At 41.2% G+C, this 140379-nt stretch overlaps 1 protein-coding gene across 1 annotated transcript; it reads right to left on the reverse strand.

The window, feature by feature from the left end:
* Positions 1-14813: 14813 nt before the first annotated feature.
* Positions 14814-118027, reverse strand: HS3ST3A1 (heparan sulfate-glucosamine 3-sulfotransferase 3A1). The gene is made up of 2 exons (XM_025362379.1): positions 117120-118027; positions 14814-15735 (listed from the first exon to the last, which is right to left on the reverse strand). The coding sequence occupies exons 1-2, from the start codon at positions 117716-117718 to the stop codon at positions 15114-15116; spliced, it is 1221 nt and encodes a 406-aa protein (XP_025218164.1). The 5' UTR covers positions 117719-118027; the 3' UTR covers positions 14814-15113.
* Between the last annotated feature and the right edge of the window lie 22352 nt (positions 118028-140379).

Here is a 140379-nt window from a genome sequence, read left to right on the forward strand (position 1 = left end):
GGGTTGGACACAGAGTCTCCAATGGGGCACTTCCTAGCAGAACTGTAAGAAGTGGGTCACCATCCTCCAGACCCCGAAATAGTAGATACACTGACAGCTTGCACCATGTGCTTAGAAAAGCCGTAGGCACTCAACATCAGCCCATGAGCACAGCCTTGGAGGCTGAATGCTGCATAGCCATAAGGGGAGAGCTGCTCAAGGCCTTGGGAGCCCACCTCTTGCATCAGTGTGCCCTGGATGTGGAGACATTGAGTCAAAGAGGATTGTTTTGAAGCTTTAAGATTTAACGACTGCCCTACTGGGTTTTGGAATGGATGGGGCCTGTAGCCCCCTTTTAGGCCAATTTCCCCCTTTTGGAAAGGGAGTACTTACCAAATGCCTATACCCTCATTGTGTCTTGGAAGTAATTAACTTGTTTTTTTATTTTACAAGTTCATAGGCAGAAGGACTAGCTTTGTCTCAGATGAGACTTTGGGCTTTGTACTTTTAAGTTAATGCCAGAATGAGTTAAGACTTTGGGGGACTGTTGGGAAGACATGATTGTATTTTGCAATTTGAGAACAACATGACATTTGGGAGAGGACGGGGCAGAATAATATGGTTTGGGTCTATGTCTTCACCCAAATCTCATGTCAAATTGGAATCCTCAGTGTTGGAGGTGGGGCCTGGTGGGAAGTGATTGGATCATGGGGTCAGATTTCCCTCTTGGTGCTGCTTTCATGATAGTGAGTGAGTGATCATGAGATCTTGTTTAAAAATGTGTAACCTCTCCCATCTCTCTCTCTTTCCTCCCCTGGCCATGTGAAGTGTTGGTTTCCCCTTTACCTTCCACCACGATTATAAGTTTTCTAAGACCTCCCTGGCTATACCTTCTGAACAGCCTGCAGAACTGTGAGCCAGTTAAACCTCTTCTCTTTATAAATTGCCCAGTCTCAAGTATTTCTTTATAGCAGTGCAAGAACAAACTAATACAGTTTTCAGAAAATAAAGAAATACAAGTAAGTCTAAAATTTTGATATTTTTCATTTTAAATAACATAATACTAACTTTAATATTAAAATCAATGTTCACCCCATCAGTAATATTAGCATCTTCAAGTATGATGTTCTGTACATAGATATAAAGAAATGAAAGCAACCATTCCTGTATTGTAAGAAATGGGTGTGTTTAATTAAAAGAAATATAAAACATAAGCAAAATTATTTTTTAAACAGAAATAACACTGAAGGGAAGATGTTCAACGTAAAATATGATGTGAAAAAATGGTGTTATAAGCTCTTTAAATCTTTACCATAAAAATATACATATTTTGTTACATAAAAAGACACAGAAAACCTGGTGTAGTGACACAATTTAATAGATACATTTTAAATAAGATTTTCTCATTTTAAGCTTAAATTTTTAATTTATTGTTATTGCCTATGATTTTTCTGGTAGCTTTATTATAGTAAATGTACACTTAATACATTAAACAGTTTCCAACTTAAATTATTAGAGTGAAAAAGTTACAGAATTGAGAAAGTGCTTAAAGAAATATTTTGAATGAAAGGCCACTTGACAGGTTTTGTAAGAAATAATTAAGAATGATGGACATAAAATGAAAAGCAAATTATATTTTCTATGAGAAAAAACGGATAAATTATTTCAAGTGGGAAAAATTTGGGATGCTAAAAATATTTCAAAGAGTTAAAGCACATAAAAGCTACCATTTTGATGACTGAGGCTTAGAAAGTTATTTTAGAGGAGCTTTGAAAGGCTTTTTTTAAAATATTAATGATCATCAATTTGGGCCAAAAAACTTGGAACTTCAAATAGAGTGCCTCCTTAATGTAGCACACATATAATTTCTACCTCAGTAAATATGAGAAAACAAATTGCATCAAATTAACCACCACTACCAACACCAAACAGTCTTCTTTTAGTTCCTTTTCTACTACAGTGGGAAGAAAATAAACAAAAATGTACAATTGGATTAACTGAACCAAACCATCACAGGAAACTATTAATTTTCTTGTTTATGAAGAATCTTAATATATTTGCAAAAAGCCCTAGGATGCCCAGATTTACCTTTGAAAATTACAACTTTTAATTTAAGGAAAGGCAGGGAAGCTAAAACTGGTTAACCAATTTGATTGACATATAAAACACAAGTAGTCCTAGTCTATAAAGTTGGGAGCCCTGTAAAGTTTTACTTTATAACATGTAAGTTCACTTCATAGTAAATATCTTCATCTTGGCACTGCTGCTAAAGATTATTTTCATTATGCTGACATTTTGCTACTGTGATCATGAATTAACTCCATGACCTCAAAATATTCTGATAACCAAGCATCTCAGCTTGATTAACCTAGTTTTTATAGCTATTAAGGTGAACGACATCCTTGGTAGCATATAGATTATCTTGCATTAGGCTTTTTTTCTCTAAAGGCTATCAATTGAAAAATCAATATATTTTCAACTTCCATATTACCACCCTTTTTCCTCTTCCAATGAAATTATAAAATGTGAACATAAATGGTTTCTGCACTAGAATTTTGCAGAAATGGGATGTGACATAAATTCTAAATGTATCAGGTCAACTGTGCTCACGATAGTAATTTTTTAAGTAAAGAAAATACTTTGCCATGTTCTTACAAAGGTATTACTGAGGAAATAATATTGAACTTAGGTGAAATTGGTAGTGATCAAAATGGAAATAACCTCCTTTAAAAACACTGGGTGCTAAAGAAAAAAACAAATACTAGTTCGTGCCAACAAAAGAACTGTGCAAACCCTCAAGTGTTCTACAATTGAAATGTGTCACCACTAGGATTCACCAGTTTGCTGAACTGCTTTTACTTATATGTACATTTATACTTGTTTAGAGCTAGTGGAAACCTCTGAAATCATTTAATCTACTCCATAATGAGCAAACTGAGACTCTGAGAACCTCCAAGGGTTTACGTAAAGTCATAAGATAGTGTCATTCATTAGCAAAACCCCAGATCTTGAGGCTGTTAAGGGCTGCTCCTTCTAGAGTTTCACAGCCCTGCAATGAAGAGATCTATGAGTAGTTCTCTACCAAGTAACCCTAAGCTTTGCTTTCCGTTAGATGACTTATGATGGGGACACCTCTGTGGTCTCCCTCCTGCCCATGACTTATGTCTGCAAAATGGAGAGACATAACTATGAAATGATGAAACTAGACTCCATCAATCAGTGCTATAGACTGAATGCTTATGTCTTCCCAAAGGTTCATATATCGAACCCTAATCCTCAATGTGATTAGATTTGGAGGTGAGGACTTTGTCAGGTGATTAAGTCATGAGGGTGGGGATCTTTTGAACAGGATTAGCGCCCTCATAGAAGAGAGCCCAGAGAGTGCCCTTGCCCATTCCACCATGTGAAGATACAATGAGAAGACAGGTGCCTATGAAATAGGAAGCAGGCCCACATTTGACACAGAACCTACTAGCATTTTGATGTTGGACTTCCCAGCCTCCAGAACTCTGAAAAACTAAATTTCTAATACTTGTAAACCAACCAGTTTATCTCATGCTGTTATGGAAGGCCAAATGGTCTAAGACAATGGCTTCAAATTTTTCCTTTCTACTTCTAATTTCTACTTAGCTGTTAAGAGAGTTTTAGGATTTGGAAACTTCCACTGCATATTTTAGCAGTTCTCTAATTTCAAGGTAAAATAATCACACGATGCAATGCAATTATCTCAAATTATATAATCTCTGTGCAAAGAGGCCTGGAATATAAGAATGCCTAAGTACACAAACATATTCATGCATACCACAGTCTTTTTTGAACCAAGAAAGTGAGTGAATATAAAGCTCCCAAACAACAGCTAATATAAAAGCTGAAACACATCCTATTTACTGTGTGCCAGGCATTGATATAAGCATTTTACATAATAATTTAATCCTCATAACAATCCTTTGTTGTGAATGCCATTATTAACATCCCCTCTTTACAGAAGAGAAAACTGAGGCACAGAGAGATTAAGTCCTGTTACCAAAGTCGCCAAGCTAGAAATGAGCAAATCTAGAATTCAAATTGAAAGGCCATGGTCTTAACTAATAATTTACAGTACGCTGATTCTTTGTAATAAATATGTATGTTAGAATATAGGCTAAGAAGGGCCTAAAAAGGGTGCCAGGTGATTTGTAAGTTATAATTCCTTAGTCATCGTTGGTTTTGGCGTGTTGACCAGTTTCACCTGGTACTACCAGCTAAAATTAAACTGCGTCATCACCAGTCCTTTCAAATGGAGCAGACGGAATGATCACCCATTGCAGTGCCTTGTCATTCGTTTCTTACACAGACCCATGAGCCACCCTTTGTCAAACGAATGCCATCAGCCAGATGCGAATGACGAGAATAAGGAAGAGGAACTGGAGAATCTAACTGAGGAACTAGGCGAGTGTGGGATTTGAGATGTACTAATCAAGAAGGAGGTGAGTCCAGGCATGGTGGCTCATGCCTATAATCCCAGCACTTTGGGAGGCCAAGGTGAGCACATTGCTTGAGCCCAGGGGTTCAAGATCAGCCTAAGCAACATGGTAAAACCCATGTCTACAAAAAGTACAAAAAATTAGCCCAGTGTGGTGGCACATGCCTGTATTCCCAGCTACTTGGTTGGCTGAAGTGGAAGGATAACCTGAGCCTGGGAATTCAAGGCTACAGTGAGCCGTGATCACGCTACTGTACTTCAGCCTGGACATTGGAGTAAGACCCTTTATCAACAAAAAAAAAAAAAAGAAAAAGAAAAAAGAAAAAGAAAAAGAAAAAGAAAAAAGAAGGTGGTTAAAAGGGAAGAAGTTTCATTCTGCTGGTATGGCAAATTTGTCTTCAAGAATCAAGCAAGCAGGCCGGGCGCAGTGGCTCACGCCAGTAATCCCAGCACTTTGGGAGGCCAAGATGGGTGGATCAGCTGAGGTCAGGAGTTCGAGACCAACCCAGCCAACATGGTGAAACCCTGTCTCTACTAAAAATACAAAAAATCACCCAGATGTGGTGGCGGGTTCCTGTAATCCCAGCTACTCCGGAGGCTGAGGCAGGAGAATCGTTCAAATCCAGGAGATGGAGGTTGCAGTGAGCCAAGGTAATGCCACTGCACTCCAGCCTGGGCAACAAGAGTGAAACTCTGTCAAAAACAAACAAACAAACAAACAAACAAACAAATCAAGCAAGCAAAAGTGGATATAGGTCTAATAGCACCTGACACCCTGACACTCAAATAATTTTAGGGGTCCCTTTAAGAAGAAAAATACAAAAGTAGAAATGTAGGGGTAAAGGACCTTGGAAAGTACTCAGCACCATTGAAGAGTCTGAAGCTTGAGCTTCACTTATTTTGTAGCGAGTAGTGAATTCACCTGCATATGGCAGAGGCAGGAGAAGGCAGAAGGAACTTTTGCTATCTCTGTGCCCCATGTAAATCAGAGATTTCTTCACGGGAAACCTTCAGGAGAGACAACAGCTACCCGGGGACTATGAATTAAATCGAGAGGAACCAAAGATGCATAAGCTACCTTTCAAATTCCTGTGAGAAATCTGGTCAAGTTAAAAGATAACATGCAGAAAATGTATTTAAAAATGTGTAAAGAAAAAATTGGGCCACAGCCATTGGAAGAATTTCATCATAACTGGTTTCCCTTGGCTTTAGAATAGACCAGGGAGGAGATCACTAAGGCAGTAAAATCAATAAAGAGGGCTACAGAGACTTTTCCAGTGCTTGAGTGGATTGAAATAGAAGACTACTGTCCAATCTCCTAATCTGCCTTGGTAGATAAAAGCAAGGGAGGTCTAGCAAGACGTATCAGGCATATAGTCAAACAGATGGGTTTGGGCAGACCTCCTGATCTGGAGTAACTGAGGGAAGGGCTGGAAAGTCTAAAACCTGGCTATAGAGGTAGCAGACAATATTCAGCTGCTGGGCAGGACTGAACAATTGGGAGCTTGCTTGCAGAAAAACAAAATGAGCTGAATAATCAAAATTTGAGTATGCCTTCAAGGTAGGAGGGACCTCTGGTACATAGAATAGAGACAGAAAGTAGGATGGTGGTTGCCAGGGACTGAGGGAGGAGGGAATGAAGAGTTACTGTTTAGTGGATCTAGAGCTTCAGTTTAGGATAACATATTCTGGAAGTGAATATTGATGATGGTTCTAGAACAACATTGTGAATGTACTTAATGTACTGAATTATATACTTAATGGTTAAGATAATACATTTTATGTTACGTATTTTTTAACAAAATAAAAAAATTCCTTTTATAAAAGTGAATTCAAAAGGCATCCCAGAACCTAAGTAAAAATTCCACAAATCAAAGCCACGGGTTTAGTTGTAAGGACGATAGAGGCTGGGAAATAAAGCAACAGATACTGCCTTTTCTGGCCACCTAATAACCTTTGTGTAAACTGTAGACTCAGAAGGCATTTATATGACCTATCAAGAGGTGAGAAGCCTGGTCCCCATTTCCAAATGGTTATAAATGGTGCACTCTCTGTAGAAAGAATTCAAAAGGTAAGGTGCCTACCTCCTTATGCAAAAGCAGGGAATGGTGCAGGAGGCAGGAGAAACCAGGTCATAAAAATTCACAGAAAATAGCCTAAGTCAAAGGAAAACCAGTCTGGGCCAGATCAAAGCAATGATAGAAGTAATGATTGAGTTTCTTTATAGCTACATTTTACTGTTCAAGGTAGGGGATTGTCTGTAAATTAAAGAGCCAAAAATGAATGGATTAAGATACCCTCAATTTAGAAACTGTTATTAAGCACTTTTTTTTTTTTTAACAGAACTATTTCAGAAACCTTAGAGTTCAGGAAGGGTGATAATGTTAGGACTTCAGGGGAAGTAGCAAGAAAAACACAATTCAAGGGCAGTGACCACTTCTCTAACATTGACAAATGTGATCAATTTCTATTGAAAGGAAAGGCTCAGTGGCCAGCTAGCACTGATTGTTATTTCTAAAAACAAACTTTGGTCACAGTTTCAGCAGCCTATGAGAAGTTAGTAAAGTTAGTGACTTAAAGATTACCATTTTAAAAGGCAGAAGAAAAATAATTATTAGTAACAGCTTCAACCATAGAATGCTTGCAGACTTGTCACAGTTGGAATGAGACGGACAGAACTGTTAATCCTCTTCTTTTTTTAATAAATGAAAAAATTAAGGTTCAGAGGGATTGAATGATTCATGCAAATTTTCATTATTTGTGGCCAAATCAAAAATTACTCACAAGATTATATACAAGCCATGGGGTTTCATTATTAGGGCACAGAAAGAGCTGGTGAGTCTAAAGAACATCATAAAAAAAGACAGGATCAAGAAAATGATGGATTAGATAAGCCATTGCTTTCTCTTTCATGGTATGAAGTGCCATGTAAGGGTAAAATATATATATAATTGGCCTGGTGCGGTGGCTCATGCCCATAATCCCAGCACTTTGGGAGGCCAAGGCAGGATCACCTGAGGTCAGGAGTTCAAGACCAGCCCGGCCAACATAGCGAAAACCCATCTCCACTAAAAACTACAAAAGTTAGCCGGGCATGGTGGTGGGCACCTGTAATCCCAGCTACTCAGGAGGCTGAGGCAGGGAGAATTGCTTGAACCTGGGAAGTGGAGGTTGCAGTGAGCTGAGATCGTGCCACTGCACTCCAGGTGGGTGACAGAGCAAGACTCCATTTCAAATATATATATATATATGTATATATTTCAGTCATATATATATTTCATTCATATATATATATATTTTTCATTCATCAGGTAAGTGGAATGAAATGAAGGAAGTTTGCTTATGCAAATGACAGAGTGTCAGGGAAAAAGCCTACTCAGCACAGGTTGAGAGATCTGGAAAACATCAAACAGGCAACCACATAAATAAGGGACACAATAGTAAAAATGATGAACTGGAACAAAAGTCTATTAAATAATGAAAGCATCACAGAAATAAACGGTAATGAGCAGGCACAGACCAGACTGGTAAGCAACCTAGGAGCAGACATGCAGGAATGATGAGGGAAACAGACTATGGGCATTGTTACACGTGGGAGATTTGCAACTTCAGTTAGAAGACAGGATGAGGCTGGTAAAAACAGATCTGCTTCCAATTTTTTCTGTGTGTTCATTATATATAGCTTGGGCTAGTAGAATGCATCATCTTGTTGATAAAGAACTTTTTATTAATGGCCTCAGCAAATAGCAGGGGCCAAAGAGTCTGAAAAAGAGCTCATTGTTTATGGCTAGATAGAAGAAGAAGAGCTAGGTGTGTTCGATATGGAATTACTTTCCAGTTGGAAGTCAACCAGTTGGAATTTTTGCATTTCAGTGGGTCGGAAGGAATAAGAAAGCTACAGCCACAAGAAAGTTTCAAATGCCATATGCTTCAGTGATAGTAGGGAGGGGATTTTTCTCTAAAGAGAACTTTCCCTAACGTGGAAAGGCACAATTTGAGAAAGGGCAAAGAACATCAAAGAGGGTAGGACGAAAGCCAAGCACTTTGAAATGAAAAGTAAGGTATAATTTTGAGGCCAGATTGTTACAAAAGGGGGAAATAGCAATTAGGGGTCTTGTTGAAAAGAAAGGAGGAGGCCAGGCACGGTGGCTCATGCCTGTAATCCCAGTACTTTGGGAGGCCAAGGAGGGCGGATCACTAGGTCAGGAGATCGAGACCATCCTGGCTAACAGGGTGAAACTCCGTCTCTACTAAAAATACAAAAAATTAGCCGGGCATGGTGGCGGACGCCTGTAGTCCCAGCTACTTGGGAGGCTGAGGCAGGAGAATGGCCTGAACCCAGGATGTGGAGCTTGCAGTGAGCCGAGATCACATGACTGCACTCCAGCCTGGGCAACAGAGCAAGACTCTGTCTCAAAAAAAAAAAAAAAAAAAAGAAGAAGAAAAAAGAAAAGAGTAATAAAAAATATGTAAAATAGTTTTTGACATAAGGTACAGGAAAAAATTGAAGAGTAAAAGTTTATTCAGATGAGGAAAAAAGTAAAATCAAGAAGGGTAGAAAGAAAGATGCTGAAAAGACTTTTGTAAGTAATTCAGCTCAGGGGAAATGTGGGGTTTGCCCAAGATGGGAATGAGTTGCAATAGACCATATAAACTTTTTTTTTAATCTAGAAAGGAAAAAGAAAAAAAAAAAACTATTCAAGTCTAAAGTCGATACCCTCTTTGATATAAACATGCTTTGAACCATTCTGTATAAAGGTAAGGTATTACTATTATAGGATATTTAGTTGGACTTTGTATAATGAAGAACAACTGACCTGGAATTTAGGAGTAAGATCAAGTCGTCTGAAATAAAAATTAGGTTTGGCTATAAAGGTATCAGTTGATAGCACTTAATCAAAAACTCTTGTTGCCTCTGAAAAATGGCAGTGAAATGACTATAAAGCTTCTTTGCTTCCTACAGTTTGCTGGTTGACCAGCTGTTGCAGGCCTGAAATAAAGAAATCTGAGCTTAGATAAGGCTTTCTGGAAAAACAGGTGGGAGAAAAATGCCACTGCCCAGACCAGAGGCAGATAACCTTTCAGGAGTGGAAGGCCACACATTACTGCCCTTGGTTCTTCAGGTCCGTAGTGAGGGGTTGGGGTACTGGAAGCTAGGTAAGCATCCTTTCAACAACATGCACATCTCCTATGTCAAACATGCCTCCATCCTTTCAGATTCAGTTCCATCCATCCTCCTTTGGGGTTTTTTAATTTTCCTAATGTAAATCCTCTTGGGGAAAGTGAAGCCTATTTCACGTTCATCTCTCTAGGTGTCTATATCAGATATTCAGACTGTTTTTCCTAGAGTTGAAGCTGAAAGCAAGTGCCCTAGGTGGGCTGCAGTTTTTTTCCCGGGAATCTGAAGTAGGAAATGGACATCCTCAGATATGGTACATCTTAAGAGAGGGAAGAATCAGATGCCAAAGATCACTAGTCACAGGCAGGATGTGGCAGAAGTCACCGGAAAGTGAGAGAAGCATGGAGGTAGAAGATGGGAGGGGGAAAGACCTTTATTTCTATTTGCAATGAAACCAAACTCCCCTTGGGGTGTGGGGGAACACTCTAGGTTTATTATAAAATGACTTTGGGAGAGACCTAATGGTCAACGTAGAGACTAGACAGTTACACAAAAGCCCTCTTAGGAATAATCCAAGTTAGCACCAAGTTCAAAATCTAGCATAGTCGTGGATCTTCCAGGCAGAGCTAATGAAGGACACCAGATCTCATCCTATCTGATCCCTCAAAAGTAACTAAAATGTCATACCCAGACATTTTAGAGCAAAAAGGACTCACACCAGAATGTGTGCTGCCCTTTCAGTGTTCCCTTTTATTTTCACAGGAAAACCAGAGGACAGTAAGTTGTTGAGCATATTGTTATTAAAAGAATACAACCAACATTTGGAAATTAAACTAAAAAAATTGGGCTGTAGCCTGAAACATACTAACATTTTCTGATATCCCACAATGGAACCATATATTAGAAACAATTTCTATTTTCAGTTTTATTTCCTCCTGGCGTAACTAAAATTTATTATTTTATGACTTCGTATGTGATGTCGCACTGCCTCATAATTTCCCCAAATTCACCCTTTTTCAAGCTTTTAAAGAAACGCCTGCCATTTCAGCATTCCAATATGTAGCAAACAGATTTATAATTTTCCTATCCATGTTCTTCTTCCGTATATTAGAGACTCAATGCAAATCTGTTTGCATGTTGATGAAGATATTTGAAGGACCACAAATTCTACAATAACACCAGTGCCTCACCAACAGGGCTTGGGGTTGGGTTTTTAAAATTTCACTCTCCTTCAGTGATTATAGGATACAATAGGAGAATAAACAGGGACCCCTTTTTTTTTTTCTGCACCAAGACTTATATTGGAATGAATCCCAGCAACACTTTTCTTGTGTTTGAGAACCATACATTTTTCTTTTCTCTGATTCTATCGAAATGATGCACAAAGTTCTGGGGTTTCTAGGATATGAGGCAATAGGAATTTGCTTTCCTTTGCTATTATTCAGCAACTCGAGGCTATTTGCAACCGTAGCACATCCATCTGAATTTAGCTGTTTAACAGACATGGAGATATTTACTTCTCTCTCTAGGCACTTTGGTTTTGTCAGGTGACAAGAAATACAGTCATGGCCGTGTTGTGGAGGCAAATAGAAACTGCAAGGCTTGAACTTGAAAGAGCCTTTAGAAATTTTTATGGGAATGTTATTCTCCACCTGAAGCTGACTGATTCCATTTCTCACAATTGCAATTATCCATTTGTTGCAAGTTGCTTCTGTATCTTCATTATAATAATACAGTTTGGTTCCCTTTAGCATTTTTCCCAGCAAAGCACAACAGTAAACATTGTCCTGCTTATTAGAAGAAAGAAAAAGAGACAGAGAGAGAGAGAGAGAGAAAGAGAGAGAGAGAAAGAAAGAAAGAAAGAAAGAAAGAAAGAAAGAAAGAAAGAAAGAAAGAAAGAAAGAGAAAGANAGAAAGAAAGAAAGAAAGAAAGAAAGAAAGAAAGAAAGAAAGAAAGAGAAAGAAAGAAAAAGAGAAAGGAAAGGAAAGAAGGAAGGAAGCAAGGAGGAAAAGAAAAAGAAAGAGAAAGAAAGAAAGAGAGAAAGAAAGAAAGAAAGAGGGAGGGAGGGAGGAAGGGAGGGAGGGAAGAAAATAACAGAAAAGAAAGATTTTCAAGAGAAAATCTAGAGTGGTGACTGAAAGAATTATCAGTCCAACGTTAATTAGAATGTGGCTTTTAGACCTGAGGCACACACTAGCTGTGACTGATCCTCATCTCAACCCAGGAACTGCAGCATGACTGATGTTTTGGTTGAGATCATTTTTGGTGATGGAGACTCTCCTGCACGTTACAGAATGTTTAGCAGCATCCCTGGCCTCTACCCAGGATGCTATTAGCACCCTACACTCCTCAACCCTTGAGACAACCAAAAATATCTCCAGACATTGCCCTGGGATGCAAATTCACCTTTTGTTGGGCACCAGTGTCTTAAGCCCTAGTGAAACCTAGTGAAACATCTGTAAAGTGAAACTAATGAGAGTAGAGAGCTGCTGTTGTTGGTATACGGTGAAATAATGCATTTGAAAGGTCAGTCTGCAATATAAATATAAGGCATTATTATTTTGTAGACACATTTCTTTATTCACATATTGAACTTAAGATATCTTCATGGGGAGCTGGGGACTCAGCAGGTCTCAGCTGGCAGAATACGATGAGACTGTTTAGGAGAAATGTATCCCCTTTTCAACTGTAATATCAAGAGTTAAGAATTTACAGACATGTCAATGTTTTAAACCCCTGCATAACAAGTTAACGAAAGGATTCAGGTGCTGAACAGGAATTTGATCCAAATGACCATTGAAGTTCATTTCAACTTTGAAGATCCTTTGAAAATAAGAAAATTAGAGTGGGATTAATATTTCTAGAATAATCAATATCCATTTTCTAGAAGCATATTAATATCCATTTATTGAAATGAAATTCATTTCCCTAGAAGTGGTTAAGTTCTCTGGAGAATGGATACACTGTAGATGTGACCTTGGAAGCAAACTGCTCAAAATGAAACTGTATTTTCTAGGTGTTCTTCTTGAAAGACAATACTCTATACCTCTAAGAAATGGGAAGGGGATTGGGAGGCATGGCTTTGGAGCAGACAGCTCAGAGAATGGATGCTAAGGTGTTCCAATCGAGGTCAGGGCCTATGATTTGGTGTAGTTAAATGGACAAAATAAATGTGAGGTCAAGTTCATGCACAGCAGGGATGAGTACAGTATAGAGGCAGAAATGAATGGATATTCCTGTTAGGGAATATTGACTCTAAATCTTTATACATTTTGCTGGTACTTATCACTTCTAACACTCTAAGAAACTCATAGAAGCTAGAAGATTTTCCTGGCATTTTCTGTAGTCATTCATTTTGAAAATAATATGAACAAAAATATCTACGTTCAAAAAGAGATCCTTTGCATTCAATTCTGTTCTTTTATTATTTCTTTCACATTAAAAAAATGAAGGTTGCAGAATGCAATTGTTTGTTTGCGCAAGCTACTTTTGCATAACGCCAAGCAAACACTTACAAAAGAATCAGTTGTACAAACAAAATGAGCTAAGAGAAATGATGATAAGAATTATCTTGTTGTAGCTAGTGATTCAAGTAGAATAAAAACAGTCTGTGGCACTGGGAAATTGAGGGCATAGCCATGAAGGAAATCAGCTGAAAAAAGGTGACCTGGATTTGGGGTTTACTTAACTCCTGTAAATGGGATATTAACAGATAAATCGACGATTTGGAGCAATGACACAATATCTAACACTTAAAAGATTTTTTTCCTTCATTTTGATCCTATGTTAAGCTTCTCAAGAAATATTTACATCACCTGCTGCAGCATCTATGGTAAATGTACAATTGTATTGCATATTTTAAAACAACTTTAGTTTCTTTTGATTGACAACATTAGAGAAGAAAAAGAATATTATTTCAGAGTGTCTGGTCCTTTAAATTTTGGCAGATAAAGAAAACTTCCATGAAATAGAAGACATTTTTCCTCTTGGGTTTAAACCTCTAGTAAAATGTTGCTGACAGGCTAATTATAAATGTTTTATATATTTCGTGCATATGTGTTCCTCCCTAAACCAATTTAATTCCCATTAACGCTAATCTTGTTAATACCCACTCAGAGAGGAAAGGAATACTCTTAATAAACTATTGATTTATTTGAGTGATTTAAATGGAGGATGGGCAGAAACAGACGAGAGAAGAGGAAGAGCCACCATTTTCCCACAAATGAATTTCCTAGAATATTTCTCCAAATATTACCGAACATTAGGTTATAAATGGTATAAATAGGAAGGGGGGGGGGGATAAAGTGACAAAGTGATCATCTTCCATCCATGAAAAACAAAAACATTGAAAACGAATTGCTAATTAATTCTTTTAGAGTACTAGCTCCAAAGTTAGAAGCGAGATACTACAAAGAAAGGTAGGTTTTCTCTCTTTAAAAAGAGGTAAACCAAAAACACACACGAGACTCATACTTGTAAGCGCTAATTGAAATCTGTTTTTCTTTTTTTTAAAAGTCAGTTAAACCAACAAATGGGTAAGTTATGTTCCTAACACATCTTGTGCTACCCCTAGCGTGGCTGGCCACCTTGTCCTCCGTGCAAGAATCCAATAATTCCTCTCCAATTCAATCAAGCATCCGTCAGTCAAGATTTCCATATCTCAGGCTATTTTTAGTAGCCAAGAGGCAAGACTGCTCTTAAGAGAGATTGTGTCCAGGTCTGAGTAGTTTTCTTGGACAGAACTATGTAATGAGACTGGGTGCCATGGAACTTAGAAAACAAGAAAACACTCTTTCTGTCCCTTTTCAGATCATCTGAAAACTAGCTAACCACTTCTAAAGGCGCAGATATCTTCCTTCCCATTCTCCCTGGAAAAAGTGGCATAAAATATGGAACAAGTGGAAGATGCAATTTTGTCCAGGGTCCACCATTTAGCCTTTAGATACATCATTTCGCCTCCCAGAGACTCAGTGTTCCTTTCTGTAAAATAACCTTTTATTTTTATTCTCTTTCTGTATAATAATCTTTACTTACTGTGCTCTTATACGACAGAGCAAGATTTTTTTAAGTATGATCAAAAACGTGTATTTGAAAGCACTATGAAAACTGTGAAGTGGGGTACAAACATGATAATACTAACTGGGAAATAATTTAAGAAAAAGTGACACAGGAAAAAGGGAGAAAAATATAAGAATAGATATCAATTTTATCAGGGTCTTGTATTAAAAAGAGAGAGAGGTTTATCCTTAAGATTTTCTGAAAACTTTTAATGACAACTGATGCTTATACTTTATGACTGGGTACATAGAACATAAAATAAAAACTGAACATTGAAAGCGTTTAGATGAGTGAACTTTTCCTTTCCTGTTGATCCACGTGTTTGGCGTTGGTTATCCATTAAGATGGGGCTGGAGTGAGAACAATCTCTTAACATTCATTGAAAAAAATACTGAAACATATTTTCAGCACAAATATTAAACTGCCTCTTCTCTATCGATTGGTAAAAAAATATATTATATTTTGATTTTTTTTTTTCTTTTTAAATTATATGGTTATCCATCCCAGCCAAAGTCGTGCCCGGTCATCTGGTAGAACTTGAGGTTGAAAGGCCGGTAGAACTCGCGCAGCCTGCGCACCACCTCGCGGTCGATCTCAGGGTGGGTCCTGCCCTTGGTCTTGCCCAGGCAGTGGGGCCGGCTGCTGCCCTCCGCCTTCTTCAGGCAGGGGAAGCCCTTGGTCTTGTTGAAGTAGAAGTGCTTGTCCGTGATGATCCGCTTGAGGCCCAGGAAGTCCTGCACGCGGCCCAGCTCGCCGGCCGGGTCGCTGATGAGCCGCTCGCCGCTCACGAAGAGCATCTGGCGGATGGGGAAGTGGCGCAGCCAGTGCTCCAGGTGCTTGGCGTAGATGCCGATCTGGATGGCGCTCCACGACGTGTCGATGAGGCCCGTCGTCCTGTTTTTGAACGTCAAGCTCTCGAAGGTGGGGATGTCGGGCCGCTTGGACAGCGTCTGTGTGTAGTCCGAGATGGCCCTGGTCACCGGGTCCCGCACCACCACGATGAGCTTGGTGTCCTTGGACATGGCCGAGATGCGCGCGGGCGCCTCCCGCGTGACGAAGTAACTGGGCGTCTTCTCCATGGTGATCTGCCCGTCCAGGGTTCTGGGCATCAGGTCCCTGAGAAAAGCAAAAAGGCACGTCAGAGATGTGCATAGAGAGCTCAGTCCCAGGACAGACGGTCAAGTACACGCTGGAGCCAGGCAGCAATTCCAGCTCCCCATCCCCCGCCCACTTGCTAGATGTCTGATGATGGCATAACGAGTTCCGCACCTCAGATTCCTCGTGTATTGAGCAGAGAATAATAGTATTACCCATCGCGTACAGTTTTGTGATGATTAAACGAGTTAATATACCTCAACAGCTTAGAAAAGTGCCTGGCACCGAATAAATGCCATGTTAAGTTTCTGTGTTTTATTATTGTTTATCCACAGTGCTGTAAGAAAATAACCTTGGTCAAAATCTTCAGGTGAATTAGAATATTGTCATCAACACAATTATACTGTTATGAGATAGTATTAAAATATCCTGAGTCCTTCCTGTAGTTTTCTTATAAACAAAGCAATTATATTCAACATCACGTAGCATATTACACAAAATACTTATGCTTGTAATTCCTGAGTTTTGCAGGCACAAACAAGACTTATTAAAGAATCCATCTTTTGCCTAATGATTTGAAATGCCATCATTATCATATTCTAAATATGTTGATTCCTTTCTACATTGGCCCAATTATAAGTGATTATCGTGTGATAGTATATTTTCATGTACACCAGAGTACATTCTGACTTTCTATTGTTCAACTTGCCCTTGATGATTCTTGTCTGTTTATTCCTCCTGACAAATGAGATATCACTTTGTCACATTAAAAACAAAAACCCAGTTGGAGTCTTGATAAAGCAGATAGTGCTTCTCTATTCAAGGAGGCTTTCTACCGGCTTTGCCAGTCAAAACATATGAACAGGAGAGATTACATCTATTTGTTCTTCCAACTTAAGTATACTGCAATTAAATGCACTATTTGTTGAGATAGATACAGACAGATGGGTAGTCAGAGATCTTTAGTTATTTCATTTTGTAGTTTTGATTTCTCTTTTAATGTAGGCATTATCTAGGATTGTATTATATCTTTAATTCTGATGATAGATTTGTTACTTTTGTTCATGGAATTTGTGGTTCGTTTTTATTTTGCATCTGCAAGGAAAGGATACACTTTGTGTCATGGGAGCTTGCAGTTATTAATTCCCCGTGATTTTTGTCCCAGCTACACCATCTGGGCTAACTACATTTTGTGAGACACGTCAAACATACACAAAAGCAGAGAAAATTGTCAAATCCATCTCATACACCTCACATCCAGTTTGAAAACTTCAGGATGGCCAATTTTATTTCTAAATCCCTTCATTTCTGCTTCTCCACCAGGCCAGCTGGATTATTTTAAAGTCATTCACAAACATCCTATCAATGGATTAATAAGTATTCCTGCTCCCCTCTGCATTATTTCTGGCACAAATTCCTCAATCTCTCAGGCAATCTGATGGCCCTGATACTCCCTTAGTTTTAATGATGCAGGTACTGGGACTCAGAAAACAACACTCCAAAATGAAGGCCTCAAAAGCAGCCTCAGAAGCAGAAGTTTTTCTCTGAACTTCTCCTGCCCCTCTGTCTTTCAGTCCTACTCTTACCCAAGACTCACCATAGAAACTAAAATCCCTCTCCCCCAAGACAGGTCATAGAAACCGGAACTCCTTTTCCCCAAAGCCAGCCATAAAACCTAAAAACATTACTCTAACTTTCCACTTTTCTGTATAAAAATTGGCCATAAAGAAATTATCTGACCTATCCTGTTTGACTGTAGGTTGTAAGATCTTCATTCCTGAGAGGGTCCTGCCCCACGCCTAAAAGGAAGGAAGGAAGGCATGCTCAGAGAGGCCAAGAAGAATCTAGACAGAGAGGCCTTGCGGGCTTCCCCCACTGGGTCTATTTGGGTTAGATCATACCCTTTTTGTCCAATCATATTTCTATACAACTGTTCATATTTAGCTAAGCCCAAGCATAAAAATGGACAATTTCCTCTGTATCTTTAGGTCTTCCCTCTGAAGGCTCTTGCATATGCAGTAATAAGCGTGTATGCCTTTTCTCCTATGAATCTGCCTCTCATCAGTGATTTTCAGCAACCCTTCAGGAGTTGAAGGGGAAGTTTTCCCTTAGCCCATACTCAGGTTTCCTCCCATTTTTTTGGCGGGGTGGGGCGGTTATTTTTGTCACTTCAGTCGGGTTAGCTTTACTTTTTATAGGCATTTGCTTTCTGTTTCTGAGCTTTTAATTTTTGAAATAAATGTGAGCTTCCTTTTTCAAAATAACTCTTAAGGTACCTCATTACCCACCTCCTAGACAGACCTTAAGGTCTGGGTAAGAGTAAGCGAAGACCAGATAGTTTGGTGTTGACACAAAGGAGACACACATTGGCATAACCATCTATGCAGATTCCGTGGTGTGAATGCATATAACTCATTGCTCTGTGACTCCTTTTATGGAACTGAAAAGTTGGCTAGGCCAACCTAATATAAAAGCTTACGTTACTCTTGTCTAAGGTGAGCCAGGAGATTTATCCAGAGATGGTTGGAATTTGTCAGTGAAGGAAATTTAATCAAATGTGTGAAAAAGTTTTGGGCTTGAAAAGCAACCATCAACTACACAGAAATGATAAGAAAGAGTATTTATAGATTTTTTTTTTAAAAAGCCAGCATTCCTGTCTCTTTTTTTCCTACATATCTTTGACGTTTAACTACTTTATTTCAAATTTTGACCAGTAAAATAGAGAGAGCATAATACTTCACTTGGGAGCTCCTGGTTGGCCTACTGGGGAAGGGGTTGGGTGTATGGGTGTGGTTGGGGTGGGCAAGAGCTGCAGGAGACTTTGCAGAGATTGAGGCTATAGATTGCGCTGGGCCAGAGGAAACACTGCTAAAACCACTAAAAAAAGGAACCATAGTTTAAATAATCTCAATAGAGTAGGGAAAAGGGCTATCCAACATACGAGGAGTTTGAAGAGGAAACAGCTAAAATCGGATTGCAAAAGAAAAACACATTCATTACTGTCATTGGCAGGGTGAGGAAAACTGACTGATTTAGCATGGGGTGGGTGTGGAGAGTCGGGCTTAACTATAAGCTACCTGCAAGCTTCTTTCTGCAAAAATAAAGAAACTATAGTCTAAATAAATCCTAATCAAGCTTACATTGTAGAAAATGGTTGCTTTGTGACAGGACTCACAACAGAATTCTTTAAATTGCAATCTTTAAATCTTTTTTTCAAAAAAGTCAATAAAAGGGATAGACATTTCTTTTCAAAAAAGTCAATGAAGGGGATACATTTTTTTCATACATTTTCTTATTGCAAATCTTACTGCATTTTAATGTTCAACAAAGCATCACACTAGCATATAAAACAAAAGGCATATGTATGTTGGAATACTGCATTTCAAAGTGTCTAAAACTTGGAAATCATTCTTCTTTACCACAGTAAGGTACATATTAGGTTGGTGCAAAAGTAACTGTGGCTTTTGCAATGATTGCCAAAACCACAATTACTTTTGCACCAACCTAATACTTTTAATGGCAACACCTACAATTACTTTTGCACCAACCTAATACTATGACGGTGCTTTGTGTAAAAGCTGGGGCCCAGGATGGGTAGTGAAAGATCTATTATAGTATTACAAAAGGTCTATAGAAATACCAGGCAGGCTATGGGAGCACGAAGGTGTGTGCACTGAGAAATCACGTGAGGCTTGCCTGAAGACAGAACAGGTGAGGAAGGATAGGAGAAATTCAACTGGATGATGGGAGGCATAGGTCCTAGGAGAACTTATTTCCCAAGCTAAGTAGTGTAGACCATTCCAACCTCCCCTCTAAATAGTGAGTAGAATTTGGAGACATTTACAGTAGGTATAAGGATGAGGAAATGGGTTGAGATCAACATTGTAAGGAAAAAAAATATAGAAGTGTATTTGTTTTGTCCTGAGGGAGGCAAAGATAAGCAGAAATTTCACAAGCAAATTAAGAATTATTGCAAGGTAGATTACACACAGTTGCTCTTCTTCCCATAGAACTCAAAGAGAATTCACAATAGCCAAAGGGCGGAAGCAACCCGAGTGTCTATTGACAGATGAGTTAATAAACAAAATGTGGTTTATGCATACAATGGAATATTATTCAGAAATTCTGACACACACTCCAACCTGGATGAACCTTGGGGACATTACGCCAAGTGAAATAATCCAGTCACAAAAAGACAAATGCTGTATGAGTTCACTTATATGATATATCTGGGGTACTCAAATTCATTGAGACAGCAAGTAGAATGGTGGTTTCCAGAGGCTGTAGGGAAGAGGAACAGAGAGTTATTGTTCAGTAGGTATGAAGTTTCTGTGTTATAAGATTAAAAGAGTTCTGAAGGTTGATCACATAACAACGTGTATGTACTTAACACTACTGAACCTAGCAATGGTTAAAATGGTAAATTTTATGTTATGTGTATTTCACTACAATTTTTTAAAAAAGAACTTAAGGGAGAACAAACATTTCAGTGGCATTGATAGAAATTAGTTAGACAAAAGAGTCTTTTTGCTTTATGGTTAATTAAACATTAGAACAAGGTACCGCTGAAGGAGATTGTGGTTTTGCTAAAAGGGAAATATAATTTATGAGATTTTTGTGCAGCTGATCTCGAATCAAAAAATGAGGTTTGTGGTCCATGCCCACTGCCTGCTGCATGATCACGAGATAGTAATTTAGCATCTCCATGTTCAGTTTATTCACCTTACCAGAAAAATCAAATCAAAGGTTCAAAATTCCTGGACTGTAATGAAGTGTCAACATGGCCACTATTACTGTAGGGAATAGAGGGAAGCATTCTTTTTAAGAATGTGTCACCCAGTGTTCTGAATTCCCAACTTCCGGGAGAACTCCACTTAGTCCAGCTAACAAAGGGTTCAGAGAGTTAGAGCTCTTTGCCATGTTCCTGACACACCTGCCCATTTGTCATTCAGACAGTGAGGATGCCTGGTCTGAAGGCCGTGAGCTGGCTACATTATTTGGAAGGGCAGAGCCTGGCTTATTATCTTATAATGGTGTGAGAGAGATGAGCTCCGTTTTTAAGGGGATTTCATTTCCTTCCATGGCATGGGTGCAGTTGTGCCAGGACGGAAACTGCTGGGCAATGTTAAATCTGGCTCAGACATCATGCCACTCCACTGTGCTGGGGAATTCCATTCTGGATCTGATCTGTCACCCTGGGTAAGGCTCTCGGGGCCTAGGGTTGTTAGAGCTGCTGTGCGTCTGTGGTGCAGGAAGTGTTATGGTCAAGCAGGAACCATGATAGACACGCTAAGTTGTCTTCTGTTTTCTACCCCAGCCTTCAACCAGCAGTTAATGGTGGGAGTACTAAAATGACCCAGAGGACTTTCCCACTGCCACACTACTGAGGGGACAGACCTGCCTCCATGGCTGTGCCTTAACGATGGTCCAAGAGGCAAGTGTAGAACTCTAGCACTGGCTGCATCACTGCCACCTCTATGATCCGGGAACCACCTGAGACAGCCTTCCATGACACTCAACAACACATATGCATGGTGCATCCAATATGTGCAAGAAAAAATAAAAAGAACTTCCCTCATGTGCCTCACTCTTCTTATCCATTTGGGCCATTTGCCCTGAATTCTCATTGCCCTCATGTTGTCTTTTGTTCCTTCACCCTCCCTCTGGAAGTGCTATTGGTCGTCTCTGAAAGTACTTCTTCCAAAAAACGATTACCCTATTACCCTTCCCCATTTTATTTTTAATCAATGACGTTTGGTCAATTTTCTATTTATATGGAAAAATAAATCTTGGCATTTGCCTCTAGCTATCTAGGAAAAATTAACTCCAGGTCGTCTGCTGATACAAATATAAGTGGTGAAACAATCAACTTTTGGAAGGAAACCTAGAACATCTTGATGATTTTGAAGGAGGTAAAGTTTTGTTAATTTCTTAAAGGAGCAACTATAATGCAAAACAAATAAATAAATAAATAAATAGGGCTGGGGGCGGTGGCTCACGTCTGTAATCCCAGCACTTTGGGAGGTGGAGGCAGGCTGATTATGAGGTCAAGAGAGCAAGACCATCCTGGCCAACACGGTGAAATCACGTCTCTACAAAAAATACAAAATTAGCTGGGCGTGGTGGCGTGTGCCTGTAGTCCCAGCTACTCGAGAGGCTGAGGCAGGAGAATCGCTTGAACCTGGGGGGTAGAGGTTGCAGTGAGTTGAGATCAGGCCACTGCACTCCAGCCTGGCAACACAGCAAGATCCACCGCAAAAAACAAACAAAAAAAAAACTCCTATAAATCAATAAGTAAAAATAACTACACAGCATAGAAGAAAAACAGGCAAAAAGCTGGAATAAGCACTTTTGAAGGAAGCAAAGTTTTGTTAACAGAATACCATATCCACAAAATTACAGCTAGATAGGAGGAATAAGTTCTAGTGTTCTGAAGCACTGTAGGGTGAATATGGTTAACAACAATTTCGTGTATATTTTCAACAAGCTGGAAGGGAAGATTTTTGAATGTTCACAACACTAAAAAGTAATAAATGTTTGAGGTGATGGATATGCTAACTACCCTGATTTGATTATTACATTGTATACATGTATTGAAATATCACTCTGTGTCCCGTAAGTATGTACAATTATTAGGTGCCAACTAACAAAGAAATGGAAAATAAATAAATAAAAAGTAAATAATCAATAAACGCACGAGAAGGCACTGAACTTCATCGATCATCAGGAAAATGTAAAGTAAAACACAATAGCATACTATGACACACCCACTGGTCATCTAGAATAAAAGCCCACAGAGAATTCTGAGTTTGGGCGAGAATGTGGAACTGGCACTTTAGTGGTTAAAGAGTAAACTGGCACAGTGACTTTAGAAAACTCTTTGGCACTATCTACCAAACATGTGCATTCACTGTGACCCAGCCATTTCATGGCCAGGGCTATACTCAATGGAAATGATACATATGTTCACCAAAAGACATGTTCACAAATGTTCACAGACCATCCTAATAGTCCCCATTTCAAGCTATCCAAATGTCCACCCAAAATAGACGCACGTAGATCTTAAACAGTGAGATGTTAAACAGCACACAGAATGAATGACTTAAAACCTGTGGGTGGGTTGGGTATGGTGGCTCACACCTGTAATCCCAACCCTTTGGGAGGTCAAGGTGGGTGGATCATGAGGTCAGGAGTTTGAAACCAGCCTGACCAACTGGTGAAACCCCGTCTCTACTAAAAATACAAAAATTAGCCGGGTGTGGTGGCAGGCACCTGTTACAAGTCCCAGCTACTCGGGAGACTGAGGCAGGAGAGTGACTTGAACGCAGGAGAATGACTTGAACCCAGGAGGCGGAGGTTGCAGTAAGCTGAGATTACACCACTGCACTCCAGCCTGGGTGACAGAGCGAGACTCCATCTCAAACAAACAAACAAAACCTGTGGGTGAACATCACAGTGTTAACAAACAGAGCCAGTCACAACAAAGGAAACACTGTATGATTTCCTTTATAAAAAATGTTCTTAAACAGGCCAAACTCATCTATCCCCTTCAATGTCAAAATGGAGGTTACCCTTAGCAGGGATCGGTGTCTAGAAGAGGGCATGAGAGGGACTTCCAGGCCAAAGGAAAAGTACCAATTCACGACCTGGTGCTGGTCACAGAAGCATGTCCATTTTGTGAAAATTTATTGAGCTCTATCCCATGATTTGTGTCTTTTTTTATGTTTATGTTGTACTTGAATAAAGATTTTACTATGCTTATAAAAAATAAATGGACCGATATCCCATAATGCTCCAAGAAAAGCATGTTTTTTTTTTTTTAAAGGGTATTTACGAAGCCCACTGTGTCTCCAATTTGTGTAAATTCAGATCACAAAGGAGAAGGAGTGGAGATCATATACCTAGGAGTCAGGCGTCCTCTCCAAGACCACTTCTCCCTCACCCCAGGTAAATGATAAGGACAGCAGCTGCCCCTCACATGGACCACTATGAGCACAGTGGTGTGCAGTGTAACCTGGAGGATGTGTTTCAAGAGTGTGAACTCAGAAAAGAGAGAAGTGAAGAACAAGTTACTCTTGCTAAACATTTGGGCGACGACTTTCTCAGTTAATCCTTATATAGCCAAAAAAGAGGTAAGGTAGGTAATTACATTCCCTAGTTTTTCTGACGAGGAAGCTGAGGTCCAGAGAGGCTGAGCAGTATGCTGACGTCTTCATAGTCACTGTATGGAAGGTGATGGGTGGTCCTCCCAATGCCTAGTGCAAGAGTATTTCTATTGCAGCGGGTAAGAGAAAGTCAGCAGCCAAAGGGGATTACAAAAATCATATACAGACAATGGCACCAATGGAGCAAATTCAACAGATGGAAAACATGGGAACCTGAGAGAGTTATCCAGAAGGTAGATGTGAAGATCCTGAAAGAACTAAATCCTGAATTGAATACAGATGAGATGAAGAAATTTGTCTGCTTGAACTGGGGAGCTGTACGAAATTAGACCAAAAAAGATGATGGTTTGCTTAATGTCAGTGATATATTAAATCTGAAGCAGTGTGCAGGTTTGGAGCAGGAAAGGACTGCAGGTGGTTAAATACTTTAGGGGGCTCTTCCAACAGAATCCAAGCTCGAGGAGTTAAAGACCTGGATTAGGGTGCTGACAGTGGGAAAGACAGGGTGGGTGAGGACAAAAGAAATATTTAGAGTATAATCGGTGAGGCTAGATAGCTGATTTATGACTGAAACAACGTAGACATTTTCAAAAAAGAAAGGTGGAAAATAATACAAATTTTATTAAAGTGAACAATTATTTTGAAGAAGAAAGTGGTCCCCTCTCCCCGTCAAAAAAGAAAATTTGGGCCGGGTGTGGTGGTTTACACCTATAATTCCAGCACTTTGGGAGGCAGCGGTGGACAGATCACCAGGTCAGGAGTTCGAGACCAGCGTGACTACCATGGTGAAACCCCGTCTCTACTAAAAATACAAAAATTAGCCAGGTATGGTGGCATGTGCCTGTAATCCCAGCACTCAGGAGGCTGAAACAGGAGAATTGCTTGAACCCGGGAGGCGGAGGTTGCAGCGAGCCGAGATCTCGCCACTGCACTCCAGCCTGGGCAACAGAGTGAGACTTCACCTCAATAAATAAATAAATAAATAAATAAATAAATAAATAAATAAATTGGATTTCTGTTTCAGTAGAGTCAGTTACTTTTTTTTTTTTTAAAGTTAGGATTTCTGCATGAGGATTCTAGTGGAGACAAAATAGTATTAGTTTTATTTTAAACTATGACACAGATGGATCATGTATCTCCATGAAGACAACATAGTTTTATAGGAAACTCAAAAGCAGGAATAGTAATAAGGATTTCAGCCTTGATTTTGCTATTAATAAGCTGTGTGATCTTGGGCAAATCACTTTCATTCTCCTGGCCTCGATTTCTTCACGAACAAAAAAAGTGTATTGTCCTCAATGTCGGTAGGACTTCCCATTTCTAAGATTTCATGTAGGGAGTGAGACTTTAATTCCTTTTTAACTTGTATTTAAAGCTCTGTGCAGCATTATGCTGCTGTGTTCTGAAGTATGGCTCCACCAATCACATCAAGCGATTTGTATAAATAATTACACAGGGCAATTCTGCATCAACAGAATTGATTTCAAAATCAATGAGATCTGAAAGAATGCAGTTCAAATAACTGATGCCAAGAGAAAGTGCTGAGGTTAGTTAAAATGAAAGTGAACTTGATATATCCCTAGGGCTTGGGAGCAGCAGAAAGACCAGGAAATCTATGAGCAGAGAGGTCTCACTATATTCCACAAGGCAAGTGATGAAGGAGACCCACGTCTATCCTGTGCTTCTTCTGTGCCTGACACGTTGAAATGAGATGTCAAAGTCAGGAGGCCGGGTGCGGTGGCTCATGTCTGTAATCCCAGCACTTTGGGAGGCCAAGGCGGGCGGATCGCCCAAGCTCAGGAGTTCGAGGCCAGCCTGGGCAACACGGTGTAACCCCCCGTCTCTACTAAAATACAAAAAAAAAAAAAAAAATTAGCCAGGCCTGGGGGTAGAGGCCTGTAATCCCAGCTTCTCAGGCGACTGAGGAGGGAGAAATGCTTGAACCCGGGAGGCGGAGGTTGCGGTGAGCCAAGATTGTGCCACCACACTCCAGCCAGGGTGACAGAGCGAGACTCCATCTCAAAAAAAAAAAAAAAAAAAAGAAAGAAAAATGTCAAAGTCAGAAGATGAAATTCATGGATAGGACTACATTAAAAATAATAGATCCAGGGCAGCCAGAAATTTAAGTTCAGGGTCCTTAGGAAGAGATAATGAAGACAGAAGAAAATGAACACTTACTGAGCATTTACCGTAGCACAAGGTCTGATGTATTATTTCTTGAGTCTCACAACTAAAATGAAAAGCTAGAATTATTCCCCTTATTTTACAGATGGGGAAATAGGCTCACAGAGATAATGTGACTTATCCAAGCACACATGGTTGCTAATAGGGCAAGAATGAAAACCCAGGTCCATCCAGCTCTAAAGTGCATATTCTTTCAACCTTCGGAAACAGTCAGGGACATCAGAGTGACTTTTAGTTGATGTTCCTGGCCTTCTTTGACATTCTGCCAAAACATATGAGTGTCAAATGCATTCTTTACATATCCATCTCTGAATGCAAATCACCCTTCCTGAAATCTTGCGAACAGGTAATATACATCATATGTTTTTCAAAGGCTATCTTCTGCAAGGGAAGAACATCCTGCAAAGGGAAGTCCCTGAGTTGTAATGCAAAGGTAATGCGCCTTGAGGAATAAATAAATCTGGCCCATGGACATGTACTTTTTTTAAGTCTGTACAACCAAACAGAACTGTGTGTCTGTTTTTGGAAGCCTCCGGCAGCAGAACATGCTAGAAAAACATGCTCTTTTCATGGCCACGGCGAGAAGGTAGTTCCTGTGGGTCCTCGATGGTGTGTGTCTGGGAGCAGGGGAAACTGCTGGAAACTCTCCGTGCTGTCAGCTCGCCATCCCTTGGGCCGAGTCCCACTCACATTAATATTTCTTTTCCTGCTGTTGTTACGTGGGACCCCTCCGAAAACGTGACTTATAAGGATGGAAAGAAAACTCCCTTTACTTGTTGTTTGAATTGGCTTCTGTGGGTAGGAAGACTTATGTTTTTGAACCAGCTCCCACACTAACTGAATCTGGATATGCAATTCTAAGAACCAAACCATCATCAAGATAAGCTAAACATCAGGGTGAGAGGCTGGGACACTGACCAGTGTCACTGATAGCAGGCTCCTTTTAAAACTTTTAACGACCAGGTAAAGAAGAAAGAGAGAGAGAAAAAAAAAAACTGGATACTTATTCTCACTAGTCTTTATGACACAATATGTACCAAAGTTTACTTCAAGAAAACAGCACAGGGTTCCCTGGACTCTAGGGGAGGAGAGAAAAGTCAAGGACTCTTGATTGTTAATTTGGGGGAGCCTCATGAAAAGATAACGAATCCATCTGTAGTCAGGTCAGATCTTCCTGGGAGACAAGGGGCAAGAGTGTTTTGAGCTCCTAAATTCAAGTAAGAACGCTTTATGTTTCTGCTGGATCTTAGAGTTTCCCAAGCAATTCCACACATTTTCTCTTTCATTGACTCTTAGAAACAGTAAAAATAAACCAGTAACTTCCAAGGCTCATTGCTTCAACCCCTGATCCCCCTTTCTATGTTAATTTCATTGGGGGAACTCATGTAATTCATAAGATGTAAAATACCATTTCTAACACGGTATGCATTGTCCCAAATTCTGTTTTAAAGTGGTTTCTGTCTCCTAGGAGCTGGTGTGCTTCTATCAATGTCCTATCAAAGTATCAAATAATATCTAGAGAAATAACCTTACAACATTGAAAACTAAAGTTCACAAACAACCTAATTATGCCAAAATCTGTAAGACGATCAGAGCCTAAGAAACCACCTGGGAAAGGTAGGAATACGTTGTTCTTCCCCACCGTGGGGCCATCTCTGGACTTCCAACATTCTTTGTGTACCAAGCAAAAAGTAAGATTTCCTACTCTGAGAGTAAGCATCTCTTTAATTTTTTTTTTTTTTTTTTTTTAGCCTAGGTGCCACTCTTGCCTGACCCTGGTCCTGGCCCTGGCAGAGATCCACACTTTGAAAATACTAGCAAGTTTTTAGAGTTTGAGAAAAAAGAAAGTACTTCCTGGCATTTAAACAGAAAGAGAAACAAATAACACAACACCTAGGCTACTGACAAATGAAGGAGGAGATGGGGGAGTTGAGCCTTAGCCTTCAGTAATAAGTGCCAAAAGTGGAGAAGAGCTTAAAGGGAAAAAGACCTTTATGCTCAGCTAAGTTTTATTTCATTTGATGACATATCAAAATGACATTTTCAGATATGCAATGGTTTAAAAAACTTAACACCCATGTAACCCTGGGAAACAAACAAACTTGAAAGTTCATGTCAACTGAGCAATAGATAGAGAAAAATTAAAAGCACAAGAATGAAAAAGTTAGTGTATTTCAGTAAAATGTGGGGCCATCTAAAATCAGTCAGAATAGAAATGTCTTAAAGAATTATTCTTAATGTATGCACAAAAATGATGACAAATACATAGCAGAAATAAAATGTAATTAAGTTAGTTAGGAGCTGAAGCCTGAACAATATTTACAAACCCTTAGAAGTACGTGTGTATTTGGGTGCAAGAGAGAGAGAGAGAAAGAGAGAGAGAGAGAGACAGAGAGAGATTGATAGGTTACAAGGAGACAGAGAAGAGACTAAGAAGATAGGAGAAAAAAGAGAAGAATCTAGAATCTACCAGAGATAGGAAAGTGCAAGGACTGTATTCTTCCAAGCAGTACCACTAAAAATTAGAACTGGAAAAAACCTTAAAAATCCCCTAATCCAGCTGCTTCATTTCACGGATATTGAAAGGTTGGAGAAGGAGCTTGTTCTAAGTCATTCAGCCAAAAGAACACAAAAAGCCAGGCTTAGATTCTGAGTCTTCTGATGCTTGGCTCACTGTTCTTTCTAAGTTACATTATTCTGCCTTAATTCTAGAAATATAATGTGCCCAGGGCTTAATTACTTGAAAAACAAAATCCATCTTGGGGGCGTGGGTGGAATTCCCTTGTAGTGCTTCTGAACTGTGAAAGTTATATTAAATGTTGAGTCCTGATTAAAGGAAGAATTGGCTTTTCTTCAGCCTACCTGGTTCTCATAACCATGATATGAGGTCAGCATCTAGAAGGGGAGAATGGAATTCTTATTCAAAGTGGGGAGAGTCTGGGCCAAGGGCAGGCCCCTCTCCTGGCTCTCTGGTGGCTGCCGCAGCAAACCCAACATCTAGGCTGATCTGGGCTCTTGACAGGAGTTTTATAAATGATTAGTTTGAGAGCTGTGCTATCGGCTTTTGTGCAACTGCGGGCAGCTGCTTCGGAACAGAGCTCTCATCAGCCTGGAATTATCGGGTCTTTGCATATGTGCGGCTGGAGATAAGGGGGGAAATGTGCTTTTCCTTGTTTGGAAATCAACAATCTAAGGAGAGTGGGGAAGCTGAGAAAGAAACATGATGAGGATAAATCTAAAATTTTAGAAAGGTTCTTTGTTACATTTTGGCAATGGTGGTATTTTTTGTTGTTTGCTTGTTCATTCCTTATTTTTCTGTCAGTTTATTTTACTCTACTTGTTAGGTTCTGGACACAGACTAGGTGCTAAATCAATACGTCTTGCAAGTTTGAACCAGGAAAAGTGACTTGCAGCTATGATTTTGGCAGGAGTCTGGGGTCTTGAACTGCTAGGATATTCTTTCTAAAATTTGCCATCCTCGCCCTGTGTGAATATCTCAGTGTCCTTGATTTTTTTTTTTTTTTAGACGAAGTCTTGCTCTGTGACTCACGCCGGAGTGAAGTGGCGCGATCTTGGCTCACTGCAACCTCCACCTCCCCCGTTCAAGTAATTCTCCTGCCTCAGCTTCCTGCATAGCTGGGATTACAGGCACCCGCCACCACGTCCTTGATTTTGAACAGTAGAAAAGGAGAAACATTTTGTCTCATACAGATCAAAACAAACTTCCAAAATAATCTCTTATTCATTACTCTTATGATATAAAACCCTAATAATGTCATCATGAAATGAGGCATGCAGACAAAACAAACTTTAGGAAATCCATCCCTGAGTGTGCATTTTACACAGCCTCTTGGTGCAGCTGTACCACGCACCACTAAGAAGAAGTAAAACCATCCATCCAACAGGGACACAGGCAAGAAGGGCTCTGGCTTTAAGTCCCACAATTTGGAAGTTCCCACAAATTGCACACACACACAAATTTATTACAGAAACTGTCACTCCAGCATCAGCATAGTGCAACCAGAAACCCTAAATACCCACTCTCCTATTCAAATCCCAGGGAAATGCTTCGGCAAACCTCTTGCCCTGTGTCTTTAAAACAAAAGGTCCAAATGCTGAGAACATACAGGGGTTGTGTTGCAGCAGACAGACACTGCTTCCAGTCTGGGGAAGGATTTGGGTGAGGGAAGTAGTTAGCTAAGAGAAAAACAAAATCAAATTAAGTAACTTATCCAGGGCTTCCTATCACAGAGCATGAAATAGCGTCTTGAAGTAAAAGTATCATGTCCTAGTATTACTGAGTGCTCATTTCTCTGCTTCTCCTCCTAATCCAGTTCACGGTCCTGAAGATATTAACACACTATAGACGTACTCACAACATTTGCACATGGAGGTGGAGGGGCATATTTCATAACGGAGCAAATGATGCCACTCTGACACGTATAAATATGTAGGTCCAGATGAAACAGCTGAAGTATGGTACTGATTCTTTCTAGTGGCAACTAGATGGATGTTAAAAGCTAGAATGGAGAACAGTTCTAATTTTATAAATATGTTTGAGATTTAATTACAATTTAAAAATTAATAAGAAGTCAATTTAAAATAATTTTTATTTCAAAATTTTATATTTGTTAATTAGAATCTACATTTTGTCTTTGAATTTTGATAGATAACTTGGAATATTTTAGAAATAAAGATAACTTTTAAATACACATGGAAATAACTTTCATTTCTTAAATTTTACATTTACTTTTTTTGATCAAAGTATATTCAAATTTGTGTACTTGCACTTCAAAAATTCTTTAGATCAGAGGTCATCCAACTATGGCCCACAGGTCAACCCCAGCTAGTTTTTTTAAACTGCATGATTCCATTTATATGACACATTCAGAACACGCAAATCTATAGTGACAGAAAGCAGATTAGTTGTTGCCAAGGGCTAAGGAGAGTGGGGAATGGGAGTGAGTGCTTAATAGGTATGATGTTTCCTTTTGACGAGATGAAAGTGCTCTGGGATTGGATAGCGGTGGTGATCAGCTTTTTTTGTCAGTAAAGTTTTATTGAAACATAGCCACGTCCATTTGCAAATGTATCCTCTCTGGCTGCTTTTGAACCACAAACACGGGACTGGGTGCGTGTAACAGAGATCACGTGGCCTGAAAAATATTCATTATCTGGACCTTTTCATAAAACATTTTTCACCTCCTGCTTTAGACCATTGCTGTCAGTAGAACAAAATTAGTATTCAACACTTTGGGAGACTGAGGAGGGCGGATCACAAGGTCAGGAGACGGAGACCATCCCGGCTAACACGGTGAAATCCCGTCTCTACTAAAAATGCAAAAAAAATTAGCCGGGCGTGGTGACGGGCGCCTGTAGTCCCAGCTACTCGGGAGGCTGAGGCAGGAGAATGGCGTGAACCCGGGAGGCGGAGCTTGCAGTGAGCCAAGATCGCGCCACTGCACTCCAGCCTGGGCGACAGAGTGAGACTCTGCCTCAAAAAAAAAAAAAAAAAAAAAAAATTAGTATTCAAAATCTTGATGGTAGCATAATTAGCATTTTGTTGAAATTAAGAGATAAAAAAACAAATTGTACGCGTGAGTATGTAGTAGTTCGTGATCTGCATATATCTTTGTTTTATTACTCATCCCAACATTGCTGGCCCATCAACAAAATGCCCAAATGAGCAATAATAATTAAATTGAGTCATTTCTGGTAATTTGCCAACTTTCAGACATAGAAAAATAATAGATTTATGTGTATTTTTCTGTTTTGTTGTTAGGAGGGAATATTTGTCAAAATAGGAGAATAGGATGCATTTCATTTAACAGTTTATTAGCTTGACTTAGAACTTTTTAAAGGTTCAGACATACGGTATGCGGGCCTTCGTTTGTGCTCTTGTCCAGGGACCTGAAATGTAAAGGGTGGGCCATATGAAAACACACCGGGACTTAGAGCTAAGTCATGGTGAAGAAAAACAAGGCCGGCAGACAGGCTGTCCATTCCAAAAAAGCCTGGGGCTGTCAGGGGTTGAACTTTCCAGATGAGGCACTTCACGCGGGCGAGGTGGTTCCACCGCAGCAGAAACGCTGCAGACGCCTCACATCTGTGTGAGCGAACAGAAACCCCTCTTCTTTCAGCACAGGAAAACGCAACAGGCTAGGCTCGGGGGGGAGCAGCGGAAAATAGCGGCTGTCCAAATGGGCTTTTAAAAAAATTAAACTTCAACAACATTTAAAAAATTCTACATGCCAAAAAGGTTCATTATAGAAAACTTAGAAAATTCAGAGAAGCACAAAATTCTAGAAAGTAAAACTACTCACCCACCGCTCAGATACAGCATTTAAAAATACATCCATGCAGATCTCATTCTATGCAGAGCTGTAGGTTAATACTTTATTTATAAAATTAAATCATATGGTGCACACACTATTCTAAACTGCCTGTTGCACTTTGGAATAAATAGAAACACCATTCCTGTCATTAATTACACATCTACTTCGTTTTAAATTGCTGCGCAGTATCCTATTTTATGAAATGCCATAAAGTGTTCAGTGAATCCCTTATTATTGGATACCTGAGTTGTTTCTAAAGTCAAACATTTTGACTCACATGTTTAATTATTTCCTTGAAGTAGAAATGAAGGCATGAGTATTTTAAAAGCTTTTGAGCCATACCGTAAAACTTCTATGAAGGTATTTATATTTTGTCTTTGAATCTTAATATATTAAAATATTTTGGTTCTATTTCAGTATATTAAAGTATATATTTTCTCATACAGTCCTTAACACTTTGTATTATATTTCAATTGCTTCCAGTAAGCATAGGGAAATGATTTTTAAAAATATTTTTGTACTTATGCTTTAAATTAGAGCATTTCCCAGATGTTTATCAAGATTATGATTTTCAAAGACATTTTCTGGTTATGTTTGTTTTGTCTATATTTTTCTAACGGGATTTTTTTTCTTAGATTTCATTTTCTTTATATTAATGATATTTATCCCTTGTCTTTTATAGAGCAAACATTCCAGTCTATCCTTTCTTGTTTCTTTTTTGTTCATAGTGTTTCTTAAAAATATTTTTAAATCCATCAATGTTTTTCTTTATGACTTTTGCTTTTCCTTTATAATGTTTCCTAAGAAAGGTCTTTCTAATCTTAATATTAAATAAATATCCGTCTTTGATTTGTATTTTATTTTTTAATTCACTTTAAATTATGTAAAGTCAAATTTGAAATATATATACTTTAAAATTATGAACAAGTACCTGTCCTTTTATCCAGTATTGATATGCCACCTACGTCATATACTAAGTTGCTATGTATCCTTCATTTTGTGTTTGGAGTTTTGATACTGTTCTATGTTTACCTTGGCATTAGTAGAACACTCTTTTAATTATTGCAGTTTGGCTGGGCACGATGGCCCATGCCTGTAATCCCAGCACTTTGAGAGGCCAAGGAGGGTGGATCACGTGAAGTCACGTGTTTCTAGGTATGGCTTTTCCTTTTGAGGAAACGTTGCCAGAGATGAGGAGAGGGTAAGACTACAAAGTGATAGCATGAGATTAAAGTGATGAAACTGTTTTACATTCAGATGGTGGTGTTGGTTATGCAAATCAGTACGCATGTTGGACTTCATAGAGTTGTCCTCCAGAAATGTCAATTTTGCTAAATATTAATTTAAATATAAAACAAAATAAAAATGTTACTGAGGAACATAAAAGAAAATTTGTGGAAATGAAAGTCATATAATTTTCCTAGATTAATGAACTAAAGGTAGTAAAAAGTCATCTCTTCCCAAACTAGTACTTGCATTTTATGAAATGCCAATTCAAATGGAAATGAAGAGGGAAATAGGATTTAATTCAAATAATGTGTAATTCTTCGATGTATTTGGAAGAAAATGCATTCAATGAAAAATGTTCAAGAGTAGAACAGGAAATTTCACATTCGATTTGAGACATATAAAATTGCAATAACATATATTTTTTGAAACGAGTCTCCCTCTCTTGCCCAGGCTGGAGTGCAGGGCGCTATCTTGGCTCACTGCAACCTCCACCTCTTGGGTTCAAGCGATTCTCCCACCTCAGCCTCCCAAGTAGCTGGCATAACAGGCATGTGCCACCATACCTGGCTAATTTTTGTATTTTTAGTAGAGATGGGGTTTCACCATGTTGGCCAGGCTGGTCTTGAACTCCTGACCTCAGGTGATCTGCCCACCTCTGCCTCCCAAAGTGCTGGGATTACCGGCATGAGCCACTGTGAGCAACCAGTTTGCTCCGTTTTGTTTTTTTTGTTTGTTTGTTTGTTTTTGCTGAATAGTATTCTATTGCCTACACGCACCACAGTTAGTTTATCCATTCACCTGCTGGAGGACATCTTGGTCAGTTCCAGTTTTCAATAATTATGACTAGCACTGTTATTAACATTTTGCAGAGGCTGTATGTGAATACAAACTTTTTCTCTAGGCTAAACAGTAAGGGGCAAAATTACTGGGTCATTTAACAAGTATATGTTTAACTTTATAAGTAACTGCCAAACTGTTTTAAAGAGTGTCGGCTGGGCGCGGTGGCTCAGGCCTGTAATCCCAGCACTTTGGGAGGCCAAGGCGGGAGGATCACGAGGTCAGGAGATAGAGACCATCCTGGCTAACATGGTGGAACCCCGTCTCTACTAAAAATACAAAAATTAGCCAGGCGTGGTGGGGGGTGCCTGTAGTCCCAGCTACTTGGGAGGCTGAGGCAGGAGAATGGCGTGAATCCAGGAGGTGGAGCTGGCAGTGAGCCGAGATCCCGCCACTGCACTCCAGCCTGGGTGACAGAGCCAGACTCTGTCTCAAAAAAAAAAAAAAAGGGGGGGTCTACCATTTCTCATTTCCCAAAAGCAATGTATGAGGGTTTCATTTGCTTCACATCCTTGTCAGCACTTAATGTTGTCACTTTTTAAAAATAATTTTAGCCATTCTAATAGTTGTGTGGTGGTATCACATGGTGGTTTCAATTTACCTTTTCCTATTGATGAATGATGTTGAACATCTTTTTATGTGTTTAATTGCCTCCTTGTTGAAATGTTTATTACAGTTTTTTTGCCCATTTTTACATGGGGCTGTTTATTTTCTTACTGCTGAGTTTTAAAAGTTCTTTATATCTTCACCGGCCAGGCATGTTGGCTCACACCTATAATTCCAGCACTTTGGAAGGCCGAGACGGGTGAATCACGAGGTCAGGAGTTCGAGACCACCCTGGCCAACATGGAGAAACTCCATTTCTACTAAAAATACAAACAGTGAGCCGGGCACGGTGGCACGCACCTGTAATCCCAGCTTCTCGGGAGGCTGAGGCAGGAGAATCACTTGAACCCAGGAGGCAGAGGTTGCGGTGAGCAGAGATTGCACAATTGCACTCCAGCCTGGGTGACAGAGCAAGACTCTGTCTCAAAAAAAAAAAAATAAAATAAAATAAATAAATAAATAAATAAAAGTTCTTTATATATTCAAAATAAAAGTCCTTTGATGGATAGGAGGTTTTTCCAAGTATTTTCCCAGTTTGTAGTTTGACTTTGCATTTTTTTTAACAGTGTCTTTGACTGAGTAAAAGATTTTTAATTTTGATGAAATCCAATTTATAGATTTATTTTATGGATTATGCTTTTATCACATCTGTGAGAACTCTTTGCCTAGACCCAAGTCATGAAGCCTCAGTAAAGCTTTTTACAGGCAAGTTGTACACAATTCTTGAGATGTTTTTCTAAATATTTTAATTTTTGCTATTATTTTGAATGAGATCTTGATGTTTTATTTGATCTAAATATACCTTAAGCTTTTTTTTTTTTTTTTTAATGCAGAAGTTATATTTTCAATCCAGTGATTTTTTGGAAACTTTTTCTTTCTCCCACTAAATCAAACTGATCAATGTATTTACACAGAATTATGGTAGAAATGTCAAACAAGTGATGAGACATCTTTGTGGTTTCCCTGTCTTTGTAGCTATCTCATTATCAATGATCTGAAATATTATGAGTCTCAAGCGTATTTTAGGAGGTAGGCAAGATAGCCAAAATGTAGATGAAGATATAGATATGACAGAATCTATATTCTGGCCACGTGTACACTTATTATAAGAATGAAGGACTATAATGCATAGGTTATGACAGATGGTCTAACCTCAAGTTCCCAAAATCTGTCCTTAGCACAGCTAAGTCTAACATTGGGCCATGTTCTTATCCACCTAAGGCCGAGGTTCTTAACTTGAGTTCCAAGAATGAGTATCAGGAAACAGTGAACTTACAGTAAGTGTATGTAAAAGTGTGGAAATGAGCATATATGCATTTTTCTGAAGGAAAAATTTGAAATTTCATCAGATACTCTAAAAAGATCATCCCTTTTCAATTAGGCACATTCACATTCTACCCACACTCTCATTTCAAACATATCTAAATCACTGAACAAATTTAATAAATATTTAGTGAATGAATGTTATTAATAGATGACTAACATTAGGTTTGACCTAAAGTGCAAAATTTTTATTTAGTAAACATTTATTGAATGTCTGTCTTGGCCAAGCATCCTATTGGCTACAAGAATAAAAAGATAATGTCCCTGAGACAAAAAGCTTACTATCTAGAGGGCAGGTAGACACAATAACAAATGTATTTCAATGGGAAAATTACTATAAGGGAATGTTTATGTTCACAGAAGGAGTACTGAATCTGCCTAAGGAATTTAGAAAAAGCTTCACAAACACAGAAGTGCTTGAGTGAAGACAAGAATGATGACAAAAGTAGAGTCACAAGTGACCTCCCAATCATTTGCATAATCTGTAAACTTGAGATGTTGCAGAGTGTGTCAGATATAGAGAACAGGAGCTAATGATCAATTATATGGAAATTTATTTTATTATTGTATTTTATTTTTTTGAGAAGGAGTCTCACTCTGTCGCCCAGGTTGGAGTGCAGTGTCATAATCTTGGCTCACTGCAACCTCTGCCTCCCGGGTTCAAGCAATTCTCCTGCCTCAGCCTCCCAAGTAGCTGGGATTACAGGCGCCCACTACCATCTCCGGCTAATTTTTGTATTTTTAGTAGAGATGGGGTTTTGCCACATTGGCTAGGCTGATCTCGAACTCCTGACCACAGGTGATCTGCCTGCCTCGGCCTCCCAAAGTGTTGGGATTATAGGCATGAACCACCATGCCTGGCCGTAAATTTATTTTCTAATAAAGTTTTATTTTAGTTTATCAGGGTCCACTGGGAGAGGAAGGATTCTAGAAGAAAAGTGCTTGAAAAAATGGAGGCATAAGAGATTAGTGCTTGAGAAAATGGAGGCATATTCAGAGAAGTATAAGTGGCTGAGTCTTGCTGGAGGGTGAAGTAGGAAGGATCCTACAGTCTGACTTATATGAATTTAATTTACAGAAATTACAGTGGAAATACAAATATTTATGCAAGATGGTGTCTACTGCAGCACGGTTAACAAACTTCTCAAAACAGGAAGTAACTTTATTATTAGCTTATCCATCATTAGAGGACTGCTGAAAAATCTCTAATTTATTCACATAATGTAACACTTCCCAGTGTTAAAAAGATTGAGTTACATCTGTTTCCAATGACTTAGAAAGATCCCCAAAATAGTATTAGGTTACAAAACAAGTCATAAAACAATAAGATACTATCTCATGTTTGTAAAAACAGGCAATAAAAAAAAATGTTTTGAGTTAGAATGTGTTTTAGTATTAGGTTGAGTGTGTTGACGGCTCCAATTCTTCATTCCTCTCTTTATCCTTGCCGTTTGCCATGGAATTTCTAGTTTTTGTGTCAGGAGTGGAATCTGTTTTCCCATTTCATGATATTTAGTTTATCCACGTGACTTGCTTTGGCCAATGAAACATTAGCACTTGTGCTATAAGAAGAGACTTGAAAATTCTTCATCACTGTGAGGACATGTCTGGGCTAGCCTTCTGAAGGATGAAAGGCAGATGGAACAAAGTAAAGCCACCTCAGTTATCCCAGGAAAGCCTTCCCTAGGTCAGCCTTCAGCCAGCTAATTCCTCTGCTCAGGCTCAGCCAAGATCAGCAGAGCCATCTGGTCGACCCACAGCTGACCACAGACACATAAGCAAGGCCAGCTGAGATCCCAAGTTAGTCTGGATCAGCTAAACCCTGCAGACTTATAAAATAAATAACTGTTATTGTATGTCTCTGAGGTTTTGTGGTAATGTTCTGAAGCATTATTTTAGCCCTAGATAACTGATAGGCTATATTTGTATATAATATAAGCTTACCAAAAATCTGGACACATACATAACAAATTATTAACAGTGGTTACCTCTAGGAAATGGAATGGTTGGTTAACATTGTACTTCCACACACTGAAAGTATTGATGTACCCTCTAAGAAATCGAATTGCTGTTTTTGCTTTGATCCATTTTCTCTCCTTAATGTGTTCTTGAAACACCAAAAATAGATAAGAAAATAAGACTTGGGCCGGGCGCGGTGGCTCAAGCCTGTAATCCCAGCACTTTGGGAGGCCGAGACGGGCGGATCACAAGGTCAGGAGATCGAGACCATCCTGGCTAACACGGTGAAACCCCGTCTCTACTAAAAAAAAAAATACAAAAACCTAGCCGGGCGAGGTGGCGGGCGTCTGTAGTCCCAGCTACTCGGGAGGCTGAGGCAGGAGAATGGCGTGAACCTGGGAGGCGGAGCTTGCAGTGAGCTGAGATCCGGCCACTGCACTCCAGTCTGGGCGACAAAGCGAGACTCTTTGTCTCAACAAAAAAAAAAAAAAAAAGAAAATAAGACTTGATCCTGGTGGCTGCCTAGGGCCTTAAGATTAAGTCTGAATGGTTACAGAACTAACATTCTAAAAAGTTTGAGAATAGTTGGCTTTTGTTCTTATCTATCACACTGATAGGCTGAACATCAGTGAATGAGACACTTAACCTCTATTTTAGCCCATTTTTCCTTATTTATAAAGCTGCCGGGGGTGAGATCATTGAGATAATGATTATGTCTATTTTGAAGAGGAACAGCTATAGAAGAAACTGTTAAGAGTATCCAAAGTTCTGTATAAAAGTATTGTAAGCTGAAAGTGCTTAGAATAGCAATGATGACGACGATGATGATGATGATGATAATTTGCTAATTTTAACCCACACTAAGAACCAACTGCCATATGATCTATTAATCTTCTTGAGATTGACCTAATTTGGCCTTTCAGATTATTAAAATAGCTGAGTGATTTTATAAGTAAGTGGATTCTGATGTATGGTTATTTTATTCACTCATGCCAATTCTCTGGGAGAAAATTTAATTATTGTTTTAATCTTTCCCAAGTCTAGAAAAAAAAAAAAGGAACTCCAAGCTATTGATTTGATTTGGTTGCTCACCCCACATTAAGCTTCGACCAATAGTTTTAACAAATGACAAGCATTTAAAATAACTGTAGACATCCAAAATATCAGAGAATCATCTCCTGTGTGAAGCATAGAACTTATTAGAGGTAGCAGGATGGGAAAATAGCATGAAAATATGTCAGGTTTGGCCGGGCGCGGTGGCTCAAGCCTGTAATCCCAGCACTTTGGGAGGCCGAGACGGGCGGATCACGAGGTCAGGAGATCGAGACCATCCTGGCTAACACGGTGAAACCCCGTCTCTACTAAAAATACAAGAAAAATTAGCCGGGCGAGGTGGCGGCGCCTGTAGTCCCAGCTACTCGGGAGGCTGAGGCAGGAGAATGGCGTGAACCCGGGAGGCGGAGCTTGCAGTGAGCCGAGATCGCGCCACTGCACTCCAGCCTGGGGCACAGAGCAAGACTCCGTCTCAAAAAAAAAAAAAAAAAAGAAAGAAAATATGTCAGGTTTGAGGGTTAAAAGTACCTGGTTCCATCTCCTGATAACTATCTGACCCTAAGTTTCTTAATTTCTGTGTATTAGTTTCCTCATCCATTGAAAATAAATAATGAATAGAAAATTCATGTTATGGAAATTAAATGCAGTTACTTGCTGCCACCTCCCTACATCTACCCTCTAATTAATAAAAAGGCTGGTAAACGATCAATAAAGAATGGATATGCTATTGCTATTGATACTCTTCATGTCTCTTATGCTATTGCTTTGACTCATTAATTTTCCTTTTCCCAGTATGCTATTATTTTCTAATGTCTGCTTAAACAGTGATACAAAACAAAACCTGATATACTTTAGGACAGTTTCATTATCATTCAATCCTCTTAAATCTACAGTATGTTTGAGGGGAAACAAGCCTTTGAAAATTGTATCAGTCCTACTGTACATTCAGATATTATAAGATCCTGGTCAGAAGACATAGAGTCACTTGCCCAATGTTATATCAACAGAATAAGAACAAAAATCTAGGACCCTATTCTCCTAGCCAGAGCAACATCTGAAATATTTCCCAAAGAGTCTATGTCTGTAGAACCAGTCCATGGCGAGCTAACAATCCTCGATGCCGAAGAATATGCAAATATTTTCACTCAGTTTTTTTTTTTTCTTTTTGAGATAGAGTCTCATTGTGTCACCCAGGCTGGAGTGCCATGGCGCAATCTCCACTCACTGCAAGGAGTACACCTCCTGAGTTCAACCGATTCTCCTGCCTCAGCTTCCCAAATAGCTGGGATTACAGGCACCTGCCACCAGGCCTGACTAATTTTTGTATTTTTAGTAGAGATGGGATTTCACCAAGTTGGCCAGGCTGGTTTCTAACTCCTAACCTCAGGTGATCCACCCACCTCGACCTCCCAAAGTGGTGGGATCATTTAGATTTTTAAAGCGCTTATTCATTGGAAAACTAGAAAAATATCCCTGTATGTTGGGTTTGCTGAGAGTTTGCTCTGACAACCTCAAACCTTCCAACCAAAAGCAACTTCATGGGCTTCTTTCCAAATTCTCTATGGTTTACAAGCATTCTGTTGGGCTTCCCCAGTCCCACTGACACCCTTTCTTCTACATGGCAGCAGCTGTCTGTGGTGGCAGCACTCCCAAACTCTTGCTTCTGAATTTGAGTGACCATTTGCCTCTTGGCCGGGTTGGTTTACAGACTCCATCAGAAGTCCCCGTGCTTTGTGTTCTGCTTTCAGATCCTTTGCTAATTGCTTCTTTCTTTTGAGGGGCACAAAAACTGCCTGAGCTTCCCTGCCCCAGTAGGCAGGATGTTCTCTGCTTTCAGATGTGTCAGCCCTTCCAAAATGTACTCTTGATCTTGGGAAAAGAAGTAATTAGCCTGATGAGGAATACACTGCTGTTTCAGCAGTTTTCTCACTGCTGGGTTTTGAAGTAATAGAGGCCAGGCAGGTCAGAAAGAAGTTGAGTGCTGTTGAGTTTCAATGCCCCACTAAGCTCACATAGCAACTACTGGCACTCAAAGCTCATTAGTTCTAACCCAACACTGCTAATCGCCCCGAGTGATGAATCCACTTTCATGAACACTTAGAGAAGTATTTGCTAACATTTAACCTCAGCGTGCCCTGCATGGCCTTCAAGGTCTCACAAGTTGATATAAACTTGAAGAAAGAGTACATCAAGCATTATCATAGGAAAGATGGGCCTACGTTGTGGGGTCCTCATATAGACAAAAATCGCCCTAATGAGTCCTCTTAGAAGAACTTTATCATATTGTTACAGGCAATGTTCCTCTCTTCTTGGTAACCCTAGGATTGAGGGAAGTGTGTTTGGATCTGTGGCTACAACTCTTTAGATATGGGTTTCTCAACATGATTGATATTCCAGGATGGATAATTCTTTGTTTGGGGGGCTGTTCTACACATTGTAGAATTTGGGCAGCATCTCTGGACTGTATAGATAGATGCCAGTAGCAACCTCCCTTTCCTTCACTCTCCCTCCAGGGTGTGATAACAACTACTAGTGTCTCCAGACGTGGCCAAATGTCTCCTGAGGGCAAAATTGTCCTCTGATGAAAACCACTGCTTTAGAAAATTGCCACCGACATTGAATTTAAAAAGTGGAATACAGTAAAACAGAATCAGAAAAAAAAAAAAAATCAGACAACATAGCGTAAGAGAAAGTACTGTTTCATAAACATGTATTTCATATTCATCTGTGTGTATGTATATGCCTATAAATAACATGGATTATGGTTAAAAAAAAAAGTTAACAATACTGAGAGACTTGACCCTCAGAAAGTCTATTGTTTATCTGTGCTATTACTAAGAGATGGATTACAGTCTCCCATTTAGAAATCTATTTCTCTTCAATATTGTATTGTATGCTTTTGTTTGATTGTTCTTAATTTAGTATGGTTTTCTTTCAACAACTAATGGGCACTTTGTTTTCTACCTTATTGAGACAAGTTTAGTGATTTCTGTCTACCTTAGATAATATAAAAGTATCAAAACAAAATATCATAGGTCATCTAGGAGATTAGGGAGTCTATATACTGAGGGAAATAGCAAAATATGTGCAAAGCTGCCCAATCTCGCATCTCCGGGCTTATTATATATTTCAGGAGACAATTATTAAGCAATGCGTATTTAAATCTCACTTTATAGACAGATGACACAGGTTAGATGGTTAATACCAAGTTAAATTAGACAAGAAAATGGCCATTTGCTGTCAGTTGGGGACATATGAATGAACACATAAAAACTGAAACAATAAAAAATGGCAAAATAATATTTAATGATACCAAAGCTGTTTCAAGTCAAGTCAAGCTTCCTAGACCAAAAAAACCTAAAAAACAAAAAACAAAAAAAGCAAGTACAAAAGATAACCTTTTCAGTTTTGGCCATAAGTTTGTGGTAACCCCAGAACACAGAAGTGAAGTTTTATTGAGAGTGATAAAGCACATATTCAAGCTAAAACAGACAGCTAGGGTGAGTGAGAAATGCTGCATGCTTAGAAAAAAATAGAAGTGGGTCAAGATAGGAACCAAAGGCAGAAGTGAGAAGTTACACAAGCTAGGAATTTCACAAAAGAGAGAGGATGAACTAGGTCTCAAGAGTCCAGCATCTGAGACTCTAGGATCAAACTAAAGACGAAGTGAAGCTTTCTCTATTTTCTTCTTAAATATTTCCTTTCTAGAAAAAGATAAATAAATAAATAAACCCAATCTGCATTTGAAGATCTGGCCACGTAGTTGTATGGAAAGTGAGTGAAACAACAAGGAAAAGACGAAGAATATGGCCTGTCTAGTTAATTTCTTGAGCAGGAAACTGGATCAGGTAACTGAAAAAATGTAATCATGGGTAAGACAAAGCCTGGATATTTGACAGCCCACATTTGGGGTAAAATTAGGAAGACAGAGGGTGGTGTCGTATAGAAGAGGAAACCAAAAGGATGCAGGAAATCATTTGTAAATGTGCCTGTGATCTATAGTGTTGAATATCAAATGTTGCAAAGATGGTGAGAAATGGCAGCTCTGACAATGGTGGATTGCTATTGCTCCTGGAAAGAAGTTTCCATAGAATGCCCTCCACACTAAGAGAGGCTTTCTGGGTGCTACAGAAAATAGGTCAGAGTTAGTTTTACACGGAGAAATCTCCAATAGTTTTCTCTCGGTAAGTTTTTGCCTGTTTTCAATCAGTTGTTTTCAATTTGAATTGCCTTTCAATAACAGATGCCTGCTTTGTTTCCCACAGAGAGTTTTAGTAACTTGTGTCTTTCGGTAGAGAATTTATTTCAGATATATTTTAAATTCATTATTGCAGAGTTATGTAATGTATATTTTATAATTTCTTGGCCATATCTAGTCTCATTGTTTTATTACTTTTTGCTCTTTTTCAAGTTTGGGGGCATGAATGCTTATTTATCCATTTTCATTCTATCTTAATACTAAAATACATAAAAATGTGAATTCATTCTACTTACATCACTGACTGTAAAAATATGATAGGTATATAGTGTTATCATTTGGCTCTTACATAAATGGTCTTTAACTGCTTGTTTGATTTCCTCTTTAAAGATTTTTATAAAGTAGTTTTTAGCCTTATATTGATTTTATTAATTTTATTTTTCCTTTGTTATTACTTGTCACTTACAGAGTATGAGTTTGTGGCCAAGTATATACACATTTTACAAATATTTTACAGACTTTTGAAAAGACTATTTTCTGTTTGTAGATAAGTAGCCTTCTGATAGCTATTAATCAGATCAAAATTAAGCCTATATATTTGAGACAGGGTCTCACTCTGTCACCCAGGCCAGAGCACAGTGACATGATCTCAGCTCACTGAAGCCTCAAGCGCCAGGGCTCAGGCAATCCTCCTGAGTCAGCCTCCTGAGCAGCTGGGACTACAGGCACACACTACCACACCCGGCTAATTTTTGTGTTTTTTTGTAGATATGAGGTTTCACCATGTTGCCTAGGCTGAGGACTCTGGTGATCTGCTCACCTCAGCTTCCCAAAGTGTTGGCATTACAGGTGTGCGCCACTGAGCCGGGCTTAAGCACATTTTTGATATTTCTATATTTATTCTCGTTTTTCCAATTGCTCTGGCAAAAGTTCAAATGAATGTATTAGAATATTCCACCAGTACTGTGATATTTTTAAAAAATTTCTACAGGTTCTATGGATTCTGTCAATATCAATTTCCTGGTTTTGGTATGGTACAATAACTATAGAAGGTGATAACACTGGGAGAGGCTGGGTGAAGGGTACATAAGAACTTTTTGCAAAATGTATTCACATTCCTACAAATCTATAATTGTTTCCAATTAAAAGTAAAAATAAATTTAAAAATTCACTGCTTGCATTTCTAACAGCATTCAGGTCATATATTTTGATGTTAGTGGTTATGTCATCTACTACATAAAGCTTCATAAATCTCAAGCTATAAATTATAGTCTTGATTATTAAAAATTGATACTTTTGTTTTATTTAACATGTTTTACCTTGAATTTTACTTTGCCTGATGCTAATTTTGTGACCCCAGCTTGCTTTCTTTTATTTCCTTTCTTTTCTGTCTTGCAGTGTATATGTGTAAGTGTGTCTGCATACTCCCAAGTCTGGTAAGTCAGCTTTGACTATCCTATATTTTTAAACTTATTTCATTTTGTTTTAATGTGTCTATTACAAATAAGAAATAACAATCACAGATTTTTACTCCTCCTATTATGATATAATTTTAGTTCATTCATTTATTGTGATGCCTTAACTTTCTTCATACCTTAACCATATAAAGTAATTTGGACAGTTAAAAATTATTGTCCTAAATGTTTTTTTTCCTTAAAACTGTAATATGAGGCTAACGCTTTCTGAAACGTAATATTTCAAGGAAGACATCTAATGCCAGCATTATATATTTTTTTCCTCTGAGGCAATCTGTTTTTGTCATCTAGATAATTGTAGGGTTTTTGTTTGTTGATGTTGTTGTTTTCCCTTGATTAAACTTTTCTCCTTGGAATCAGGATGCATTTAGGCCACTTTCATGACTTTTGCATGATACTCAGTTAACCTTTTCAAATTACAGACTGAAATCTGGAGAAAACAAATTAAGAGATTTTCTCCAGTTCTCTCCCATTTCATACTGAAACTCTGTATCATAGAGGGTCAGGAAGGGAGGACATTCATTCTGATGCCTCCAATTGACTCTGTTCTTCTAAAAGACCGAGTTTTATGTTTGATCATGTTTCTTCCTGTTGACCTTACAGGGCCCCAGAGGTGGATCTGTGTTTGTCCATATTTGTGACTGAAAGGGCTTCCGTTTTTCCGAGTGCCTGTTGAAATCTGTTCAGGGCCAGAGCAAGGGAGAAGAGAAATGCTACCTTTTTTTTTTTTTTTTTTTCTGTGATTTACTTTATCAAAATAAAAGTCAAATAAATATCCCAAGAGGAGGAGGCAGGGAGAGAGCACAGGAACTAGTACGCCAAGGCTGAGACCTGAGGCTGGCTGCACTAAGCCCCCAGCTGTACTTGACATGATATCCTAGGAAACCGGGATATCAGTGCTCCAGGCACCCACCTTGCCATCTGCAGGCCTGAATCCTGCTTGTTTAGTCCTGGCCCTTGCTGTCTCCACAGGGCAGTCTTAGAATCTGCCCTCTGTCACTGCATTGCAGTGCACCCTCCCTGGGGCCCAGCATCTGAGTTCCAGGGTTTGCAGATGGTCCCTTCTGCTTCCTTCTGAGAACAAGCTTTCTTTCAGTGGCTCCTGTCCCAACTTCCCAGTTGCTATTGCCTCAATCCAGACTTCCCCGCATTGTATCTTAGAGAATTTATGAGCTCTTTGCTGGTAGATGGTGATTGTCCTTTTTCCATTACTGACAGTGCTTTTTCCTTATTCCTACTATTTCTTTGGCCATGTCACTGGGAATTTGGGGAAAGGAAACACTTAAAGCACAAGTTTTTTTATTACCAAATTGAGCTTGGATGCAACTTTAATTTTTTTAATATACATATTATTGGATTGGGCTGTGATTAATTTTCATTTCCTCAAGGTTAAAAAAATATATATTCTCCTCACCTGAGGATACCAGGCAGATCAGAGTAAAGTAAAAGCCATTCACAGTAGTTATTTTCTTTTTCTTTTCTTTTTTATTTTTTTGAGACAGAGCTTCACTCTTGTTGCCCAGGCTGGAGTGCAGTGGTGTGGTCTCAGCTCACCACAACCTCCGTCTCCCAGGTTCAAGCGATTCTCCTGCCTCAGCCTCCCGAGTAGTTGGGATTACAGGCACCCGCCACCACACCCGGCTAATTTTTTTATTTTCATTTTTAGCAGAGACGGGTTTCTCCATGTTGGTCAGCCTGGTCTCGAACTCCTGACCTCAGGTGATCCACCCGCCTTGGCCTCCCAAAGCGCTGGGATTACAGGCGTGAGCCATTGCACCTGGTCCATGGAGGTCGTTTTCTATGGGGGCTACCACATACTTTGCTGCTGGCTGGGCACTATTCTGGGGACTGAGAACCCCATTTCCAGAGACTTCTTGCATGACGGACTGTTCCAGCCCCAAATAACCTACCTCCTTTGCCTTCCTCAAGCCCCGAGAGCTGAGGCTGCTATACGTGGGAAACAGCAGGTCCCAGGACTGAACCCAGACAGTCTGGGTGTGCGCTTACCTTCCATTCCTTTCTTTCATTCCTTTAAACTGATTTTTTTTTCTCTCTCTCTCCTGGACTAAAGACACTGAACTATGTTCCTATCTGCTATGCCCACAAAATGATCCTTTAGAAAAAGGGGAGGGAGGGCACGGAGCATGAAAAAGAAAAAGGGACAGAATACCCAAGGGACACAGAGTTGATTCTGTCTAATTATACTTTTTAAATTCCCCTAATTGCTCTGTTAAATTATTGATGTGGAAACTGTTTCCTTTTAGGGAGGGAGTTAAGTAATCAAGAGCCCTGAGGACCAAGAAGACAGACATCACCTGCTCTGGGTTTGGTAATTAAGGCATTATCCATCACCCCGGGAGCGGAGTGGACCCTGGTGGGAGAGTGAAGCCCCCCTGCTCCCCACGGCACAAAGATTGCTCACCACAAAGTGCCAAGAGCTCAGGGTCTTTGGAAATGCATCTAAGATAACCTCACAGCCCAGCAGCTTCTAGGAAGACTGATTGATCAACAGAAAGGGAAACAGACTCTGCTCCGATGTACTCCCATTCTGCTCATTGATTTTCCTCCTTTTACAAACATTTGTTCGTAGGCTTCCAACTACCGCTGCAGTGGATCTGGCTTTGAGGATTTTAGCTCCCCTTCATTATCTGTAATTGTGTGGGGACTTCAAGTCACAAAAGGCTAATATTTAAAGTGCCAATATTCTTGGTTGCTGTTTGCTTTTTTGGGAAATGTATAATTGAAGTACAATGACCCAGTGCAGATATCACGATATCACTAATAATGTTCTTATTTTTTTTTTTACAGCTATCAATATTCATTCTTCTTGGCCCCCAGGAATAGGCAGTGCTTCCTGGGTTGGCCAGATATATGTATATATACTGATCCGTGTCATTGGAAAGAAGGAGGAGATCTACTGGATTCTGATTTGGGATCCAATTCAGAATGGATCATACAGTCAGGGAAGTTATAACGCACTATGAGTAACGAACGTCTCCATTCCTAATGGAATGTGAAGGATGCACTGTATGGGCTCCAAAGTCCCATCTACCTCTAATATTCTGGACATGTGGGTCAAGGAATAAAAACTCTAGCAGGCAACAAAAATGATGGGAAATGTGACAGGCACAGAGATGTGCTACTCAGATCACCCTTCAGGAAAGGACTTGCCTGCCATCCAGCTGTGTGACGTGTGGACAGCCGACAGGTTTCAGCTGTTAGAGCCTTTAGGCTCCATCTCACTGTCGAGCTCATGATTTGCTCACAGAATAGCTTGGTCAATAGTGGAACAAGGTGGTGGCACCAAGGCTTAGCCCAGTAACTCTTGTGCTGAGCCATCTTTGCTCCAGAGCCTCCCATTGGTCTGGCAGAGACTGTCAGGTCTGCATGGGGGTCTGCCCAATCCAGCTTCCCTCCTTTTACTTGTACAGATTTCCCTTTCTATGACACCTTTTGTACTTCTAACTCCCTCTTAGGATCCGCTTTCTGGAGAACTTCCATGGTGACAGGGGATGAGTTGCAAACAAAGTGGCGTACGATGCAGAAGAGGGTGTGATGGATCCGACCACTAGGGGAACGGAGGAAGGCGAAATCGTGAAGGAAACGGCATTTGAGTTGACTTTGAAGACGAATAGGAGTTGAATGAGTAGGAAAGAAGAAAATAGACATTTGAAGCAGCAGGATGGACACATGCACAAAGGCATGATATAAAGAGCAGGATGTGGGAGCATGGGTAATGTATGGAACGATGTGGACATGTGCAGTGGTGGGGACAGGGGGTGAAGCGGGGAGATAAAGCTGGGAAATATGGGATCCAAGATAAACAGCTGTCACAAACGCTCTATGTATACACTCCTATTGGTTTGTAGACTCTGATAAAGGGAAATGGTAGTCCTGGGAGAAGAATGAGCTGCACAAAGCAATAAAATATGTAGAATTCCATAGCATAGTGTTTTTGACAGCCCTGAAACAGATATTTTACTTCTATGTAGGTGGTTTCCTTGGAAAAATAGCACCTGCTATTTGTTAGGGAGAGAATGAATTGCTTGACCCATGGTACAGTCAAATCAATCATATCATAACACCAATCTATCATGTAAAATTCATTCTCTAGGCCCACATTTTGAGGAAAGAAAATGGCAGTTAATATTCCTATTGCTGACTACTTACTCAAGAGAAGAAAAAGACATGTTTACGTGGTTCTAAAATAACTACCTTAAGCCCATTATCAAATCCTAACAAGGAAGATCATCCCTCCTAAAGAAGTTATTTTAGAAATCATAATTTGCTTTAATTAAAAAAAAATTTCCCAAGCTGCATTCCAAGAAACACAGAGTCCTATGGATTTTTCATTAAAATGCTTTCCACTGTCATCATAATATGAGAAACACTGTATGTGACAAATCCCATCTGACTTTTCACAGTGAATTCTAGAAGGTCCACGGACTTTAAAAGTCTACTGTAGAAAATCCATTTATGTTTGTTGAATTCATTTCCCATTCATATTTGATCACAAAATCCTCCTACCTTCATAACTCCTGTGAAAGATATGGAAATAACACTACAGGGAAAACATTTTGTGGGTTGACTTTGAGGAATTCAAAAGCATTTCATATCAAAACTTGCTGAACACAACCCCAAAGTCTCCTTGTAAATGTTTTAGGGTCACTCCATGAAATGAGAGGGTGGCTAAGCAGGTGGGTTCTAGAGCTCCTCTCCCCAATTCAATCATCGTGGATTGTATTATGTATTAAGAATTTGTAACAGATATTTAAGAATTAAAAAAAAGAGTTCTAGTGCTACATTTGAAATCACAACAGTAATCAATCAATCTATTTATCTAACTACACACACACACGGGTTGAGGTGGGCATATATCTACCATTAGGAAAAGGAGAAAGACCAGGGGCTTGATCTCAGAAGAAGAAATGCCCCCTTTTCATTCCTTTGAATAGATGCAACACAAACTTCCCAAAGGACACTCCTGCTCAGACATAGGCAATCCCACCTAAAATACAGTTCTTATTTTTAACTTTAATGAAGTTAAGAGGAAATTGCAAGGCTCATTATCACTAATCATTTGAGGTATAAACGATGTCTACAAATGATATCCAGAAAAGATGGCGACAAGAAGTTATGGGTCAAATGACAATCACAACAGTAATATCAACAAGGTGGTCCACATGCATCATCTCTAATCCTGACAAATGCAAAGCAAGGTGGACATTACTGTTCCCACTCTCCAAATGACTAAACTAAAGTGTAGAGAGCTTCAGTAACTTGTACCAAGTTAGCCAGATGATAAGGAGGTGTGGAAGACTTGAACCCAAGACAGGCAGATTTCAAAAGCAGTCCTGTTACAAAGGCAGTGGGTAACACTAACTTTTAAAAATCATATATAGACAATCTAACAATCTGTTTGGTTATGAAACAAAATAGATGGATGCTTCTCAAAGTTAGCTCCCTTTGTAAGACTTGGGGGAGCCTACCACCCCAAAAGCTGATAGTACTGAATCATGGCCTGTCTCTGCTTTATCCTCCCCATGACCACAGTCAGCACAACTTGCAGTCAATACAAGTATAAGCAACTCAATCTCTCAGTTTTCTGTATGTGGCTTTTCATTTTTTCAGTGTGACAAATGAATACGAGGCAGGCATTTTCTTTCTTCCACCCAGTGGTTTTACAGTATTGACTCAAGCCCTTCCTCTCTTCCCCCGAGACCTCTTTGAGGTGGGCCAGTGAGGGCCACTGATTCCTCTTCTCTGGCTAGAAATGAACCCAGTGACTTTCACATTCTGGTAAACAGAATCAGATGCTATTGAGTGTTTCCATTTGATTGGGTCAGGCAACTATTCCTGAGGTCACTTCAGTGTCATTTGAACTCAAAAGAATCCATGTATTACATGAGCCTAAACTTCTTAATTTAATCTAACATTTAAGGAAAAGCATAAAAAGACGGGTGTGCAATTTTATCATGATATCTCTCCTAAGTGAATTCAAAGCAAAGCATGGATTGATTTTGCTCAAAGACTGACCAACTCTTAAAACATGTTCATTAGTAAATAGCTCACTCTTCAAAATCAAGAACTCGGGGTTATATTTTCATCCATTTTTCTCACAGTTGCAGTTCCCGATGAACCAGCTCCCATTGCATATCACCTTCCCTTTCATCAGAACAGGAGTTTTCAAATGGCAGCTGTAATTGTGGGGTTTGGGTGGGGTACTCATCCTATCTCACATCCCAATATCTGAGTGAGGAAAATGAAATAGGTTTTGTCCCCTTTAAAAGTGTTTCAGACAGGAAAGACCTCCTTGAATGTTATAAACTTGAATGGGAAAAAATGTGCATTCTCCTTCCCCACCCCCACCCAGTTCCCAGCATCTTTGTTTGAACCAAGTCTCAAAAAACATGTAAATCTTGGCCCAGACTAAGCAAATCACCTTAAAAAGGAAGGTTAGAGAACTGTTTATTATTTGAAATGTCTCTCTCCAGACCTTATTTTTGATAAATTGGCTTCAGCTTCATTACTTCATGATATATCTCCCTTGACATTTAATTATACTTACTCCAAACACATTAAGCGAATCAGTCTGAACAGCTTCTTATTAATATGCAAATTTCTCCTTTGAAAACCCATGAATCTGTGAAAAATCTCTTTAGGCTTCCATTAAACCCACTCAGGAAGTTGTATACCTCACACAGACACTTGCCTCATTCACTGACTCAATGATTCAGCATTTACTAATTGTCTGAGTTAACTATTCTGGCCACATCAAGGGGAGGTGGTAGGAAAGAGAGAGGGGACAGGGAACCAAATGGGATTCAGAAGCTGAACACTTAAAAGATGAATGATCAGAGGCCAGGCTTGAATTAGCGGCTGGTAATTAGAGCTCAAAATCAAGGCTCTTTGCAAGCACAATCAGCCAGATGAGTTGAAACAGCATACTTTAATGGGAGAAGCCACGGACTTAGTTCACCGGTGACTTCTCTGGCAATTCTGTTTCAGATGAAGACGGGCTGCTGAACACAGGATCTTCTACACATCTCATGCCCTCCCAAGTGCTGACTGCACTTGTGTTCCTTTACCATTGCATTTGCAAAAGATCTGACTGTCATCAGGTAACACAGCGGGGCATAGGTAGAGCAGTCCTAGTTAGGAATGGTGCCAGGAAGACCAGGGGCTGACCAGGAGAATGCTGAGTTCAAATTAGGAAACAGGGTCCTAAGGCCGTCGGGAGGTCGAAGCAAATTTCAAAGAAGCCTGAGTTTCAGAAATTGACAAACAAAGCCTAGCGCTTCAGGAGCTAGCCGAACACCTAGCAACAAGGAGATGGAGGCAATATCATGAAGAAATCAGTTTTCCAAGAGAGTCCAGGGCCCGAGGGGGGTCAGGATGAAAGGGGAATAAAGTATAAAGTAGAGATCAACACAAGCAAGACGTCTGGGTATTAAGAGTTTACGAGAGAGTCGCTCTTAAATATCTGCTGATGGAATACTGAAGATGGGGAAAGACAATTATTTTCCATAGTCCTATCAGACAAAAGTCTGAAATTAGAGACATCTGGGCAGCAGGAGATAGAAGCATCAGAGAGCAGCATGCAGGATTTAGGTTCTGGAGGTTTTTATCATCTTTGTTGAATATTTCCAAGACATATTTGCAACTAGTAAACAATATGGTTATGGTTACACACACACAAATATATATATATAAATATATAAATACATATTTATACGCTTTGACTTATGATGAAAATGGAGGAAATATAATAGGTTCTTTTCAGTGACATCTGGATCTCACCCTGAATAATCTCATCCACTCTAGACCTCAGTCCCATCATCTTATCAAAAAAGGACAACAGCACCTGCTCCATCGTTTTTATAGTGTTGCTGTAAGAATTAAATTGAATAGAACATGTCAAGATTGTGGAGGAGTGGGGAACTGTGTAAAGTGTAAAATACCTACATGTATAAGGTTAGTATATGTAGTCAAGTTAAGCTTTCTCATTTGCATACCAACCTTGTAAATGGCATCCACTGCTAAGTAGAAATTAAACTGCTTAATAAGGGAAACAGGAAAGAAACTAATATTTAATACATATCTGCTATAATCCACACACTGCTTAAGGTGACTTTTGTAGTTTATCTCACTTTATCCTTACAGCAACCCTGAAGAAACAGAAAAAGGAAATGTCATCTTCCTAAGTCTTGTTCGGAAGGAGAAAAGTCTAGAACAGAGACTCGTTTTCAATGAGTTCCCAGATCTTTAAAGGGGAGATAAGAAAAATAATAATGAATATATACAAAGAATTGTTATAATCTGAAGTTATTAATTTTTAAGGCAACTCTGTATCTGTCATTTGAGATTGGTTACATTCATTGCAAAGAATTTAAATCAAAATAACAAAAAGCAGGAGAAATCTGATTGCATCAAGATAGAAAGATGTTACTTTCATGGAAACAACTTCCTAAAGCTTTAGATAGGGTCTATAATTTGAACAAATAGGAGAGTAATAACCCAAAATGAAAAAAAGAACAAAATGTTCAGTGATACTTATTGTCGTCAAAGATCATAGTCCAGAGTATAAAGTTCTTTTCTTGCTTGTTTAAAATTCCTGCCTTATATTTAGTGTAACAAATAAGAAGAGAAAGAACTTAACATAGGAAGGACTGTAAATCCCTGAAGAGTTTCTCTGAGAGCATTTTCACAGATGTCTCAGAGAAAGAGGGAGAAAGAAATTAGGATGAATTTAGTGTTTTTGAGAAAACTAGCCAGAAATACCCATTTGGGTACTTTCTTTTGTCTCAATTCCATAGATCCCAAAGCAATCACAAGCATTAGAATCTTGTTATGAAACCATAACCTTCAACTTTTCTTCCCCTTGACTAGGTAGGTAGAATAATGTGGGAAGATGAATGCATGATGTGGAGAGTCCAAATCCTTCTTGTCCTAGTTAGTAGTAGCTGTGATAACTTAAGTCTTTGTTTCTTTGTTTCTATAAATGGGGTTAATGTCTAACTTACAGTGTTACTGAGAAAATTAAAGCAGATACAATATTTAAGATGCTTGGAATAAGTACTCAAAAATGGAAAAGATTGCTATTAAACACACTCCTTGAAGATAGGAAACCTTTTATTGCACTTTGCCTCCTTCAGGGCATTTGAACAGAGCTGACTCTCAACACATACAGTCAGTTCTTGTTATTCTAAGTAATTATGTTCTATAAAGTTGCTGCAGGCCAGGTGCGGTGGCTTACACCAGTAATTCCAGCACTTTGGGAGGTAGAGGGAGGTGGACTGCTTGAGCCCAGGAGTTTGAGACCAGCCTGGGTAACATGGCGAAACCTCATCTCTACAAACTACAAAATACAAAAAAAAAAAAAAAAAAAAAAATTATCCAGGTATGGTGGCATGCACCTGTAGTTCCAGCAACCTGGGAGAATGAGGTGGGAGGATTGCTGGAGCCCAGGGAGATCAAGGCTGCAGTGAGCCGTGATGGTGCCACTGCCATCCAGCCGGAGCAACAAAGTGACACCCTGTCTCAAAAAAAATAAATAATAGCAGGGTGCAGTGGCTCACGCCTGTAATCCCAGCACTTTGGGAGGCCAAGGCAGGCAGATCACCTGAGGTCGGGAGTTCGTGACCAGCCTAACTAACATGGAGAAACCACATCTCTACTAAAAATACAAAAATTAGTCAGGCGTGGTGGCGCATGCCTGTAATCCCAGCTACTCGGGAGGCTGAGGCAGGAGAATCACTTGAACCTGGGAGGTGGAGGTTGTGGTGAGCCGAGATTGTACCATTGCACACCAGCCTGGGCAACAACAGTGAAACTCTGTCTCAAAAATAAATAAATAAAATGAAACATTAATTAGTGAATACTGAACCAATGCTCCTAGGGGAAACATAGGGCTAGGGTCCTGTGAGTTTCTGGTCACATTTTGTCAAATGCTCAAATCATAATCTTGTTTTATGTGTTTCTGTTTAAAGACACATTATTTAACATATAGTTGATGCATTAACACTAAACTCATGGCCAATAGTGCAATACCTTGTGCCTGAAGGGAGCTTGTTAACATACGTATTTTCCCTGCAAGGCACATCACAGCCTTCTTGTGCTTAGGAACACTAGACGGCAATTTGGCACTACACTTGGGGGCCATTTTAAACAGTGAAATCGACAAAAAGCATGAAAGTGCAAAAACCAAGTCACCAAATACATGCAAGAAAGCCAGGTTACAGTATGAGAGCTAAAACAAGAAGGCAGAGTGTTGTTTCATTCAACCTTAGCTGCAAACCTCAAGCAACTCAAATTTTTGGCAGCTCTGGGCATGCCCACAAATGACTCTGAAAGTGCTGCAAGTCTTGATTCTGGAGTTACAAATAAATTTAGCAAGTAGGCAAATTTGCAGACACAAATCCGTGAATAGTGAGGATCGACTGCATTTGTTAAATAGATGTATTTAAAAAAAAAAGAAATTGAAAACCCATGAAAATAGGCCAAATATATTGGGTTGTCTGTTCTTTCAAATCAGCTTTCTCCCTCTTAAAAAAAAGAAAAATCTTGTTTAAAAAATCAAAAATACTTATAAGTCAGAAACACACCTGTTCAGTGCAAAATGGCAAGTTGGTATCAAATGGCTTTTCCAATGCTGAAGAATTGTTTCTAGAGTTTTACTGACCCAATGGCTACCCTCTGGGGTGTGAACAGGGAAAAAATAGCAAATCCACAGAATTATACTAGATTCTTCCATTAAGATGAGAAACTGAAATATCAGCAAGGTTCTGGTGACTCCAGAACCTTCCCAAAATGACCTAGAGAACCAGTTACTAATTTTGCAGCTGCTGGACATAGAGTTCTATTTCTCAGAACTTGTAAGTCAAGTAATATGCTTGGGTTTAGTGATACTTTTATGGTTAAAATAAGAAAAGTTATGCTTCATCCCATTCTCATTTGTCATCTCCCAGAAGTTCAACTTCAGAGCCCAAGCATTAAAGAAGGCATTTAGGTTTCAAGGTCTCTTTTCAAACAGATAAACCTGTCAACTCTGCCTGCAATGTCAGTTCCAAGATAAATGAGCTTATGCTATTTTTTAAATTTTCTGTTTGGAGACCAAAAAAAAAAAAAAGATTTAAGTTGTTTTAGAAGAAAGGCAAGGGCTAATTTATGGAATGGACTTGATTTTCTTTTATAGACATGAGAAAATATACTCTTTGTTAATATAAGTTTTCTTTTACTCCATGAGACAATGGACACAGACTTTCTGCTCCCCATCTCCTGGGTACCCAAGAGAGTAGGTATTTCCCTCTGCACTGTCACATGGTTCCAAAAAAAAAAGGTTTTCTTGGAATTAAGATTCAAATTCCATAATACAGAGAAGATCCAACTTCACCAATAATATTGCTAACTGACCATGACCACGTTTAACACCCCTAGGGTGAAAGCTGCTGATCGCTTCCAATTGGCTTCTCTTAATACAAGGAAACTGACGGTCCCAAATGAGAAGCTTCATGTCACAAAATCATGGAGCCAGGTTGGGCTTTCTGGACATGTAACCCATGCAGTCCCACAGAGTCTTGCACTCAAAAGATCACCATATTTAGAAGGGTTCTGCCTTTGGTTTAATGCTCTGACACTGCTGTCTTAAAATTCTCATTTTTCTTTTTAACAAGTATCCCTACATTTTCTTACTGCACTGGGTCCTGAAAATTATAAGCCTAGTCCTGCATGGAGCTAGTTAGTAGCTGAGGGAGGAATGCACAGATTCCTTGTCCAATACTTCTCCCAACTGTGCTAAGTGACCTGACATCAGGTCTGCGAAGGACAGAACCTCCTCCGCAACTATGATAGCTCACGTGCAGACTTCTGTATGGTGTCAACTTTGTGCTTCAGAGCATCCATCTATCCATGTGCCCAGGGCAGGTTATGAGCCAATCTCTCATGCACTCCTAGCATCAAACACATTGGAATCATAGCCTGAGCTCTGCTAGGTAGAGGATCAGTTTATCTTTATTAAAAGAGTGAGCTAACAGACAGGCAAGTTAGGAATACAATCCTTTCCTGGATAAATAGAGTGGCCTTCGTTCACTCCAGCTGCATCATGTGGCATATTTTATGCATATGTATTTTTATAAAGCAGCTAGAGAAATAAAGCAATCTTATATCATCTAAGAACAACAATCTGACTTTCTATTTGGCAGGCTGCCCTGCAATCCTTCCTTTCTCAGCTCCTCCATCTCTCTTCCAGGCTCCGGGGGCCGCCTCCCTCTTGTCCCCATTACTTTGCACAAAGGTGAATAAATCAAAGTGAAGCTCTTATTATCTTATTTTCTCTCTGCTCCCTCCTATTCTGTCCTCCCAATCTTGAATGGTTTGAGAAAAATTAATGCCTGTGTCTCTGGCAAATGTATTGCGCCTATAATTCAGTTTTAAAATAAGCATACCAGCAGTGGCCAAACCTTGGGTAGAAGACTCATTTTTCACATGAGTAATTGAATCCTTCCATTCAATTTTCTTTCAAGTATTAAAGACAACTGATGCCTCACTGAAAACTCCTATAAAATTTCTACGAACACCTGTCAACTGAGGGTAGAGCTGCCTTGGAGGGCAGGTGGTGGCATTGGCAAAGCATTTTCTTACAGTTCACAGGTAGAAGGTTATTCCAAGGTAGTAAAAGTAATAAGAAATCTTTATTTCATCAGCCTCCACTTTATGCCATCAATATTTCTGTAAGGTTAAAAACTCAGCTTTGGTGTTTTCTTAGGTGACAACATTATTGGATTTAACGGAGTTGTTCAACTAATACAATAAACATTCTGTAGCGATTGCTTTACCGTGCCAGGGTTTCAAAGGATGCTTGTATTAAGAAACATCTATTTGGTCTGCCAGGACTACATTTGTGTATTTTAAATGACATATCATCTGTATAGTGTTTTTCAATACAACAGAAATGATGTGTCTTACTACTTAATGGTTAAACATCCAGCAACTGCATTTTATGGAATAAATTTACCATGATATTGGATACTGGGATAAACCCTTTGTGTTTATAGATGGTTATTCTACTTTTTTTGCAGACCAATTTATTTTAGAATTGACTGAAATGGCTCAATTACTGACTGACTCCAAGCCATCCTGATTAGCCACAGAAGTGGTCTGACCATTTTGCAAGTCTTTGAGGTTGTCTGTTGCTATTTTCACAGTAGCACTTAGAAATTCTTAGAAATTCCTTCTGCTTACCCTGGTTACCCAACAATTGTCTAATTTTTCACTTCTGATGCTTATCACTAACCCCTTCTCCCTGGAGTATTGAATTCTTTAGAAATTAATTGTGGCCACCTGTCCATGTCTTCTTCTGTAATGGGAATTGTAAACCAAATGCCAGCATAACATGGAATTTGAAATGTATGACACCCTGATCCACATTTCTAACCACTCCTGCAAGGTGAGAACATTCAGAGACTCAGGCCAGATCCCCGCAACCACATCATCTGCTTGGAAGGAAGGGAAGACCGTGCAGGGTCTACCAGTGAGGAAGTCCCAGGTGTTTTGGTTTTGCTTTTTTTTTCCATCAAGATTTGGGGTAAAATTAGGGGACACCAAAGCAGAAGAGCCTATCCGGAGAAGGAAGAGGGTCAGGGCAGAGTCTATGAGACAAAATCTATCAGAAATCTCTTGGCCAACTAACTGTCATGTACTGCTATTTAACAAAACACCCTCAAACTTAATGCTTGCAACAATACAGAACATTTATTTGCTCATAATTCTGAAATTTAGAAAGTGCTCAGCTAAGTGATTCATCTGCTCCATGTGATATCAGCTAGAGTCACTCATTTAGCTTTAGTTGACAGAGAGGTCAGCTGGGGCTAGAATGATATCGAGGCGGCTTCACTCACATATCTGGGTCCTCAGCTGTGGTGGCTGAAGATCTGGGGGCCGGCTGAGCCTCTCTTCAGCAGGGTTGTTGAATTTCTTATTTGGTGGCTCAGGGCTCCAAGTGAGCCACAGCAGAAGCCATTAGGCCTCTAAGTGGCTAAGCCTGGAGTTGCCACAACATTGCTGCTGCCATATTCTAGTAGCTGATGCAAATCACAAGGCCAGTTCAAATCCAAGGTGAGTGGACATAATTAGATTCCATGATTCCATATCTGGATGGGGTAAATGGAATGCACAAATGTGGGTGGGAGGAATAGTTGGCATATCTGTGGAGACAGTCAACCGTACTAGCTCCCAGTGTTTTTCTCAATTCTAGCATGGATGAGGGTACTAATGGTCAGCTCAGGGAGTTAGTGGTCATTCTCCATAATTTCACTTCACAGGTTAGAGACGTTGGCAAAGAACATCTTTTTCTTTAAACATCACTCCATGTTTGTTATTAGATCCTCATTTCAAATTAACTTGGGCTTCAAATCAGTTCTATCACCATGAGTCAATTTGTAAGTCAAACAGGCAACTTGTTTAGGAACCAGAGCACAGGATTCATATTCAACCAGTCAAGCACAAAGAAGACAAAACACACCTTATTTATCCTGCCTTCCTCAATTCAAAAGAGACTTTAGTTTCCAGTGTCACAGGAAAAGGAACATGTCAGTGAAATTTCCATAGACAATAATATTAACATATGATTTGTCACTGAGCTTCTAAGAGTCTGAACAGTCCTCAGAAAAAATTGTGATTTTGTATGATCTTTAACTTCTTTACTCATTTTAGAAGCTCACCACCAACCATGTAAGATGAGATTCCACCCATTTACTCCAAATGTATCACTGTAGAGCTACGAAGAGAGGGTGTTCCTGTGCACCCCAGTTTGGGCTTAGTTAGTAAATAAGCCTAAATCCCCTCTCTAAAACATGCTTTAGATTTGCAGATCAAGACTGATAGACTTGTCTTTTGTGTTCCAACAGAAAGTAGTCCCTTGGGATCCACCGTAGGTATAAATAAAACATATTTTCGTGCAAGAGAAAGTAAACGATTTCTTTCTAATTTCTGATTGACCTCTGATTCCTAGGCTTTTATGACTGATCACAATGTCTTCAAGCAACAATCTATAATGTTCTAGTGTTATCTGTGTCACTGACCAGCAGCTTGACACTGGGCAGGGTGGTTTTCCCCTTTCTGAGTTCTTGCCAAAGGATTCAGGGTTAAACATTAAAGGCACAGTAAAGCTCTAGTTAGTGGAAGGGGTTAAATATCATCATCAAATTATACTCTTGCAAAATGTTTCACAGGTTCCAAAGCACTTTGTGTAATTGCCTCATTTGATTTCAATTTCTAGGGTTCCTTCCATCTTCAACATTGCATGATTTGATGGATTAAAAATGCATGCTCAATTGATAAAATGTACCTTTTTCCAGTAGTTTAAATAGTCAAAGACTTTTAAGTGCTCCTGCTGTGGAGAAAGAAAAGTCTGTTTTCTTTCATCTCCACATTTACGTTGGAAGACCAGATATCATTTTCAAAATATTTTTCAAAACTTAAGGAGAGGTGTGACTTACTACTTAATGATCAGCTTTTGCTCACACATTTCTGTGGTTCATTGAGGGAACTTCACTGTAGAACAAGAGTCTCCTAGAGAAAAAGCATTCGATCTATCTTCCTGGAAGATCTTGGCATTCGTTCCCCTTAGAGGCTACCCAAAAGAGCAAAAGGGAAAGGCAGAAGGGATCTCTGGGACCTCACATCCTTATTTTAGCAGAGAAACTCCCCTTTTATCAGTGTTGTTCATTTTCACTTCAGTGTAAAATTTCATTTGAACTAGGAGTTCTAAGGTCATCAAATATTTGAAAACTACTGCTTAAGGGAACACATGTGGATTTGTAAATCCTGCTAAATCTATTTATGTATTGTGATATAATTCTCCCTACTGATGCTGTAAAAAAATTCTTTAAACTGAAAGCTATGATATAAACTATTCCAACTGACCCCACATATCCCCAAAGGCCTCCTTTAAAGTTCTACCCTGTGGTTTGAATGAGTTTTTGAAAGGATGCCAAAGATTTCCTATCTCCTCTGCTAAAGAGGCTGAGACTACAAAAGAAGCCAAGCCAGGGGGAAAGAAAAATTCCAGCCATAAAGTTTCAAAGAATTCTCAGATATTAATTCTGACCCAAGTGCCAGAGTGATTCACTGGCGGGTGATGCTGAGTAATCTTACTTTGGACTCTTAATCCATGTTCTATTAATGGATTTTAGCCACAGCTCCAAAGGTTAGGAATTAAAGACCCCATTTCCACCTCTTTTTATTAAATTATTCTAACCTCATCCTGGGTAATTCATCACTGTCTCACTCGCTCTTGGTACACACATTGGGAATGGAAGGGCCAGTTAATATAATCACCCTGTCCACTTCCCCAAACACATTCTAATAATAATAATAAAAAAAAAAGCCCTAAGTCCAGTTTCTTTGAGATTTGAGAGGGTGGTTATTCCAATTTTACATTCAGTGCTGCTGAACAGTCAGTTCCTAGAGACTCTTGCTCCTTAAGAAGTCTCCCTCTTTAGTAGAATCATATCCTTTGCCTTAGTTTTGATAATTTTCAAAGTTGTTTAGGTTGAGCCTTTGAACATCTTGACCAGATGGCCATCTGTTGGCAGTTTCCACAGGATTCATTGAGTGGGCACAGTCCTGAAGACTACTTGAAGAAAGAGGATGAAGTTCAGATGGTTCACACACCTCCAGAAACCTCTTTCAACTGTGAACAGTCCTGGCTTGCTGTACATGTAGTAAAGCATATTGAGGAAATGGATGCCTTGACTTCACTGATATCTGGAATGGACTGAATTATGTCCCCTCAAAACTGGTATGTTGAAGGCTTAACTCTCAATGTGACTGTATTTGAAGATTAAAGGGCATTAAAGGAGGTAATTAAAGTTAAATGAGGGGTCAGACACAGTGGCTCATGCCTGTAATCCCAGCACTTTGGGAGGCCAAGGCGGGTGGATCACTTGAGGTCAGGAGTTTGAGACCAGCCTGGCCAGCATGGCAAAACGCCATCCCTACAAAAAATACAAAAATAGCTCGGCGTGGTGGTGTACACCTGCAGTCCCAGCTACTTGGGAGGCTGAGGCATGAGAATCACTTGAACCCGGGAGAGGTGGAGGTTGTGATGAGCTGAGATTGTGCCACTGCACTCCAGCCTGGGCAATAGAGCGAGACTCTGTCCCCCCCCACAAAAAGTTAAATGAGGTTGTAAGAATGGAGCCCTGATCCAATAGAACTGGTGTCCTTAAAGGAAGAGGAAGAGACACCAGGAGTATGTCTGTACAGAGGAAAGGTTGTGTGAAGACACAGAGAGAAGGTGGCCATGTGCAAGCCAAGGAGAGAGGTCACAGGACAGAACAACCCTACCATCCTCAATCTCAGACTTCCAGCCTCCAGAATTGTGAGAAAATAAACTGTTGTTTAGGTCCCCCAGCCTGTGGCACTTTGTTATGGTAGCCTGTGACATTTTGAAACATCACAGGCTACCATATTTTGATATTTGGTCTTCCTGTTTCCTGGTTCACCGTTCCCCAAACCCTTGGAATCTAAAGCAATAAGTGTCTTTGTGAATGCTAATGAGATCACTGGTGGCTGGGGGCTCCTGGATAGCCTCAGGATGGGGGCTGGTTGCCAGGGGAACATCGTAATTAGAGGGTTGAAACTTTCAGCTCCCCTACTACCACCACACACACACCTCTGGGGTGGAAAGAGGAGCTGAAGATTGAGTCCATCACCAATGGCCAATGGTTTAATCAATCATGCTTATGTAATAAGGCCTCTACAAGAACCCAAGACTGGGTTCTGACGGCTTCCAGAGAGCTGCACACACAGCGGTTCCTGGAGGGTGGTGCACCCAGTCGCATGGAAGCTCCAAACCCCTTCCTACATACCTCGCCCTATGCATCTCTTCTATCTGGCTGCTCCTCTGTATCCTTTGTAATATCCTTTGTAATAAGTGGGTCAACATAAGTGTTTCCCTGAGTTCTGTGAGCCTCTGTAGCAAATTAAACAAATCTAATGAAGGGTTCATGGAAAACCCCAATTTATAACCAGACAGTCAATCAGAGGTATACTATTCGCAACTAGCATTTAAAGTGGGGGGCAGTCTTGTGAAACTGAGCCCTTAACCTATGATATCTGATGCTGTCTACAGGTTGATGGTGTCAGAACTGAATTGAATAAGACACCCAGATGATGTGTGCTGGAGAATGTAGTGTCAAAAGTGTTATATCGAGTGATGTGTGGAAGTAGAGAAAAAGGATTTTTTTTTCTCCAACATAGCCCACGCAGACTAATACAGTGCCACATAACTTCAACATTTGGAATCAGCCTGAAGAAGAGAAGTTTCCAGAAGACATTATAGCTGTTTAAAATATCTGAAGACAGTGACTACTTTTAGCTTGGTGCAAAAGTAATTGCAGTTTTTGCTATTACTTTCAATGCCAAAGACTGTGATTACTTTTGCACCAACCTAATACATGGAGATTCAGATTTGTTCTCTGTGAATCTAGAAGGAAATCTAGAACTGGTTGGAAATGTTTTAAAAAATAAGGTATTTGGCTTAATTATAAAAAAAGAATTTTTAACTGTTAAAGCTTTTCAAAAGAAGAATGAGAAGGAGCTACATAACACAAGTGGGTAAGATCCCATCACATAAATAACCATCGATCTGGATTCCGAAGCATCGCAAAGAATGTTGGACTAGCAGGACTCTATGATGACTTTTATGTGGTAAAAGTAGGATTTTAAAACCCACTCATCAAGGATTACCACTAAGTAGCTCACTGTCTTGGGCAAGTTGTCCAAAGTCTCTTCATCTCAGTTTCCAAAACTCTTTTTAAAAAGAAAGTACAGTTTTTGTGAAAATTGAAAAAAATATATTAGTCAAGCAACAAATAAATAGAAAACATTATTATCATCATCATGCCGTTTGCGTCATCAAATGAAAATATTCCAAGAAAAGAAAAAAATATATAATACTTCCCATTCATATGATGAAAGTATATAATTTTTTTCTTACTTTGGGTTTGCTTTAGAAATATAAATATAACTGTGTGTCTCATGAAAAGGCAATCATATAAAACCATTAAAAACCCAAACCCTGGAAGTTTGCCTTACACCATCAGAAGAAGAACAACAAAAAGCCTCAGTGAAATTGAACAGAATGTTCTCTTTTCCCCGATGGGTGAGATGCGATCTGTACAAGCTGTGAGTGTAGAGAAACAAATGCTAGTCCTTCGGCTGTAAGGGTCTGGGACGACCTTTCTAACTAAGGCGAAACTGCCTTTTCTGTGAGTCACCTTTTAAAGGAAGAGCTCGCTGCCTGGGAGCAGTTTTGCTGTTTCACATTTCTTTCATTCATCACTTTTCAGGCCCTGCGCCGTCTGGCACAGCCCCGGCCTCTTTGTGTGAATGTTTGGCTCTCATTGCTGCGGAGAAGTGATGTCAGGAGGCTCTGACTCAGGTGAGCAATAAGGAGCAGATGGCGCCTCCACAAACCCGGAGCCTCTCCCTGCACCCTGCTCCTCGGAACAAGAGTAATTATTAAAAATGGGATGGGTGGTGGGATAAGCAAAGATCCAGGTTTTCTAAGGGGATCTGCAAAGCCGAAATCCTCCAGGAAAAAAAAAAAAAAATCAAAGTGCAGCCACCAGCATGGACAACAGAAAGGAACCCTGATTGGAGATCGTTTAGGAACATGGTACTCACTCAGTTGGGCATTGTGCTAATCTGATTAATGAAATGACGATGCTAAGCGGGGCGTTCAGCTTGCTGCATCCGTGGCTAAGGCAAGTTGGGCAATTCCCCCCAGAACATCAATTCTCGGCACCCTTGTCAGATAATTGTTTATGAAAAGATGAATGCATGTGGCAATCTCGGGTGAAGGACGCTGATGCATGTGTTGTTCATGATTGAAATAATCAGTTTGGTAGTAACTGGCATGTGCGCTTGTCAAACGGCGGGCTGGGGAGCATTAGCATTCCTCAGGCATGGACGCCTTTATCTTCAGGCTGGTGTCTGACAACTACCAAGATCACCCATGAATAAATACCGGGCCTTACCCAGACATAATTAAACTGCCAATGCAGATATACCTAAATACAATTGATATCTTAATGACACCAGATCCTGTTCAAGTAATGAAAGCAGTGTGAGAGGGACACAATGAATGGAGACATCAATGCTAGTTCCACAGGGGACTCTTCCCCCGGTAACTCCTCACAGAGGTTGCTTCTCATCGTGGTGGAGGTTTTTTTTTTGTTTGTTTTGTTTGTTTGTTTGTTTGAGACGGAGTTTGGGTCTTGTTGCCCAGGTTGGAGTGCAATGGCACCATCTCGGCTCACCACAACCTCCGCCTTCCGGGTTCAAGTGATTCTCCTGCTTCAGCCTCCCAAGTAGCTGGGATTACAGGCATGCACCACCACGCCTGGCTAATTTTGTATTTTTAGTAGAGACGGGGTTTCTCCACGTTAATCAGGCTGATCTCGAATTCCTGGCCTCAGGTGATCCGCCCGCCTCAGCCTCCCAAAGTGCGGGGACCACAGGCATGAACCACCGCGCCCGGCCCGTGGTGGAGTTTTATTTCTGGCCTTTTCGACTGACCTGCCTTCACTATCTAAGAAATCTTTCCTTCTTTCTCCCTAGCTATACCGGAGAGCTATGCATCTCTCTGCATGGAAGAGGTTTATATATCTTTTGTCACACTCCACTGGGCCACAGAAATTTTGGTTTTGTGACCTCTGAAATAAGCCCTGGAGCTGGGGCTGCATCACCTCTTCCATAGAATATGGGGAGAAACCTCCATTGCTCATGTCTGCATCACTCAGAACATCCAGCACAATGCTAAAAAGTATCAGGTGATCATCTCAGCATTTTAGGGGGCCAAGGCGGGTGGATCACTTGAAGTCAGGAGTTCCAAACCAGCCTAGACAACTTGGTGAAACTTTCTCTACTAAAAATACAAAAATTAGCCAGGCGTGGTGGTGCGCACCTATAGTCTCAGCTACTCAGGAGGCTGAGGCAGGAGAATCGCTTGAACCCGGGAGGCGGAGGCTGCAGTGAGCTGAGATTGTGCCACTGCACTCCAGCCTGGGTGACAGAGGGAGTCTCCATCTCAAAATAATTTTTAAAAAGTACCAGGTGAGTCTGATCTCCACCCTCTTGCCAGCTCTGGGGGTCGCTTGAGAGAGACAGCGTGTGTGTATGTGCATTTCTCTGCCTAATTTCCACCTGTCCTCCCTCTCTGACTTAAAATTGACTGTCTACCACGTGGACCCACTCCTCACCACTAAGATGCAAGCAGTTTCATCTTATCTAGTCCTTTTTCTTTATATGCCACTCTCAGAAAAAAAATGAATCTGCCGCCCAAACTATTTCTACAACTCCATATCACTTTTCTTTCTTTCTTTTTTTTTTTTTTGAGACGGAGTCTCACTCTGTTGCCAGGCTGGAGTGCAGTGGCGTGATCTTGGCTCACTTGCAATTTCTGCCTCCCAGGTTCAAGCGATTCTCCTGCCTCAGCCTCCCAAAGTGTTGGGATTACAGGCGTGAGCCATCACACCCAGCCCATATCACGCTTCCCAATTGTTGTGATCTTGCAGTACATTTTTCCTACTGATTTCCCTGTGGAAATGGCACCCCCTCTTTCAGCCTCTCTTTTTAACTACCTCCTTTGACTAAAATATGATTATTCATAGACTTAATTTGCTCACCTGAAAAACCCAGAAGTTGGACAAGATCATCATTTCTCAAACTGCCTTCTCTAGAATACCAACTTTTCATACAGTGCCAAGCGCAGATATTCAATAAATATTTGTTGAATGAATGAAAATACTTGTGCCATGATAAAAGGGATTCTGGAGACAAGTGTAGGGAGAGCTGAGAAAAATGTGTTTAATCTTTACTCTAAAACTCTTCAAGCCTTCCAATGGGCTACTAAGCAGTATGAAACTTCATATGGTATGCAACTTTTAGCAAACGTGTTTAACCATGGAATTTCATGTTTTGCAGTTGCCTAGGAACCCCTCACAGAATATACATTAGACTTAATGATTACCAAATTTCTTTTGGCTATTGCATTCTATGACCATGTGTCTCTCACAGAGACCCAACTGTCACTCCCATTCACCTCAAGGGAAGAAAATAAGACTTTACCTCCATCCCTCCCCATAGCATCTAACACTATGTCTTTACTTTTAAAGTCCTGTGATCATAAAAAAAAAAAAAAAGTTGGTCTTTGTCCCCAGTTCCTGACACAATTCCTAAAGCCCTTGGAATTTTTGGAGTGATAAGTACCTTTTGCAAGCAAATGTGAGGACCGATGGTTGGAGGGCCCCTGGATAGCTTCAGGGGAATGGGTTGCCAGAAAGAACAAGGCACCATTAGAGAGCTGGAACTTTTAACCTCACCCTACAACCTCCATGGAGGGGAGAAGGGGCTGGAATTGGAGCTAATCAACAATGGCCAATGATTTAGTTCATCATGTCTATGTAACAGAACTTCATAAAAGCCCCTAAACAATCAGGGTTCAGAAAGCTTATGGAGGTGCTGGGAGGCTGTGCACCCAGAGAGGACATGGGAAGATCCATGCCCTTCCTCCACACCTTGTCCTAAGCATCTCTTCCATTTGGCTCTTCCTAAATTGTATTATTGACAATAAACTGGTTATAATAAGTACAGTCTTTTTTGAGTTCTGTGAGTTGTTCCAGCAAATTATTGAACCCAAGAAAGGGGTTATGAGAAACCTTGATATTTAGCCAGTCAGTCGGAAGTACAGGAGGCCTGGGACTTGAGATTAGCATCTGATATGGAGCAGCCTTGTGGGAGGGACTGAGCCCTTAACTCCAGGGATAGGATGCTAACTCCAGGTAGATAGTGTCAGAATTGAATTGAGTTGTTGGAGACCTAGTTGGTGTCTGGGGAGTTGGAGAATTGGTTGGTGTGAGGGAAAAAAAAAAAAAAAAAACCCACAGGTTTGGCATCAGGTATGGTGTTATTAAACACAGCACTGATTATTTAAATATACTAACCAAGTCTAAATTCTCACTTTCACACTCTCATGGTTTCCAGTAGCCATTTTCATTGTCTGACGACTTTGTATCTCTATTACTTTTCTGAATTGTTACAGTTACTTTGGGGAGCTATAACAAAATACCACAGACAAGATGATTTATACAACAAATATGTATTTCTCCCAGTTCTGGAGGCTGGGAGCTCCAAGATCAAGGTGTAGGCAGATTTGCCATCTAGTTAGGGCTCTCTCTCTGGTTTGTAAATGGCCATATTCTGTGGCATTCTCACATTGAGGAGTCAGAGAAACCCCTGGTCTCTTCCTTTAATAAGGGCACTAATCCTATCATAGGATCTCTACTCTCATCCCCTCACCTAAACCTGATTATCTACTGAAAGTGCTACCTATACCAATACCATCCCATGGGAAATAAGGGCTTCGATGTATGAATTTTGCAAGAACACGTTTAGTCCATTATATCCACCATGTTCCTTAACATCCTGGATAGTGTTCATATTGACAAACCATCTCTAATCCTATCCTCTAGTCTACCATATTCCTAGACTTCACTGGCAGTCTTCACTCCACACGTTGAGAGGTGAAGCCGGCTGTCCTTCTGGGTCAGATGGGGACTTGGAGAACTTTTCTTTCTAGCCAAAGGATTGTAAATACACCAATCAGCATTCTGTGTCTAGCTAAAGGTTTATAAACGTACCAATCAGTACTGTGCAAAAAATGCACCAATCAGCTTTTTGTGTCTAGTTAAAGGTTTGTAAATGCACCAATCAGCACTCTGTTTCTAGCTAAAGGTTTGTAAATGCACCAATCAGCACTCTGTAAAAACGCACCAATCAGCTCTCTGTGTCTAGCTAAAGGTTTGTAAGCACACCAATCAGCGCTCTGAGTCTAGTTTTGTAAACACACCAATCGGCACGCTGCAAAAATGCACCAATCAGCGCTCTGTGTCTAGCTAAAGGTTTGTAAATGCACCAATCAGCACTCTGTAAAAGTGCACCAATCAGTGCCCTCAGTCTAGCTAAAGGTTTGTAAACACACCAATCAGCCCTCTGTAAAAACGCACCAGTCAGCACTGTGTCTAAAGGTTTGTAAATACACCAATCGGCACTCTGTAAAAATGCACCAATCAGTGCTCTGTGCCTAGCTAAGGGTTTGTAAATGCACCAATCAGCACTCTGTAAAAACGGACCAATCAGCACTCTGTAAAATGGACCAATCAGTACTCTGTAAGATGGACCAATCAGTAGGACATGGGCGGGGCCAAATAAGGGAATAAAAGCTGGCGACCCAAGCCATCACTGGCAAACTTCCTGCCTCATAAGCAGACATTCGATTGTGCATTTTTTCTGAGTTTCTATTGAGTGGCTAGTCTGTGTTCTAGGCAGAGGCTCGGCAAGCCTACTGGTCCGGTTGCAAAGCCCAAGACCGAAACCTGGTTGGTGGTTTGAGTAGCTCTGAGTCTTCTACGGTTTCCAGAAAAGTAGCAGGAAAATTCACAGCGCTCAGGAGGTAATTGCCAGTTATTGCTCTACTGGTTCCAATTTTAGTAGCAAATGAGCAATGTATAATGTATCAAGCTTATTAAAAAATATAAATGAGAAATAAAAGTGCTCACAAGGGGAATGGGAAATTCACAAAGTTTTATAAGATACAGTCATTACCAGAGCTGACATCTGACAGCTGCTAGGCCCTGTGCGGTGCTGATATCTCTGTGATGCCTTGTGGGCTGTGTGCTCAAGGCAGCTCAGTGCAAAACCGCGAGGGGCGCTCAACTGATTACTGCCTTTCTTGTTGGGTGCTGACTTCGGAACTGTCAAGTCCCTAGACCTACCAAGGCAATCTAGTTCGAAGCATGCTCAGCCTCCTTTTGAAAGAGAGATAAGGCAAAGGTTTTGTCTTTCAAGCACAAAGAGGAAACGTTCATCCAGATTTTCAAAACCTGCAGGATTGGGATAAGATGCCATCCCTGAGGATTTAACAGATACTACCTTCCTCCATCATCCCCTCCACCCCCAACAACTCTAGTACCTTATTATCTTGAAACCCAATGATAGCAATATCCCCATAAATTATCTCCCCACAGGCAGACTGCCCCCTGACTGTATTCCACCCTGTGTCCTGGTGTGCCAAATTAGTATTCCTCAAGCCCCCTGAAAATAATGTCACTTAACCTCATTCAGCGGCACCTGTCTGATCTGCAATTAACTCACCGACATTTCAGTCTAGAATCCACCATGTTCACCAACGGAGTCCCACACTACCTACCTCATCAGTGTTATCGCCCACTCCTCCCCGGCGGTGACCGCCATTTCTGCTGAACAAATACACCCATGGCTTCCTTAGCACAGATTACACCCTTATGCCTCCTGCTGGGTGGGCCTTTCCTGCCTGGAGTTCATCCTTCCTCCATTCCACTCCACGAAGTCTTTTCCAAACCCTTGTTCATATAAACCTACCGTGGTTCAGGCAGTATGGGAATGGAAACAGGTGGAGGAAGAAATGTAACCTGCTCTTGTAGGGGTGTCACATTCAACATTAAACCCGTTTCACTTACACAGACTCAGCTTGGCAACAGGGAGACACAGCACAATTGAAATGGTGCAGGCAATTCAGCCTGGTGTTCAACTAGGAGCCTGTGTCCTAGAAAACAGAAACGGGGCTGAGACTCACCTGTTCTCTCCAAAGTCCCCAGATCCCTGAAGCCCCTTAGAGTGGAAGCATCTTGCCTCAAAACCATCCTAGACTTGATTAAAGAGTTTCTCAGCTGGGCGCAGTGGCTCACACCTGTAATCCCAGCACTTTGGGAGGCCGAGGCGGGCGGATCATGAGGTCAGGAGATCGAGACCATCCTGACTGACATGGTGAAACTCTGTCTCTACTAAAAATACAAAAAATTAGCCAGGCATGGTGGCGGGCGCCTGTAGTCCCAGCTACTCGGGAGGCTGAGGCAGGAGAATGGCGTGAACCCGGGAGGCGGAGGCTTGCAGTGAGCCAAGATCGTGCCACTGCACTCCAGCCTGGGTGACAGAGCAAGACTCTGTCTCAAAAAAAAAAAAAAAAAAAGAGTTTCTTAAGTCGATGTTAGACTGTATTAAGAACTTGCTTACCTGTGGAGTTTTGGACCTAACACTGAAACAAATTCCCCTACATTCGTAAATGTGTCATTTTTTCATAAAATAAAAATGCAAAAGAGATTTATAATTAACAGAAGGTGCTGGGACAATCATTTAACTACCTGAGATAACAAATAAAGCTCCAGCAGCACCTCAAACCACATGCAGAAGTCAACCCCAGATGTGTTAAGAGTTCAATGTGTCTGAGAGTATATTATATTACATATAAGAACTTGAAAAGAGACGAATATGAAGCCATTCCTGAAGAACTGTTTTCTAAGCATAAAAGCAAAGGCACAAATTATGAAATAAAAGATACCTTTGGTTTCATTAGATTTCCTCCTTCTCTTGTCTTTCTCCCAATCGTATGCACAACGACCAAAGAAGAAGAAAAATCTGGGAAGCCCTTCTTCAGTATTGAGCCCTAGGGAAGGGTGGTATCCACGTTCAGCTTTGAGGAATCAAGAAGGATGACACCAAGGGCCATGTTGCACAGATATAACACCTTCCCGAAAACAGTATGTGGTGTGATGAGGGGCTACACCAGAAAGACTTCAATCTCCCTAGATTTAGGGAGAATTAGAAAGCAAGGAGAGGCTGGGCGTGGAGGCTCATGCCTGTAATCCCAGCACTTTGGGAGGCCGAGGCAGGTGAATCACGAGGTCAGGAGTTCGAGACCAGCCTGGCCAACATGATGAAACCCCGTCTCTACTAAAAATAACAAAAATTAGCCAGGCATGGTGACAGGCACCTGTAGTCTCAGCTACTTGGGAGGCTGAGGCAGGAGAATTGCTTGAAACCGGAAGGCAGAGGTTGCCATGAGTGGAGATCGCGCCACTGCACTCCAGCCTGGGTGAAAGAGCGAAACTCTGTCTCAAAAAAAAAAAAAAAAAAAAGCGAGGTGAAATCAGCATAAACAGAAATGCACTCAGAAACTCAATGGCAGCCATGCTTGCACATGCTTGCACCCAGCAGAACCTCCTTAGGACAGCAAACATGTTCCCTGAAAGTGCAGTTACCAGAATAGGCAATAGGTTCGACGCAGTCAAATCGTATAGCCACAGAGACGCCATAGCTCACCCAAATTAAAACGAACGAGAACATCAAACTTCCAACAAACAAAAGGATACATGCAAAGCAAACACCTAGCCCAGCAGATTCACAAAAATGACCACGGGTCGGAGGAAGGCCCAGAAATGTTTCCTTAATGGGTGCTCTGCGATTCCACCTCTTTTCCCCTCTTCACAGTTGCTGAATCACTTAATAAAAATGGATTTTTTCATTAGCTAGACCTCCTGTTTATCTGAGGTGAATCACACACTCTACTTTTTGAGCAAACTAAAGGCCAGAGTAAAACCCTTGAACATTTGAGCGTGAGTCAACAGATAACCACCAACATCAGAAAGAGAAGTTACAAAATTGAAAGAAAAAGACAAGCTCTAAAGAGAAAGAGACAGCAAGGCACCTTTCAGAGGAAAGAAAAAAAAGATTTGTAACAACAACAACAACAACAAAAACCCGAGGTAAGAATTAAGTGATACTTGTCCAACACTCTCACTAAATGTAAATATGGACTTCATTAGACAGAGATGAAATTGGAAATAGTAAGAATAAAGACAGGTTAAGAAGCAGCTACTTAAGAGGTGAGCAGAAATAAAAAAAGGACAGGTGAAATCATTCAAAGAAACTGAAAATACAAAAGTAGGAAGGTTAAGTATCACTGTGGAGGCCAAGCTTGAAGCCGTCTCCTCTTAGGCTGCACAGAAAAGCTATTCAGAGATGGGAACGGGAAGATGAGCAGACAGGTTGAGATCAGAGAACGAAGTTCCACGATGCCGGTCATTGAATGTTTTGGAAAAAGATCTCAAGACCTGGAATCTGCAGACAGAAAACGTTCACCGTTAACAAAATGACTGAAAAGGGACAAGCATTTGCTGTGTCCTGGTAAACGTTTTGAATTTTAAGAATAAAGACAGAATCCTTCAAGTTACCTAAAAGCAAGATAAAAGAAGTGGTCTAAGGCCTTTACTTAACACCATTACATACCGTAAGACCTGGAAGCAGACTCTGTAGAAATTTGAGGGAAAATATCTATGACTCAGGAAAGCTATAGTCCACCAATATTTCATTTATAAGAGATTTAAGAAAAAAATTGAAAAGCCAGGCATAGTGGCTCGAGCCTGTAGCTCCTTGCTGCTTGGGAGGCTGAGACAGGAGAATCCCTTGAACCCAGGAGTTAGAGACTGTAGTGCACTGCAGTTGTCCCTGTGAATAACCATTGCACACCAGACTGGACAACATAGTGAGACACCATCTCTAAAACAAACAAAAATTGGATGTGCAAAAAATGTTTAATGTTGAAAACATTACTTGATACTATATACATATGGTATTATATATAATATGTATAAAGTACTATGTATTTCAATAATGTATAGATAAAATAAAAATTTCAAAGATCTATTATACAATTTAACAACAAAAAAGTAGTGATTTATGCTGTATGTAAGCGATAAAAAATTCAAAGTAAGAAAGCAAATGATAAAAATGTTAAAGAAGATGACTATCTCGAGGGAAGGAAGGCAGAGGGTGGAATCTGGTAACTATACCAGTTTATTTCCTTTAAAACAATCACTATCTGTAGCCATGCCTGAAACAAACAAACACGGCAAAATATCAAATCTGGCACGAGAGAGGTTATCTGCATCATTTTCAGGCTTAATATGTTGTACATGCTTTTTAAAAGAAGGGAATAATGAAGAGATTAGAGACTGCAGAGCTGCATCAGCAAAGAAACTAAATAAGAAAGTCTAAAAAATTGTCACAAAAATGTTTATGAAACGCCAGTGTAAAAAACAGCCCTTGAAGAAGAAAATCACAATGCTATTGAAAAGTCATAATAAAGGGCCAGGTGGTAGATTACAATGGTTTAAGGCTTGAGCTCAGGAATAATAGTGCTCTGTGCTTAGATTCTGCCTCTACCACTTAGTAGTGATGTGACCTTCAATAGGTGACAATGCCTGTCTGAATCTCAGCTATGCCCTTGTACAAAGGCTAATAATGATACCTACCTCATGGGGAAATTGTAACATGTATGTAAAACAAGCAAAACAAATCAGCCTGGAGGCTGGCACATATGAGTATTCAATTAATATTAACTGTTAGTATTATTATGACAACAAAAAAAGAGACTGGGTGGAGATGCTTGGTTTTACTCCAGTCTCTTAGCCCCTCAGCTGGGGGCTACCACCCAAGGCAAATCTGAAACAGGTAATTTCGTATTAATGGATGACACCTCTTCAAGCATCCAGAAATTCAGACATTTATGTGTCCAAACTCTACTTCTACACTATTCTTACACCTAAAAGTAAAAATAGTTTTGAAAATATACCGTTTTTATTACATGTGAATATATATTCAATTAGATATGTATATAATTTAATATTTTATATAAAATTTAATTATATAACATATATTAATTACATATATCATTAGATATAATTTTAGATTTTATGATATAATTTCATTTATATTATATATTATAAAAGTTTGATCTTTTATCATATATGTTTAATTTGTTATTGTCTAATTTATTAATCATTAAGGTCTTAGGCAATTGATTATCTTTAAAGTATCCTTCCCCTTAGAAAATTCTAGAAATGGAAATGAGCATGTTCCTACCAAATTCAGTGAACAGTAGTTTCTTCTTCACATTCCAGGTACAGAATGGAAGCACAGGCTATCCCTAAGGCAACTGAGGAGACTGAGGAGCAAGGTGCAAATATACATTTTTTTTTTATTTTATTTTTTGCTTAGGCTGTACAATTACTATTCATTTTTCTTTTTTTTCTTTTTTTTTTTTTTTTTGAGACGGAGTCTCGCTCTGTCGCCCAGGCTGAAGTGCAGTGGCCGGATCTCAGCTCACTGCAAGCTCCGCCTCCTGGGTTCATGCCATTCTCCTGCCTCAGCCTCCCGAGTAGCTAGGACTACAGGCGCCCGCCGCCTCGCCCGGCTAGTTTTTTTTTGTATTTTTAGTAGAGACGGGGTTTCACCGTGTTAGCCAGGATGGTCTCGATCTCCTGACCTCGTGATCCACCCGTCTCGGCCTCCCAAAGTGCTGGGATTACAGGCTTGAGCCACCGCGCCCGGCCTTACTATTCATTTTTCAAGCAGCAAGTTTAGTTTTGGTTTTTTTGCAATAAGCCCATCTTGTTTTCTTAACAATTATTTGATCCTCTAAATTTATATTTTGAAAATTTTCAAAGTTACAGGAAAGGTACGGTAGTAAGAGTATATTGGCCAGGCGTGGTGGTTCACGCCTGTAATCTCAGCACTTTGGGAGGCCGAGGCAGGCAGATCACCTGAGGTCAGGAGTTCAAGACCATCCTGACCAACATGGAGAAACCCCATCTCTACTAAAAACACAAAATTAGCTGGGCATGGTGGCACATGCTTGTAATCCCAGCTACTCAGGGGGCTGAGGCAGGAGAATCGCTTGAACCCAGGAGGCGGAGGTTCTGGTGAGCCGAGATCGCATTATTGCACTCCAGCCTAGGCAACAAGAGCAAAACTCCATCTCAAAAAAAAAAAAAAAAAAAAGTGTATTACCCACATACTCTTCAACTAGAGTCACCATTTCTTTTTTCCTGCCTCCTTTGCCTCTGTGTGTGTGTAACTGTGTATATCCTTTCTGAACCGTAATAGAGTTAAACATCATGACATCTCACCTCAAATACTTCCACATGTATTATTACCTAAGAGCAAAAACATTCTCCTAAGTAATCATAATACAATCATCATACTCAGGACATTTAACATGGAGGAAAACAAATTTTATTACAGCGTGTGTCTGGAGTTTTGGTTTGGAATATAGGGTTTCTTTTAGTCTGGATATCCTGCCTATTATGTATGGTAAAGTGAGCTTACTAAAATATAGCTCCATTCCTAAATATCATGAGTAAATATTTCTAAATAATTAATTATTGCAATTCCATTTTGATCAAAGTACGATATCAACACAGGTGCCTAGTAGAGAATCTGGTTTGGAACTGAAGTACTTAGTACCTCAGGAAAACTTATTAAAATGTTTTCTTCTTGTAAAAGACAGGGGAACCGAAGTGTAGGAAATTAAAGTGACATTCCTCAAGTTTACAGAAGGAAGGTTGGTAAAATTCAAACTTAAGTTCCAGCAATACTGTACAGCAAAGCACAGATCCTGACACCGTGTAGCCTATGGGAGAGGTGGGCACAGATGATCCACTAAGAGATCAGAAACACATTGCTTCCATCTCTCTTATTTCTGTTTATAACACATCTCAGCCAGAGGTCTCCATTCCTCGATGGATGCTAGAATCATCTCGGGAGCTTTTAAAAGATGCAGAGATGGCTTGGAGCCCACCTCAGACCAATAAAAGTAGAAATCGCTGGGGACAGAACAAGGATGCTGGTATTTACAAGCTCCCAGGTGATTCTAACAAGCAGCCGGAACTGAGACCCATTGCCCTAGAGGAAAGGAAGTTTGGACTTTGGGTACGACTGTGTATTCTTGTCCACCACCACCTAAGTCTCTTGCCTTAGGAAGTGACACTGCACCGCATTTTTCCTTCTCTCTGTGCTGATTTTCTTGTGAGCATTCACCCTGAGATACCAGATCATTCTTTTTTTTTGCAGACAGAATCTTGCTCTGTTGCCCAGGCTAGAGTACAGTGGTGCAATCTTGGCTCACTGCAACCTCCTCCTCCTAGGTTTAAGTGATTCTCCTGCCTCAGCCTCCCAAGTAGCTGGGATTTGGGATTACAAGTACCTACCACCATGCTCTGCTAATCTTTTTCTTTATTTTAGACGTGACGGGCTTTCACCATGTTGGCCAGGCTGGTCTCGAACTCTTGACCTCATGATCCAACCACCTTGGCCTCCCAAAGCGCTGGGATTACAGGCATGAGACACTGGACCTGGCCACCAGACCATTCTTAAATGCGTTGTCCACAATGTCTCAGACCTCCCACCAGGCTGGAGACACTGGGGAATTCCAGCAGGAGACGGACGCCACACCCAACAGCAGGCATTTCACTCACACAAACCAGAAAACGACAGAGCTATGAACTGTGCCAGTGCCAATGTCCGGATCCCAGGGGTACAAAGAGGAGAGACAAAGGGCAAAAGGAGGGTGTAGGGTGCAGTTCTGCGTGGTGCTGAAGGCAGCTTCCTCAGATGAAGCTCTCAGTGGCATGGGCTGACACTGGGTCCAGGAGCTTAGCTGGAGGAGAAACCTGCAATTGACGAAGTCATGCCGCCCATGTCCCTTAGAAACAATTGAATTCTCAAGCAAAGACCAGTGTTTGTGACAGCTCACAATACCTGACAATGTGAATAAACAACAGCTGTACCTCCCTCTTCTTTCCCTTCTCCCCATCGCCATGACCACCCTGCCTTTTTGGAATAGCCAGGAAGTAACTCTGGCTCCGTCTCTAGGAAAAAGGAGCCGCAGCCTGCAAGAGTTGACTGAGCTTCCACCACATGCCAGGAGATGAGTCAGACACAGTCACGGTCTGGAGGAGTCCAGGACCGCTCATTCTGCAAGAGGCAGGGACAGACGTGTGTGCCGTGGACAGCCAGCCTCGTCTATTCTGCGAACATTTCACATCCTGTCACCAGTGTGGCTGCCCGGGCACACACGAGGGACAGCGGGTGGGAGGGACAGTAACCCTATCCAATTCCTGACATTGCAGCCCCCTCACACCCGCTCTGATCTCCATTACATCCTGGGATTGAATGGCCCTATAAAAATGTCCACCGTGAAAGACAGATTCAAAAACTGAAGAAACAGTATCCTGATGGAAGTCCTTTAACATCCTCCACCCTCAAGCTTCAGGCCCTTCCCCCAGGCCCTACAATAGAGCTCCCGTCCCCACCCCTGGCCAGGCAGAGAATTTATGAGCTCTAAGTCCTGTTTTTCTACATTGATGGAAATCACGGGCAAACGTTTCCACCGGGCCGAACTCCATCCAGAGTCAAATATCAAGGCACCCAGCTGAGCTCCAGGAGCCAGCGTTTATGAAACCAGTCGAGGTGCCCTGTGACCGTAAACCATCTTATATTTACTATGACAGGACAGTATTTGAGTTCATAAAAAGATGATTTTTCTGCCTAACTTTTGTTGCCTGGAAGGCCCTAGCTTCTTTTACAAGGGGATTGTGTGTCGGGACCCGATAGAGAGCCTGAAAAGCTAAGTCAGCCAGCTGTTGTTTGTTCATTTCGTTGGGGTAAAGAAATTGAGTCAGACCTAAAGGGGCCCTAAACAAGATTCCATAGATTCTTGACGGTCCATGATAAGTGGGAAAAATACATACCTGTTATCTTGTATGATGCAAATGAGAAGCAGGGAGAAGAGAATCATTTTATCTAAACCTCCCCAGCCCTGCCTCCTCCTCCCCAGCCCTGCCTCTCCCAGCCCTGCCTCCAGCCCTGCGTCCTCCAGGGATACCTAGATCCCATTTGGAAAAAGGGACAGTGATGAGTCTCTGAAATGTTCGCCAGAACTGCAGCGAAGGGTAGAACCACATCATCTCTTTAGGCTGATCGGGGTATGGAAAGAAACTGAAGGTGGGGTACAAGGGGAACAAAGGGATTTAGGAGGGAGCTTTCTGCTGCAGAACGGACGACATATTCTGAGCTCTTTCAGTCACCTGGAGGGTCTGTGTGTTGTTTTTTACCAATGTTGCATTTATTTCACTCAAGTCATTCTTCAAGAGGACCTATGCCAGCTGGGGCCAAGGGAACTGGAGCAGGATGTATGTAAGCATTTTGTGAGGATGTAAGCAAACTAAGAAAATGTCAGAGACGTCCGGCTACTCTGAAGTGTTGACCCCAGTGTGGGGACCAGAGAGGCAGCATGTAAATTGTCCTCATCTCTAGAGCAGCTTCACGGAAATCCAGAGGTTCTTTCAGCTCCGACACTCTCTAACTCTGGGAATCATGAAGTGAATGGAGTACAAAGGGTCATAGTTGAGCAAAGGCTCAGGAAACAGCCTTTTCAGAGGACACACACGAGTCCCCAACACTGAACTGGAGGCTGCTGTCTCTCTCTTTCTGGCAATGGGTATTTGTTACTGGAGTACGCGGCTGCAGCTCCTTCCTTTGCTGAATACACGTTTCTGTATTTTTTAAATGCGATTAATTAACTGTGAAAGGACAACTTAAAGATCCCAAAATCGCAACTGTGGGCACCAGTGCCAGGCACTAATTTTTTATTATTAAGAAAAATTAATTTCTTATTAATTATTGTTAAATAAATGGGCCAATCTACGATTGCACAATAAAACATTTGGACTCGTCTCGTGGACCACAAAGCTGAATTACCACTGCTTTTCAGGAAGCTAAAGAGATTAGGTGGGTTTTAGGAAGTTTTTACTGTTAATCCAGGAAAGCAATTCTGCCTCCATCAGCAGCACCTCATGACATGTGTTAATGATATTTTTTCTGTACCCTGAACTTCCTTCTGCCAGTGCTCAGCAACCTGCATTTTTACCCCTTGGTGCAGAAAATAACAGAAGTGAAATATCCTGAGGAAGATTAAAGGCAGTAGGGATTTTCTCAAAAGGTTCAGATGCTATTTGGCAGAGATTTATTTTTTCTGAGTAAATTATCCAGTCTGAGACGCCTTTAGTATTAGATTTTAATCCATTTAAATTTATTTTGATGACTGTTGCCCCTTGGTATCCACAAAGGATTGGTTCCAGGACCCCCTAAGGATACCAAAATCCATGGATGCTCAAGTTCCTTATATAAAATGGCATGGTATTTGCATATAACCTACACACATCCTCCTGTATACATTTAAATCTTCTCTAAATTACTTATAATGCCTGCTAGAATGGAAATGCTACGTAAATAGCTATTAGACCACATTTTTTTAGTATTTATGTTACTTTTTATCATTGTATTGTTTTGTGGCGGTGGGGGGCGGGGGATTAGCTGAATCCTTGAATGCAGAACCCACCGATGTGGAATGTCCCCTGTGCTTAGAAATTTGGACTTGTTTCTTGTTTCTTTTTTTTTTTTTTAAGAGACAGAGTCTCGCTCTGTCACCCAGGTTGGACTGCAGTGGTGCGATCACAGCTCACTGCAACCTCCACCTCCCGAGTTCAAACGATTCTTATGCCTCAGTCTCTCAAGTACCTGGGATTACAGGCGTATGCCACCATGCCCGGCTAATTTTTGTATTTTTAGTAGAGACAGGGTTCTGCCATGTTGGCCAGGCTGGTCGCAAACTCCTGACCTCAAGTGATCTGCCTGCTTCAGCCTCCCAAAGTGCTGGGATTACAGACATGAGCCATCGTGCCTGGATGAAATTTGGACTTGTTTTCTATCATCTTATTTGATGCTCTCCATTTACTACGTCTGTTTGCTTTTTTTCTTTTCTTTTATTGGAGTAGTCAAGTTTATTTTATTGAATCCCCTTCCAGTTTAGAAATTATTATTTCATTGGTTACATTTCAAATTTTGCATGGTAATTAATTAAAGAAAACCTCATATTAATATTGCAATCCTTCTCTATCAATGCAAGGGTTTAAAAAGCTTGAGGCCAGGCACAGTTGCTCCTGTCTATCATCCCAGTACTTTGAGAGGCCGAGGCAGGCAGATCACTTGAGTCCAGGAGTTCAAGACCAGCTTGGGCAACATGGTGAATCTCCATCTCTACAAAAAATGCAAAAATTAGCTGAGCACGGTGCCTTGCACCTGCAGTCCCAGCTACTCCAGAGGCTGAGGCAGGAGGATCACTTGTGCCTGGGAGGTCAAGGCTGCAGTGAGCTGTGATCATGCCACTACACTCCAGCCTGGGCTACAGAGTGAGACTCTGTCTCAAAAAATAAAGAAATAAGTAAAATAAAAAATAAAATGCTTTAACACTGCCCTCCACTTCACCTTCCTCTCATTCTAATTTTATCATTGGTAAAACTGCTCTTAATCCAAGCCACATATTACTTTTTTTAATTTTATAGTCACAGCTCGTTTGGATGGATGAGTGTGTGTACCATCTTCCCAACTCACCCTTGCTTTTAGTACATCTTGCTTTCCTTCTGGATTCAGTCTTTCTTGCTAAAGTCTGTCATTTAGTAGTTTCAGTAAAGGTTTTGTGTAGTTACTTCTCTCTTTGTTTATCTGAAAGTTCTCCACGTTCTGTCCTCTGAAAGTTTTATTAAATGCATTTTGGACCTAGTAAGTCTATACTCGGAGTCTGTAAACTACCTTGTTATAGTTCCATCTTTTAATCTCTTTAAGAAGTTTCTCAGATCTTCTCATTATTAACATGTTTCAGCTGTTTTCCTCTGCTGTTTGGTAAGTTTATCATGTTTCTTTTAGTTATTACAGGCATACCTTGCTTTATTGAGCTCTGGTTTACTGTGCATTGCAGATACTGCATTTTTTTAAAATGGAAGGTTTGAGGCAACCCTGCATCAAGCAAGTCTGTCGGGGTCATTTTTCCAATAGTATGCTCACATGCTGTGTCTCTGTGTCACAATTTTGGCATTTTTCTCAATATTTCACTTTTTCATTAATATTGTATCTGTTATGGTGATCTGTGATCAGTGATCTTTGAGGTTACCATTGTAATTGTTTTGAGGTGCTTCAAACCATGCCTATAGAAGACAGGGAATTTTATCGATAAATGTGTGTGTCCTGACTGCTCCACAGACCAGCTATCCCCCATCTCTCTCTTCCTCAGGCCTCCCTATTACCTGAGACACAACAATATTGAAATTAGGTCATTTAATATCCCTACAATGTTCTAAATGTTCAAGGGAAAGGAAGAGTTGCACATCCGTCACTTTAAATCAAAAGCCAGAAATGATTAAACTTAGTGAGGAAGGCATGTTGAAAGCTGAGACAGGCTGAAAGCTCGGCCTCCTGCAGCAGTTAGCCAAGTTGTAAATGCAGAGGAAAAGTCCTTAAAGGAAACAAAAAGTGCTACTCCAGCGAACACACAAATGATAAGAAAGTGAAACAGCCTAATCGCTGATCTGGACAGAAGATCAAACCAGCCATAACATCCCCTTAAGCCAAAGTTTAATCTAGAGCCAGGCCCTAACTCTCTTATATTTTATGAAGGCTGAGAAGGTGAGGAACTTGCAGAAAAAAAGTGTGAAGTTAGCAGAGTCTAGTTCATGGGGTTTAAAAAAAGAAGCCATCTCCATAACATAAAAGTGTAAGATGAAGCAGCAGGTACTGACGCAGAAGTTGCAAAAAGTTATCTAGAATATCTACACAAAATTATTGATGAAGGTGGCTACACCAAACAACATATTTTCCATGTAGACAACATAGCCTTCTTCTATACTAGAAGAAGATGCCATCTAGGAATTTCATAGCTACAGAGAAGTTAATACCTGGCTTCAAAGTTTCAAGGACAAGCTCACCCTTTTGTTAGGGGTTAATGCAGCCAGTGACTTTAAGCTAAAGCCAATGCTCATTTGCCATTTCAAAATTTCTAGGACCCTTACAATTGATGCTAAGCCTGTTCTGCCTGTGCTGTACAAATGGAACAACAAAGCCTGGATGACAGCACATCTGTTTACAGCATGGTTTACTGAATATTTTAAGCCCACTGTTGAGACCTACTGCTCAGAAAATAAAAAGGATATCTGTCTAAATATTACTACTCATTGATAATGCGTCTGGTTATCTAAGATCTCTGATGTATAAGATGAATGTTGTTTTTTATACCTGTTAATACAATATCCATTGTGTAGCCCACAGGACAGAGTCATTTTGACTTTCAAGTCTCATTATTTAAGGAATATACTTTGTAAGGCTCTAGCTACCATAGATAATGATTCCTCTGATAGATCTTGGCAAAGAAAACTGAAAACCTTCGGGAAAGAATTCACCATTCTAGGTGCCATGAAGAACATTTGTAATATATGGGAGGAGGTTATAAAATATCAACACAAACAGGAATTTTGAAGAAGTTGGTTCCAACCCTCATGGATGACTTTGAGAAGTTCTGGACTTCAGAGAAGGAAGTAACTCCAGATGTGGTGGAAAGAACCTGAGAATTAGAATTAAAAGTGGAGCTTGAAGATGTGACTGAATTGTGGCAATCTCGCAATAAACCTTGAACTGATAATGAGTTGCTTCTTGTGGATGAACGAAGACAGTGGTTTCTTGACACGGAATCTCCTCCTGGTAAAGATGCTGTGAACATTGTTGAAATGACGATGAAGGATTTAGAATGTCACATGAACTTAGTAGATAAAACAACAGGAGGATTTGAGAGGATTGACTCCAATTTTAAAGGAAGTTCCACTGTAGGTAAAATGCTATCAAACAGCAGCATCGCATGCTGCAGAGAAATCTTTCATGAAAGGAAGAGTGGATCAACGAGGCAAATTTCACTGTTGCCCTATTTTGAGAAATTTCCACAGCCACCTCAATCTTCAGCAACCAACACCTTGATTAGTCAGCAGCCATTGACACTGAGGCAAGACCCTTTCTCAGCAAAGATTACAACTCACTGAAGACTCAGATGATCATTAGCACTTTTTTTTAGCAATAAAGTATTTTAAAACTAAGCTATGTACTTTCTTAAACATAATTACATAGCACTCTTAATAACCCACAGAATAGCATAAACACAACTTTTAGGCCAGGCGCGGTGGCTCACGCCTGTAATCCCAGCACTTTGGGAGGTTGAGGTAGGCAGATCACGAGGTCAGGAGATCGAGACCATCTTGGCCAACACGGTGAAACCCCGTCTCTACTAAAAAAAATACAAAAAATTAGCCGGGCGTCGTGGTGGGCACCTGTAGTTCCAGCTACACAAGAGGCTGAGGCAGGAGAATGGCATGAACCCAGGAGGTGGGGCTTGCAGTGAGCTGAGATGGCACCACTGCACTCCAGCCTGGGCGACAGAGCAAGACTCCATCTCAAAAAAAAAAAAAAAAAAAANAGAAAACTGAAAACCTTCGGGAAAGAATTCACCATTCTAGGTGCCATGAAGAACATTTGTAATATATGGGAGGAGGTTATAAAATATCAACACAAACAGGAATTTTGAAGAAGTTGGTTCCAACCCTCATGGATGACTTTGAGAAGTTCTGGACTTCAGAGAAGGAAGTAACTCCAGATGTGGTGGAAAGAACCTGAGAATTAGAATTAAAAGTGGAGCTTGAAGATGTGACTGAATTGTGGCAATCTCGCAATAAACCTTGAACTGATAATGAGTTGCTTCTTGTGGATGAACGAAGACAGTGGTTTCTTGACACGGAATCTCCTCCTGGTAAAGATGCTGTGAACATTGTTGAAATGACGATGAAGGATTTAGAATGTCACATGAACTTAGTAGATAAAACAACAGGAGGATTTGAGAGGATTGACTCCAATTTTAAAGGAAGTTCCACTGTAGGTAAAATGCTATCAAACAGCAGCATCGCATGCTGCAGAGAAATCGTTCATGAAAGGAAGAGTGGATCAACGAGGCAAATTTCACTGTTGCCTTATTTTAAGAAATTTCCACAGCCACCTCAATCTTCAGCAACCAACACCTTGATTAGTCAGCAGCCATTGACACTGAGGCAAGACCCTTTCTCAGCAAAGATTACAACTCACTGAAGACTCAGATGATCATTAGCACTTTTTTTTAGCAATAAAGTATTTTAAAACTAAGCTATGTACTTTCTTAAACATAATTACATAGCACTCTTAATAACCCACAGAATAGCATAAACACAACTTTTAGGCCAGGCGCGGTGGCTCACGCCTGTAATCCCAGCACTTTGGGAGGTTGAGGTAGGCAGATCACGAGGTCAGGAGATCGAGACCATCTTGGCCAACACGGTGAAACCCCGTCTCTACTAAAAAAAAATACAAAAAATTAGCCGGGCGTCGTGGTGGGCACCTGTAGTTCCAGCTACACAAGAGGCTGAGGCAGGAGAATGGCATGAACCCAGGAGGTGGGGCTTGCAGTGAGCTGAGATGGCACCACTGCACTCCAGCCTGGGCGACAGAGCAAGACTCCATCTCAAAAAAAAAAAAAAAAAAAAGAAAACCATAACTTTTATACGTACTGGGAAATCAAATCATTTGTGCAGCTCGCTTTATTGTAATATTTGTTTTATTGTGATATTTGCTTTATTACAGTGGTCTGGAGCAGAACCTGCAAGATCTCCGAGCTATGCCTGGACTATGCTTTTCTGCTTTTTTAATCTGCAGTTTATCCTCTCTGTTGAGGTTTTAACTTCAACATTTACAATTTTTCATTTCACATTCTATTTGGCTCTTTGTCAAATATTTTTATGCTGTCCAGATTTTCCGTAATAATTTTAATATTTTGTTTCTTTCATAAATTTGAAACAGTCATGTAGGTATCTTTCAGAGTATTATGATTTTGAGGTCAATTTTGCGGTTTGTTGGTTTTACTGCCTCTTCCACACGGTAGGTGTCTTTCTTTGAGTGATTGAAATTTCTAATCGTGTTTCCCACCCTCAATTGTGGTCGTTCATTCTAGGGAAGTCTCCTGGGAACCAAGTTGTAGAAAATCATTCGGAACAGCTTCAGTTTCTCTTTTGCCAAAGATACCAAGGGTTTCAATGGTCCTGAGACCGGTTCTTCTGTTGATTTCTCAGCTTGTGGTTCTCACACTTCACGGGAAGCATAAACTCAGGCCACATGCAAACATACAGCTCAGACTTGTGGTTTTAATTCCTTATGAGTGACTTTTATTTTTATTTTTACTTTTTGTCCAAAAGTCTAGAGAGAGGGCAAGCTTCCTGACACTTTTGCTGAGCCTGGGAGGCAGGGTTTTCTAATCTATGAGGTCAAGGAGCATGGAGCATGTCAAGATGCTTGGCTGCATGTATAGGCATGGTTTTGTCTCTAGGGGCAAATGCAGGCAGTGGCCAATTCCTAAATCCCAGCTTTCAACCCAGGTCCTTTCTCCTGTTCATCCTCTGTGGGCTACAGCAGCCTCAGCGCCCACTTACTGCCCTGGCAGGATTTCTTTTCTTTGAACTTTGGCTGGGTATACTTGTTTTTGTTGTGGTAGCTGTTACATTTTATGCAGCATTCTTTTATGTTTATTTTGGGTGGAAAGAAGAGGAATTAGATCACTTCTCTCCTCAGCTGAGTCCCTCTCATTGCTGGAAATGTTTCTGTGATAATTAAAGATTTTAATTATGATGCTCTATTGGCACCATATTATGTGAGCAGAGTCCAGGCGTCCAAGCTCCACATGCATTGCTGCGAGATGCGGCACATACACACACCAGTCCCAGCCCTCCACCGGAGACTACTGTGGACTGTCAGCAAGTACACAAAGCCTGGATGAATCAGGTGATTCACTGCCGGCGTCCCCCAGCCTTGCCCTGCCAGCTCCTTCCATTTCTATCTCTATATAACAAGTAGCGAATTTGCGGGGGTTCATTTTTTACAACTATCAACTTTTGAAACTTTAATGCAACAGACCTCCACTGGGAGTAAAATTCTGATGTAAATTCAACCCCTTGGGAAAGGTAGTGAAACAACAAGTAAAATAGAAATGAAAAGCACCTCTGAAGAATCTCAGTGCTACCTCTCCTTTGGAGCTGGCTTATCAACAGCTCTGGCTGTCACCTTCCTGGTTTTCACATTCTCTGTTCGTCTCCATCTAAAATGGGTCTTTAACCATTCCACACTCCTCCCACCTTCCTGCTCACAGAAGCCGTGTCCTAGATGTGTAGGCTGGAAATTCTATTCTGGGACTTGCCATTAATCCCTCTTGGAAAGTAGCGCTGTGCAGAAGATGGGAGTTAGCTGGTTAACAAACAGTTATTCTAACCTTTCAAAATCCTCTCATAGCTCAAAACTGGTAGAAGAAAAACCTTCTAGAATTATTGATATATGAATATTCTCACCACATTTGAGAGATTTCAGCTGTTACTCAGAGATGCAACGTAAACCAATGGTCTTAGGATATGGAAGGCGTAAATGGTAGTCAATGCTATCAGGAGACAAAGAAGGACCTTCTCCATGCTATTTCCATCTCTCTCTCAAATGACTGGGTGTTTGCTTCTTGCACTAACTACTACAAAAGTCATTTCTTGCTGTTTGTCCTAAAAATGAAAAGAATATTGGATGCTTAGTTCTAATACACTTTTTCGTGATGAAGGTAATAATATCACCTTATAAACAGTTTTGAAAAAAAAAGATAATCACTCATCCATAATTCCAGCACTGCTAGCATTCTAAGGGTGTTTCCTTTTTGTTTGTTTTTTTGAGACAAGCAAACTCTGCTACCTAGGCTGGAGTGCAGTGACACAATCACAGCTCAGTGTAGCCTCAACCTCCCGGGTTCAAGTGATTCCCCCCACCTTAGCCTCCCGAGTAGCTGAGATACAGGTGCACGCCACCAGGCCTAGCTAATTCTTGTGTTTTTTGTAGAGATGGGATTTCATCACGTTGCCCAGGCTGGTCTTCAACTCTTGGGCAATTCGCCAGCCTCAGCCTCCCAAAGTGCTGGGATTACAGGGGTGAGCCGCTGTGTCCAGTCTACAACTTATTTAAACATAGTTAAAATCAAAGTATCCATGTGTTTTTCATATATTTGCAGGAGTTTTAGGTCCCTATGCATCTCAGTTTTATTTTATTTTTTTGTTTTGTTTTGTTTTTTAATCACAACAACCCTCTCACTAAAGCAAGGTAAACGTGCTTGACCACATTTGACAGAGAAGGAAACCGAGACACAAGCATTTGACAATGAGTTGCTCAGCATTACAGATATAGGAGAAGCCTGTTGTTACCAAGGTTTTCTTCTTAGGTGTCTGTAAACCTAGGGAATTCACAAGTGCTCTATCAGCCCATACAAACTCATGGGTAGTTAGAACTAGAGCCAAACTGGAATTAAAGGGAGAAAGGTGGGAGGAAGGGGACTTTTTGAAGCTGTGGTTATGAATCTAATCAGTGTATGGCCTGACTATAAACAATAAAGCCAATTTCTTTGTGACACATATAGTTTTAGAGGGAATTCCAGATAAAAATCCCCCCAAATGCTCTGTGTGATGGCAATACTAGAGTAAGCACATAACCTCTGCTGGGGACTGCTTTGATGGACGTCACTTAATTGGATCTATAAATTATGTGTGTCTGTTTTCAAAAAAAACTGAGTCTTCCTATGTTCACATTTTACATAATTCAGTTGATGCATTATTTTAGCAAGTGCTCTATGCTTTGACGACGGCAGGAAGAAAATCGCCTTCTGAGGGCAACCTAGATGGCATAGGTTGCCAATTGGCCAACCTCACTTCACCTCAATGGCTAATTGGCAACTTCCCCTAACTTTCCCACAAGCCCCTGATGTCTCAGGAGAGTCATATCGTCAGAGGATTCGGAAAATCAAAAAGGGGATTAGTGCTAGAGAGAGGACAGGTAGATGGAAATATATATGATAAAAACAAGTATAGTAAAACGTAAAGAATAGAATCCAGATGATGGGTTGATGGGTTTTCACTATAAAATTATTTTAGTCCTGCCATATACTGAAATTTTCAAAATAATGGTTTGTTGTTGTTGTTGTTTTGAGATGGAGTCACGCTCCGTTGCCCAGGCTGGAGTGCAGTGGCATGATCTCAGCTCACCGCAGCCTCCACCTCCCAGGTTCAAACGTTTCTCCTGCCTCAGCCTCCTGAGTAGCTAGGACTACAGGCATGTGCTTCTGCATCTGGCTAATTTTTGTATTTTGAGTCCAGACGGGGTTTCGCCATGCTAGCCAGGTTGGTCTCGAACTCCTGACCTCAGCTGATCTACCCACCTCAGCCTCTCAAAGTGCTGGGATTACAGGCATGAGCCATAGCGCCCCACTAATAAAGCTTTTAAAAAACAAAGAGACTCCACAGCAAAATGCTTTTCTGGGTAACAAAATGTTGCTGGATAGATTTATTTTTTCTGTCTCTCTTCATCTCTCTCCTTACCATGTCCTTTTTATGTCTATGAATTACTTAGGGATATTTCTCTAAAGATGAACGAATATGCTCGGAAAACATTGAATCAAATGCATTTTTTGAGAGGATAATACTGAGTTCTAAAGAGGGGAACTGACTTATCCCAAATCAAGTCATCATATGGCAGGTGCAGGAGCAAAGGTTGGGCTCCTGTGTCCCAGGATCCTTCCCTCCTAGGGGGTGACCGCTCGGACCACTTTCTTGTGGGACCCTACCTGGAAGGACTAGGAAACCAATGCATTTGGAAATTGTAAATGGAGGTTTAGAGAAAGTCGGGGTGCTAAGAAATACTCACGAAAAAAAGGGCATCGAGGAGGCCAGCAGAGAGGATGTGAGAGCTGCTACCGGGATTTGATCCTGAAGTTGATACAGGGCTCACAATTGAATGGGCTGGAAGGAAACCGCTGGCTTCTGTTCATAGAGGCTGGGCTCCCTAGAGGAGAGGTCCAGGCTATGTTTTAATTTGTTAAGGTCATTTCACCTGCCTGATCTTCAGAACCATGCTTTTATTTTACAGGATTAAGTAGATGGGGAATTCAACAGCTATTTTCTGAGTTTTTACTGTGTGCAAGGCACTGTGCCAGAAACCACAGGAAAATAAAAAATTGAGCAAAACACAAACTCAAGGAACTAGCCGTTCTGTTAGAGATATGGGAGGCAGGAAAAGAATAAGTTAAAATTGTATATATTGAATTAGGGAAAACAGCGGACCCTTTTCCACCACAAGACCCTGCTTATTTAACAGCCTGATCCCAATGAGCAGAAAAGGATTTTTATGTGGAGTCCTGGAGTTCAGGAGGTCCTGGAAGAAAGATTATAACCAATTCCACTAAAGCTTTTCCACTGATGTCTGGATTTCCGTCAAAATATTGCACACCATGAGATTCCTCACCCTGACCTCCTAGTGGACAAATGCATCCGATTTTCAGTGTTCTTGGCTCTCCTTAGCCTCCTTCCTGTCCACATTTAAAATGACCATTCCCCTGACCTCCATGGCATTACAGTTGCCCTCGATCTCATCCATCCTCTCTGAATGCATTTTAGAATACCCCAATGCCCACAGCAAGACCTCCTCCTCCTTCCAACTCCTACATACTCAATCCATCCATGCTTTGTCTTCTCATTTCTAAGCAGATCATTGCAAGCCTCCATTTGTAGTGTTACCCCTGTCTCATGGAAGGTTCCACCTAGAACTCGAAGCTCCCCGCCTGACGTCTCTGTCCAACCACAACCATGCCCCTTTATCCATGCTCCCTCAGTTCTACCCATTTCCACACCACCATGCTACAAAGTGGGAAAGAGTCATTTGTGATTCCTTTTCAGTCTCCCAAACAACCAGAAATCAAAATCTGATGGCTCTTCCTCTCCAGTCTTTCCTGGTCCAGGACTTCATTGTCACCAGCCCAGAAGACATCAGCTGTGTCTCTGGCAGAGTTCCCACCTCCAGAACCCTCTATCCTCACACTTGGTATGTGACTGAGCTGAATGCTGAGGGTGAGTGTCAACAACACAGGTTGAATGTTTGTGCCCCCACCGCCCCCCACCACAAATTCATGTGTTGAAACTGTAATCTCCCATGTGAAGGTACTAGGAGCTGGGGGCCTTTGCGAGGTGGCTGGATTTAAATGAAGGCATGAGAGCACTTTGGGAGGCCAAGGCGGGCAGATCACGAGGTCAGGAGATTGAGACCATCCTGGCTAACACGGTGAAAATCCGTCTCTATTAAAAATACAAAAAATTAGCTGGGCATGGTGGCGGGCGCCTGTAGTCCCAGCTACTCGAGAGGCTGAGGCAGAAGAATGGCTTGAGTCCAGGAGGCGGAGCTTGCAGTGATCAGAGATGGCGCCACTGCACTCCAGCCTGGGTGACGAGCGAGACTCTGTCTCAAAAAATAAATAAAATAAAATAAAATATAAAATAAAATAAAATAAAATAAAATAAGGCATGAGGATACAGCCTCCAAAGTGGAGTTAAGGACACAGGGGAGCTTGTCTCCCTCTCTCTGCTGTCTCTGACACATGAGAATACACAAGAAGATGGCAGTCTGCAAACCAGGAAGAGTGCCCTTATTGGACACAGATCTTCCAGCACCTTGGTCTTGGACTTCCCAACCTCCGCAGAAGTAAGAAATGAGTATTTGTTGTTCAAGTCAGTGGCATTCTGTTATAGTAGATAAACTAAGACCATCCTCTAATGCAGTTCTCACCCCAGTACTCTCTATCCTTGTCCTCAATTAATTCAGTCTATACCCATTGCCGTATCACTCTTTTTTTGTTGTTTGTTTGTTGGTTGGTTTTTGTTTTTTTTTTGAGATGGAGTCTCACTCTGTCACTCAGGCTAGAGTGCAGTGGTGCGATCTCAGCTCACTGCAACCTCGGCTTCCTGGGTTTAAGTGATTCTCCTGCCTCAGCCTCCCTAGTAGCTGGGACTACAGGTGCATGCCACCACACCCAGCTAATTTTTTGTATTTTTAGTAGAGACGGGTTTTCACCGTGTTAGCCAGGATGGTCTCGATCTCCTGACCTCATGATCTGTCCGCCTTGGTCTCCCAAAGTGCTGGGATTACAGGCATGAGTCACCACGCCCAGCCCATATCACTCTTAAAACAGTGAAAGGCATGTCTCATCATCACCCTCCTGAAAAACGTTCTCCATATCTATAGATGGTAATTGTAAAACACTAAAACTGATGTCCAGGGTCCCCCGCAAGGAGGGTCTGCTTTTTCTTTCCCATCTCACCTTGAAATACTGCTTGAAGACAAAATATCCCATCTAGTCAAATTAATCCTCTTGCCACCATCCTGTAACGCATTCACATTTGCGACCCTCTTCCACTTCACAGTTGTCCCTACCTGGAAATTTTTCTCAGTGTCTCTCTGTTTATCTAATTCCTATCAATTTTTTAAATAATCCCATCTCCTTCAGGAGACTTTCCCCCAAATGTTCTAGCATACCTAGACCACTCTTGCTTGCTCTCTCGGTTGTGAAATTCTCTGACAATTATTACCTATACCCTTTGCCTAGCATTACACGTACTACCCATGTTGAGGCTCTTTTCTGATTCCTCCATCAAATTGCAAACTCCTACCCTAAGTGGGGAAAAAGCATCTTTTAGTTTCAAAAAAAATGGATAATGGATGAGGTCAGAAAGACATGAAATTCCCAGCCTCTATTTTGATTTCAAAATTTGCCAAATGCATAAGACATTGCAAATGAAACACACTGGTAAGATAAAAGCAGGGGTATGCTTTGAAGAAGAAACTACAGAGCATGAATCTACAGAGCATGAATCTACCCTTGTTGGTTCCTAGTTCCAATCAGGAAGTTTTCGCTCTCTCACTTCTAATTGTGGTGACTGTCATCAGGAAAAGAATAGAAAAAATCCTTTCATCTCATGGCTTATTCTAGGGGTCAATCAAAGATTTTAGCTCCTTCTGCCTTTATCTGAGGTTCCTAGATAGCACAAGACCATACCAGAGGTTAGCAAGGAGTCGCCTGATCTCTTAGCCAATAGAAGCTAAGAAGGGAGGGAAATTGTATTGGAAGTAATGAGCTGATAATTGACTAGTGGCTGGAATGTCTACCGAAAGCCCAGCAGGTTTAGAAGCCTCAAAAATAACCATTGTAAGTATTAACCATCATTTCCGTCAATGCTGGGAAGTAGAGGCTCCAGTTAGACTGCGGGAGCTAGAAACATTTCCCAGCTAAGTGCCATGGAAAAGATTTACCCTGCTGTGAACAGCATACTCACACAAGTCTTTCTGGAAAGCAGATAAAGGCCTTGTCACTCAAAGGATGATCTCCACACTATTAGCATCAGCATTACTTGGAAGCTTGTTAGAAATGCAAATGCTCAGGCCTCACCTTAAGGCTACTGCACTGGTATTTCTGGGACTGAGGCCCAGGAACTTGAGTTTTAATGAGCTCTCCAGGTGATTCTGATGCAACTTAGGTTAAGCACTGCCTTAGCAAATGGTGGTGGTGGCTGCATTAACAATTGCGGCACAGCAAGGGACTGCAGACCTTACTAGCTTAAAATAACAAACATTGATTATCTCACACAGTTGCCCAGGGTCAGGAATGCTGCAGCTGCTTAAGTGGGTGGTTCCAGCTCAGCTCGGTGTATCTCCTGGGATCACAGTCATCAGCTGGAGCTGCAGACATATGGATGCTTGATTAAGGTGGAAGAGTCACTTCAGGCTCACTCACGTGCTGTTGGAAGACTTCAGGTTGCCATGTGGGCCTCTCCATAGGGGCTGCTCATAAAACATGGCAGCTAACTTCTGCTACTTCAAGTCATTCCAGACAGAGAACGCACTCAAGAGAGAAAGCGCAATCTTTTAACAAGCCAAGCCTGGAAGATATATCTCATCACTTCTCTCGTATTATTTTTGTTGCAAGTGAATGACTAGGTCTAGCCCACATCCAAGAGGAGGATTACACTTCAATTATTAAACAAAAGAGTACCAAGAGTATATGACTTTGTGGACATATCTTGAAGATCACCACGGCAATGTTAAGGGTGTCCAAAAACCTTTAATAACACCTAACGTCTTAGGAATCCAATTTTAATTAGTGCCTCCCCAGCAGGAGAGACCAAGGGACATCCTAAAAATTAGTTCACTATTCCTAGAGCAAGCAACAACCCTAAAGATTTTTTTAACCAATAAACTGGATGGTGCAATTAATCACAATTTTCATGTCTAGCACTAGACGGCAGAACAGACATTTGGTTGGTAGGATGGCCTACTGCATTAGTACATTCTCGTGCTGCTGATAAAGACATATCTGAGACTGGGTAATTTACAAAGGAAAGAGACTTAATGGACTCACAGTTCCACATGGCTGGGGAAGCCTCACAATCATTGCAGAAGGCGAAGGAAGAGCAAAGGCATGCCTTACATGGTGGCAGGCAAGAGGGCGTGTGCAGGGGAACTCCCCTTTATAAAATCTTCAGACCTCGTGACACTTACTGCAAGAACAGCACAGGAACGACCCACCCCCATGATTCTATTACCTCCCACCGGGTCCCTCCCATGAGACGTGGAAATTATGGGAGCTATAATTCAAGATGAGATTTGGGTGGGGACACAGCCAAACCATAACACCTACTCAGCATGCTATTAATTCATGGAACTAAGGTTTCTTCACCCTAAGTCTGCCTGGCCAGGACTGGAGGAAATCTTGCTAGTTTCCAGTTCTCCAAGCTATTACCAGTTCATTGTATTCATGAGGTTGCTTTCTGGCTGCCTCATGAAAGAAAACCTTCCTTCCCTACTGCCTTCGACTCTGAAGAGCCTTTAGGTCTGACAAGGAAACCAGTAAAGCTAACTGCTCCCTCCCAGGCCAGAGGAATAATAAGAGTTTGAGGACATTCATGACAACAGTCATGCCCACAAGCTTTCCTTAGTCAAAATTTACACAATCCAGGACAGAATACATACAGAATAATACAATTGTAGACTTGGAGGAAACCAACAGAAATCACCAAATTTGACATTTTTATTTAGAAGATGAAAAAAACTCAGGCACAGATAAAACACAAGTACCTTGTACAAATTCACCAATTAATTAAGGGCAAAGCCAGGGCTAGATCCCTACTACAAAATGCTTTATTATCATAGTCAATATGACTACCATTTCCATCAAGTTCAGGCCCCTGCTTTTATGTCTAATGACTATTTTAAAGAAGCCAAGAAATTTTGGTAGCAGTTTCTGGGGGGGGTGTGTGTGTGTGTGTAAAAAGAGTTCTTAGAGTAGCTCTCAATCTAGAACCTCTAGATTAATGGGCCTCTTCACACTACCAGAGATAGTATTTGATACAACTTTTCCAAAGGGCGATTTTGTAACAGCTGTCAAAAGATTTAAAAAATGCATATACCACTTTACTCAGCCATCTTTTCTGCTGAGAAGTTATCCTAAGAAAATAATGATAGGTGAGCATTAAAGATTTAGTAACAAGGAGTCTACAGCAGTTTTATTTGTCATAGTGAAATACTGGAATCAAGTTAAACATTGAACAATAAGGATTGCCTAAGTGACTTATAGGACTTCCAGACAACAGAATCCATGCGATATTTTAAAAAATGTTTAAAATGGCTGGGCACAGTGGCTCACACCTGTAATCTCAGCACTTTGGGAGGCCGAGGAGGGCATATCACAAGGTCAGGAGATTGAGACCATCCTGGCTAACACGGTGAAACCCCATCTCTACTAAAAATACAAAAAAACTAGCCGGGTGTGGTGGCTGACACTTGTAGTCCCAGCTACTCAGGAGGCTGAGGCAGGAGAATGGCGTGAACTCGGAACGTGGAGCTTGCAGTGAGCCGAGATTACACCACTGCACTCCAGCCTGGGCGACAGAGCGAGACTCTGTCTCAAATAAAAAAAAGGTTAAAATCTTTTTAAAAGTCAGGGTTTCCAGGCCAAGTACGGTGGCTCATGCCTGTAATACCAGCACTTTGGGAGGCCAAGGTGGGCGGATCACCTGAGGTCTGTAGTTCAAGACCAGCCTGGCCAACATGATGAAACCCCGTCTCTACAAAAATACAAAAAAAAAAAAAAAAATTAGCTGGGCGTGGTGGCGGGTGCCTGTAGTCCCAGCCACTTGGGAGGTTGAGGTGGAAAAATCACTTGAACCCGGGAGGCAGAGGTTGCAGTGAGCCAAGATTGTGCCACTGCACTCCAGCCTGGGTGACAGAGCGAGACTCCATCTCCAAAAAAAAAAAAAAAAGTCAGGGTTTCCACAGTGGTGTCTGAAAATTTATTCAATCTAATCTGAAGCCTGGGCCCAGTCTCTCCTAGACATATCCATATTCAGTACAGTGCTTGCCACAGGAAAGAGACTTGATAATACTGAATGAATGAATGTCGATTAGATTTTTAGCATAACACCAGATACACCCTAATAACAAAATCTTACCTGAGTAAGAGGAATTACAGAGACCATGTCAATATAAGCGATTATTTAGAGGTAGGTTGACTATTCGATTTTTTGAATTACTTCATGTATTCAAAATAGATGTTGATTTTTCATTATTAAATTTGTCATTTTTATTAAATATACAAAATATGCAGGCAACATGCAGCTACCCAGGAAAACATTTATTATTAGATAAGCTGAACATTTTCTTGACCATATCACATCATTATATATTTTTAAATTCCCAGACGCCTAGCACTGTGTATCTTTTCAAAAAAGAAAGCCATTCATACAACTGGACACATTTTTTCATTTTAATGAAATTTTTTATCTTTGTTGTTTCAGCATCATAAAGATGTGGAAATTCCACCACTGTTCTGTTGGTACCGTACTGCTGGGAGTGTAAATTCATGCAACCATTTTGGACATCGATTTGGCAATATGTATCAAATGTTCATAGCCTTTGACCTTATGATTCGACTTCTGGAAATGTATTCTAAACTCTTACCCAATATTAGAAATAACATTACAAACAAAGATTTCCATCAAAAGTATCCCTTATAATAGTCCCAAATTAAAAAGTGCCTAAAGGGGTAATGATTACTATGAGACACTCTTAAAAGAGGATTTAGGCTGGGCCTAGTGGCTCACTCCTGTAATCCCAGCACTTTGGGAGGCCGAGGTGGGCAGATCACTTGTGCTCAGGAGTTCGAGACCAACCTGGCCAAAATGGTGAAACCCTGTCTCTAATAAAAAATACAAAAGCTAGCAGGGCATGGTGGTGCATACCTGTAATCTGGGCTACTTGGGAGGCTGAGGCAGGAGAATTGCTTGAACTCAGGAGGCAGAGGTTGCAGTGAGCCAAGATCACACCACTGCATTCCAGCCTGGGTGACAGAGCCAGACTCCGTCTCCAAAAAAAAAAAAAAAAGCATCATAAGAAATTATACTTTGGGAGGCCGACTGAACTCCTCAGATCACCTAAGGTCAACATGGGGAAACCCTGTCTCTACTAAAAATAACAAACATTAGCAGGGCTGTGGTGGTGCTTGCCTGTAATCCCAGTTATTCAGGAGCCTGGGAGGCAGAGGCTGCAGCGAGTCGAGATCGCGCCACTGCACTCCAGCCTAGGCGACAGAGTGACTCTGTCTAAAAAAAAAAAAAAAAAGAAAGAAAGAAAAAAGAAATTATACCTATGCTATGATCTTAATTAGGTTAAAAACAAAACAAAAGCAAGGCTACCAGTTTTGAATTTGCCATGTCTTGCATTTGCCATGGCATTTGCCATGTTTTTTGTAAGGGGGAGCATATAGAGTCTGTTGTGCTATAATGTCAACACACACATTCTTCAAATCACTATGCCAATAAAAATGCAAAGATAAAAAAACTACACGACTTAGAGGAAAATAGGATTAGGGTACAAGACTTAAAATTTTCATCAGTGGCACATAAAAAAAAAAGAACCTAAATAACAATGGTAACACAGTTCCATACACGCTAATGGTTAAGAAATCCAGAAATTCTAAAATAAAAATGACACTTTTACTTTGAAAAAGCCCTAGTGTTTTCTCATGGAAGTGGGCATTGGAGGGGTTGCAGCTTGTGAATTACTGGGAAGTGGTGAATGGAAGGTTATCTAAAATCAGATTAGCAAAACATCACATTGTACTGTGTTTATACATTTATACACGCAATTAGTATTTGTCAATTAAAAACAAGTTAACAAAAAATAATAATTTTAAATAGAAAAACATAGTAAAGTAAAATCCAGCTTAAAGCCAGACAACAGACCTGGATGGGTGAGACTGAGAACACACACAGTGGGCCGGGCGCAGTGGCTCACGTCTGTAATCTTAGCACTTTGGTAGACCGAGGCAGGCGGATCACCTGAGGTTGGGAGTTCGAGACTAGCCTGACCAACATGAAGAAACCCTGCCTCTACTAAAAATACAAAATTAGCCGGACATGGTGGTGCATGCCTGTAATCCCAGCTGCTCGGGAGGCTGAGGCAGGAGAATCACTTGAACCCAGGAGGCAGAGGTTGTGGTGAACTGAGATCACGCCATTGCACTCCAACTTGGGCAACAAGAGCAAAACTCCGTCTCAAAAAAAAAAAAGAACACACACAGTGAATTGAGGTCTCTGGTAGGCAACTGGGGCATGTACCTGTATGTGTGTGCTTGTGTATTCCTGTGAGGCTGGGTGCAGCTTTCACTTTTCTGTATTCACCTGGTGTTTCTTGTGAATGAAAGTGCACGTAAGAAAAACTCACATTATGTTCAAATGGTAAACTCAAAGATATTAATATTAATATATTAATTCCATTGGAACAAATTTGCATTTCAATACAAGCATTACAGCAGAACTGACTTAACTTATATGTCTATCATATACATTTATATATGTGCTATATACACATAATAGTAGAAGCTTTTGTGGTGGGTGGATCACCTGAGGTCAGGAGTTCAAGATCAGCCTGGCCAACATGGCAAAACCCCATCTCTACTAAAAATACAAAAATTAGCTGGATGTGGTGGCACGCACCTGTAGTCCCAGCTACTCAGGAGGCTGAGGCATGAGAATCACTTGAACCCGGGAGACAGAAGTTGCACTGGGCTGAGATCAAGCCACTGCACTCCAGCCTGGGTGACGAAGTGAGACTCTATCTCAGGAAAAAAAAAAAAAAAAAAAAAGTAGAAACTTCCTAATAAATAAACTTTAACATGAGCTAATAAAATAATATTTCTAAAGTTGTCTACACACCCAGCACTGTCTCAAAACTAGCCACACAAATACAGAATAAATACATGTGAATCTGCTCGTCAATGAGCAGGCAAAGCAAGCAATGGACTAAATAAATATTTTGCCATCCAAATAAGTTATGTTATATCAATGTTTTGAGCACTTATCTTAAAAGCATTATCTGATGACTAGAATAGCTACAGAACTGTTTTAATAAACTTTGGTCTATCAGATAAGTATTGGGCTAAATGACCCCAAGGTCATTTCCAATGCTAATAACGAGATTTTGTGATAGTGTACTTTTTTCTTAATAATAAAGTACTTTATGTTTAGATAAGAATAAATAAACTCAGTTCCGAGGGGGGTCACCCTTTAACTACTGTCTGGGCATTTCTGTACCAACAGAACGTAACACACAGACTCATACTTTTTATTTCCTAAATGTCACCTGAGAACAGTGTGAAATTTTCTTCCTATTTTAAAATTACCTTGACTTAAGCGAATAGACACACAAAAAAGGACTTTCCTGGCAAACAGTTTGACCAATGAACAAATGAAAGGAAGTGTTCCTCCTTTTTTTTTTTTTCCTGATGGATGTTATAAAAGGGGAAACAACTCGTTTGGCAAAGTATAGTACATCATCACTCAAATCTGAGTTCAATAGTTCAAATTTTTAGCGGCCTTGGGGAGGAAGAAAAAGAACTTTCTGTTTTCAAGGAAAATGATTTTGCCTGAGCTTTTAAAACTGAGCTAGCATATTCAATGGAATCCTGATAATAGGCCTACATAAAAGTCATATGTCCAAATCAACGTATTGAAGTCGCTTAAATATCCAGTTATTATTTGGTTTTTCAGAACTTCCTTTTTAAAAGGGCAATAATTTTGCCCAAACCTTTACAACCTTGCTAGTATACTATGATAATAGGAATACATAAGTCAGAAGTCCAAATCAATATACTCATGTAGCTATTTAAATGAACTATGATTTATTTGCTTTTTTATAAATGAAGGAAAACATGCTTGCATGAATAGAGCTAACATATAATCTGTCCACCGATGTGGTGTGCTAAACGACCAAGGAGTTGCACGTGAAATGAAACATTTAATGCCCGACATATTTCTAAGATGTCAAAATAATCACCTTTTCATTTGCATAACACTACTTTCTCATTCATTATATTCTTTAATGATTTTCATGCTTTCTTTCCTTGAGAAATCAATCAGTCTATCAGAAATCGTATTTGAAATACTCTCATGTCTTTCCGAGTGCCTTATTTTTTAGATAATGCTGTAATACAGAGTAACCTCTGGCAGGCAAAGACTCACATTTGCTCTTTGATCATGTGTAGGTAGCCTGCACAGTTCCTGAGACTCGGTCATTTGTTTATTTTGTAGAGGCAGATCGTTTAAATTCCTGTGAAGATGTTACAGCCATTCATTCTCCAGATCTGAGAGAAAAATGCCTCTCTGTGAACAAAATGATAGTGGTAACTGAAAAGGCATTAAACTGTGGGTATGAGGAAATTCACTGGAAACCCACGGCCATAGAAAGGCATGAGACGCGGGGGACGTAGGGAAGGTACAAACATTTCAGCGTCTGTGAATTTTAAGACTCACAGAAGTCTTCAGAGTTATTCCTTGAAAAAATCCGGCTCGACCGCTAAGAAAATCTGAAACTGCCTTTAGACCACGTTCTCCTCCATGTTGGCCTCTTTGCCCTTTTATTGGTGAACCTCTGAAGCATTTGATCAGTGCTACTTTCTCCTCCCCTTTTGGTTCTCTGCTTTCTCCTCCGCTGCAGTTGTACGGAGTTTCTGGTCATGCATTGAAATATTCTAAAGTTTTGTTACATATATGCAGAGAGTCACAAGGAGTCTGGCTTTAATCAGGCTATTAGAAAAGTGAAGATCTCAGGCACTTATTTATTTAAACGTAAGCCACCAGCTTTTAAATTCTTCAGTTTCCTGGGTTCCTCATACTCTCTCAATTTCCCTTCTCCCTCATCCCCTCCAGAAAAAATGCCCCTTAACACATCACCATGCTGCTAAAGGCCTACCCTTAGATTTTTTATCAAACTTTTGTCAAACTGGAAAAGAAACTCATGGTGAAGTACATTAATTATTTGCAATATCCCAATATTAAATCTAAAGAGATGGCATGAACATAGTTGTTGAACTTGACATACAGTCACTCCACTTATTTTAAACAATATTCAGCTTGAAATTTTCTCTGATTCTTTTCTCTACGAACCTCTATGAGTTGGAGAGAAATATTCGCTGTCAACTAAATGAGAAATTGAACACTACAAAGGCATTTGGCTTGGTTTGGTTTGGTTTTGCCATGAGCAATACATTTGTGAGTCAGACAATACGGCAGTAATACATTGGTTTGGTTTTCTCACTCCTGAGTATTTTTGTTTTGCTTTGTTTTTGAGGGTTTCTCACCATTACCATGATTTCCAGAGAAGAAAAAGGAAAGTATTGAATGCAAGGCAAAGAGTATCTGGATTTTATGTGCTATCTGGTATTCACAGTGAACACATAAAAACACGTCACTGATGGAAGAAGAGCCAATGGTAAAACTTTTTAAAAAGCCTTCAATGTGAGTGAGGAAAAAACATAAGGTATTTAAATTTCTTCATTCTCTGATGAAATTTTCAAGCAAGTATTCAAAAAATGGAGATCCTTAAAGCAAGTTTGTCTCTACTTACATACTTGCAATGGAGTTTAGAATAGACTGGTACAAGTGCTGGCTTGAAGAAGAACCACTATGCTTTTACCAAAACGTTCACGAAAATTAAACAGGCATTCCAGATGCTACATGGTTACATGTGTTTAATAATTAATGCTGGAAACCGTAAGCATTCATCCAAAGACCACAGTCTGCAATTTCTAAAAAAAAAAAAAAAAAAAAGGAAGAAAGAGAGAGGAAGGAAGGAAGGAGGGAGGGCGGGAGGGAGGGAGGGAAGGAAGGAAGGAAGAAAAGAAGGAAGGAAGGAAGGAAAGGAGAGAGGGAGGGAGGGAGGGATGGAAGGAAGGAAGGAAAGGGGAGAGGGAGGGAGGGAGGGATGGAAGGAAGGAAGGAAGAAAAGAAGGAAGGAAGGAAGGGAGGAAGGAAGGGAGGGAGGGAGGGAAGGAAGGAAGGAAGGAAGGAAAGGAGGGAGGGAGGGAGGGAAGGAAGGAAGGAAGGAAGGAAGGAAGGAAGGAAGGAAGGAAGGAAAGGAGGGAGGGAGGGAAGGAAAGAAGGAAGGAAGGAAGGAAATGAGGGAGGCAGGGAGGGAAGGAAAGAAGGAAGGAAGGAAGGAAGGAAGGAAAGGAGGGAGGAAGGGAAGGAAAGAAGGAAGGAAGGAAGGAAAGGAGGGAGGGAAGGAAAGAAGGAAGGAAGGAAGGAAAGGAGGGAGGGAGGGAAGGAAAGAAGGAAGGAAGGAAGGAAAGGAAGGAAGGAAGGAAGGAAAGGAGGGAGGGAAGGGAGGGAAGGAAGGAAGGAAGGAAGGAAAGAAGGAAGGATGGATTTGGCTAAAACTCTCTGATAAAAAAACTATTCATCAAGCCACTATATATAAGTAACCACATAAGCACAGAAACCAGGGCATATAAGTGCAGTAACCAGGAAAAAATACAGTAAAAACATTCTAAACCCTCTTTTCATCTCAGGAAGTTTTATTCACATGGATAACTAGTCAAAATCATCACAAAGCAAGTATGAGGATCCCATTGGGTGACTCAAGTCCAGGAAAGACAGGAAAGGTGGCAAAGATTACACAGATACACATTATATCCTGTGTCTTCTGACACAGGATTTACTCATTTACTCATTTCCATTTACTCATCACCCCAGGCCATGTGGCTTCTGTCACACCACAAAAGCCCACCTGGCCTCAAGGTCACCAATGACCTCTTAACTCACAAGGCAAACACTCAAACCTGTATTCATCCTTTCTGTAGAAGCTGATACCATGGACCTTGAAACCACCCTCCCTTCTCCATTACCAGCATTTATTGTGGAAATATAAAATAGAGCAAAATTTGAAAGAATTATACCATGAGCAACCATTTAGCCACCAATTACAATCTAAATACTCATTTTTCTGTGCCTTTTTTTTTTTTTTTTTTTTTGACATAGAGTCTTGCTTTATTGCCCAGGCTGGAGTGCAGTGGTGCAATCTCGGCTCACTGCAACCTCCGCCTCCTGGGTTCAAGCAATTCCCCTGCCTCAACCTCCCAAGTAGCTGAGACTACAGGAGCAGACTACCACGCTGGGCTAATTTTTTGTGTTTTAGTAGAGACAGGGTTTCACCATGTTGACCAGGATGATCTTAATCTCCTGACCTCATGATCCACCTGCCTCGGCCTCCCAAAGTGCTGGGATTACAGGTGTGAGCCACCACACCCTGCCTCTGTGTTCTTTATCACAGTTACACTTACTAATAAGTATTCAACTACTCTCCCTTTCCTCCTCCTTTCCGCATTGCTAGTATTCCACACAACGTTACAAGACTTACTTCTGAAACATCTACCAAATCTTTCCCTCACTTCCCATGCACACTGCACTGCTCTGCTCTAGTTCAAGCCTCTATCATCTGTCCTCTAGATTCCTCAACAGCCACCTATCCCAGTGTGCATCCATATGCCACCGAGAATTAGATTCCCAAAGCAGAACGAGAGGAGGTCTGTGAAATCAGTCCTCCACTGAAAGCCTTCAGTGCCTCCCCTGCCTCTGTCTCTAGTGCCTTGAGTAGCTAGTAGAATAGCCATTGGCTTCATAAGTCTACTGAGCTCTTGAAATGTAGTTAACCCAAATTGAAATCTGTTGCAAGTATAGAATGCATACTAGATTTTGAAGACAATATAAAAAACTGCAAGATTTCTTACTATTAATGTTTTATTTTGATTTCATATTGAAATTGTAATATTTTAGATATATTGGCTTAAGTTAAAATATTATTAGTTAATTTCACCTCTTGAGTCTTACCTTTATAAGGGAGCTACTAGAAAGTTGAAATTACATATAAGTTTCTCATTACATTTCCATCGGACTGTGCTGTCCTTGAATAAAGTCCAAACTCCTTAAACATGCCACTTGATAATTGAGGCCGGGCGCAGTGGCTCACACCTCTAATCCCAGCACTTTGGGAGGCCAAGGTGGGCGGATCACGAGGTCAGGAGATTGAGATCATCCTGGCCAACATGGTGAAACCCGTCTGTACTAAAAATACAAAAATTAGCCGGGTGTGGTGGCGCACACCTGTAGTCCCAGCTACTGGGGAGGGTGAGGCAGGAGAATCGCTTGAACCCAAGAGGTGGATGCTGCAGTGAGCCAATATCGTGCCACGGCACTCCAATCTGGTGACTGAGCGAGACCTCATCTCAAAAATAAAAAAAATAATAATTTTCAAAAATCTTTCCCAAACTTTGTTCCCAACTTGATGTCTCACTCCTCACCTGCACAGACAGATGGGTGAATGAAATGCTGTTTCAGTGCAGAAGTCAGGTGACAATCAAAGTGACCTCACTGTACCCCTACTACTCCTAAATGCTTCATATGGTGCCCAGGCATCTAAAGAAAAAAGGCAAAAGAGAGAGCAGGGGATGATTTATAAACTAAACACACTCAAGTACAAAGTCAAGGAAGCATCAAAACAGATTATTAAGCTTGAAAAAAAAAAAAAAAGAGCTACCACTGCTTTGATTGGTGTTTATGTCTGTTTCAAAACAGAATATTTGTAGTTAAGCATATAATCACATTCTAGAAAATGTCATCCTCCCAAACAACTTTGTATGTTTCAAAAATACAAGTCACTGGCATGCAGTTCCAGAGGGCACGGCCTAATCCCATTCCCACACAGTCACAGGGAGCTCTGTTATTTCTGAATTGGATCTTGAATTGGTGTTTCATCACCTACCTTCGGCCTCCCTAACATTGCCATGAATATTAGCTGCGGGTGCTCACCTGAGAGTAAACCATAAGTAAAGGAAGCACATATGAGACACTTGAAGCCTCTGGCTTAGCCCAGAGGTCTGCAAACGACAGCCAGTGGTTTCATGGTTTGGGTCAGTAAAGTTTTATTGGAATATTGGAATACAGCCACACATATTCATTTACATATCATCTGTGGCTGCTTCCATGCTACACAAGCAGAATTGAGTGGTTGTGGTAAACACTGCACCACCCACAAAACCTAAAGTATTTAGTATCTGGCCCTTTCCAGAAAAAAGAAAAAAAAAAAAAATTGCTGACACCTGGCGTAAGGGGGCATTAAACTTTTTTTTTCATTAAACTCATAGTGATTCTGTTTGTGGTACAGTTCCAAGCCTTGGGCATATCGGGTTAAAAGGATGGAAGTTTAGAATCCATAGCATAGAATGTTCACATTTAGTTTCTCATTTTAGTCATTTTAGCACATTCATTTTAGTCTTTTCAAACATGACTTTCTTGTACACTAGTCAGTGTTTTCCAAACTTTTTTTTCTATTGGGATCCACTATGACAAATACATTTTACACCCAACTCTTTCAGCACACTCGTATCTATATTAGTAAATATAAAAAACAGAACCAAGTTTGTCAAGACAACACTTGTCCTTCTTACCACATGGGATTCACTCTCTTATGTTACCTTAGTATAGTCCATTTTATAGGGAATTCCATTTTTAAAGAAGGATTGATTTTATCAGACATTCATGTCTCGTGATTCACAGTTTGAAAAACTCCCTGGTCCGCTCCAGCTGTGGACTGTCTAACTCTGACCTTCACCACACGTCACAGGCTGTAAACTAGCAGCCATTCACTTCAGTTGAGATTGATTCGCTTCATCCACACAGACGTTTGTTTGGTTTTCGTGTGGGTTTTGGTTTTTAATATGTAAATCCTTTCACACTATGTTTTTAAAAAGTCGATACTCCAAGTTTCTTTGAAAAGTCAGAGGACAAATCTCTAGGAGCCCTCCTTCCTACTTGGTAAGAATCTGTGGGAGCTGAGTAGTTTCTCCAAGGCCTGCTCCCCAATTTGCCACCCTTCGCCAACAGAGCAAATGCACCTGAAAATCCCAAGAATTTTCTTCACAAGCGTTAGCTCCCTATGACCTCTCCCCATATAAATATAAAACAGATCCAATCGGTTTTCTTTCCATCATTAAACCCTAGCAGGGCATTCTAGTAGACCCTCTGGCTTTGGGGAAAGCCCTTATGAACAAATAATGTTGTAATCCAAAAGCCTCCTACACCAAGGCCTCATTAGAAAGAAAAAAGTGGCTTTTCTTTCTTAAAACAAGAAAAAATGAAAAAGCAAACACACAACATTTGACAAAAGAAACTACAAGAATAATTAGAGCTCACCAGAAAATTAAACACACATACACACGCACGCACACACATGCACACACAGGTGCAAGTTTTTGTTTACTTTGTGAAAAGCTTTGTTTGTGAAATGAAATCACTGCATTGCTACAGCATCTTTTCAAAACACAGAGTTAGGGCAAACATGGCTTCCGTTTAGAAAGGTGGCAAGGGGAGCAGTTAGCTCCGGCAATACAACTTTAGTTGCAGCTTAATCCGGTTCCCCTTGGTTAAATACCTGAACTTAATGAGAATCCGCAGAGATTTATGACCATAACAAACACATCATTTTTGACTTTGTCATTCAAACCAGCCTGGCAACTTTGATATTTCCTAGTGAAAGGAGAGATCTAATCCAAGTAAGAACTCTGAAAAAGGGGAAAGAAATTTTATTCCCGTAATTTGATTGATTACTTCCTACTCTGAACACTCAAGAGAGAAAAAAGCGAAAAAGCAAACCTTTTCCTGTCCATACTCAGATTTCTCCTGCTAATCTTTTACAAGCAGGCAACGGACATAAAACACAAATTACTTTCAAGGACCCCAAGACCAATCGCACTCGCTGTGTTCCCACACCTCTAAGTATCAAAATATTGTGGAAAACATCTGAGATGAAAAACAGAAATTTAAAGATGAATTGACCATTGATTCAATTCAATTCAATGCTTTAATTTAATAGCTCTGTGAGGAAAAAAAATAATGCTACGATTGGTTCCATTAAAAAAAATATTTTTATCTTTGTTGCAAATCCGCCAAAACCAAACTCACATATGTGGAGGTATGCAATTGTTCCCCAATTGCATTGAAGAATTATATCCTTGGACTTAGAAGCACTGAGTTTTCGTCTTTCAGCTTAACCTTGGGCAAAGCACTTCTGTTTCTTCCTATTCAGAAGACAACCTTTATTTTTCAGATACCTTCTACCTCCAACATCCTATCTGTTTATGATTCTATCTTATTGGAACTAAAGGAAGTTCAGATCAACAGTCATGTCTTATGTGACTAATGACCTGACCACTCCAGTAAAGGCTTGGTGCTAATAATGACCAGATGACAGGAAATCAATTAGACAAACATTATTAATAATAACAATAATGAAGATAGAATAGTACTTCGGATAACAACCAGGTTGTGCTCTCATTGGGGGTATTAACATATCTAAAGAATTTTTAAAAAGCATCAATCCAAAGATGAAAATACGGAAAAGTGAGGAAGACAGACTGGCAGAGTGGCTCAGCAAGGTTTCGGGAGAGCACTGGATTGGGGGATCCCTACGGTGCAAAAGGGACCTCAAGGTAGCTCGATGACACTAGCCACGGCACACAAGCCTCAGTTCTCCTTGCTCCAATTCCAGGAGCAGCAAGCATCCTTCCGATTCCATGTACTTTCTTTTTCTTTCCTTTTTATTCTATTTTTTTGTTTTTTGTTTTAATGAGACAGAGTCTCACTCTGTCACCCAGGCTGGAGTGCAGTGGTGCAATCTCGGCTCACTGCTACCTCCGCATCCCGGGCTCCACCATCCTCTTACCTCAGCCTCTGGAGTACCTGGGATTACAGGCATGGCCACAACACCTGGCTAATCTTTTGTATTTTTAGTAGAGACAGGGTTTCACCATGTTGTCCAGGCTGGTCTCGAACTCCTGACTTCAAGTGATCTGCCTGCCTCAGCCTCCCAAAGTGCTGAGTTTACAGGCATGAGCCACCGTGCCCAGCTCTGATTACATTTCTGACAACATATTGGCTTTCTCACACAGCAGTTTGGAAAGTGTTTTTGGTGGTTATTGTTATTTTGTAATAAATGGGGAAAAAAATCAATTGAATGACACGAGATTTCTGATATGTTCAAAGAGATAAGTTCTGTGATCAGACGACTTCTTTAGAGAAAAAGGGAGTAAAATTGACAAAAATAACTAAAAGTATTATTTAATAATAGTTATTCCATAATAGGCCAATTGACTAACAGAGATATTTAAATACTTTTAAAAATTCACTTTTACAACCATATTTTAATGGATTGCCCAAACTTCTTTGTTTTCTTTCTTCCTTTTTTTTTTTTTTTTTTTGAGACAAAGTCTCAATCTGTTGCATAGGCTGGAGTGCAGTGGTACAATCTCAGCTCACTGCAACCTCTGCCTCCTGGGCTTAAGCGATTCTTGTGCCTCGGCTTCCCGAGTAGCTGGAATTACAGGGCGCACACCACCACACACCCGGCTGATTTTTGTGTTTTCAGTAGAGATAGGATTTTGCCATGTTGGCCAGGCTGGTCTCGAACTCCTGCCCTCAAGTGATCTGCCTGCCTCGGTCTCCCAAAGTGCTGGGATTCCAGGCATGAGCCACCACACCTGGCCCTAATGTGCTGTCCGATTTTCTAACTAAAGGTCCAAGATCAGAACGTCCAAGTCACTCTACCACATGTGGCAGCCTTTCAGTCCCCTGCACCTGTAAGACACTGGTGGCTTGCTATGTAGGCAGGAACTAGCTGTAGGCAGTTCTGCCAGAGACCATCACAGAGCCCATTCACCACAGTGGTGAGGCACTGGCATGCCGGAGGTGGTTGAACCTGGGTTTGGCAGCAGTTCTATAACGTACATAGTTCTACGACCTTGGACAAGTTATTTCATCTTTCTGAGCCTGTTTTCTGATCTATAAAATGTAGAAAATGATAGGACCTGCTTAAAAATAGGAATCACATTAATAACATCAGACTACGAGCGACAGGCCATTCTGCATCATCCAGCACATAGCGTGGCCTCAACAAGAATAGTTAATATCACCTCACCTCTGAAAGGATAGATTTCCTCAAAGGTACACTGTGGGGTCCAATTATTTTGCTATTTTTAAAAAAGGCTAAAACGCATGAAGAAAAGTGTATGGCCACTAAAATGGAAAAACGCCAAACAAGTAGAGAATGGTATTAAATCACAGAAATTATTTTTAACTACATAAGCATTTGCAGTCTATCCCTTGCACGAAAGCAGTTGATACAACAGATCCAATAAAGATAAGCGAATGAACGATTAGAAGAAAATACTGTTAGTTTCTTGGAGTCTCTTGATGGAGTGGGTGTTGCTTTGTTTTGCTTAGGGAAAAATGTAATATGGATAAAACTATTTTTACAGTTATTAAAAATATCAGAGGAAATGTTTTGAGGGAGATTTTCATGACTCGATTCAACCAGAAGCGCAGATCAACATAACTGTGTGTTTAAAAACAGAAGCAGAAAATGACAGCACAGCACCTAGACAGGAATTTTGAGTCTGATAACGCTGGGAGTCTGGCTGAGCAGTTCCAGTGGAAAAAACCCGCATGGTTAGAAGGTGCAATGAAATTGGTCCTCCAGAGCCCTGAAGGTTGCACTTTCTCTCTTCCTGCCTCTTCCTTGAATGTGTTAACTGTTCCAGGTCTGTTTTGCTCCTATGGAAAGTTTCATAACTCAAAGTGTCTACAACACAGGTTAAAACAAGTGAAGTAAGCAGATAAAATTCCTAAGCTGGCCTGGAAAATCTGGACCGTGTTGTCATCTTCGCCATAAGGTGCATCCACAGCTCTGGCCCTATCTATCTGTTTACCCTATAACCAGCTTTCAACCACTGACACCTGTTCCTTTCTATGTTTGTAGCAAAAAAAAAAAAAAAAAGTCATACGCCCAAGTCTGATTTTCCTTTGACCCTTATTTTAGTTTTTAGCTCTTTGTGCCCTCAGAGACCTGTCATTTACATCAGCGTTTTTGTTCTCTATGACAAAAAGCTTTGGGGAAACTTTCACACCTTCTTCACTTTACATTTGCCCGCTGCAGAAGACAGAAAGAAAGGAATACAAAACTGTCTCTGTGCTTGGTTCGGGAACAAGAGCGTAGGAGGGGAGCCGTGAGCCAATATGATTATGAAATCAGCTGAGGATAAGATCAGCACGTCTGGAAGCAACAGGTGCGGGCAGGGGAGGGGAAGCTGGCGGGCCCATCCTGGGGGCCCTTCCGAAGGAAAGGAAAGAAGAAACACGGAATAAAAGGGAATCGGCACAGACAGTATTTCAGCATGAGCCCTCATCCTTCAATGCCTGTTAGGCTTCTCCCGCCCTCTTTGCTGTTTACACCTTTGATTTTAGAATCATTTTAGATATTAAAACTGTGAAAAATAGTACAGAGAATTCGCATACCGGTTTCACCCAGATGATAATCTTAGGGGATATCGCAATCCTAGTACAGTACAATGATCAAAACCAAGAAATTGACCTGAATAATAATGCTATTAACTAAACTGTACACATTATCCACATTTCCCCAGTTTTCCCATAAATGCCTTAGTTCGGACCCAGGATCCGACCAAGGGCACCCTCGTGTTTACTCGTTAGTCATGACTCACCTTTGTCTTCCCCCATCTGAGACAGCTTAGCTTAGTGGTCTTGCGTTGTTTTGCATGATCCTGACACTTTTGAAGAGTACTGGTCAAGGATTTTGTAAAATATCCCTCAGTTAGTGTTTGTCTAATGTTTTCTCATGGCTATACTGGGGTTATGGATTTGGGGGAAGATTACTGCACAGGTGAAGTGCCATCCTATTGTATTATATCAGGGATCATGATCTCAACACAACAAGGGAATGCTAACCCTGGTTACTTGGTTAAGGTGGTGTCTGTCAGTTTCTCCACTCAATCTGTCCTATTTGTCCCTTTCATCCTGCCTTCCTTTAACCTGACCACCACCCTGCATCCCAGCCTGCTCTCCCAGGCCCTGGACTGCGGGCGCAGAAACGCCTGTCCTGTCCCAACTCTCGAAGCGCTTTCCTGTGAAGCTGTTCTGTGTGTGATGGGCAGGATTCTCAACGGGGCACCTCAAGCGCCTTAAGGGTTAAACAGGCTTCTGTTTAGAATCACAGAACCCTCCTCCAGAGCCTGTACCACACAGGGGAAGGAACAGGCCTGCATTACTGATGTTGAAATAAAATCATCTGGAAGTATTTTCATTTGAAGCTGGCTTTCAGACACAGAGGCAAAACACACTAACAAAAGTAATCTGGGGCATATGGTATTCCTTTCAGTCATAGGCATTTTTAATATAAATCCCCTAACCATTTATATCTTGGTTTTCAGTTTATTGTGAAGCCAAATCTCTTTATTTCTCTCCAAAGAATCAACTCCCTGCCTAAATGAAGTGACTTATCCTTGCCTGGAAAAAGGCAAAGTGCAGTTCATCTGTGCTAGGCACATCATCTTGCTATAAGTCCTACCTAAACACAAGTTTTTGATATTGCTGTAGTTTCTTTTTTAAAGTGGGACCGCAAATATGCTCTATCATGATGAGATTTTTCCACGTCCTCCCTTTAGGTGTTGCTTGCTGACTCCTCCTCCCACTAGGTGGCGCTACACATCACATTCAAAGCGGGCTGATGGCGTCGGTAGTCTGTGTTGAAACCTTTGCAAGAATGTCTCTGGAATTCCTGATGGCAAATACTAAACTTCATTGTTAATAAACACTTCACCTGTCTCTTTTCACATTTCTTGTCATCAGACAACTGAAACAGGCCAGTTCTGAATTTCCGTAATGCCGTCGGGCAATCTTAGGATAAATGTAAGTTTTTAGGGACATGAAGAATCATGACCACATAGTAAGGCAAAAATTCAAGAGTGGCATCACTGAAAGCAAGAAACTGGGGAAAGGCTTCCATTCACTAACTCAGCATTGCCTGGCATATGATCTCAATAGTGCCCCCAAATTCTTCCCTACTCAGGATGTCCAATATTGCTCAGAAGTTCCGCAACTACTTAATAACTTCCCTCTCATAAATTCAATTTCCCAGTTTTGGCTTCACAACAGCTTATTTGTTCACTATATAAATATCCCCCATAGAGATTTTTAAACTGTATCAAATTAGCAAAAGTTTTAAAGTGCTGACAAGCATTTTTAAGATATCCTTATAAAATGCAAAGATGAGGGAGTACAATTTCCTCTGATTACATATTAGAGGCACATATTTAATAAGAAACCTTATGTTCACAATTGCAACTCATCACTTAAGCAGAAACAAATTTTCTAAAAGCTTGGGGTTTAATATCATTAGGAAACCCATACCAAGAAACGATGCTCTTTTTCAGCCAACTTACTATCACTCGGTGGAGGAAGATTGCCCCCCAAGGAGAAGAGCTGAGAATATCAAGTTCCCGACTGGGCCCACCAATTTGACTGATGGTAATTGCAATTTGCAATTGTTCAACTGTGTCCCGGAGAGATATGAGGCCTTTTTTGTTGTTGTTGTTGTTGTTCATATCAGGGAGTTTTGTTTGCCCTGCAACACTCTTCTCATGAAGTTAAGCATCTGGTCTATGTGAGGTTAGCCCCTGTTGTCATTAATTACACAGGCTTATTTCATTCCCATGACCCTGCCAAAATACAGATTTGGCACTTATTCTTTCCCGGCCAATCAACAGACTTATTTACAGGAGACAAATATTTTGGCCAGGGTGTTTTCTTTTTAAAGAGAGGGCAGGAGATTATAATGTAGTGGTGGATTTTCATAGAAGTCTATGAATTTCACATGAAGTATAGGAGCATATTGTAAATCTCATCCCTGTAAAGGAATATTCATTCACACACGGCATTCCAGTCCAAGCCCTACCAAGGGTTTTTGTTGTTGTTTAATGCCTGGGCTATGATCTCAATAGTGCTCCCAAACTGTTCCCTACTCAGGATGTCCAATATCGCTCAGAAGTTCCCCAACTACTTAGTAACTTTCCTATCATAAATTCCGTCATTGTCCCTGCCTTCTGGGTGTCTGCTCCTGCATGCACATGCATGTGTGAGGGCAAACACACACACACACACACACAGGAACTGGGCTGATCAACTTGCATTTCTGGTTGTCTACTGGGGATGAGCCCAGAGTTCAGACATTTAGCAAACTAGATGACAGCATTTTGGCTCCCCAACCTGTGAGTAGGTGGGGAACGTCCAGGTACTGAGAACTTCTGTAGACAAGTACTCTAGACTCAGAGTCCAAAGCAACATCTCACTCTCTTCCTAGCCCTCACCTAGTCCCAATGTTCTTTCCTCTGCCCTAAGGACAGAGTGCCCTTGGCCTTCAGTCCATATGACCTTGCATGGGTGGCCAGACTGCAGCTTCCTTGGCTCGGATTTCATTTCAAACTCTTCACACAGAAGGGGCTTGCACAGTACAGGAGGGTGGGAAACTGTACATGGAGGGACTTTGCAGCTGCTCCCAGCTGCTACGAAATGCCAATTTCTCCTCCTAGGAATCGAAAGGGCCTCTGCTCAGTCTGCCTCTCTAATGGACTTGAAAAACAGGGCCATGATCATTCGAGGCCAGAAAATTTCAAATTTTGGTGAAGTCCGGGGAGCACTAACTCCTAAACTCTGATCTGGACTATCTTTGATCTTCCCGTATCCTCTAGAATAAAATGATTCTAGTGGTATCCTTCTCTGCTGAAATTGTCCAGACTTGCTAAAGAAAAGAAATCGAAATATAAGAAATAGACATGCTAGTGTAAGAGACTGGATAATAAATATTGCCTATCTTGCACCAAAATAATAGACTGAAATGTTATTGAATCTAAACATTTACATACATACATACGTATGTGTATGTGTACACACGTACACACACATACACACATATTTAACTACTTTATTAATAGGTATCTTTTAGCTTGCGAGAAAAAAAAGGGCATACCTTTTAGTTGGTGCAGATGGAAACCAGCAGAAGGGAGCTTCCTTATTAAATTCTAAGCTCGTCTGCTTTTGAACTACAGTAGGGGTATTCAGTCCTGACTTCCAGCAAGTATCTCAATGTTTTGAAGTTAAGGAAACTTTTTCCTTTCCTTTATGAAGCCACCATACATACAAGAGAAATGGAGACTATTCATTGCAAAGGACAGCCTTCCCGTGACACGCAAGCCACAGACATTTGTTGCACTGATACCATGTCTGCTAAATTAAGTTTGAGGAATTTTTTTTTTCTTAAACTCCATCAGGGGTCGAGTTTCTCAGCATATAAAAATTTGCCTTTGTTGTATTTATTTTAGAGGAAGTCTATTAGGACATTTAAATTAGTAAGAATAACTTTCTTTCTAGAGATTTTGAATAATACATTTGTTTTCTTTGCCTTCACTACAAGTGTGTTCAAATGAAGGAAGTGTTTATTACTTCACTCTTGGAAAAAACTTCATAAAGTATTTTATTTTCTTCCCAGTGAGAGTAATTGACTGAAAAAGTTCAGCAACAGGCATTTCTAACTCACAGACTCATTCTCCAAGAGACTTTCTTCAAACTTGCTAATAGCAACAGATTTGTCCCTTTGTGGGGACAGTAGGGGGCGCTGCCACCACAAACTATCATGGCTAACTGAGTGATTTCACTGGCCAAAAAAAAGGCTAGACATTTTAGGATTCTCCCATGTCAATGTACACCTAAAAATAATTATATAGGGTTTTCTCTTCCATAATTCACTGCTGGGTGCAAATATCTGGAATTTATTTCTGTTCATATGTGTGTGTCTGTGTTAGTGTGGTCATAAGCATGTGGTACAAATCCTGTATTGCAAAGTTTGGGTTGACTCATGCAGGTCTAACTGAATCCCCCTGTTCTAAACTATTAGCCAAATATAAGTAGCTAAAATGCACTTAATATTTAAGTGGCATTCTGGGTGGGAGATTCTTTTTTTTCATAGTTGAGCCTTCAGTCTTACTCACAAACATCCAACCCCAAGTTCAGAGCCAAGATGAAAGAGAACTTTGGGGAAATTTCATTAAATAATCACATAATCCAGGCTCCATAGGTTGGATTTTTTAAAAATAAGTTTCCTATGTAATTGAGTTAAACGTAAATTTATGCATCCAATAAAAAAACCACTGCAAATGGTAAAACAAAGACATTGCTCCAACACTTAGAAAATTAAATTCACCAAACCATGAAGTCTACTGTGCAGTTATTTTTGTAACCACCATAAATTGCTTTATAGAACTCTTCTGCTGGAGTAAACAATCCAAGGAGAGATTTACTTTATAGCATGCTTTCAGTTTCCAAAGGAAAGAATGGCCTACAAGTTTATGACTCTTTTTTTCTTTTTCTTTCTTTCTTTTTTTTTTTAAAAAATACTTATGTTTCTAGTTACCTTGAAACCTTCCTCCCCTTACAGGAGCTCAGAAAGGTCCACGGAAAATAAGATCCAGGTCTGCAGATACACTGTGCCCTCAAATACTCATTTCTGGAATAAGAAGAAACAATCCTACTTTGTGGGAATAAAGTTTATATGGCAAAAGGAAAATAAAGGGTTTTAGTACTAAATATTTCACCATATTTAATAGCACCTCAGAGCCCAACGTAGTGTTAGATGTTTTAGACAGTCAGCTTGAAATGTGTTCGCTTATAGCACGGTTCGAGGCCGAATTCAATAGCAAACTGCTATAGATAAGAGTTTTAGGGGTCTTTAATCACTTCTTTCTCGTGTCCTTGATGGAAAAAACAGAGCTGCCTTTGTGCTAAAAAGAAGGACCTGTTGTTTTCAGATTCAACAGGTCATTTTTATAAGAACTTCCCAGAGGATACAACATAAATGACAGAAACACAAGGGGATATTTTAAGTGGCTGATGATTTTAAATGATATATCATCTATATTAAGGGAATGTTGTTTGTATTTTCTTTCCAACAAATGGAAAGTTACTGTTTTAAAAGTGTTTAATGTTCAAATTCTATTTTTAGGGCCAAATCTTTTCTCTATGAGTAGATTTACTGTAAATTCGGCTCCTGAAATCAATCTGAGAGTGTAATTGGCCCCTCAAGTAAATAAACTTGTCAAATCATATCCATTTCTGTGTTGGGGATGAATGGTTAATTTAATGGGCTTTTTGAAATGTACCTAAATTGTGCTGTAATTTTTGTAACATTGTTTCAGTTAAAATAACAGACAGAATGCATATTTTATGAACAAGATAAACTTTATAAAATGGAAAACTAGCAACATAATTTTTACTGGTACTTTGAAGAAAGAAAAAAAAAAAGCCAATATATTATGGCAAACAAAATCCAGGCGACACTAGATTTATTAGAATCTGGCTGATTTTATTATTAACGGTGGTCTGAATTTGAAGAGACTGGCAAATTTAAGATTAAGATCTAAGCAAAACTTATTTCCTAAACTGTATTGGCAAAGTTGTGCCAAGGTATTTTTCCCTCTTTTGTCTTCTTCTTCTTCTTTTAATTGGCTGCCTTATCTGTAAAGAGGATTGTTTGAAGATCTTTGGAAAAGTTTCTGTCAGTCAAGAGACAAAAGTTACTTTTCCCTACAAATATCAAAAGACCTTCACAAAACTCACTCCTTGCCCTCAAACAAAAGTTACTGCCAAGCGTCCTTTAAAATACAGTGCCTGGTTGCTTTCTGTTGCTCAGACAGGCATATATTTTCCAAACTACCCAGATTCTCTGGTTCTTGACACTTTTACTAAGTCTCTATATTACTTCCCATCTAGGACAACTATCTGGCAAAAGGTCAAGGTAAATAAATACCTGATGGTAAAGAGTATGTTAACCACAGAGAACTGCCCGAAAGATAAAGAATGAAAACGGGCTTCCTTGGGAAGGGGAAGGAAATCTATTAATTGTTGAACAGGTTTCTAATTTAGAAGAGACTTTTTTTTTTTTTCTGTTAGTTAAATACATGAATACTTTTGCAGAGCAGGAGAAAGAGACCAGACTAGCTATTTGTTGGCGAGGGATCCCCAAGGACGAAAATCATGAAGGCCAGAATTTCCCTCCCACTGTCTCCCTCAACATCCACTTCCCAGGAAGGAGAAGGCGGAGAGGGAAGAAAGAACCTTGATGACCCTTCGCCTTCTGCAAGAAGTGGGCAGGAGGGCGAACCGGGGGTCACCGAGGGCTCTCCCACCTCTTTCCCAGCCCAGGACCCCCGGATCCTTCAGCCCCCGCCCGGGCTCGCCCCGCTCACCGGTACCAGGCGAGGCCCTTCTCGTAGCTGCGGTCGAAGAAGTGGGGCTCTGCGCCCACGGCGCGCACGTCGGGGTGCACGCGCAGGAACTCCAGCAGCGCCCGCGTGCCGCCCTTCTTCACGCCGATGATGATGGCCTGCGGCAGCTGCTTGCTGCCTTCGTCCAGGAGCAGCGCCAGGGTCCCCTGCGGGGCTTCGGCCACGCTGCTTCCGGCCCCGGAGCCTCCGGGACCCCCGGCCAGGCCAGGGGACTCCTCTTCCCAGGCCGCCTCCTCGCCGTTGTCGCGCGGCGAGGGCGGCCGGCGCCTCCGCCACTGCTGCAGTTGCAGGAGGCGCTTTCTCTGTGCCGCCGCCGGCCACACCGCCAGCTCCCGCGGGCCTCCGGCCAGGACGCCGCGACCAGGGGCCCCCGCCTCCTCGCCGCCGCCGGACAGCCCCACGACGGGTCCGGACAGGGTCTGGCAGCGCTCGGCCAGGCAGTAGAAGACGTAAAGGGACGTGAGCAGGGAGCAGAGCATCAGCAAGAACTTCCGGAAGATGCTGCGGGACAGCGGCTCGGCAGAGGTGGGGAGGGCGCCGGCAGGGCCCAGAGGGGCCATCCTAGCCGGAGGCGACGTCGGGCAACGCGCGGGCCATGCTAGGCCGGGACCCCGACAGGTGCCAGAGCATCCCCCCGGCGTGCCTGCGCGCTGGACGGAGGCCACATCGCCGTGCGCTCCTGCGGCCGTGCGAACAGTCCCGGGAGGCAGCGGCCGGGGCTCCGCGGGGAGACGGAGCCCCCGGGGGCCTCACGCAGGATCCCTGCCTCCAGTCGAGGGGGCGGGAAGGGGAACTCGGGTCCGTGCTTAAGAAACCATCGTCTTAGACTCGCCCAAGTCCTGAGCTTGGGGCAGCCCTCGGCCACCCGTTTCCCCCCAAGAGTCGCCGGAATCGGGGTCTTGGCAGCGGTGGCGAAGGCGTGCGTCTCAGCCCCGGCCCCGAGCGGCCTCTCGGGGCGGATGTCTGCTCAGCGATCCTGCATCCCTGGCTCGGTCCCGGTGAGCGCACGCGCGGCTGCAGCGCCTCTGCGCTCCGTGCGCTCCAGACAGAAGCGAGCGAGAGTGCCCTCCAGCCCGGGCTTCCTCTGGTCCCCTTGCCCGCCTGGGCGCGTTCTGTCCGCCCGGGTTCAGGTTCTCTTGGCCAAGGAGCGAGGTCCGCCCGAGTCCCTCTGCCAGAGCGGGTGACAGGAGGCCCTTGCCGAGCCGTCCACCCCTCTCCGTGCGCGCCGGGTTGCTCCAAACTGCCCTTGGACCCCACCAGTGAGCCGCTTGGCGGGGCTGGGCTGCGCGGGACCTGTCAGCGGCCCCCGCCACTGTGCTCGCAGGCGCTCACCGGCTGCCTCCCGGGCCGCAGCCGCCGCCGCCACACGTGGGACGCCGAGGGCAGCAAACTTGCTGGTGACGTCAACGGCCCGGGCCGGACTAGCCCCAGGACGAGCGCAGCGGGGCGCGGAGCAGCGCCGGGCGGGGCCAGACGGGCGGGGTAGGATGGAGAAAAGGTGGCGCGGGCTCCGCAGCGGCCGCCCAATGGCACTGGAGAGGGCGGGGGTAGCAGGAGCGGCGCCCCTTCCCCAGTGTCCCCCATTCCTCCCGGCGGCTTCGCCACCTTCCAGTGGATCCGGAGTCTGCGGCTGCTTCGGGGTTGCCTGAGTGACAGCTAAGGCCGGCCGGATCCCTGGAGGCCTGATTTCCACTCAAGAAGCCACTAGCTTGGTGAGAGGCTCCAGAGCTCTCCACCGCAGCTCAGCCCTCCGCAGCCCTGACCCTCTCCAGGTTCCCCGCGTTCTGCTCCTCTCTCGGCACTGTTGCCCTATCCTTCCCCATCCCACCACTTTCCATCGCCTGGAACCTACTCTTCGTCCCGTTGGAAGTTTTGTTTGCAGCAGTTCCCAGTAGTGCGCTGCACGCCACGCCCCCGTTTGTCTGGCGCAAACCGAATTCCTCTGCAGCAGCTTCGACTTCTACCTACTCAACTGTCTGCTACGGGCCTTGGAGCAAAGCTCTTTCTCCCATCAGTTTGTTGTTTGTTTGTTTGTTTGTTTTGTTTTGTTTTCTTCTTTTGATTGTTTTCCCCTGGATTTGCATAAGATGATCCAGTCCTCCAGGGCCTAGAAAGGAGCAGACTCTTAGGAGAAAAACCAATGCATAAATCAAAGGCAAAATTAAAATAAAAAAAAAAATGCAGCTCCTATCCCAAGTCCCTATGCCCAATTTTTAATGTAGTGTGTATTTTCTTAACTGTTGTTTGTACTTGTGTGTGTGTGTGTGTGTGCGCGCGCGCTCGTGCACGCTCGCAAAGGGGTTAAATGTCCTGTCATAAACGGTGGTTTCCTCTTTCCCTTGCTTCCCCTGACCCTATGTCCTCTTCGTGCGCTCCCCGGAGAGCAGGTCAGGAAGGGATACAAACCGCCTTGCTGTCTAATGGAGGGAGGTGGCCTGTGGAAGATGCATTAGGTGGTTTTTTGTTCCAATCCTATTTGTTCCTTATTTCTTGACTTCCTTGCCTCCACGGGATGCCTCACCATGTGGGCGGTAGCCTGGCAGTTTCATACCAGCCGCTGCAAGCTGTGGAGGCAGCTTTCTGGGTCCACTGTGGGTACTAACAAGGGCCCACCGTAGGCTCAAGGTCCACGGTGCAGGAAACTTACCAGGCATTTCTTTTTTTTTTTTTTTTTTTTTTTTTGAGACGGAGTCTCGCTCTGCCGCCCAGGCTGGAGTGCAGTGGCCGGATCTCAGCTCACTGCAAGCTCCGCCTCCCGGGTTCACGCCATTCTCCTGCCTCAGCCTCCCGAGTAGCTGGGACTACAGGCGCCCGCCACCTCGCCCGGCTAGTTTTCTGTATTTTTTAGTAGAGACGGGGTTTCACCGTGTTAGCCAGGATGGTCTCGATCTCCTGACCTCGTGATCCGCCCTTCTCGGCCTCCCAAAGTGCTGGGATTACAGGCTTGAGCCACCGCGCCCGGCCCTTACCAGGCATTTCTGTGCCCCCATGCAGGAACTTCGCAGCCCTTCTGTTATTTGACCATGGAAGTGGAAGTCAGCTTCCACTTTTTCAGCTTCCAAGGGGAACCTAGTGGTTCTAACTCTGGGCTTGCATGGATCCATGAATTTGTGCCCTGCTGGATAAATACTCACTGCTGGATATGGTTTTATGTTTATGAATTACCAATCCCAACTGATTCAACAACCCTTGAAGAGCCCTTTAGATTCTGATGCCATAAAGCACTGGGCGTTTACGAGGATGGACAAGCCCTGCCAAGCTTTAACGTCCTTCTGTGTTCTAAAATTGGATATTGACAAACCAGTTGAGATCTAATGCTAACTTAAGCTTTCCTGTGTTTTCAGATTTTTTCTCTAAGTACTTCAGTCAGATTTGCAGAAGGAAGACAAAACAAAGACCATTTTTAAGTTGTTTTGAAGACATGCAATTCTGCGAATTCTTATAAACATGCCCCAGTTTCCCGGACTGGAAAATGATGGGCTGGAAGTTCCCTTCTAGCTTCAACATGACATCATAGCATGCGTTTGGTCTTCCACTTTCTGAGCACAGGTCTTTCCTTTAGGTGGGAATTAAATACTTGCTCGGTTCTCACCATCACTCGCATGATAGGTAGGACAGCTCTGCACCTTAGAAGCAAAATGTGAGCCACAAATAAAAGCTGCATGGGTCATTTTTAATTTCCAGTAATTTTTTGTGTGTTTTTTGAAATGGGGTCTGAGTGTCATCCAGGCTGGAGTACAGTGGCACAATCTGGGCTCACTGCAATCTCTGCCTTCCGGGCTCAAGTGATCTTCCCACCTTAGCCTCCTGAGTAGCTGGGACTACAGGCGTGTGCCACTATACCTAGTTTTTGTTGTTGTTGTTGTTTGTAGAGATGGGGTTTTGCCATGTTGCCCAGGCTGATTTCTAATAAATTTTATCACCTTACAAAGGTTAAAAAAGAAGCAGAGAAAGTTATCTTTTCATAATATATCCCATCATCCAAAAAGGTGACTATAACATGTAGTCAATATAAAAATGATTGAAATCATATATGTTCTTTCTTTTCATACCAAGTCTTTGAAATCCAGTGTGAAAGAATCTTATACTTCCCGCACATCTCAGTTGGGACTAGCCACATTTCAAATGCTCAATACCCCTAGGTGGCTGGTGGCTCCCCTAGTAGACAGCACAAATGGGGATGTTGCCTTGGTGGGAGGGATGAATCTGTCAGGATCTCAACAGGAATCAGACAGCACATTCAAATTAGGATAATACATGGAGGGTTTATTTACAAAAGAACTGTTTATAAAGGACTAGAAAAGACAACAACCCCAAGCTAGTAGCTCTGGCGCTGTCACTACCCTTATGTCTGAAAGAATGAGGGAAAGAATGAGGGAAAGGAAGGGTTACCACACCCAGGAGGGAACATGTCCATAGAAGAGGCCCTTGAGAGTGACAGCAAGTTTTCGTGGCGACACACAGCCTGTCCAAGGCACCTCTTAGAAAAGGAATCAGGGAAAGAAATGTTCTTGATAAGACAGCAGGGGATAGGTATGTGGCATTATGTTTAATCATGATAAAAATCAAGAAGGGTGATTAAAGCCTCATGATAACATTAGATGCAGTCACACTACACAGCCTTTTAGAAAATGTCTTCTTTCATCCACTCAGAGTCTTACATTAGAATGCAAACAAGTTGGAGATGATGATTATTAGGGTTCTTTGATGGGGAAAAAGTGCCTACCAAAGTACCAGAGAGCACAACAGACTTTGCTGCATAGCTTCTTCTTGTTCTTCCCTTTCTCTTTGTTATTCCATGTTTATTAGGCTTCTTCAGAGAGAGAGAACTAATGGGATACATGGATATAGATAGATGGATTAGAGAGAGATGATAGAGATAGAGAGATGAGAGGTTATTTACTGGGGAATTGACTCACGTGATTACGGAGGCTGAGAAGTTCCATGACAAGCCATCTGCAAGCCACAGACCCTGAATGCTGGTAGTGTAGCTCAGTCCAAGTCTGAAGGCTTCAGAGCCCAGAAAGTCAATGGTGTAAGTTCTGAGAATCGGAGGTCCACTGGTGTACGTCTTGGAGTCCAAAAGCAAAGAGCCTGGAATTCTGATGCCCAGTAACATGAGAAGGAGAATGTATTCCAGCTCTAGGAGGTAGATAAAGATACATTGGGCTGGGCTCAGGGGCTCATGCCTGTAATCCCAACACTTTGGGAGGCCAAGGTAGGTGGATTGCCTCAGGTCAGGAGTTCAAGACCAGTCTGGCCAACATGGCAAAACCCCGTCTCTATTAAAAATACAAAATTTAGCCAGGCATCGTGGGTGCCTGTGATCCCAACTACTCGGGAGGCTGAGGCAGGAGAATTGCTTGAACCCAGGAGGGGGAGGTTGCAGTGAGCCAAGACTGTGCCATTGCACTCCAGCCTGGGCGACAGAGTGAGATGCCATCTCAGAAAAAAAAAAAAAAAAAATACACATTCACTTTCCTCTGCTTTTGTTATGTCTAGGCCCCCCAACCAGCTGGATAGTGCCTGCCCACATTGATGGTGGATCTTTCCAACTCAGTCCACTCAGGCTTACATGCTAATCTCCTCTGAAAGCATCCTTACAGAAAGAACCCAAAATGATGCCTTTTGTACATATACCTCAATCCAGTCATGTTAACACCTAAAATTAATTATCACATCATGTTAAAGCATGCTTTCAAGACCCTTGAAAGCAATAAGGCTCTGCCTTGGAAAAAACTCCAGGTTTTTCTTGCTATCACAGAAGCTGGTCTTGTGCTCGGTGGTGAAAGGGGTGAGGTCTGTGTTCAGTGACTTTCAGCTTCCCTCTCTGTACCCTTCTGGCTTCCTTTACTGTGATGTCCACTCTTGCAATGCCACCCAGGGTCCTGTGAGGCCTCCCACCTTCAATCCCTTCCCAGGCCTGGATCTTATAAACCTGTTATTCTACTGTACAAGCATGTCTTACCATCTCTCATGCCCTACCACAGAGGTTTAACATTGTAAAGTAAGGAATATTTTTAAAGACGACTCACTCCTACTGACCCACATGTCAATAGTTTTTACTCATTCAGAAAACTTAATATACATGAATATATAACAAATAAAACAATTACATCCATATGCACATCCACCTCTTTCTCTTTCTCTCTCTCTGAAAGAGAGGTGGATGTAGATATATGAGAGAGATAGATTGACAGATGGATCGAGAGACAGAAAAACAGATACTTTTTAAAAAAATACTAGAAGTTTCTAGCAGTGTGGAGAATATGGGGCTCACTCTTTGGCTGCCTGTAATAATGCGCATAATTGATGTGCATGAACTCATGGATAGTTCTGCTCCAATAATTTAGAGTGCTTCACCGAAGACTTTTTACCTCCCCTTTCCCCAAAGACCCACATATCTGAGAAACAACCTTTATGGCTCTCCAGAGTCCTGCTCCTTTCCTATCTGTCTCTCAGTCACATCCTTGCCTCCATCGCCTGCCAGGATACCACATCAGCCAAACTAACGCAGAAGCCAATGAACTCAGGAGCCCACTGATGTGAGCTACACCCAGGTCAGGATAGAGATTAAGAGTAAAAGGCATTCAGAACAGAGTATGTCCCACAAGTGGGGACACAGATTTAAGAGCTTATGAGCTTAGTGAGCCAAAACATGAATGCACCTCTTAGAATGCAGAATTATATTATATTCAATAAACTGTCAGACTTTATGTTCCACACTCACCAGATTCATTTTCAATTCACAAATTTCACCTCTTTCCTTCCTTCCTTCCTTCCTTCTTTCTTTTTCTTTCTTTCTTTTCTTTCTTTCTTTCTTTCTTTCTTTTCTCTCTTTCTCTCTCTTCCTTTCTTTCTTTCTTTCTTTCTTTCTTTCTTTCTTTCTTTCTTTCTTTCTCTCTTCCTTCCTTTCTTTCCCTCCCTCCCTCCCTTCCTTCTTTCCTTCCTTCCTTCCTTCCTTCCTTCCTTCCTTCCTTTTTGGAGGCAGAGTTTTGCTCTTGTTGCCTAGGTTGGAGTGCAATGGTGCAATCTCTGCTCACCGCAACATCCGCCTCCTGGGTTCAAGCAATTCTCCTGCATCAGCCTCCCGAGTAGCTGGGATTACAGGCATGTGCCACCACACCCGGTTAATTTTGCATTTTTAGTAGACATGGGGTTTCTACATGTTGGTCAGGCTGGTCTCGAACTCCCAACCTCAGGTGATCCACCTGCCTCGGCCTCCCAAAGTTCTGGGATTACAGGCGTGAGCCACCGCACCCAGCTGACCTGTTTCTTTCTGATTTGAGGCACATGGTGTTTCTACCTAGAATGCACTGCTCCCCTACCCCAACCTGTTCTTCAGATATCAGCTCTAAACTCACCTTCAAGGATGTTTTCCTGGTCCATTTCTTGCCCCTAGTTTAATGAGATCTGCTGGTATGGATTCTAATAGTGCCCAGCACTGTTTCTTGCAGACTGTATGAGAGTTTCTTGCTATATAGATGTGTGGTTGTGTCTATGCCTCCCCCTTAGACTACAAGCACGCCAAGGGATCCTACTCCATTGCCCATTAGTATACCTAGAACATCTAGCATATTACCTGTTGTAAGGAGATGCCCAGTAAAGATGTGTTGAATGGACTTATGCATCCAGAGGTGGGGCAGGGCCTGAGCACACTTCATTAAAAAGCCAAGACACCGGGTGCAGTGTCTCATGCCTGTAATCCCAGCACTTTGAGAGGTCGAGGCAGGCAGATCACCTGAGGTCAGGAGTTCGAGACCAGCCTGGCCAACATGAAGAAACCCCGTCTCTACTAAAAATACAAAAATTAGCCGGGCATGGTGGCATGCGCCTGTAATCCAAGTTACTCGGGGGGCTAAGACAGGAGAATCGCTTGAACCCAGGAGGCGGAGGTTGCAGTGAGCCAAGATCGCACCATTGCACTCCAGCTTGGGCAATAAGAGAGAAACTCTGTCTCAAAGAAGAAAAAAAAAAGCCAAGAGACCAGAGAGGACGTGGTGTCCTGTGAACAGCTTGTGTTTCAGTCGGAATGAAGTAAGTGATTGGCTTAGTGGAGCTACTGAAGAGAGCTGGAAGTAGCAGGAGAATAAGACCACAGCAGAAATCAAGAGCAGATCTTGAGGATCTTATACAATTTTCTTGACGGGCTGCACTTTTGTGGGACACTGGTGGAGACTGACATGGCCACTTTGCATTTCTAGAAAGCTCTCCTACACAGTATCAAGTCAGGAGAGCAGGATTCCAGTTGTGTGACAAATTCCTATTAGAAGAGAGCAAAAATGACAATCAATTATTGGCTAGAAACTAGAGGGAGAATTGGTGGAGGTGGTAGATTTCGAACTGAGTCTTGAGGAATGTGGGGCAGGTGGGGACATTGAGTCACAAAGAATAAGCGCCACCCAAGAGGCAGTCAATCAATATTTGTTGAATGATTAACTATAACCAAATCTTCATTTATCCCTATTTTAGTGTTAAGAAACTGTTTCTCCTTTTAATATGTATATATATATATATACACACACACACATATATATACACACACACATATATGCATATATATATATATGGGACCGGGCTCGGTGGCTCACGCCTGTAATTCCAACACTTTGGGAGGCCAAAGCAGGTGGATCACGAAGTCAGGAGTTCAAGATCAGCCTGGCCAAGATGGTGAAACTCTATCTTTACTAAAAATACAAAAATTAGCCAGGCGCAGTGGCAGGTGCCTGTAGTCCCAGCTACTCGGGAGGCTGAGGCAGGAGAATCACTTGAACCCCGGAGGCAGAGGTTGCAGTGAGCTGAAATAGCGCCACTGCACTCCAGCCTGGGTGATACAGTGAGACCCTGTATCAAAAAAAAAAAAAAAAAAAAATTGATGGCTTAGATGTCCATCAATGGAGGATAGTTAAATCTATTCTATAGGGTTTATGCAGTGGTTTTTTAAAAATTCAGTCAATGTGTGTGCAATGATAGGGAGAAAGGAAAGAAAGTGTTTCTATCTATTAACTTAAGAAAGTTTCCTAGAAGCAGACGTTGGATTTCTGCAGCCTCTGGGGCTTGTCATAGACTTCTGCATTACGTTGTAGTCTGTTTTCTAACCTACCCACTCCTCATGTTTTCTGTAGGTTACGCCCAATTCCTGAGAATGAAGTTACCAGATGAGAAGTCATGTTCCTTTTTTCATAGTATTGTCATAGTATTGTCACCCAATATTTTCGCTTCCATTATTCTCGCTCTCAAGACTTGCATCAGGATTTTGCTGCCAGAAACCACCTTGAAGACCAAAAACAAAAAAAAAAAAAAAAAGGAAGAAGAAAAGAAAAAGAAAACAAGCACTGAAGTCAAGAAATTATTAAGGAACCTTGCAAAATTGCCCCTGTTCACCTGAAAAGGAATACAGTGGACAACGGAATACCAAACTTAGGACCACAGTTAGTGAGGCTGTGAAGATTATACCCAACTTAATGTATATTTTTTTATATTTTTATATTTTTTATGTTATGCTTTATTATTCACGAATGGCAACCATTTGCTTCTCTGAACTTACTTTAATCACATTCCAGGATGTCATTTGCATGTCAGTCATTGCAGATTTGTAATTTATAATGCTAATGTTTTGTCACATGGCAATAAAATGTTTTTAGAAGAAGCAGTACCTTGATCTAATGGGCACAGTGGTGTCAAGGGGACTCACATGGGTTCTAGCGCTCTCCTGACAAAATTTGCCCCAGACATTCGCGAGTTCCGGGGGAAGAGTGCTTTCTGCTATGTATGTTGAGAGGTAGATGAGAGTTGGGAGCGATGGCAGTAAATAGCTCTAATTTTTCTCCCCTGCTCTTCTAATAACGGCACCCAGATTTTCCTCAGGGCGAATACTCTTCCTTGGACTCACATCACAAAATCTCAATAAAGCCAGCCTCACCCCCTGGCTTTAGCTGTCTAAGCAGCCCAGCTTCCTGTCCAGAGGGTGGGTTTGGTTTAAAAGATGCAAGTAAATCAGGTCAGGCTCAGAGGTTCAACTCTAGGACTTTGCTGCAACTACTGAAAAAAGAAGTGCTCTTCTCCCTGGGCTGCTGGGCTGACAGCATGTAAGCCTGAGCTGCCGGTTACCATGTTTTCCTCTCTGATGGAGTCAACACAGGAATGCAGAGGCAAGCAAGAAGGAGATTCCAGGAAACTTAATCTGAGGCCCTGGATTCATCTCTACCCTGGAGCTAGTAGTTACGTGCACTGATAAATTCTGTTGTTGTTGTTGTCATTTTCAAGATTCATCGGGATGTTAAAATATCAGGTCTCTCTCGATTTTAACAGATGTGGTTTTCTCCCTTTTTTTCTTTTTTTTTTTTCTTGAGACGGGTTCTCACTGTGTCACCCAGGTTTCAGTGCAGTGGTGTCATCTCAGCTCACTGCAGGCTCCACCTTCTGGGCCAAAGCAATCCTCCTGCTTCAGCCTCCCGAGTAGCTGGGACTACAGGCGTGCACCACCAGTCCTGGCAAATTTTTGTGCTTTTTGTAGAGATATTGCTTCACCATGTTGCCCAGGTTGGTCTCAAACTCCTGGGCTCAAACGATTCACCCACCTTGGCTTCCCAAAGTGCTGGGATCACAGGCATGAGCCAACATGCCCAGTCCAAATTTGGTTTTCTATTCTACCCTACAAGCTTCCTTGCTTGCCTAATCAGACATTTTCACTAGTGATTTTTTTTTCTTTTTCTTTCTTTTTTTTTTTTTGAGACGGAATCTTGCTCTGTCGCCCAGGCTGGAGTGCAGTGGCGCGATCTTGGCTCACTGCAAGCTTCGCCTCCTGGGTTCACACCATTCTCCTGCCTCAGCCTCCCAAGTAGCTGGGTCACCAGTGATATTTTTAATGACGCCAACCTGTGCTGCTCCATGCCCACCAGCTGAAACCTACCAGGACCCACCTGCTGTCACCTGTATGACTACACCTGTTTTCCTGCTCCCAGAACACCAGTCAGGCCTGAACTGAGGCCACCTAGCCTGACTCCAGAGAGCCTGCTCAACTGGAGTTAACTATTTCTGACATTTTAAACAGCCATTTTTATTTACTCTAATAGGGGTTTAACACATTACTAAATTATTGACTATAAAACAGGAGTGTTTGCTTTTGAAGTCTAATTGATTATTCTTATATAACAAAATATACCCGTTGTTTTGGATTTTATGTGCAAATCATTCCAATATAGTGTTCGAAAGCTTTATTGTTCATGAATGAAAACCATTTGCTTCTCTGAACTTATTTTAATCACAACAATATTAGGAGGAAAAAAGGACTAACTCGGACTTGCTGGGGATAGAAAGCTACCTGGTCCCAAAATATTAGGTTTTTTTTTTTTTTTTTTTTTTTTTGAGATGGAGTCTCGCTCTGTCGCCCAGGCTGGAGTGCAGTGGCGTGATCTCGGCTCACTGTGAGCTCCGCCTCCCAGGTTCACGCCATTCTCCTGCCTCAGCCTCCCGAGTAGCTGGGACTACAGACGTCCACCAACACGCCCGGCTAATTTTTTGTATTTTAAGTAGAGACAGGGTTTCACCATGTTAGCCAGGATGGTCTCGATCTCCTGACCTCGTGATCCACCCGCCTCAGCCTCCCAAAGTGCTGGGATTACAGGCGTGAGCCACCGCATCCGGCAACCTTAGGTTTATTGAGAGTCAAAGCACATAAAAATAAAGAAACAAACAAACAAAAATAGGACCTCAGGATGTTCAGCACTCAAATTCAAGTGCCTGATTTCTTATTCTCAATCCCAGGAATAATGAAGTTAGCATTTTAGAAAATTGCTTTGAGGACTGCACGCTGGATGGGTTGGAAAAGCTTGAAGTAGATAACCCAGTAGAGAAGCTCTAGTTAGGTGCCAGTCATGAAATCATATCAGCCTAAACTACGCTGTCAGCAGAGGGTACAAATAGAAAACTCTAAACTATCTTCCAAAGAAAGCAGCCGAAAACCCTGTGATGGGGTAGATGAAGCAGGTGAAAGAAAAAGCAAAAATCAAAAGCCACTGCGATTATTGCCATTGAATTCTTCCTTCACAGTTGGCCTTGTGTCTGTTTACTGGCTGGTTTTGTCTTCTGTCTTTGCAGTCAGGCATGCTGATGCCCTGCTCCAAACTGACTTGGGGATGTGCCAGGAGGTGTAGCCCTGAGTGGGCAGCAGACAAGAGGGCAAGCAGGGACAGAGGCTGGTTCAAGTCACTTTTAGAATCAAAGCTACAGCTTTGGTCACAAGTCAGCTCTCACTGCAGGACAAAGCAGGCCTGAAATGAAGTCACGGTGACTATTTCAATTGCTGTCTAAATCATACACAATTCTTACTAATCTCGTGTTGGGGGCGAGATTGTATTTTCAGCCTCGGGTGACATGATGACTAAAAATCTATCCATTGCTAAACTGGGAGTTATTATTGAGAGTGAGTTAAAATAAAATGAGAGAGAGAGAGATCACCAAGAATTTCCAAGTAAGTGAAATTTAAATAGGGCCTTGTAGAAGTCAGATTTCTGCAGATGGCTATGAGCAACGTGGGTATCCCAGATTGAGAAACAAAACAAACGAAAATTATTACCAATGGTAAGAATTGCTCTTACCAAAATGAGTGTCCAAAACTCTTTGCAGTCTGGACCAGCGGGATGATGAGGAAGGGAGATGAAAGATGGCTGATATTCACTGAAGGCTGGGTATCACACTCAGCACCACGGTTTTCCTAGCAGGTCTTTCTCTGTGTGGATGCTCAGGTTTTCTTCTTGTCATTTCCAGTATTCAAAGAGGCCAGCATTTCCCCAGGTATCATCTTCACCCTGAAAAAAGTCCCATAAAAAACGATACTGTGATGAAACAAATTTGGGAGACCATATCGTCTCTTGAACATTCCTGATAAACATTAGCATATTATAGTCTCCGAGATGATGTCGCAGTAAAGATACTAGTTAAATTGTGCTGAATTCAACATTTTCCAAGCTTTGAGGATCATGGGCTCTCTTTGTTCATGCCCTATCCGGTAACATTCATTGTTCTGAGGAACACACATCAGCAAACACAATCCTCAGCTTTATAGGGATTGCTATTATCAGGAACCTCAGAGGACGAATGTTTTGTGAACATATTGGGGCCTCAGCTGCATATAGTGAGGGCCTGGTTTACTTTGAGACCAGGTGGGGGGATATTTCACCAAATATCTGGAATTTTCTTTGTTCTGTTATTTCTCAGAGGGCCCACTCTCCCCAAGGGATAGGGGTTTCACCAAGGTCCTGACAAATGGCAATTTTCATGAATTATTGATTTGGCCAAAAATAATTGAAAAGGTTTATAATTACATAGAGATCGCCTCATGCTTCTTGCTTGTACCCTGAGTAAATTCTTTCATATTCTGTGATACATGCAAGAAATGGGTACAGGTTTTTGAAATATAACTCATTTAAAAATAAATTAGTGTGCAAAAAGGTCAAGAGACATGTTTGAGTAGAGCATCTAGGTTTTCAACATTGGGTAGAATAAAAACAAAGCATCAGAAGGAAGAAGAATTCACAGTTTGAAAATGAGACATACGGAAATAAGTAACGTATTGTTAAAAGTCGATTCGATGAGGGCGACATGGTTATTCTATTTGTTCTCTTCTCAATTTGTTTTCTGAAAGTAGAGGACCCTACTTGCTTTTTTGTTTTATTATCATATTGGTACTCCTTTATTTTAAAGGTACCATATGCTTTTCATAGTAGATTAAAAATTAATCTTTAGATGATCATTTGAAGGAGGTGGGCATATGTACTAAACCTGAAAAGTAAGAGTTAGTTTTCTTGGCTCCCCATCTCTAGAGGAGACTTAAAAGCATTCCTTGTGTTGCAGGAGAGGGAGGTAAGTTAGGGGGAAAGTGAGAGTGAAATGTTCCTGGTTCCTAAGCAAGAACCATTTCTAAGCCACAAGTGTAGCAGAAGCTGGAGGTAAGACATGGGTCCTGAGATCCCTTGAGGGAAACTGAAAGTAAAGGAGGCCTATAGGAGGGCCCAGGGAAGGGGTGAGTCTCAAAGAGCCCAGAGAATCATGAGAGCAGAAAAAAAAAAGAACACCTATGATGTAGCACCTCCAATCACTCTCCAGGGTCCCCTCAAAGCTCCAAAATGGAAAAGGCACAGAAACAATGAAAAAGTATCCAGGTCTGGAGAAGCCATGGTCTCTGTAGCTGGTACAGCTGTGATTGCTATGGAGTGGTGACCAAGGGCCAGATGGCCTATGTACGGATAATGGTAGCCAAAACCAGATTCCCTATGATGTCTTGGCATTCTCTAAGACCACCCAGGAGACCTGGGGGCAAGATCAGAGGAATTGATAAAGGCTGTGGGGTGGGGTTCGGGGAGAGACAGACCCTGAGATTACCCAGAATGGACCAAGAAAAATGGGCCCTGAAAATGGAAATTCAGTTCAATTTTCAAAAAGCGCAAGGAAGTTAATTTTTACATACATGATTGTCCTATCCAATATTTTGTGTCTGCAACAGTCACTGAAGAAGTTTACTAAATGAGTTTACTAAAGGGAACCTATAAGGCATACCTTAAAGCATCTATCCATGCCACCTTTTTCAACAAATGATTTTTTGTTTTTCTTTTTAGTTCTAATTATTTTCCACACACTATAGATTTTTGAGTCATATGATTAAGCACTCAAAGTGAAAGATTTACTGGTAGTTTCTATGCATATTTACTTAATCAGAACTAAATACAGTTTTAAAGTATGGATGGCTCAATCTCCTACAGTCTAAACAGCTCTATTTAATCAAGTTAATAAATATTTACAGAGCTTTTAAGAATTGATATACTTTCAAGTCAGGGATCTCTTCTACCCTCACTGCCAAAATAATCTCCTCTTCATTGTTTTCTGGAATACCTAGTGGAGGCAGGCACACATCATATGCAAGCATATAGACACACATTAACATGAATAGCTTTATATTTACTGCAAGAAGTTTGAATTGATTGTTCTCTTAGGACCTGCTAGTAATTGATTTTTTTTTTAAGTTGAAAAAAAAAAAAGATGAATACAGCTGAACCTGAATATTAACTGGAATTAGAATAATCACTGCAGGTACTCCTCAGGTTATTTAATATTCCACTTAAGCAAATTTCACCTTGAGCAAGTTATTTCATAAAGCACATAAAATCCCTGGAGGTGGTAGAAAATAAATGAAATTTTAGAGATGATGGAAAATATTGCATTACCTGCAAAATCATAAGAAGGCTTGGTGCACACTTGGGTAACTGAAAACGAAGTAGACGGTGGTTACCAAGAAGAGAACTTTTATTTTCTGTTTCCCGTGAGGTTTCTATTCCAGGTCAGATACGGGCTCAGGCTCTTACAGTACTATTTGCAACATTCATCCCTTTACTGCTTTCTCCTCTATTGCATTTTTGCCACTGGAGACAAAAATCCAAATGATGTCAACCCCAAAGCACTAATGTCCATCTCCTCTCTTGCCTTGTCTAATAGATTTTTTCAAGTTGTACTGAAACTTCTGGGGCAAAATGATGGCATCAATTAATTTTTAAAATGAAAACACATATAGAACAACAGTTAAATAAATGTACATTTTTAATTATTATTTTTTTCTATACAATAATATAGCTTTTCCAGGCATATTGTTAAACAACTAAAAGTGAAAGATTAAGTACTATATTCATTTCCTAGAACTACTTTAACGAATTACTGAAAACTAGATGGGTTAAAACAATAGGAATTTATTTTATCTTAGCTCTGCAGACTAACAGTCCAAAATCAAGGTGTTGACAGGACATGCTCTCTCTGAAAGGGATATATCTCTCTGAAAGGGATAATATCTAGGGAAGGGTATTTCCTTACCTGTTCCTTGCTTCCTAGCTTCTAGTGTCTGCTCGCATTCCCTGATGTTTCTGCCTTGTAGATGTGTTACTTCAATTTCTGCATATGATCATCTTCCCTCTGCGTGTGTCTGTGTCTGTGTCTCTTCTATTAAGGATACAGGTGATTGGATTTAGGGTCCACCCTAATTCAGTATAACCTCATCTTAATTTAAATCTTAATTTCCAAAGACTCTTTCCAAATAAAGTCACATTCACAGGTACTATGGGTTAGGACTTGAACGTATCTTTTGGGAGGACCCAATTCAAGTCACAACACACATGACTATGCAATTAATAATAATAGCTAATTAATAATGCAATAGTCCAGGTGCGGTGGCTCATGTCTGTAATCCCAGCACTTTGGGAGGCCGAGGGGGGCAAATCACCTGAGGTTGGGAATTTGAAACCAGCCTTACCAACATGGAGAAATCCAGTCGCTATTAAAAGTACAAAATTAGCCAGGCATGGTGGCACATTTCTGTAATCCCAGCTACTCGGGAAGGCTGAGGCAGGGAGAATCACTTGAACCAGGGAGGCGGAGGTTGCGGTGAGTAGAGATTGTGCCATTGCACTCCAGCCTGGGCAACAAGAGTGAAACTCCACCTCAAAATAATAATAATAATAATAATAATGATAATGATGCAATAATTAGTCAATACAATTAATAATAATAGCTAATATTTTTTAGCTTTTACTATGTGTTAAGTGCCTTGCAACCACGATCTCACTGAGTCCTCCCAGGGCCACCTTGAATGTAAGTTGTATTAGCCCCATTTGACAGCTGGGGAAATTGAGGTCCAAAGAGGATGAGCAAACATGCCTGAAGCTGCACATCTGGGAAGTGGCATGATCAAGCTTTTTTGCACCTTTGCCTAACTCCAAAGCCAATATTAATCCTTAAGCTGGGCATTGTCCTACTTACACAACTTACTCTTAAAAGGTACTCTTACTTTATCTCAGACTAAAACACACTTTTTCAACTCAATCTGCGGTTCCTTGTTCTGTTTCGTTCACACTTTTAGTACTAATAGAAACATCCTCAAAATGTTTAAACTCCCCAAAGTTTCCTTCTCTCAGAGCTTCTGCTCATTCTAACTTTTGTCATTTCCTAGAAAAGGCCTGTAGTTGATTTTCTTGCAAACTTGACCACTTCTCATAATTCCTGGAGCGAGAGAGAGGTTGATTTTGCCAGTGTTACTACTCTGAAGGTATCTTTTATTTCCTATCCAAAAAGGGGAGCATTTTATAGCCTCATCTCTTTAACACCCTGCCCTTTAACTGCTGGAATTATATTAGCTGGGGCTATGAAGATAATGCTTAACTTTACTAATTAAACACTAAAAGCTCAAACTCACCTCTAAGCTTTTTACAGCTTGACCTCTGACACAGACCATACTCTTTTAAAGGACTTAGAATGACTAAAATCCCAGACTATCTAAGAACACAACTTTTTAAGACTCATTTAGTGCCAAGCGCTATGGCTTGTGCTTATAATTCCAGTACTTTGGGAAGCCAAGACAGGAGGATCACTTGGACTCAGGAGTTAGAAAACAGTTTGGGCAACATAGTGAGACCCTGACTCTACCAATTTTTCTTTTCTTTTTTTTGTTTTAATTAGCCAGGCATGGAGGCATGACCCTATGGTCCCAACTACCCTGGAGGCTGAAGTGGGAAGATGGCTTGAGTATGGGAGGTTGAAATTCCAATGAGCTATAATTGTGCCACTGCACCCTAGGCTGGTTGACAAAGCAAGACCCTGTCTCAAACAAAACAAAACAAAACAAACAAACAAAACTCCATTTACGCAAGAAAAAATAGCAAATTTAAGACATGGTTATGTTGAGACAAAAGATAGTCCCTATTTTGCTTGCATATGATTAGGTATCTTTGTGAATAGGCAGAGAAATTCAAACTAATGTATTAAATATCCTAAGGAAAAAAGCAAGATTAGGAAGAGTTAATAAGAAAGGGATTCTGAGTAAAATTTTTTACCTAATGAATTTCTCTCTTTGTTGTAAGGTAACAATCTAACTTTTTTTTTTTTTTAATCCCCAAATAATGAACTGGTTTTCCTGATACCTAGTATTTCCTCGCTGGCTTGAAATGATGCATTTATCTTATGTTTAATTTGACACATTCCTGAATCCTGAGCCATTTTATTTTGTTCCATTAATCTGTCATTTTAATCAGAACCACATATTATCATGGTATTATACAATATCATCTTACGACTCCAAACCCTAAACCACCTTCTATGGATTAAATGTGTCTCCCTCAAATTCCTGTGTTAAAGCTCTAATCTCTAATATGTTGGTATTTAGAGATGAGACCCTTGTTAGGCCATGAGGGTGGGGCCCTCATGAATGAGATTAATGCCCTTATTAGAAGAGACATAAGGAAGATGATCTTTGCCTCCACCATAGAGGACACAGCAAGAAGGCAGCCACCTATAAACAAGAAAGAGAGCCCTCACCAGAACCCAACCACGCTGGCTTCCAGCTCTGGAACTGTGAGAAATAAATGTTTACATTTCTAGCAAGTTTAAGCTAGGGTTGCTGGACCATAGCTTGTGAACCCCTGTAGTAGTGATCACCTGTGGGCTCACCTGTGTTCAAATCACCATACAATTATCTAGCACCTGTGGCACCTTGGGCACATTACTCCAAGCCTCATCATCTCTAAAATGGACATGATGTTAATAATACCATAGAAGAGGCCGGACGTGGTGGCTCATGCCTGTAATCCCAGCACTTTGGGTGGCTGAAGCGGGCAGATCATGAGGTCAAGACATCAAAACCATTCTGGCCAACACGGTGAAACCCTGTCTCTACTAAACATACAAAAATTAGCTGAGCGTGGTGGACCGCGCCTGTAGTCTCAGCTACTTGGGAGGCTGAGGCAGGAGAATTGCTTGAACCCAGGAGGCAGAGGTTGCAGTGAGCTGAGATCGTGCCACTGCACTCCAGCCTGGTGACAGAATGAGATACCATCTCAAAAACAAACAAACAAACAAAAAACATATATATATATATATATATATATATATATCATAGAAGATTTTGTGGCAGGGTAAGATAATTTACATAATGTACTTTAAGCAGAGTCTGTTAGCTGTTACTTTAATTATAAACTTAAAATATATGGCAACATAAATCACCGAATCTAATGTGATATTATAAAAATCTAGAGCATGATATAACAAAAAAGAGACAAAAAAACCCAAACTGTCAATGAACAATTTTATTTTATTTTGTTTCTCAGGAAACAAATTTGAAATTGGAATCTCTTCCATTTCTTCCCCATCTTCACTTTCGCCTTACACTAGTCCTTGTTGCCTCCTGGCAGATATAATGAGGTCAGAAGACTTTTAGAAAGCCTTTCAATTAAATTTCTTGGCATCTATGATGATTGGGCCAATAATCTCTTGAAAACAATGCTAGGTTTTTCTATTTGATCCAAAATCTACCTGTCACCATAATTAACTCCACCTGCACCAATCCCTGCTTCATCAATCCAGTCATTAAATGTAGATCGTTCTTATTCAAGTACAGATGTATAGAAAAGTCAAGACCTATTTTATATTAATAAGACTTATATATGGCATAATATATGAATTATGAATTATTGAACTATGGGCAAAAGGGCATGTAAACATTTTGCTAGAGTGTAATATACTCAGGACAAGAATCCTAGCGGAGGCCGGGTGCGGTGGCTCACCCCTGTAATCCCAGCACTTTGGGGAGGCCCAGGTGGGCAGATCACAAGGTCAGGAGATCGAGACCATCCTGGCTAACACGGTGAAACCCCGCCTCTACTAAAAATACAAAAAATTAGCCGGGCGTGGTGGCAGGCACATGTAATCCCGCCTACTCGGGAAGCTGAGGCAGGAGAATCACTTGAACCCAGTAGGTGGAGGTTGCAGTGAGCCAAGATCACACTACTGCACTCTCCAGCTTGGACAACAGAGTGAGACTCCACCTCAAAAAACAAAAACAAACAAACAAACAAAAAAACAACTAGTAGAATACTAAAAACAATTAAACTATATGAAAAGCTTGAAAAGACTTATTTAGTCTCAGGTATCCAAATCAATAATAATACTAATAATAATTTCTTTTGTTCATTTATCCAACATTTATTATGTGGCTTACATGTGCAACATACTAAGGATAGAGTTAAGAACAAGAAGGGCCTAGGTGCAGTGGCTTACGGCTATAATCCCAGCACTTTGGGAGGCCAAGGCGGGAGGATCACCAGGTCAGGAGTTCCAGACCATCCTGGCCACTATGGTGAAACCCCGTCTCTACTAAAAAAATACAAAAAGTAGCCGGGCGTGGTGGCGCTCAGCTGTAGTCCCAGCTACTTGGGAGGTTGAAGCAGAAGAATTGCTTGAACCCAGGAGGCGGAGCTTGCAGTGAGCTGAGATCCGGCCACTGCACTCCAGCCTGGGCGACAGAGCCAGACTCCGTCTCAAAAAAAAAAAAAAAAAGAAAAGAAAAAAAGAACAAGAGGGCTAATTCTTGCTGTCACCAAAATGGTGGTCTGAAGAAAGATATAAAACAAAAATAAATAAAAATAAGTTCAGATACTGAATGATGACTCCTATGAAGAAAATAAACGGACTTGTAGGGCAAACACACCCAATAGCAATAACTTAGGCATACCCTCAGATTGACCCTGTATGGCACAGGCATCTGAATGTGTGTTCCGTTCTTGGGAAACTGGGCATGGCCAACCGGGAGACCCATTCCTTGATTCCTTGTCTATGAGGAACTTCTGAGCACCCATGGGCCATACAGGGGACTGAGCCCCTGAGTTTTGGGTTAAATGAAGGTTACCAGAAGGAGGTAACTAAGGGGAGAGTATTAGGTGAAAATGTCATATAAATTGCATGCTGTTTGCAAGGGGTTGCAGTGTTGCTGCCTAGCCCGCCACCACTAGACTGTAGGTAAGGGAGATATCTTGTTCAACCCACCGCCACTGGATTCTGTACCCTATATGTAAATCCCTAATAATACCCCATGTGTAAGTTCATGTCCTTTGTAGGGACATGGATGAAGCTGGAAACCATCATACTGAGCAAACTATCGCAAGGACAGAAAACCAAACACCGCATGTTCTCACTTATAGGTGGGAATTGAACAATGAGAACACTTGGACACAGGGCGGGGAACATCATACATCTGGGCCTGTTGTGGGGAGTGGGGAGAGATGGCATTAGGAGATATACCTAATGTAAACGACGAGTTAATGGGTGCAGCACACCAACATGGCACATGTATACATATATAACAAACCTGCACGTTGTGCACATGTACCCTAGAACTTAAAGTATAATAAAAATAATAATAAAATAAAAATAATACCCCATGTCTCGTTTGCTGGCTCTGGGTCTCTTCTTTGGTCTCTTGAACCTGATGCCTCTCTTACTAATTAAGGTTAGTAGGAGTTCAGCACACCTCACATGATATGCAGGGGATAGAGGGAAAGAAGTGATATAAAATCTATTGCTGGGGAAAGTAAGTTTCTTTATTGAGCATTTACTATGTTACACATTCAGCTAATCACACTACACATAATATTTCTAACATTTTTTTCTACCACAACCTCTCCAAGTATTATTCCCAATTTGGAGGAGATAAAACTGAAGGTTAGATATTTAAATTAACTTTTTCAAAGTCACCCACCTGGAAAAGGGTAGTGCTGAATCTCTAAGATTGAATATCTGGAGAGATGGAGTCTCTCTGATTCCTGCTTTGTGTGGTTACCCATTAGTATTCACTATCACACATTCATTTTTTTTTTTTCTTTTTTTTTTTTTGAGGCGGAGTCTGGCTGTGTAACCCAGGCTGGAGTGCAGTGGCACAATCTCGGCTCACTGCAAGCTCCACCTCCCGGGTTCACGCCATTCTCCTGCCTTAACCTCCTGAGTAGCTGGGACTACAGGCGCCTGCCACCATGCCCGGCTAATTTTTTGTATTTTTTTAGTAGAGAGGGAGTTTCACCGTGTTAGCCAGGATGGTCTTGATCTCCTGACCTCGTGATCCGCCCACCTCGGCTTCCCAAAGTGCTGGGATTACAGGCTTGAGCCACCGCGCCTGGCCTCACATATTCATTTTAACCCATACTGCTACCACTTAGTGTCATAGGTATTAGCTGTGTGCTAGATGCTTTCTCTGTATGAAGTCTGAACCTTACTGCTCCACTCTATGATCTTAGAACTGCTGGACCAGGTTCAGAACTCTCAAACCCATGTCTGTACTCTTTCCACTCTACTGCGCTTGCAGATGTTCAAAGGCCAAAGGCGTACCCCAAAATATTTTGGTTTTTTTGTTTGTTTGTTTGTTTTTTGAGACAGAGTCTCGCTCTGTCGCCCAGGCTGGAGTGCAGTGGTCGGATCTCAGCTCACTGCAAGCTCCGCCTCCCGGGTTCACTCCATTCTCCTGCTTCAGCCTCCCAAGTAGCTGGGACTACAGGCGCCCGCCACCACGCCAGGCTAATTTTTTTTTGTATTTTAGTAGAGACGGGGGTTTCACCGTGTTAGCCAGTATGGTCTCGATCTCCTGACCTTGTGATCTGCCCGTCTTGGCCTCCCAAAGTGCTGGGATTACAGGCGTGAGCCACCATGCCCGGCCGCGCCAAAACATTTTAAAGTAAATGTTCTTTATCAATTTGGCTAGTACACATGACTTCACAGCCAACATTTGCCACCAGCCCGCAGCTTCTATTGCATAACTAACCTCGCCAGGTGTCCCATCAGAATGCTTGAATCAAGTAGCAATTTTAATTGAAGTGTAATATCATTACTTACACAGCTGCTGAAATTTAACTCTTTAAATTTACATCACCAAACTGACATAATGAAGGATCACAGACAGAAGGAAATCAGTATAAATGATATCTTCATGTACATTTGAATCATGGTTGAATCATAATCTAATATTCAATCACTAAGAGTAGAACTCTTAATTCAGTGAAGTTACCAATTAAAAAAAATCCTTGCAACTTTTACACAGATGAAATTCTGATCATGTGCCATTGGAAAAGTAAACTCGGATATATCAGATCTAATCTAACATAAATAAAAGAGAACCTAACATTTATATAGTGCTATTCTAGTTTCTTTTCACATATCAATTTAGTAGATAAGGGTTGTTCATGAACAACCCTACAAAATGATAATCAGTCTCTTTTTTGTTTTTTGTTTTTTTGTGAGACGGAGTCTCGCTCTGCCGCCCAGGCTGGGGTGCAGTGGCCGGATCTCAGCTCACTGCAAGCTCCGCCTCCCGGGTTCACGCCATTCTCCTGCCTCAGCCTCCCGAGTAGCTGGGACTACAGGCGCC

Source organism: Theropithecus gelada, chromosome 16 (assembly GCF_003255815.1).
Source record: "Theropithecus gelada isolate Dixy chromosome 16, Tgel_1.0, whole genome shotgun sequence".
In the NCBI taxonomy this organism is placed as follows: Eukaryota; Metazoa; Chordata; class Mammalia; order Primates; family Cercopithecidae; genus Theropithecus; species Theropithecus gelada.

Bases quoted from the DNA above. Each gene is read 5' to 3' on its own strand.
- HS3ST3A1 (XM_025362379.1), bottom strand. From the start codon at position 117,718: ATGGCCCCTCTGGGCCCTGCCGGCGCCCTCCCCACCTCTGCCGAGCCG. The intron at 15,736-117,119 runs GTGAGCGGGGCG...TGCTTTTCTCAG, and splicing joins AAGGGCCTCGCCTGGTACCG to GGACCTGATGCCCAGAACCC.